We start from the raw sequence: 144179 nt of genomic DNA, 5'->3' as shown, positions 1-144179 counted from the left end.
GACTTTTTTTCTCAGAATTCTGAGAAAAAAAGTCAGAATTGAGTATACTTTTTTATTTTTTTGAGTGGCCCTAATCCTCTTCCGTAATATTCAGCCTTCAAGTGTCAATACTTTATAGAAACACGTTTTGCTGCAAATACAGCAGCACGTGTTTTGGAGTTTGTCTCCACCAGCTTTGAACATTTAGACACTTTTTTGCCAACTTTGCAACACAGTTCAAGCTCAGGCTGACTGCTTGGAGAGCAGGGCTGTAAAACATGAGTATATCACGCTATGGTGACGTCTTCAATAAATACTGCAATGATTTCACTAGTGATAAATACACATTTTAAACACTCCTCTGTTTTCCACTGCCCCTTCCAGCAAATAAATATGTTTTGTTTGTGCCTTGCAAAAGCAAAATCCCTTTAAACATTTGTGTAAAATTCGGTGAGACACACATAAAACATTTTAGACCTGAAATGGAAGATAGTTGCATGCTACACTTTCCAAATTTTATAATTCTGAAGAAAGAAAAAAGGAAAATCATGAATAACATCCTTCCTCTTCAAGGGTTTGTGTTGCTCTTTCAAATATATGATTTTAATGTCACAAAAAAAAAAGTGCAGGTACACTTTTTTTGGGTATATATTCCCCCGGCCTTCAGCATCAGTACCAGTACGGAAAGTTTGTGCTTAATTGATTCGAGTTCTTGGGAAATTGCTGCAACTGAAATTAAGTATGTCTTTGGTTTTTATTGGCATTATGATTTCTTTGCATTTTATTGCCAATTTTATTATTGCTTTATTTACTTTTTCTATCAAACTTAGTTTAATTTATTGTTTTATCCTTTATCTACCTGTGATGGGATTGTTGTGGTGCACAGTGGTCAGCGAAGGTTGTTGCAAATGTGCTCTATAAATAAGAAGCTTACTTACTAAATATCTTGGTTAATCTTGTAGGAAGTTTGATGAATAAATACCTGAGTTCCACGGTGGCGATGTTGCCCATCCCTCCGAGAAGAGCTCCTTTACTCAGTCTCCTTGATATGTAGGTCCGCAGCTCTGGTTCTGCTTCAGATGGCAGGCTGCTGTCAATTAGTGTCAAACTGTAAGCAAAAAAACAGAAATAAAAGTCAGAAAAACAGGTGGTGATGATTCAAGATGCCAGGAAAGACGAAGAACTTGGATGCCACTGAAATCGATGGAGAAACGATGGAGAGAGCGAGATGATCACGACTGTTCCCAGACAATCTGGGTCATTCCCATTCTGAGGACACTGTTCAGGCGAGGAAGCAGTGTCAACTCAGCAGCACACCGATGAGAAATCAGAAGAAAAAAATAAAAAATTAAAAAAAATCATGAGTGAAGCCAGCCACGATGAGTCCATGCTGGCTGGATTTCCAGAGAAAACCCACAGCAAAAAAAAAAACAGTGACAGCCACCGAGAAAGCAAGAGGAAGGTGGGCGGGTGGCTCCCGGGTTACCTAAAGTCATCGTGGCTTGTTGTGGAGTCCGCACGGCTCTGGTTCCACGCCACACTTTCTCCACAGGCCTCAGATCTAAGACGATCAACAGTTTACTCATCACCTGCTTACATTTTAAGTGCATGAATGAGCCTTCACCTGAAAGAAGGGAGGGGGGGGGGGGGGGGGGGGGGCTGCTGCACAACAATAAACACAGACAGATCGGTCCAAAGCAGTAGCTGCAACACTACGTCTCAATCACTACCTTGTGCCCTGATACAGATAGATGGTGTAGTAGCAGTTCAGCTGGGTTTTCTGGCTGTAGCCAGCGATGTCTTCGCTGTCAAATTCATCTTTCTCCTCCACGTCGATTGAATCCTGGAAGGACGAGGTCTGGGAAGAAAACATCCTGATTCTGCACGGAGGAGGACGAGCATCGGCGGAAATAGCCGAATAAATGGACGCCTTTTTAGGGTTTTGCTTCTGCTCTGCTGTCGATCGGGGTCAAATATGTGCGAAGCTGGAGCTAATTTTAAAGAGAAAGGGGGGAACAAATAAAGGCAGCGGCGGTTTTCCGGTTTGGAACCGACGCGTGCTTTCAAAAATATGTCCGACGAAGAATAAGGCTTGACTCCAAAGGTTCCGGGGCCGCTAGCGCAGCGAGCAATGAGCGTAAATTTATTTTCTCCTCTGTCTGTGAAGCTGCCTTATTTTTGAAGCCACGTTCTGTTTCCCCCATACAACAAATAAATTATTTTTTATTAAAAGCAAAGTGCTTCATTCGTGAATTAGGGAAGCTGCATTTAGCATCACAGATATCACAAACTGTACTTCTTAATTTAAATGGATTAATTTTTCCTTCCTCATTTCTGCAAATCAAATGCGATACAAACCGATACAAATTACACGTTTCTTCTCTTTTTGTGTTGTAAGAAGAATATCAGGACCACGTCATATATTCCTGATTAAAATCAAGAGGTGGGTAGTAACTAGTTAATTTACTCAGTTATATTCACTTGAGTAATTTTTTGCACAAAATGTACTTTCAGGAGTAGTTTTACTGCACTGTAGTTTTTTATTTTTACTTGAGTACATTTTATGAAAAGGTATCACTACTCTTACTTGAGTAAAATTTCTGACTACCCTATCTACTGTGAGTAATTTCACTGAAGAACAACCTTTTTCAACTAAAAAATGCACCAGAAAGACACACATCTGGTTTATATTAAGGTGAAACTTCTTGTTTGTACACAAGTTTTGTTTTAGTACTATTTTCTATCTGCTGAGCTCATCGAGCCATTTACAGGTCAAGTAACCATACAGTAAACAGTGGAAATTGTCATTGGAAGTACTTTGCACTGTCCTAACTTACTGTATATACATTAACTCCTTGGTGTCACAAGTTTTGTGTTTTCATCAGATTCAGCGCATGTTAAATAACTGTCTTGCTGTGTCCAACCTTGGCAGATATGAAGCATTTTCCCCCCAACATTAATTATTTTTCTAATAACGCACAAACAAATATTGAGTAAAAATTAAATATTTCCATTAAAAAACAGACCAGGTAAATTTAAATATTCAGGAAATAAGCTGAGTTCTACAAGTGAACCAGCAGATGGAGACAAACTCCTCAACTGAGTAGGAAAACGTTGTTTTTTTTTTTTGTTTTTTGCAAATGTCTAGAATGGTAATGCAGGCATGACTACTGTTGCAAGTTTATGTTGTTCTTACATTTGCCTCATTTATTTATTTTTTGTCTATTTATTTGTTTTAGATTGCTGCTGGGGAGCAGAGCAGAGATCAAAAGTTGAGAGTAACAACATTTATGTTTTTTATGAATTTATGACGAGATACTGTTTAATTTATACCAGCCCATTTTTGAATGTCCATCACTCACTACCAGCTGGTATTTTACCCTCCTGTTCAAGATCAATTACTACTATGTCATCAGCTTTCTTCGTGGAACCCTTAAGCGGAAATTCTTTAGAATGGAGCCAGACGTTTTGTCCCGGGTGATCGGAGGGTGCAGGAATCCGTTTACGGTCAGCATTTCATTTGTTTTGGGTGCTGGTGTGTTGGAGGGCCGCTTTCAACTGCCTCCAAACCCTGCGGCATGAATGAAGATGTGGCCTGACTGATACAATGATGGAATCTGGGAAAGTGGAAGGAAATAAGGTGGGTTAATAGTCAAGATTCGAAGAGAGAAGGTTCAGAGGCTGTGGATCAAACTCAGAAGATAATTGTGGTTTAGCCCCCAACCCTAGGCAAAAGTCTTTCCATACTTGGGAAATGAATTGTGGTCCCCTGTCCGAAATGACCTTAGGAATTCAATGGAGACGAAAAAATTGTTGGCACAACAGTTAGACCGTTTGAGCTGCTGTGGGAAGTTTGGACAGGGCTATGAAGTGACAGGCTTCAGAGAATCTGTCTACAATAGTGAGGATAACAGTCTTCCCTTTAGATACCGGGAGACCGGCAACAAAATCCGGAGCTATGTGGGACCATGGCCTTCTCTGGATGGAGAGAGGTTGTAGTGGCCCAGCTGGGGCGTGATGGGAGTTTTTACCTCCGGCACTTTCATGGAAAGTAACCAATAACAGAAAGCCGCTAATTTTTTTCCTAGTCGCTTTTTAAAAAAAAAAAAAGGTTGTTGGATGCGGTCTGAAAAGTCACTAAACATAGTGAGAAATCCACTAAATTGGCAGCAGTGACCAGATGCTTCCTCAGAATAGAAGTATTCCTGCTCCTGGCCTTTCACGTCACAAATACTGCAGCGAGCGTAATCGACAGCACGTTTTGAAAAGTGGAGCCATACTTTCCACCACTTTCTACCAGCCATGTTGCTTTGTTTACTGGACCAGCGGCTACTGATATCATTACGCTCTTGTGCGTGCAATACTGTGTTCATACTCGGTATGGAAAATCGCCTACTCTTCCACTCCCACAGTGATGCGTTTAGGTACCGATACCTGGTAGCGTTTGATTTTACGTGAATCGTTACCCGGTAGTACCGACGGTAATCGGTCGGTGCCTATAAATGTACTGAATTCGGAACCCATCCCTGCAGGCAACAGGCACAGGTGAATGTCCAGAATCCTAGAACCAACAGGAGAGTCAGACAAGGGAGAGGCAAACAGGCAGGAATCCACAACGACAAACGAGGTCGCTCACAGGAAGGCCGTCTAGGAACGGTGAAAGGTCTACTCACTCTCGTGTTTTTGAGAATCTGGCGCCTGCACACTGAAGGAGACAGGTTTAAATAGAGCGAGTGGCAGTGCCAGTAATTAGAGCAGATATAGGTACAGGAAATCAGTGGATTGCCTGCACCTTTTTGCCCACATGCGAACCATATCTGTCTTTTTCATGGCAGTGTGAACAGCCCAATTCCGATCTCTTCACCCCCCAAAAAATCTTATTTGTGCCACTTCAATATGTGGTCCTAATTTGGATACGTATCGGATTTTTTTCAAAGTGTCTGCTGTCTGAACGGTCATGTCACATTTTATCCATCTATCATGTCACTCTCCTGTCTCTCACTACACATCCACACACAGTAGTAGTACTTAGCGCTCCATAGAAGGCCGTTGTTAACAGCTGTACTGCTTTCTTTTTTACTTTACTTTATCTTGCGATGATGTGGTCTTAATATTGTGGCTCCCATTGCTCAACTGCTTTCTAATAATAACAAGGAGAGTTGCCGGCTGTGGTGTCCGTGTTGTTTTCTTTTCAATGATTTTTTTAAACAAAACTTTATTAAACACTTCTAGAAAGAATTTACCATTACTTCCGCAAACAGTGCGCTGCTGTGTGATGTCCTTCTGTTATCGGCGCATGCAGGTCGCTTTATGGTCTTGAATGGCTCAGACAGCAGTATGATGATGGTGCATTTATTAGTACTATGAATGGCCGCCTAAAAAAAATCAGACTTCAGCAAAAAATCTGATTTGAGCATCAAGACTTGCAGTGTGAATGTGGCCTTAGTCACAGCAAATACTGTGAATGTTACAGAAGGTTTGAATCCTGGCTTTTCAACCAGCAGCTAAAATAACAAATATGCACAAACGATAATAAACTAATTGTTCTTTGACATTTATTTAGTTTGGACAATGAATCATTCAAAACTCGATTAAATACAACATCAAAGATTAATAATTATTCTATTTAAAGAGCAGAGATACACAATTACCATAGAGAGATAGATAGTCCTAATTCTAGTTCACAAGAAAGCAAAAGTGACATGTGAATCTTATTCCAGTGATGCCACTTGACAAAATGATTTAAAAAATACATTTTAAAAGCACTTAAGATAGATAGATAGAAACAAACACGTTAACTCTAAAGCAGGATGTCTACCACACTTGCTTAGCTTCATGCATAGTGCTAATTCTATGCTATCAACAGTTTTTCTCTATTTTGGACAATGTTTCACTGTTTGGTACTATATCTCTGCTTTTGCAGATAGAAGAGCTGTTAATGTTTATTGCCCAGAACATGTTGCCACAGTTGACTCTCTTTGTGAAGGAATCTGGTTACTTATTATTTCAATACAACGTATGTTTCAGAAATAAATAACGTTACTAGCGTCTTTGATTTTTCAAATAAACAATATATCAAGTAATGTATTATGCATGATAAAATACAAATTAAAAAGCTGAAGAATAAAATTAAGTATTGTGGAACAAGACTACTCTAGTGAACTTGTCGTCTATGCTACTAACATTTACTCAGTCTGGTCAGCAAATACATCTAAAATAAATTGCTTTATTGTTGCGATACATTATTATGCAGTTCATGTGTGTTTTTTTCCTGATTAAGATAAATTAAGATAAAATAAATTCAGAGTTCATATTACTTCATCACCTGAATGTCAAACGCAACTACACCATCAAATGAAAAGCCTAAGTAGAAAGTGACTTTTTCATTTCCATGAGGCATAGAGCCAGAGTAGCGAGGAAAGACTCTTACTCTGTCTTTTTGCCCACATCGAACGTACAAGTTTTCATTTTCTGTCCACCCTTCAATCCGTTTCAGTTGTTGCACTACTTCCTTGGTTTTCCACACTTCTCCTCCGAGCCATTTTAGCCTTTTTTCACTCAGAGTTCCTTTGATCTGCTTTTCAATAGCACTTCTATGGAGGATCTTGTTTAGACCTCTTGCCTTTGCCAGGAAGAAGTGTGTGACAATTCTGCTTTTTCTTTGAGACAAATGTTGAAGTTTTTGTTCACAGAGTCTCTGAAGTGCATCAATGGCCAATAGAAGGATCTCGACATCAGCAGAACTCGCTTCTTCACTGTTGTCAGGCCAAAACAGGAGAGAGAGAAGAAAAAGGGCACTTGCTGATGACATGTATTTCCCTTTTGTCTTAAATCCCTTGCTGAGATCTTGTAGTTGTTTAAGGGATAAAAGCTTAGAGGAGCCAGGTACAATATAATTAAGAGCTATTTGACAAAATATGAAATTTGTAAGCTCTGTTTCATCAAGACTTTTCCATGTCAGGTTTTCTGGATACATGTCCATGATGTCCTCAAGTTTTTTTCCTGCGCTTTTTCGGTCGTTGTCGTAGAGTAACGAGAGGATTGAAGTGACATTTCCTCCTCCGAGCTTGTAAGTCCTCATTTGCCTTTGAAAAGGTGAAAGTCTGTTTCCTGGATTTTGTGCATCAGCTGCTTTATTGTTCTTCTCTTGTATACTACAAAAGAATCCTGCATATACAGCACTTTTTCTTCTCAACCATTTTCTTGGACTGTAAATTTGCTCTGGATCTCTTGCATCAAGTTCCTCATCCTCTTCACTGATGTCAGTCTGAAAGTAGCTCAGGTCTTCAGAAATGCACTCCAGAGCTTGTGTCAAGCTCTTTTCCAACCCTTTTAGCTGCTGATGAAACCTCTGCCAGGGTATTCTGACTTCTTCTGGTATGTAGTCTGTGAGCAAGTAGTTCATCAGCTCTGAACGTCCTGTAGTTTTTGAAAAAACATCAACTTTTGACAAGAAGTCCAGCAGCCTGCAGCCAACATCCACTTCTCCATAATATGAATTGTTAAAGATGGCTGTCTCTTTCTTTGGTGTTTTCTCAGATGCTCGAAAAGCAGATATTCCTTTGAGTGCAATGCTTATGATTTCAACTCCCCTTTCTGGGGAAGGCTCTTTTTCTTCAAGGCTATCATACAAATGGTAAAACCACCACTTGTAAACTTGTCCCAGTGTGTCAAGAATGAATGTGTCATGTGGAGACAGGGAATTTGCTTCCTCTGCCCACTGAAGAGCCTCTTCAAATCTCTCATTTGTGTAAAGCAGCCGAGCAAGTTGTTGTGCCACATAAGCATCTTTTCCTAGTGCTATGAATGCAGCTTTCATCAGGTCAACAGCTTTCTGAGCACCACCTCTTTCAGTGCTGACTTTTTCAATAAGCGGTGAAAAAGTTGTGTCCTTTGGATCTCCCCTGCTTTTCTTATTGCGTCTAATGAAGAGATCTCTTAGAACCTTTAGGAACTGGTCTCTGTCAAACCTGTGGTTGATGAGTACATCGTCATTGATGAGTTCCATGGCAATAGAGCTTTGAGGCAAATTGACAGAGAGCTGACTCAGAATTTCTCTGGCCACAAGGGGATGAATGATACTTATTACAGGGATATGCGTTGAACCATCTATATGATGGATAAAAATTAACTTAGCCTCGTCACTTAGATGATCAACAAAGGCATGGCACCGAGTTCCAACTACATGGGGAGCAATGCCAAGGTAGGCCTCACAGTGTGATACAGATAAGTATGAATCCTTTATGTAGCAATTTAGTAGAGCCACAAATCTGATGAGGCGAGTGATCAGTGATGTATGGTCAATTTTGTACAAAAGATTTTTAACAAAATCCTCTATGTAGCTTGGTTGGAACTCTTTACTCATGAGAACAAATGTGAGGATAAATTTAAAGTCGTCTTTTAATTTAAGTTTGAGTTGGTCAACCTTCTTCTGGAACATAGGCTTTTCCTGATCTGATAGTTTGTGTGTGACTGCTACAGTTTGAGATGGTGATGCCCTGCACTTTCTTTCTGGATCATTTGATCTGTTGCAAATGAGCAGTATGAAGCACAGCACTGAGGGACTAATCTTTTTGGTTGCAATAACATTTCCAAGATGCCGTCGAAGATCATCAATATCATCTTGATTTTTGTCCTCTAGCAGGAGGAGCACAGGAAGACAGTTGTTTTTGTCATTCTCATTGTGTTCCCTCAGTTTCACTGCATGCTCACAGACAGTAGGGACTTCTTTTGCTTCTTTTAACTGTTTCACAACTGCACATCGTACTTGTGTCCTCCTACTCCAAAGTATCTGTCGTGCTACGGTGCTTCCTCCACTGCCAGGATGATGATATATGTTAACACTTTCAATGGGACGTGCAGCTCTGTGGCGATGAACCACATTGTCCAGGATTGTGCTTGCTTCTTTGTAGGCATCCCGCTCAATGATAACTCCACATTTGTTCTTGTCAGCAAGCCAGAAGTTAATCCAGTTAATTTTTCCTCCACGATAGAAGTAGAGTTCAGTTTCTTTGATTTCATCGTCACTCATGATTTCTAGGTTTGTGTCATCACACTGGTCAACACTGATGATTTCCAATGAGTCTAGCATAGCCTCCTCAACAGACTTTAGGAAGCACAAACCTCCATTTGAGACTGGTAATTTCCTTTCTGGTTGGTTCTTGGATAGCTGAATGCTTTGAACTGTTGCATCCACATGACTCAGTGGCATGTCAACAATGCTGATTTCTTTGAGTTCAGAGATGGGACAGGAGACCTGAGCAAGACTTGACCATTTCTTATAGTTTTCCTTGGATTCTGCAATGACTGCTAAGCAATCGTGCCCATTCATTTCTGCATAAAACTCATGGAAAGTCTCAACAAGAGGCTGTTGAATATCCGACGTGAGCAGAAAAAGGACAACAAATGAACGCCTGGGGAGGATTTCATTGCAGATAAGGGACACAGCCTTTTTCATCTTTTTTTTTCTTGTTTTGATCCAAGTTTTGTCATCACAGGGAACCTCCTCACCAGGGAAGTTATTTCGTCCATTGCAATAGATCCAACTAACTCGGTCAAAGAGTTTCAAAGTACCAATAAGATCAGAATTATCCAGTCTTTTGTTGTTTTCATAATCTTTAAGAAAATGTGGGGTTGCAGCCTTCTTCTCCTTATATTTACCATAAAGGCCAGATGTTTCAGAATCAGGGTCAAAGTCAAACACACAAAAAAGATTCATGTTAACCAAGAAGGTTATGCTGTCAAGGTACTCGGGCTGTATTTGGTTTGTCACAACTATGTAAAACAGAGAATTGTCCATGTGTGCTTTTCCTCCTGTTAGAAGGATGGACAGCTTTCTTTTTTGATCTTCTTTGAATTCTAGAGCCGTCTCACTGCTTGAAGATTCTGCCTCTTCTCTTTGTTGGTCTTTCTCTATCAGATCTTGAATAAATGGAATTAGTTCATCTTCGGATATCCGTGGTGTGTTGGCCCCTACTCTGTGATATGGGATCGTCTCTTCACATTTCACTTTGCCATCCTTCTCAGAGAACTTTGGAACACCAACAGAGTACAGTTTACCTTTAACAATGCTGGCTTTTGGAACAATGTCATATTCAACAACCCATGTTTTCTCTGCATTTTCCTTATCAATAACCTCGATGAAGCAGGGGTTCCTGATGCATTTCCTAGCATCACTTTGGTGAGTTGATCCTTTAAAACATTTTTCTATATAATCTAATGCATCAACAAAACATTCTTGACTTTGGACTGGTATCCCTATGATTTCACCATGCCTGTGAGTGCTTTTGATGTTATCCATTATGCCAAAATGAATTGTTCCATTGGCTCTCATATTCATACATGCACACGCAAACCTCAAGACTTCACTTGCCACTTTTGCTTTAAGTCTTATTGAGTCCAGTTTGTGTGCAGTTTCTAGTGACTTATATTCATGACATGGAACAACCATGTTTTCAGGTCCTGTCTCTGGGGGTAGCAAATTGTGCTTTACATATCGAAAATTTGTTGGACGCTGGTCAAATTTCCGATATTCACAGAAAGCCACACTCTTCTTTTTAATGTCATTGCATGCACTAGAGTCTTTTTGCACATCTTTGTCAAGATGTTCTTCTGAAACAACAAAATTTTTGGCTTCTCTCATTTTACCACTTGTGTCAGTTTTTGTCTTTGTTTTGGACAGTTCAGTCTTCATTATGTCGTCTCTTTTCTTCAGTAAATGTTCAATTTGGCCACTTTTCATTCCAATCATTTTGCTGAGATAGTCCCTCTGTAGACTTGTGAGGACTTTTCCAGTCACCTCTTCTTCTTTCAGTTTTAGTATGTACTTCTCTTTTATTCCAATGGATTCCAACCAGGAACTGACATGAGACTCTGTCCATGAGCTGAAAGGCAGTTTATGCCACTCTGCTGGATAGAAGGTTCAAACAATGCATTAATAATGTTGTACTATTACACACTGTTTAAAGTTATTTATTGTTTAATAAATATCTGTCTGTTAGGTAATGTCCAGTGAATATCAGCCGAAGAGGACAATAGTTGAAAGGAATGATTCGAGTCCTGGTGTTCTTTAACAGCAAACTCTGCATACATATTTGATAAGGGATTGAGAACCTCTCTTCAAGTTTAATAGTTTATTAACAGAAATAAAATGAACATCCAGAGAACATCACTATAGAATGCTGTTTATCTGAATTAACACTATACTTCAATCAACAAATCCTCTCTACTAGGCGAGTGAAAATAAACTAAAACTACTAAGCAAAAGATGAAAGAAGCTAAGGAACTATGTACACACAAAAGACAAAATAAAATGGTTGATCATCATCATCAGAATAATTCAGTGAATCCTGGTTCACTGCAGATTTAAGTTAAAGCTTAGAGCAGATCATTCAGCAGCTAAGTTCCTCTTCATGCTGTCTTGATGTTCTACCCACAGCTTTCTTTAAAAAAGTTTTACCTGTCATAGCGTCTGATTTGACTCAGATAATAAACACGTCCCTCCTGTCAGGTGTTTTCCCCCAGTCCCTAAAAACAGCAATTATCAAACCACTGCTGAAAAAGAATAATTTAGACAAACTTCTACTCCAGAACTACAGGCCCATCTCAAACCTCCCCTTTATCAGTAAGATTATTGAAAAAGCTGTGTTTCAACAATTAAACACCTTCTTAACAACGACCAGCCGATTTGACGTTTTCCAGTCAGGTTTCCGTGCTCACCACAGTACAGAGACCGCCCTGATCAAGGTGTTTAATGACATCCATATAAATACAGACTGTGGAAGAACCACCATGCTGGTTCTATTGGACCTTAGTGCAGCATTTGATACTGTCGATCACTCCATTCTGTTAGAACGCCTGGAGAACTGGGTCGGCCTCTCTGGTACAGCACTCAACTGGTTTAAATCCTACTTAAAGGACAGGGAATTTTTTGTATCAGTAGGTAACTTTACATCAGAGATGACAAAAATCCCATTTGGGGTTCCCCAAGGGTCCATTCTGGGTCCCCTCCTTTTCAATATCTACATGCTCCCTCTAGCCCAGATAATAAAAAATAACAACATCAGCTACCATAACTATGCAGACGACACACAGCTCTACATCACCATGTCACCAGGTGACTATGAACCAATTCAGGCACTGAGTAAATGCCTAGAAGAAATCAATACGTGGATGTGCCAAAATTTTCTCCAATTGAATAAAAACAAAACTGAAGTAATAATATTTGGACCAATAGAGGAAAGATCAAAAGTTAGCACACAGCTTCAGTCGCTTCAGCTAAAAACCACAAATCAGGCCCGAAACCTGGGAGTAGTGATGGACTCAGACCTGAACCTTCAAAAGCATCTAAAGACAGTTACAAGGTCGGCTTTCTATCACCTGAAGAACATTTCTAGGATTAAAGGACTGATGTCTCAGCAGGATCTAGAAAAACTAATCCATGCGTTTATTTTTAGTCGAATTGATTACTGCAACGGTGTCTTCACAGGTCTGCCTAAAAAGTGGATCAGACAGCTGCAGCTGATCCAGAATGCTGCTGCCCGCGTCCTCACTAAGACTAAGAAAGTAGAGCACATAACCCCAGTTCTAAAGTCCTTACACTGGCTCCCTGTATCTCAGAGAATAGACTTTAAAATACTTCTGTTAGTCTATAAATCCTTAAATGGCTTAGCTCCTAAATACATCACAGACTTGTTATCAGCGTATAAACCATCCAGACCACTCAGGTCTTCTGACTCCAGCCTGCTCTGCATACCTAGAACCAGAACCAAACATGGAGAAGCAGCTTTTAGTTCCTATGCTCCAATTATCTGGAACAAACTTCCAGAAAACTGTAAAAGTGCGGAAAGCCTGAGTTCTTTTAAATCAAGATTAAAAACACATTTGTTTAAAATTGCCTTCAACTGTCCTAGTTAACTGAATCACCACTTTTTTGTTCTATTTTCTATCTATATTTTATTCCTACTTGCTCTTATTCTGTTTTATTTTGCTATGTTTTAATCATGTAAAGCACTTTGCATTGTCTTTGTACTGAATTGTGCTATATAAATAAATTTGCCTTGCCTTGCCTTGCCTAAAGAACCAAAGTTCATCTTAAAGAAAGTGGAATAAGGTTAAATTAGCTCATCTAATTCAGAACAACATTTGGATTGTGTTTCAACCCATTCACAATGCAAATCCTGAGTTAAACAAACATTATTTCATAAAATAACATTTTAAAGAACGATTTGCTCAGTGAAAATGAGTAAACTTTAGAACGCTTGATTTTATTAATGCAATCATACCTCTGGGAGGCTAGGGTTTGCTATAGCGATCAGTTGCTAAAATCAGGTAATCCGAAAGTTATACAAACACCATTAAATCAACATTAATACTCATTAATGCGGTAATAATGCTCATAGCATTATCAAACGATAGTGGAGCGACACAAAACCAACCTTAAGTTTGAAACGAACTGTAGTCGCGTATCTGGGAAGAATGAATGTTATCCAGAAGCTAATAGCATTAGGCTAGCGGACATTCGGGGCAAATTTGAAAAAGCTTCGGCTTTATTTTGGTCGTAATAAGTGGACAGGAAAACACAAGCATCAATATTCCATCAATGGATAAAACCCTTATGGAGATAAAGTTTGTTATAACCATAAATAAACACTCAAATTACATCAGCATGGCATGGTTTCGAAGAAGCTAGCGGGAGCTATGTCGGTTAGCTCTACGTGTTTGAAAAACACTGTGAAACTGCTTTAAGTTCTAATTTAACCATTTAACTTTCCCTGTTTATTTCTCTGTCAAACTTGTCTGTGCCCTGATGAGAAAAATTAAATATCTTAGTGGGGGTTGCTGAGGAATGCAGAGTGTCTCTCCTCTCTGTTGCCGGGTAAGATAACATGCAGCTTCAGTTTTAATGCCGAGGGGGTGGGTCAGAAAGAGAGTTCCTTTGTTTGAAACAGATTTTCCCCTCCTCCTAAAAAACATGAGATGGTCTCACCCTTAAAAAGATGTGTTCAGACTTTTGAAAGTTAGACAGACCTCTGCATCACCATGAGGGCATCACAAATGAATGGTAATGTAATACTCTGTCTCCATATTTAATTTCTGATAAATTAAATATGCATATTACAATGTTTTACCTCTGATCAATGTTTCCTCATTTATTGTCAAATTTTAAACTGGGGTAAAAATGGGCCTTTAGTAGCGAAGCAGGATTAGGCCAGTACTACTGAATTAACACTATGGTGCCGTGACCCGGATTTGACTTTAAGTGGAGGAACCTTTTCAATTTGGGCAAGAAGAAGTAATCACTTACAGCAAAACAGGGCATTCGACCGTGTCCCCCGAGGGATCCTGTGGGGGGTACTCCAGGAGTATGGAGTACCGGACCCTTTAATAAGGGCTGTCAGGTCTCTGTACGACCGGTGTCAGAGTCTGGTCCGCATTGTCGGCTGTAAGTCGGACTCGTTTCCGGTGAGAGTTGGACTCCGCCAAGGTTGCCCTTTGTCACCGATTCTGTTCATAACCTTTATGGACAGAATTTCTAGGCGCAGCCAAGGTGTTGAGGGGATCTGTTTTGGTGGCCTTAGGATTGCGTCTCTGCTATTCGCGGATGACGTGGTCCTATTGGCTTCATCAGGGAGTGATCTACAGCTCTCACTGGAGCGGTTCGCAGCCGAGTGCGAAGCGGCCGGGATGAAAATCAGTGTCTCCAAATCCGAGACCATGGTCTTGAACCGGAAAAGGGTAGAGTGCCTTCTCCGGGTTGGGGAGGATGTGCTGCCCCTAGTGGAGGAGTTCAAGTATCTTGGGGTCTTGTTCACGAATGAGGGGAAGATGGAGCGGGAGATCGACAGGCGGATTGGTGCGGCGTCTGCTGTGAAGCGGGCGCTTTACCGATCCGTTGTGGTGAAGAGAGAGCTGAGCCAAAAGGCGAAGCTCTCGATTTACCGGTCGATCTACGTTCCTACCCTCATCTATGGTCACGAGCTTTGGGTCGTGACCGAAAGAATGAGATCCCGGATACAAGCGGCTGAAATGAGTTTTCTCCGTAGTGTGTCTGGGCTCTCCCTTAGAGATAGGGTGAGGAGCTCAGTCATCCGGGGAGGACTCAGAGTAGAGCCGCTGCTCCTCCACGTTGAGAGGAGCCAGTTGAGGTGGCTCGGGCATCTGGTCAGGATGCCTCCTGGACGCCTCCCTGGTAAGGTGTTCCGGGCACGTCCCACCGGGAGGAGGCCCAGGGGAAGACCCAGGACACGCTGGAGGGACTATGTCTCCCGGCTGGCTGGGAACGCCTTGGGATTCCTCCTGAGGAGCTGGCCCAAGTGGCCGGGGAGAGGGACGTCTGGGCCTCCCTACTGAAGCTGCTGCCCCCGCGACCCGACCCCGGATAAGCGGAAGAAGACGGACGGACGGACGGACTGACAAAACAGGGTCAACCCGGAAAAAAAGGAAGGAAATTTTGATTCTCCTATTGGCTAAAGATTAGATGTAGGCTAAATCAAGTGTTGCTGTAAATGAGAAGCTCTCTTCTCAAACTATCAGAGGCTGAACAGTACAACTAGGTTTGAATGGAATTTATGTTGAAACCGAGAAATGATTGAATGGGATTTATGTGTGTGTCTATGTAAACTTAAATAGATTAAAAGCCAAGAAGCCGTAAGTGGTGAGGTTGTCAAAAAATACAATAAAACAAAATAAAAAAGATATAACATAAAGGCAAAAAAAAAAATGTCCGGGGACTGGCCACACGGAAACCAGCCTGTCAAACTGGTGTTATATTAGGGCTGAGGTGTGCGCTACCTCTTGCGAATTAGAGACACTCAAAAAGAAGCAGGGGATAGGAACTGCCAAGATACGTAACATCTTTAAGTTGCGGCTAGGACAGCAAGACCCTTAAATGGTGAGCTGCTATAAAAGAGAAATGGATTAAAAGGGGCCCCAGGAGGACAATTGGATTGTTCTCTTGCGTCAGAACTGGGTTCTGAGCACGACAGTTAGACTAAGGAGGTATTAAAATAAGTGAAATGTTCTGTCCACTACAAAAGGGACAAGGGTCCCTCCGTGATGCGCTAGCTGTCTTAAATGTTATGTATTGTCTAATATTTTGAATGTCTCGGTTGTGATTGGGATCAATGCTGTGTGAGTGTGCTAAATGAGAAACTGGTGGGGCCTGCGGATCTTGAAAGAGTGGGGGTTTGTGTGTGGGTTTTCTGTGTGTGTGCATGTCTCCAGGATGGTGTGAATTTCTCCACGTGCGTGGGCCTCAAGATAACAGCAGTGACTGTGGAGCAGATTTAATTTTGTTAAGTAAAAAGTGATGGGTAAAAATATGGGTAAAAAACTAAAGGGGAATTTGGAAATAATTGGAAAAAAGGTTGATGCATTAATGATGTTTGTTGGAGTGCAGGAGAACTTTCAATGCAGTAAAGCATTTGAGGTATTGGTTGCAAACTGATTGGGTGAGTTGCATCGGAGAGAGCACGACCGGCTGCATCTTGGTGAGTTTTGGAGGAAATTTTTATTTTAAACTGTAGCCTAAAAGTTAGAAAGAGGTTAGAAGTTTGGACAAGTTGTTGAAAATTTGGGAGAACTTTAAACATCTGTTTGAGGCATTATAAATTTGGAAAAAACAAAAAAGGGACGATGCCATTCTGTAAGACTGTAATTCTAACTAGCGTTATCTATTGCAAAATAGCATTTAAAAATGCCTAATGAATGTATACCCTTTCAGACATAAAATATAATTTGCGATTTAATAGTGATTATAAGGTTTTCATTGTTTGATAGCCCTAGTTATAATAGATAAATAAATAGATATAATCCGTCAGACTTCAATCTAGCTGATTAATAGAGAGTAGTAAACCTTATCAGCTTTTGCTCATTTGCAGTCCTGGGAAAACATGAGTAAGCAGAACAAAAAAGTTATAAGTTAAGGTTAACTGTGCTTTAATAGTGTGGGCAAAAGGATGTTGCGGCTGATTTGACAGATTTTGTTAACCCTGCATTTAGTCATGAGTCAGTTTTGAAGTCATCCTCAAGTGAAGCAGCTAAAATTGAGGAATCTATTACCAATGTTAATGGCTTGCATCGTTTTATTATAGATTCTGATATTACAGAACAGTAGAAATTAGTAGGAACGGGAAATATTGTGGGGTAATCACAGGACTGTCCCCAAAGTATTCATTGTATGTAACCACATTTTCATAGTCCCATAAAATGTAGATGCCCTTGTTACATAGTAATTTAGGGGCTTCTTTGTTCATTTGGTAAGGTGCAAATTCTGGTGAATAAACTTTTCAACATCAGTTGCTGGTGATCGATCGTGGCTGGCAGAATTTGACTTATGATTTTCTAAACAAAGGCACAAAACTGATTTTAGAGCCATTTTAAAATGTAACTTTAGTGTTTTTTATACTTTCTTCCTCGATAGATGTAGTTACATAACATTTTCTTTATACAGTTTAGCAGAAGTTTCCTAAGTTTGACTGGGACTCTCAACATCTTCCGGATAAATCAGCAGGATGGATCAAACACATAGGTGTGGATCCTAAAACAACTCTGTCCAGTATGCGTGGAGTATTTGGAGAAATAATGTCAGACAGCGTGTCCTCTTCAGTGTTTTGGCTGATGAACTTAAATCCTGATACGCTCACTGAGACAATATCTTATACACCATTTGCCTGTGACTCAAAGGAGGGGTGAAACACAATATTTGAGTTTGTTAATTACTAAAAGTTAGTAAAATTACAGTTATTGGAAAACAGCATAGGATGGGAGTGACAGTAAGCGGCAGATTACACCTAGCAATGTCTCAAATTTAATTAAAGGAGGGGGGGTGCCTCCTCCGCTTTTTTGTTCTTTATTTGATTCCAGAGTTGTTGTTCCTGCGCATGAACCCGGATGGCATTGTGACATATCAGCAGACATGGGGAAAGGACCAGACGACCGAATAGACGAGGTGGACATGTCAGAACATGTCAAACACCTACGGACACTGGACACTGGGGCATGTGACTGTTTGGCATCAGCAAGCCAGCCTGGTTTCGACTCATCAAATCCTGGCATGAAGTCCCAATAAGACCTCACCTCCAGAAGGTCCGTACCCCAGCAAGGGGATAACGCTCCCATGAACAATGTTTCTTCACCCTGGAAAAGTGGCCAGCGCTCATGAACAGCGCAGATCCCAAGCTGTCAAGGGAAGTGACTATGAATTTTTGCGCACATTGGAGCCACCTGTTTCATTAGACTCTGAGTTGTGAAAAGGGGACTTTGTCACTGAGGTGCTCGCAGAGACATTACAGCGATCAGCTCCTGCAACACTGGGGAAGAAATGTGGAGGGTCACACATGAAAGCCTTGAATATGACGTCTTAACTCAGATCTCATGTCTGCCTGAATCTGTTGCATGTCAGTCCGAGTCCATCTTGGGTGCCACAGCTTGGTATCAAACATCTTTAAGGTAAAACAGACAGTTATTTTTAGTCATATACTACTGATCAAATTTAATGGTATGTGATGTTGGATGACATATTTTCTCATATTTTTCTTTTTATCCATGTTTTGAGCACTCAGGCAAATGAATCAGAAGTCAGTAAAACATTTCTTAAGGCAGCCGAATTGAACGTATTCCGGCGTACAGGTTTGCGGTTTTGAAAATATTCTAATTTCTATTCAATTTTTTGCTATGTAACTGATATGTTCCTTTTACACATGAGTTTTAATTCTATTATATCCAGGACCATATTGCTTATAATTAAACAGCAGTAGGTGTATTTTACCATATCTTCTATGGGCAGACAATTCACAGGGGTGGGAATACTTTCACAGGCTCCAGTTATACTTAGGTTTCTGTGAGTTGTCTCTCTGGTTAACAACTGCATGTCATAAATTTCCGCAAGGGGGGTTGTGAACGTCCTGAGGAAACAGGTTTATTGTGCGCACCTCTCTATCTCTGGAATGCAGAGCGGTGCCCTGGTTTCTACATCCTGTGTTTACACAAGATACCAGGGACACATTTTAGGTTAAATGGATATGTTAGGTTATTCCACGTTAGCTCACAAGTCTTGAGATTTTTTTTATTGTACAAATAACTGTTGCCTACTATGATAAACCAGATTTTCACCAGAATTTGCTATGTTACCAGGTGTTTTATTCAGGTTAAACACAATATTTTATAAGTATGTAAGTAACTTGGAATATCCAGCATTCTCACAAAATCGAATTGCTGTGTACAACTGAGGCCATCAGTCTACAAGTCATCATTTCAATGGGTACACTGATCTTACACAACTTTTGAAGGACTTCTTGCAGATCTATGGTATTATGAAATTGCATTATGTTTTGATTTGAATTCAGGATATAAGGCAGTGTTTTTTATACTTCAACACAGATAAGCACTTGCAGTTAAGTTTTTGTAACAAAATAATTTTTGTTCCATGGGAGGAATTAGGATAAAATTAAAAAATACACAAAATGGAAAAGGAGATACAGTTGACTCAAGACACAAGCCTGGACCATAAATTAGAAGTGTTGGAAAAGCCCGTATCTGCTAGAGGAGGATTTTACGAGGGGGGGTTGGAAACAGGCCCACAGTCTTAGCAGTACAATAAAGTGAATGTTAAATGAAATAGAACAACTATATAAACTAAGAAAAAAAACAGAGAAAAAATATGTAATTTAGTTCTATAAAAGGCCCTGATTAGGTTAGCTTAAAATCATTGGTGTGTCAAGTAGGTTAGTAAGGGTTTTAAAGCCACACATATCTGTTGCAGTTAACTGGATCAGGGTTTGTAACAACTGGATACAACGATAAGTGAACAAAATAGGGGTTTGGTACAAAACAGTGCACATCAAGTGATGCAAAAGGGTGGATGCAGGACTTTTTGACATGAGGATGGCATCTATTGAAGGTAAACTAAGAGAGGAATTCATTGCAAGGGGACTACATTTTATGAAATGACCTGATGGGGGTTTGCTTTTTCTCTCAGATTAGAAATAGGAACTTTTTCGCAGCATGGACATCTGAGTATGGAGTAAAGGGTACAGAATTTAATGGAGTGGTGACATGCTGAGAAGTTTTGTGTGCAATGTGTTCTAGGTATGCAGAGTAGACTGAAGCCAGAAGACCTGAGTGGTCTGCAGGATTGATACACTGACAACAAGTCTGTAATGTATTTAGGTGCTAAGCCATTTAGGGATTTATAGACTAACAGAAGTATTTTAAAGTCTATTCTCTGAAATACAGGGAGCCAGTCTAAGGACTTTAGAACTGGGGTGATGTGCTCTACTTTCTTAGTCTTAGTGAGGACGCGAGCAGCAGCGTTCTGGATCAGCTGCAGCTGTCTGATCCACTTTTTAGGAAGACCTGTGAAAACACCGTTGCAGTAATCAATTCGACTAAAAATAAACGCATGGATTAGTCTTTTCTGATCCTTCTGAGACATCAGTCCTTTAATCCTGGAAATGTTCCTCAGGTGATAGAAAGCCGACCTTGTAATTGTCTTTAGATGCTTTTGGAGGTTCAGGTCTGAGTCCATCACTACACCCAGGTTTTGGTTCTGATCAGTGTTTTTTAGCTGAAGCGACTGAAGCTGTGTGCTAACTTTTGATCTCTCCTCTATTGGTCCAAAGATTATTACTTCAGTTTTGTTTTTATTCAATTGAAGAAAGTTTTGACACATCCAGGCATTGATTTCTTCTAGGCATTTACTCAGTGCCTGAACTGGTTCATAGTCACCTGGTGACATGGTGATGTAGAGCTGTGTGTCATCTGCATAGTTATGGTAGCTGATGTTGTTGTTTCTTATGATCTGAGCTAGAGGGAGCATGTAGATATTGAAGAAGAGGGGACCCAGGATGGACCCTTGGGAAACCCCACATGTGATTTTTGTCATCTTTGATGTAAAGTTACCTACTGACACAAAACAATCCCTGTTCTTTAAGTAGGATTTAAACCAGTTGAGAGCTGTACCAGAGAGGCCGACCCAGTTCTCCAGGCGTTCTAACAGGATGGAGTGATCGACAGTATCAAATGCTGCACTGAGATCCATTAGGGTAGTTCACTGCTATTGTTTTCATCCGGGTTTTTCGCGCATGCGCGCCGGACTGGTAGGCAAAAGGCGAACACAATGGCGGATGCAAACAGAGAAACTGACGAGTTCTCCACGTATTTTTCTTCTTTAGATAATGTATGACAAGATCGTTTTAAGAGTAAGTTGATGGTTGATGGTATCAGATTGCCAGATCCACACAGCAAAAGCCTGAAGGGACGGAGCGAGTCTGTGAAATGCTGGCCAAGTGTTCCGTACCGCGACATATAAACACAGTAGGCCAGTACACACGAGAGAGCACGAAAGCCCCTGAAACCACTGGACGGCTACAATTATTTTATATTGGGAAAAAGGCTCCAGCAACACCTGCGACGCCATGAGGGATTAAGCGGATCAGAAAATGGATGGATGGATGGATGGATGTTGTTCACACGTTTGTGCAACAGCAGAAAGAGGTGTCGGACACAGACCACGTCTCAGCAGAGAGGAAGACCTGCCCGGTAGGTTAAAAAAACATTGTTCACTACGGATTATTTTGGTGTTTTTGTCTTGTTAAAATGGGTGGGGGTGTCGGCCACATTGCAGCGTAAACACAGAAGTACTAGCGCGCGTGAACGGGGGCGTAATGGAGCCGCTGTCTGGAGCAGCAGCCTGCTGCTGCTCCAGACAGCGGCTGCTGCTCCTGCTGCATCGACTCCGCTTCTCCGGCCCCGTGTAGCAATCGCCACCTCCCCTCCTCCCCTCCTATTTAAGTACAACAATGACTAGAGCAGAATTAAGTTGTATTTACCGGAGATGAAGTGTAGACTGCAAATTCTGTCGTTGTATGATGGCTCCCCCAGTCCACTGGGAGTGTCTGCCTGCGCTCTTTTCATTGAAAATATCCATTTCTTTCTTCGTCCTTCCTCCTTCGGTAAACGACAGAAACGTACATCCAACGATTTGGAATGCCTCTTTGTGCAACCGGGAGCACAACAAGTCGTAGGCATTGTTTAGATTCCAAAAATAAACAAACTAAAAGTACGCTCTAAATCACCCGTTTTGTCATGTTGTAGACGAGAACAGTACTGTTTTTTGCCTACCAGCGGGACCCGGATGTAGCGTTGATGTCACGCGTGAACTACCCTTATAGGTAGCAGCACGGTGGTTCTTCCACAGTCTGTATTTATATGGATGTCATTAAACACTGTGGTGAGCACGGAAGCCAGACTGGAAAACGTCAAAGCGGCTGGTCGTTGTTAAGAAGGTGTTTAATTGTTGAAACACATCTTTTTCAATAATCTTACTGATAATGGGGAGGTTTGAGATGGGCCTGTAGTTCTGGAGTAGAAGTTTGTCTAAATTGTTCTTTTCCAGCAGTGGTTTGATAATTGCTGTTTTTAGGGACTGGGGGAAAACACCTGACAGAAGGGACATGTTTATTATCTGAGTCAAATCAGACGCTATGACTGGTAAAACTTTCTTAAAGAAAACTGTGGGTAGAATATCAAGGCAGCAGGAGGAGGAACTTAGCTGCTGAATGATCTTCTCTAAGCTTTTGTGGTTTATCTGGCAGAAATGGGACATTTAGTCAGAAATAGTTCCAGCTGAATACAGCATTGGTTCAGGTGTTGATATGGAAGTACAAAGTGATCCTCTAATTTTTAGGATTTTCTCAGTAAAGAAGTTAGCAAATTCATTGCAGGCCCTGGTGGAGTGGAGTTCGGAAGCCAGGGACACAGGAGGATTTGTTAACCTGTCGACTGTGGCAAATAAGACACGAGCATTATTAATGTTCTTGTTTATGATCTCTTAGAAGAAAGATTCCCTTGCATTTTCAACTGTAAACTATATCTGTAGAGTCTCTCTTTATAGATGTCATAGTGAACCTGGAGTTTAGTCTTTCTCCACCTGCGTTCAGTTTTTCAACACTCCCTTTTTCACCTCTAACTGCTAAGGCACTTCTCCAAGGACATTTTTTCTTCCCGGAAATAACTTTCACTTTAACTGGAGCATTGCAATCAATGATGCCTGAGACTTTAGAATAAAAGTTATCTACTAGCTCATCTACTGAGTTGCAGCCCAGGGTTGAAGTAGCAGAGTAAGCTTGAATAAAGTTTTCCGTGGCATTGTCCTTAAAGGTGCGTTTTCTTATGATGTCCCTTTGGCTAAATGAGTCACTGGTAATTATGCTTTCAAAGGTAACAGAAAAGTGATCAGATAGGGCAACATCAGTTACATTGACCTGTGAAATCTTTAGACCTTTAGTGATGATCAAGTCAAAATATGTCCTTGTTTGTGTGTTGGCTGTTTAACATGTTGAGTTAAACCAAAGTTTCTAAGTGTGTCACACAGTTCTTTTGCACTTCTGTCTTCAGGGTTGTCAACATGAAAGTTGAAGTCTCCCACAATAATTAAACAGTCATAATCAACACATATCACAGATAGGAAGTCACTAAAATCCTTAAAAAAGTTTTATGTGGACTTAGGAGGCCTGTAAACCTTCAGAAACATAGTTCGTACCGGGCTCTTTACCTGGAGAGCCAAATGTTTAAGAGTCGAATTTTCCCAAAAACACCTTTTTACACTTTAGTGAATCATTAAAAAATTTTGGTACTCCTCCACCTTTCCTTTGCTGTCTGCTCTCACAAAGAAAATTGTAGTTTGGAGTTGTCGACTCCAACAGAATAAGTTCTTCATTAGATTCATGTAACCATGTTTCTGTTAAAACATTACATCAAGATTATTGTCAATAATGAAGTCATTAATTAAAAGGGATTTTCCTGACAGAGATCTAATGTTTAATAAACCCTGTTTATATGAATTAGTGGTTGATGATGTCTCTGTGACAGGTTGCATCTGACAGTTTATGACTTTTAAGTATTTGTTCCTGTTTATCCTTTTGTTTTTCTTATTTCTGCCACGTATCATCACAGATATTCCATAATCTCCGGCAAAAGGCCCAGGCTGATGCTGGAAACTGTCATGTCTGATAAACGTGCAGCTAGGGCCCAATCTGTATCACAGCGAAGTAATTTGGAGTTCCTCAGTATGTTCTGTGATACGTAGAGGAGGAGGATCTGAGGCTTTGAGGCCTTTGGAAAATGCTGGTTTAGTCACAGCAGAATGGCTATGTGGAGAGGATGTCATCTATAGGCCAATCTTAAATACTTTGTTCATGTTGTGAGAAAATTCCAGAAAAGGAACTTCTGGGCTTTGTGGAGAAGAAGGGGAGGCGCGTCCAATCTGGACCGGTGTTCGTGACGATGGAGGTTCTTGGTCCTCTCTTTGTCCTGCTGAGATCTGGGATGAATCCTCCTGTAGTTCTGATGTAGCCTCCTTCTGTGTCATCTTTCTGGCCATCTTTATCTTGGCTTGTTCAGGCTGTACTGGGCTTATCATTTGTTTTGGTACTGGTTGAGCTTTGTTTTGGAACAAAGCTGATGGCGCATGGTTCACAGAATAGAAGATGTTTGAAATCAGCCGTTTTGCACCTGACCTATTTAGATGGAAACCATTGTCACTGAACAGATGTCTCCTCTCCCAAAAGATGTTAAAGTTGTCTATGAAGGTCACAGTTGTTTGTTGTGCATGTTTTTTCCAGCCATTTGTTTAGCATCAAAATTCTGGAAAAAATCTCGTCTCCACCATTAACGGGCGTGCGAGGGCCGCTGAGAAACACCTTGACATTAAGGCCATAAACTAAGTTCAACAGACGAATGTAATCCTCTTTCAATACTTCTGATTTTCTTATCCTGTTGACGTCGCCCAGGGCTTCAGCTTGTATTATGAGTTTTTCCAAGGTCGGGCGTTCTTTCAAGACCCTTGGAAGGATGTCTGATACATCAGACACCAGGCCACAGTTACTGTTGTTATACATCAACACCTCTGTGTTTTTCTTGTTACAGAAATGTTTAATCCCACTTACAGATCCGTTGCATAATATCAGGGTCCTCGACCCTGTGGCATGTCTTTTCTCTGATGTCTTAGAACGAAAATCGTTGACGTACCTCTGATTGATGTCAAGATCCTCCTGGGTCACATTTTGGAGCGGAGCAAATCTGTTTAGTAATGGAATTCCAACATTTCCAGCAGGCTTACTCCTATCATTTGTTTTGAGAACAGTCCGTTGTTGTTTCACTTGTCTTGAGACATCTCTCTGTAATCTTGTCCAGTATTCTTTGTCTAGGTGTGGGGTTCGTTGATCTTTTGGTCTTGCACCCAGAGTGGTCCAGGGATTCTCATTTTCCTCAGGGAACTGTTTGTTTGCTGAGTCGCTGGGCTGGTAGTCACCGCTCAGAATCACAGGCAGGGTTGTTTCATTTCCATACGCGGCATTTACATCATAATTCACTTCGAGTCGACAGATTTTCAGGTCCATAACAGCTATCTTCTGTAAAAGCTTGTCAGTAGATAGCTTGTCAGAAGAGTTTTATACATTGATGGGATATTAATTTATGTGTTTTCTTGTCCGCTCATTCCATCCAAATAGAGCTTAAAAGTCCTTTTTAATTTATGCTGGATGTCCGCTAGCATGCCGCTATTAGCTTCCCGGGTTAGTGCTACCACCGAGTCAACGCAAAGTAGCTACTGGTTTGTTTCGTTTAACTCCGGCATTGTTCGACAATGCTATGAGCATTAGTACAACATTAATAGGGAAGATTAATGTTAATTTAATGTTTTTTGTGTAACTTTGGGATTAACCCATCAAGCTAATGACTGATCGCTACAGCGCCCTATAGCTTCTTGGAGAAATAATTGCAATAATAAAATCAAGTGTCCTAAAGGCATTGATTTTCACTAAGCAAATCATTCTTTAAAACATCATTTTCTCATAATGTTTTATTTAACTCAGGATTTGCATTGTGAATTGGTTGAAACACATACCAAGTGTTGTACTAAATTAGTCAAGCTAATTCAAACTCATTCCACATTCTTTAAGATGAACATTTGTTCTTGGAACTTGGATCTACAGTGAACCCAAGATTCACTGAATCATTCTGATGATGATTTTGAACTATTTTAATTTTTTCCTCTTGTTTCTTTTGTGTATACATAGTTCCTTAGCTTGTTTTTATCTTCATATTGCTTAGTAATTTAGTTACGTTTCACTAGCCCAGTAGTGGATTTGTTGACTGAAATACATTGTTAATTCAGGTAACATTATATAATGGTGTAATCTGGATGGTCATATATTTCTGTTAATAAATTCTTGAACTTGAAGAGAAGTTGTCCCTCCTTTATTCTATATGTGTGCAGAGTGTGCCGTTAAAAGAATGCCAGTGCTCGAATCATTCCTTTCAACTATTGTCACAATATCAACTGTTACTTAACTGACCGCGAGTTATTAAACATTAAATAACTTAAAGCCGTGCGGAATTACACAACACACTCATAGTTCTATTCTTAAATAAAACTTTGAGTGGAACTCGTGGACAATTAAAATATATAGTTGCAAATAACAAGACTTGGAACAGCAATTTATCACACATTTCTTTGTCTTATATAATTGAACGGATTTCTGACAGGGTTTTATTGTTTGTCATAATGAAAGTTGCGTTTCTTACCCATATCTGCAGCGTAGCAATCCATTTTCATTGATGACTGTAAAGGCAGTGAGAGGAAAGCTATTATTACTTATATTCCAATTCCCTTATATATTTGTGTTATTCTATATAGATAGATGAGTTAACTGTATTTAAAACAAGTTCTCTCCCTATTTTTGTTTATGATTGTGAACTATTCTTAGCGTCTGCCATTAATTTCTTTCCATCACATGCATGCAACTTTACATCAATAGATGTCAGACTTGTGCTATTGTGGCTATACTATTGAGATGTTAGGCACAATGTCTGGCCAGGTGCAGATTAGAATAAACAAGCTTGGTACGTGATGGTGGTAGATTGCACAACCCATGTACGGAGGCCTCAGTTATTGACACTGCCGTCCCAGGTTTTTTGTCAAAAAGGAAAGTTTTAAGCCTAGTCTTAAAAGTAGACAGGGTGTCTGCCTCACGGACCAAAACTGGGTGTTGGTCACAATCAATGCCATATGTCAGCACAAGGTCCAAAGTGTGAAGGCAAGAGTGCGCTGGTTTATGCACATTTTGAGCAAAACCAATTGCATCTAGGATAATATTAAAGGCTACATTAAGGTTATCATATTCAGTGTCAACATGAACGTTAAAATCCCCCACTATAATAACCTTGTCAATGTTTAACACCAAATTAGATAAGAAGTCTGACAACTGATCCAAAAACTGAGAGTAAGGTCCAGGTAGGATGATACATAACAACAAACAGAAGACATTTTATTGCTTCGCAGTTTGGATGAGGGAAACTAAGAGTTAATTGTTCAAAAGAATTGTAGTTATTAATTGGCCTGGGACTAATTAATAAATCAGACTGAAAGATGGTTGCTACTCCTCCTCCTCTTCCCGTATTTCTGGGAATGTGGAAATTTAGCCAGGTTTCTGAGACAAAATAAATCAATCTGATTTTCAGAAATCAATTCATTAACTAACTAAGTCTTTGGAGGGAGAGACCTTATATTTAATAAACCATATTTAATTTTTTGGTTCAAGTGGAGTCATATTGATTTTTATGATTTGCTCCTTTGAGGTCCGTTTTTAATCTGTTCAGTTTTGGTCATGGGAAAGACACCGTCTCAATAGGGTAATGGGTGGGTAACAGTACAGAAGCTGCAGAGAGGTGTGTTAAACTACGGCTCTGTTTCCTGGTCTAGACCCTGGGTTGTCAGCATTTTGGAGAACTAATAAATACGGCCAGATTCCTAGAAAGAAGAGCTGCACCATCCACAGTGGGATGGATGCCGTCTCTCCGGATCAGACTAGGTTTTCCCCAGAAAGTTTGCCAGTTAGCAATGTAGCCCACATTGTTTTCAGGACACCACCAAGACAACCAGCGGTTGAATGATGACATGCAGCTAAACATGTCATCACTGGTCAAATGAGTCCGACATTGTTTTAGCAAACTTACACACCGAAGCAACACCAACTTTGGTGACCTCCGACTGGCATAACCGGGTGTCATTACCATCAGCGTGAATAACAATCTTACTGTATTTACACTTATCTTTAGCCAGCAGTTTCAGGTAGGATCTGATGTCGCCCGTTCTGGCCCCTGGCAGGCATTTGACTAGGGCCCCTGGTGTCTATAGAGGCACGTTTCTGACTATGGAACTGCCAATTACCAGAGTCGGTTTCTCAGCGAGTGTGTCGCTGAGTGGGGGAAATTTCTTAGAAACGCAAATGGGTTTGTTAAGATATCAACTGGGTCAGTGGAGTGACCAGCTTGACGTAGGAACTGCCAGCCACACTAAGATAGCACCGACCCAAAGATTGGCACATATCTATCAGATACCACCCCGGAAGTGACACAGTTTCTCTACCGATGTCACAGTTTGGATGTGTACAGCCCTTGCATGGGTGTGTACCTAGATCCCTATATAATGTTTGTGTGATGAGCAATCGAGGCTTCTTGCCGATCAAGAGCCCATCAGCGCTGATGTGTCTGTAACTGTTTCTCTGTCAAAAGTAGATAAAATATAAAAAAAGTATACTTGTCTGTTTGATGCGTTCTGCAACCAAAGTAATATGGTAAGTGGGGGTCGCCTGAAGGGTAAAACGGGCTGGGTCCACTGAGGGTGTTTTACCACCAAAAGGTTGTGGTGGCTTATAACAGGTTGGTGATGACCTTGGGGCTGGAATCTAGAGCTATGCTTCCTGTGTATTGTCACCCAGCCGGCCTGGTTGGCTGGCTGCTCGGGTACTGCTGCGGGACCGCTACGTAAAGCTAATGTCTGTGGCTCCGCACTAGCTAACTGGCCTCGGCTATCTGCTGGTTTTTCAACAGCACGGAGCCGGGTCTCCAATTCTGACACCCTCTTCTCCAAAGCTACAAAAACATTTATTACATGTAGCATTATCACAAAAGGAAGCAGAGAAATAACTGAACATAAGACACAGAGAACAGGTAAGAGGGGGAGACATAGACAGAGACGGATGTCACAGTAAAGAAATTAAACATAAAAATGAGAGTCTAGAACACCAAACACTGCAAACTGGAAGTGACATGTTAATAAGTCCTGTCACTGGCTGCTGCTTTCTACCATATACGTTTAGGGTGTGTCTCCCTCGGAATCGTGAAATCTCTTCAAATTCAAAATGCGTGCTATTGTGGCAGATTCTTTGACCCTTAAATATTTCTTTTTATTACTCCTTGTGTTCAAGGGTTGATGCGGTTTCACATTCGCATCACAAGTACATATGACATGGAAAAAACTGTATTTAGGTTACATCTCTCAAAAGATAAGACTTTTTGCAAAAACCATTTGCTTCAAACAGTTCACACTTGGCAACTGAAGCAGAAATAGCACTAATCTATAGTTGGTTTGTCAAAAGGGTTTTGTTTCTTCTTGTATACTGCTTCTGCCTTTTCCTGGTTTTTCATTTTTTGAATTTGCATCACAGCATACAAGAAAAAACCTACACAAGGTGCCCTTTGTGTTTTATAGACATATCACTTAAATACATTGAGTCAGATTAGCTTCTTTGGCACAATATAAAAAAAGGTTTATTGACATATTAGTTGTACTTACCTGGGGTAATCTGGGGTAAACTATTTCCAACACTCCAACTGCTTGGATTTGTGTTCTTTGCTCGATGTTTCAGCCTGCTCTTGTTTTTATGCTCTTGGTAGGTGTGGCTTTTGCTTGGCTGTGCAGAGTTAAATTGCTTGTGTCTCAATTTTACATTTGGTTTCAATTCTGCAGAAAGAGAAAGTGGGCAGTAATTGTAACCAAAATAAGCAATGTAGTTTTGTTAGCTTGGCAGATTGTGTTAATGTAATCATCATTTTTATGCAATTAATAGAATGATACAGTGGAATGAAAATGAATTGTTTGAGTTTTTGCAGAGAACTTTTTTTTATTGTGAAGCAAACAACAAATAGGACAAAATAACAGAAAACTTGAACATGCATAGGTGTTCGCATGAATATTCATGTATTTAGCACCATCCATCTTTCCCTTGACTCAAACCAGTTTCCCAAGTTCCTGTTGCAGAAAAACATCCCCACAGGCGTTTTATTGAACACAGCGCATGTCACGCTTCCTGCCTTATTTAGCTCACTCTGGTTGCATACAAAGTTTTTTATGAAAGATTATCATGTCCTGTAGGCATATTAGTTGTTATTTTGGTGTTTTATACTTTATTTTTGCTCAATTTGCTAGTAAATAAAGCCTTTCATGTTTATTTATAATAACAATGGAAGCATTTATTGTGCATGTGCAGCTGTCAGGGTTTGGGGTGAAGGACTAAAGCGGCAGCAAGATGACATGGTAGGCTCATACTGAAAATAATAATATTTGAATGAAGCCAACTCACGAAATAACACAACGTAAGAACAGGGAACAAAAACAGGGAAGGACAACAGACGATGCAACACAGGAGGAATTAAAAACTGGAATTTAAATACAACTGGCAATCAATGGAAACTGATCAACACAGGTGAGTGGGATGAACTAATTAACACAAACATCCTGTGTTGAGGCTCAGATTATATTCTTCTGCTTTGGCATTGGCTATGGCCGACAGGAGCCTGTGTAAAGGTTTGGCAAATAAAAAAACACTGAGGATACTTTGGCGAGTTTCTTTCGCACCAAGTGTGCTACAATACCTTTAGGAATTTCTTGGGCTAGCTGACTGTTTTTCAACGGTCTGTTATGGTCCACTTCTGTTATCATAATTACTTCCACTAGCACCACCTGTTTGCACACCTTTAAACACCTGCCTTTCACAGCCATTCTCTGTCAGATTGCCTTTGAGCCTCAAGTGAGTAGCTTTCCAGCGTTTTGGGTGCATTACCTATTCTGACCAGTTTCTCTGTTTTTGGATTCCCTGTTTGCATTGACCCCCACGGATACCTCACTGACCTTCTGACTTCTGAACATGACCTTGGAATGTTTTCTCAACCAGCCTAGCCCTTTTTTCCTGTATGCCTTCTCCTGCCTGACAACCCGCGTATGACTTTAGCTCGCCTCACAGACCCACTCTCTGTCTCCAGCCTTATCCACCTGTCATCTACTGCTGTGAGCAGCCTGCTCCTTTCTGGACTTTTGCCTGCCAGCATCCAGTGTTTGTTTTCTGTTTTTATTTATTCATAAATCTTTTACACGCTGATTTGCTGATCATTACAGTACAATCTGGCCAATAATTAACATGTCGCTGAAGCGAGTGTTGGGCTCAGGTGCAGCAATAATCATGGATACATGGGAGATCTTTCAGAGGAGCGATTAGGAGGAGGACTCTCCCGTGTTGCTGTGAGGAACTACTCTTGAGAGATACAGGCTTGCGATCCTATTCCCAGATAGTGCTCAGAGCAGCCTTCTTGCCGCTGAGGTCAGCGGCATCCGCTATCCTGTTCCAGTCCAGAGTCACTGTCTCTCCCACCTGTCTCTATATATGTCACAGCCCGCTCCAGATCGAAAGGAGCTTGCAGGACCCAGCGGTGAAAAGCTGGATCTATTCTAGTAACTGTCTTGTGAGACCGAGAAAGAGCTCCAGCTCTCAGTGGGCTCATTGTAGTACAGCTCTTCTCCGCCACTTAAACTGGCTGTGGTGAATTCTAGCTCCTCATCCTCTTGCCGCAGGATACGCTGTCGACCACCTGTCCATTCAAATCCTCTGCATCCAGATCCGACGTCACAGTCTGATCCTGTCTCTGTGTCAGCACCTCCTGATCCTGATTCATCATGCCTGGATTGATGCTGTCGGGAGAAGGATTTCTGCTCCCCGCTAGCTTCCATAGTTCCCTCTACCACATCCTTCTCACTACTCTGTCCCTCAGGATCTGCCTCATTGCCAGTTGCCATCGAGCCAATCAGCACTCCTCCCACACACCCCTCTACTGCTACCCCTGAGAAGCTGGAGGAGAGGTTGAGGACTACCATCCATCCATACATTATCTAACAAGTCTATCCCTTGTGGGATTGCAGGGGGTGCTGGTGCCTATCTCCAGCTGTCAATGTCGCCAATCTATCGCAGAGGTTGAGGACTTATGCCCGCCATATCAAGAGGCTTTGAGAGATGTCTTTGATTAATCTTTCAACATTGTTGGAGGGGAAGATTAGGTGACGGGAGGATGAATATTGGGTTGCTTTAAGATTTTTTTTAATTGCCGTCCATCATCTCCAGCTTCGAGGAGTTCTGTCACTGTGGGTCAGCTTTACAGCTCAGAGCGTGTTCACATCGTAGAGATGACGCATGGGCTCCTGCTCATGTCTCCGAGGCCTTGACTTCTGTCCATGTTCCAGTGCTCGTTGAGGAGGGGTCCAAGTGGATCCACCCAGTCTATGTTTCTGAGCTCGTCAAGGAGGGTATTCATTAATTGTATTGTTTTTTAAACGTGTCCTGTCTGGCTGTGTAGCATTAAGAATTGCTGAGTAGAGAGTACAAGATAACATCCTCTGAGTCTGCTTCTACACCTGCAGAGAGAGATATGAAAAGAAAAGCAAATCCAACCAAAAAACTATCACAGGCACAAATCACCAATGCTTTGATAATATAACAGAAAAATACGTAGTATTATTTAATACAAGATGTATATAGGGACAGCCAAAGCTAATGATCTGTATAGAAGTGTATCTGTAAGCACCTGTATCCAAGCACCTGTAGGTGTTTGTGAGAGCATGCTTGTATATGTAAGGTTTATTCATAAGAATAATGCTCAATAGTGGTTGTGAAGAGGCAAAGACATGCCCCCCAGAGTGCCGAGTGCCTGAAAGGGCCCCAAGAGCAAAGGAGCCCAAGAAGGATCAACACAGGGTTAGCTGCCTCCCCTATCCTGGGGAAGAGCAGAGGGGAGCCCCAGGAAACCCCCCAGCAGCCACAGTGCAGTAGCCCCCGGGAACTGCAGCCACGAGCCCGTGGGCTCCTAGAGACCTGAGGTCCAGGGTCACCTCTCAGGGAGGCAGCTGGTAGCAGTCTTGCTTCTCGTCTGAAGCCAAGCTCTGGTCTGAATACAAGTTGACACCTGCCAGAGGTCCAACCTGCCATGTTTCAGCCATTCATCAGGTGCTCTTACCTTTTGCCTCAAGGCTGCTACATACTCCAAGTGAACCAAGACAATTTGTTTCACTCCAGCATCAGGGCAGATCTTTTTTCTCAGGGGATGCCCAATTACTGTACTGTGACTGGACAAGATTTAGATGGCTGTGTTTAGGTTGGAAAAGCAGAAATGTCTCATGCATCTGCCAAACCGCAGTCACACAGTTCAGTTCAACTCTGGTGGTTTAAGTGGCCAAACATGCTACGTCGCTCACTTGCAGCATTTACTGTATAAATTATCCTAGCGGGGCAGTCCTGCCCCTGTATCCAATCTTTACAAAGAGAGGCAGAGCACACCATAGGCTGTTATTTGTCTGCTCCTTAACTTGCAGCTCTGCACCTGCTCCGTGCTCACATGGAGGCACACCACCTCCATGTTCACAGATTCAACATTAAGCATACTTAGAAAAGAACACTGTCCCTACTGTGAATGGAGAAGAAACCTGAGACAATTGGGGCAGTTTGCTCACGAGGAATGGGCCAAAATACCTGTCGACAGGTGCAGAGGTCTCATTGACAGTTACCGAAATTGTTTGACTGCAGTGATTGCCTCAAAAGGTTGCACAGCCTAATATTAAGTTACAGATACCATAACTTTTTGATTTTGTTTATTTTTTTAAATGATTCTGTTGAACCACTTATTTATTATTATTTTGTTAGTGACCATTGAGGGATTTTCTTTCATCAACAGAGGGGTACCAACAATTTTGTTCATGACTGTACGTGGCCGCTTAGTAAATATTCGATGTTGTATTACTTGTTTTTGGACCGCATTGCAAAGAGTGAATTTTTTGCAATTCAGCTCTTACACCTAAATTCTTTACTGTGTTGTTGTATTGTTATATATGTTGTATTCTGCTTTACTTCTCTCAAATCACAGCTGTTAAACTAAATGTCAGAAATCAGCACTCTCTGTGGAAAAAAAACTGTGCCTCCTTGGTGCTGTCATGCATGAAGTAATAAAAGCAATGCATTCTTGGACTGTGTGAAAAGACACTATTCTTCTTGACCTAATCTCGGAAGTTGTTGGAGCAGTTTTCTGCAGCATTATTTTAATTAAGGAAAAATGCACGCTTTGCAAGCATTACATTTACAAACAGGCTATAAATACTAAATCTAAATCTATGTATACATTGTCAAAATACCTCTAAAATCGGTGGTGTGGTGAGCTCAACCATATTCTCTACCATTCACAAATTAAGAGATAATTTGGAAATTAAAGCTATTACATAAAAAAGATAACATAAAGAGCTCTTTAATTGTGTATTTAAATTGATTGTTTTCTTTTTATTAAACTGCATGTTTGACTGATTGTTTTTCTTTCTTACAAAGATCAAGCATTCATGTATTAAATGAGTGAAATGATGATTATTTTAGTGCAGTCCAAGTGTCAGACAGGCTAAGGAGAAAATAGTTTGTGGAAAAAGGAAGTAGCGCTTGGAAGGAGACTGCAGCTGCTGGCTACAGGAAATCTGCCGAGAAGAAAAGAGGAAGTGGAATCAGATGCTTTGGTTCAATGACCTGCTGCCTGGGGTCGGAGAAAGAGGAGCGAAAACTTTTGACTCGGCCAGAGAGCTGCGTAGGGTGAAAAGTTTATGAGGTGATAAGGTACTGGGTGCAAGTGTTCGGTGGAGACAGGGAGGGGTTGAGGTTTGCAACCTCCCAACGGCTCTCTCAGCACATAAAAGAAGGGTGATTTGGGTACTCGTGGCTCAGATTCTCATCTCAGAAGACATGCAGCGTGGAGCAGAAGAGAAGAAGACCCAAGACGGAAGGACGATCGTGGAGCCAAAGGAAGAACACGGCGCCCGTGTTTCTGAGAACCGCCGAGACTGAGTCAGATTATCTATTTTTCGTGTTTTTCCACAATTTGGGGCCAACGATCTGCAAATCCTGTCAAGAAGAACTGCTGTGGTTTTGACCTGGTTGATGACAAGATCCTAGATGTCCAGAAGATGCGAGTTGCACCCATGAGATGTCAGCTCTGCAGTTAGACCAACCTCTCAAGCCAAGGAGACGCACCTCAGGCACAGACATCAAGGCAGAGACTCAAGGCGTGAGTCTTTGTGAATGGGGCATCAACGGGACGTCAGGTTTGCCATCAAGAGAAGGCACGTTGTTCGGCTGAACAACTCCTTATCCAGCAATCAAAGCCACTATAAGTTTCCATCTGAGGTTCGGGTCAGTTTGCTCCTCCAAATTTAAAATCCTCTCCTAAATATATTAGTAAGCAGCCTTAGATAAGAGATAGGACGTTGATTAAATATTCATTTGTAATCTGTTAAATTGCTTAATGCTGTTTCTAATCCCCTGCTAAAGCGTACTAATTAAAGAAGCATATACATTTTGTTCAAAGTTGGACATTCAATTTGTGAGTCAACATTTTTCTGAGTTCTTCTATGATTGTAAAATAGTCATGGTGCATGGTTCTAGAAATATTTTGGAGGTCTTAAAAGGTTGCCTATAGCCCAAACTTTAAAACAACACCCTTAGGGACTTTTGAGTCTTTAAAAAAATACTGATCGTGTAACAAGTGCTGATTTATAGGAGTAGGAGCCACCGTTAACTAGGGCGGTGGTCGGGGTACAGGTGGCCTCGGGCTACTAGGTTGCCTGACCTGTCCACTGCAGAAGGGTGTGGCCCTAGGACGAAGGTGGTTAGCCGGTCAGTCGTATCCTACTCATCTAGCTGAAAAGGTCTCACAGGAATTCTAAACAGGGTAATACTCGTTAGATTCAGAGGTCCTTAGAACCCCAGCTAGTCTGAGCTTCAACCCAAAATAGGAAGGATGTGGGGAGCTGGGTTTTAGTTCAAAGCAAAAAATCTGACAACATATATGCATATTTTATATGTGCAATTTACATTCTTTAGTTTAAAAGCTCTTTAAAAAGGACTAGTTGGACAGCATGTTGGTAGACTACTTGTTTTCATGTGTCTCAGTTGTTTCCCAGACAGCATGAAGGGGAAGATACAATGAGAGGAATCTCTCAAAGTCCACCTGAACATTCATGGAGCCAAGCCCAGCAGCAACAGCTTGCCAGTAGACTGGCCTGATTAGACTGTGTTTACTGTGTCACTATAGTTGTATAATAAGTCAAATAGAGGTCTTTGTTCTCAGGGTGTGTCAGTGTGTGGTGGAGCAGGGTGGAGGTGGCACCTGCTCTAGACCAGTTTGTTTTCTCTGCAAACTGCGGCTAGTCTAAATTATTTTAGAGGCACAACTTAGTGTAACTCTTTGAAATGTGCACAAAATGTTTCTCAGGTTTTGGTGTTAATTGTCCTGAATTGTAAGTGTTCATGCCTTCAAGAAGAAGTGATTAGGCATTTTTGTATAAATTAATTAATTACTTCTGGTGGTCCTCTTAGGTGTGGCTCTTGTAAATTATTTAGCCCCTGGCATGAAAAACACAATTGTCACCAAAACCAAATAACTGGTTGTCCCACTCTTGGTGAAACATCTGTCAACTGTTGGCTGCAATGTTTTAGATCAATGGCGTGGATTTTTGTCCCTCTTCTTCACATAATTGTTTTAAACCAACTAAGAGGGGCTTCTTTCAGCATGAACAACCTGTTTAAGATCATGCAGCATAGAACATCACCATTAGATTTAAAGTCAGACTTTTACTTGGTCACGCCAAAACCATCATTTTCCTAGGCATCCAGTGGTGGACTTACTAATGTGTTTTGGATGGTTGTCATGCCCCATCACCAAACAGACATTGAAATTAAGATCAGACATTCTCCTTCAGGGTTTTGTAGTCTCATCAATATTGTCCAAAAGATTCATTGTGAGGGAGCAATGTCTTTCTTGCTAATGTCTCATGAAACTGCTTTCCATAAACTATGACAGAATAAATGTGTCATTTTGCATCTGTATTTTGCTTTTGAACTCTGTCTGGATATTTTCATATACCTCAGACAGTCATCATTACAGTGCTTGGATAGTTATAAAATTTTCTCAACAATTATCAAGATTTGTTTTAGGAAAGTGTGACCGGGGCCTTATATTTTTGGTCAGGAGTGGTTTTGACATTGGAGCTCTCCAATGGGTCTAATGTTTGCCCAGTCGTTTTTCGTTGTGGAATCATGAAATATGGCTTTAACTGAGGCACTGAGGACTTTCTACAGTGCATTAGCTGTCGCTCTAGGTTATTTTTGTGACCATCTAGATGAGCGGTGAATGCACTTCTGGGATAAAAGTTGCAGGTCAGCCATTCCTAGGAGGGTTCACTGCTGTCCCAAGTTGTTCATAATGGCTCTTATTGTGGTTTGCATTAACAATGCCTTAGAAATGGCTTGATTGCTGATCCACACTGAAATTGCAATGCCTTTCTCATATTTTCCTGGATTTCCTTTGAGTGGGATATTTGCTGATTTTTTAGATCAGTCTACTTATCTCAGAATGGCTCTGTTTAGGTTGATTGTACAGGATTGATCGTCATAAAGCCTGGTTGTAACCAGCATGAGCTGAAACATTTCAGTGTGAAAAAAGTCAAAACTCCTTTTCACATGTATTGAAAATAGTTTCCTTTAATTTGCATGTCTATATGGCATTCAGTGCATATGTAGGCTTATTTCAATTGGCTTTCCTTCCATGGGCAGATTAGGAAGGTAAGCTAAACCCAGTGGATATTAAAATATCAGGAAGCAAGAAAAGCTAAAAAAAAAAATCAGAAGTTTTAAGCTTTAGTGAAAGTTGAGTTCTTGGCCAAAAAAAAAAAAAAAAAAAAAAAAAAGTATCTGGGTACTGCAATTTTAAAATACCAAATTTGAGCAGCCATCTACGCTTAATTCAGTCCTTGATCTCCCAGAGAGACAAGCACCTACTGGAATTTTGGAAAACTGCAGGTTTAATCCAAGCAACAGGGATGATTTAAACCTGTAATCAGGAAAGTCACCATTGCGATCAAGCGAATGATGAATACATTACCTGAAACTGAAAGTACATAGGAAGTCAAGACCACACCAGGAAACCAAAAATGCCTGGTAAGAGTAAGCTGTACTTGTCACTTTACTACAAAACCTTGTCTAGTACTGGGGCCTTCCACTATTCAACACCAGATTAGGAGCACCTCAGTATATAAGGTTTTATTGGGGGCGGGGGGCTCCTTTTCTAGAGCTTATTGCCCATCCAGTCAGGAGCATTTTTCCCCCCACAGAGTCTCCTTAATTGGTTAGCAAACTTCAAGTCAGATAAATTTGGTAGCATTTGAGAAAAATGCTAGTTTCCCTTACATTTCAGAGCCAACATACTAATGACCTCTGATCAGCCAAGTCAATTATATGCCATGTAAAGGTTTTGCTTTTATCAAAAATTACCCCTTCAGAGAAGCAAACTGTACACTTTAATTGATCAAAAAATGTTTTATTTCTTTGGTTCAACTAGATCAGAAAGGTCAGTTTCAGTAGTCGTTGCATTCTTTGCTGTAGGCTCCTCCATCCTAAGAGGGGTGCCGCTGTAAAGGAAGTCTGTGGCGTTCTTGTCCAGTGGCACATCCAAAGACTTCAGGTTGAACTTAGTAGCCTCAGTGTAAAGTCCAGCTTCATCCAAATCATCTGCAAACACAGGGTCATTTCAGGGTCAAAGAAAACTTTACAGACTTAAGCAAGATGTTCTACAGTACCTTTCAGATCGGTTTCATTTTCAGCATCCAGTTCAGAGGTAGAGTGCACGTGAAACAGTCCTTTGTCCAGATCTGGGGAAAAAAAAAAAAAAAAAAAAAAAAATATATAAAGATTATGCCAAGACTAAAGATCATCATGTCAAGACTAAAAGCCATTTTGTTAGACCCACTAGTTTTTTGGATTCCACTTCTCCAGTGGCTGCCGTACAGCGCAGGTCTGTAGAGTTTTTGGAGAACACTAGGGAGTTCCTCAAAAGGTAGAAATCCACTTTTACTGGATGGCAAAATAGTCAGTGGCCCCACTGTGGCCTCATGTTCCCATGCAGCTATACACATTGGAGAGAATATAAAGTTAGCCAGAAACAAGTTAATGATAAAAATCATCATAGACAGAGTCATTACCATGACTGGGCTTCAGTCCACTCCTCCACATGGAGTCAGCAGGAGCAACCTTTCCAAAGCCACGGGGACCGACTACCCCAGGAATGGCAGACTTCCCATACACTTGGTTTTGGGCTTTACAATAACCACACAAGTAGTCATTGCCATCAGCTGATTTCCATCTGAAGAAGAAGCAACATCAGTCTCATTGTTCCCACACCAATTCCTCATTTTATAACTTCACTTGCCTTCCATTCATAAAAGTACAGGCTTTGTTTGGAGCTTCAGCATCATTCACTGGCACAGCAGTCAGGTGACATGTGATGTAGAGCTTTAAAAGAAAAAAAAAAAAGTGTAAGGGAGTCAGGACACAGTTAAAGTTGTGCTTTAAAGTAGAGGAATGGGTCCTCACCTGTCTCCGATCATCATTGTGGAACTTGAAGGCGTTTATGGTCAACTGCAGTTTGTCATCCCTCATTCTGGGGAAGAATTGAGCCTTCGAGTCTGGAAGCTGGGAGTCAGTCAAGCACCTGGACAGGAGAGATACCAGAGCCATGCACCACATCTTGTTTGGTACAGAAAAAGCCAAGCCCATGTAAAGTCACTTCAGTTATTGTTGAACACCTAAGCCTCAGCTTCTCACCCATTTTCAATGAAGAGATATTTGGGATCAGAGTTTATAGCTGGTTGAAGTGTGGCCACACAACTGCTCAGAAACACCCTGAGACCCACGTGGTGCCCAACCCTCACAGAGGCCTCGAGGTTGATGGGTTCACCAATATAAAACACGTTGGCACCCCTTTCATACATCCAGTCATCTGGAAAAATAAAAAGGAAAAGACATGAGCTTGGGCAAAAACCACACACTAAGCTAAAGATCTAAACTCACTGGTCATTAGCTTCAAGCTAAACTGCAACATTTCCACTCCAGATTGGGTAGAGACGAAGGGAATCCAAGTTGGCATTAGTGAAGAGCTGGATACGCCATACTTCCTATAAAAGCAGACAGCCATTGACCAAAATAGATTTGAGATAATTTGCATGCTTAATGGCAGGAATGGGGAAGCAGACCTTTCATAATGGCATTCAACTGGGATTACTGCATCATCCATGTGAACTACCCCACTGGGGGAGGCCAGAGGAGAGTACATTAGGAGGTTTGTGTAGACCAGGGAGTCCTTCGTCATCTGGACAACAAGCACAGTTAGAAACATGACATGCATAGCAGAAAACTAAATCAGCAGCAGATAAGCTCAGGTTACCCAGTGTTTAGTGCCACAGCTATCCAGCCCAACAACAATCCTGTACTCCTCAGCAGAAGTAGCCGTAGCCCTGCAGAACTCGTTGTCCTCCACGCCAAGACGCAGCTCCCGACTGTCCACCGGAGAGCCGACTGCAAACATGTCAGCTGTGATCACCACCTCCAGGGAGTCAGGGTGGCAGATGACGGCGACCGTGTTGACCGGCTCTGGCTCCTGCTGCTCCACGGAGGGCAAGAGGCTCTGCTGAGGCCGGGGTCTCAGAAGAGAGGGATACTGCGGGTACTGCAAGGCAGTTAAAGCCAGAGCAGATTGTCGGCAGAGCCCAGAAAGCATGACCCCTAAAAGAAGGGTAAACCCAAAACGCTCCATGAGAACTCTCAGCAAACAGGCGCAGACTGCAAGTGCTTCTTGACTGACCCACAAGACAGTGAACTGAGGAGCTGGAAGCTGATATTTAAAGCCCAGCACATCACACCTGAGCTCAATTTCTGCTAATTAGCAGCCAATTGGCTGGCTCCACGCTTAAAGAGCCTGTGTCTGGCTCAGGCTAAAATGTAACAACACAAAATATACACATGCTTTGTTAACTCTTTTAAGACCATGTGGACATGACAGAGACAGAATCATAGTAATTATGTGGAGTCCAGCACATGTGGGAATAGTGGGGAAATGAAAGAGCCGATAAGATGGCAAAAGAAGCAATTTAAAAAAGAAAATGTAGATATTAAATCAAAATTGTCCAGATTTGAGGTGGCGTTTGGAGGGAAGCCGTAAAACAGTGGCAACTTCAGTGGGGTAATGCATCAAAAGGAAGACGCCTATACAAACATTTGGAATAAGGATGAAGTTACAAGTAGCAGAGGACACAATAGGAGAGAAGAGACTCTTCTGAGTAGAACAAGACTTGGTTCCTGCAACTTGAACAGAACCCTGTTAATCACCGGGTAACATCCTGCTGGTTTGTATCATTGACATCGTGTTGAGAAGAAATTAGAACCTGTTTATGGGATGTGGGAAACATGACAATCAAAAGACAAAAAAAAAAAAAAACTGTTCATGAAATTGCTGAGTACTGGGGAAGGATTTTTAAGTTTTTAGCGTATAATGTTTTAGTTTTATAAAGCTTAAGGGAAATAAAATATTGGTTTTTGAAGAATACTGGTCTTCTTTGGTTTAAGAAATATCTATTAGAAGTGTAATGCACATATGATCCAGAAGATGGCGGTAGTGCATCAATTTGAATGCCAAGTGCCGCAAGACCCCCAAAGAAGAAATCCATTTTCGTTTATGACAGTTTGTTAGTGATTTCTGAGTAAAGAAATGAGTCAAATTAAGCTTGGAGCTTTGTTTTCAAAATAAAATGTGGTTTATGAAAAAGGAAAAAGAAATAACAGCCTGGTGACTTATGAAAATTACTGATTTTGCCCTCTTTGTGGTCTTTCAAATTGGTGTGCTTTGAAAAGCCTGACAATAAGTGTTACTTCAAGGCTGGAAGGTTAAACATAAACATTTCACAGATAAAACTGAAGAAATATAAATCCTAAGTTCACTAATTAAAATTAGCTGAAATGGTTATATGGACCCATTTCTGAGTTTGAATTGCATTTTCCACACTGACGTTGAACCAAATGTTTTCCAGTAAACAAACGTATAAACAAGCTTTGTACATGGAGTGGATTCCTAGCTGGCAGATAAGTATCGGTGCATGCCATTTGCCTTGGAAATCAAAAACAGGAGCTGGGAATGTAAACCCAGAGTAAACAGTGTTCCAGTCAACACAGTCGGAGAAGTCAGGATACCAAAATAAAAAACAAAAGTTTAGGATTCCAATATGGCGACGACCAGGAAAGCTGTTGTTTTGTTCATGACACATATTACAAACGACCTTTAAAGCTGTAATTTCCACATACAAACACCACTTTTAATTAGTTTGGTTCAGAGTTGCAGACGCTACATGTAGCATTGTCTTGAGACACACTCTTACAACTGTGTCTTGTAAAATAAACATGTTTTCATCACAGCTTAGTGTTGCTGATGCGAGGAGCTGCCATGCTGGATCTGAGAAGATCTCTAAAGAGGCAAATACCATTTCACACTTGGTGCAACGGTTTGTCATTTATTATCAAACTCGTTTTAGTGTAAATTATCCCAACCATGCAATGTCTTCTGCTTAACCAAGATCAAGTTGCGGGGGCAACAGGTCCATGAGAGAAGCCCAAACATCTCTCTCCTCGGCAGCATCTTCCAGCTCATGCTGGGCGATCTCAAGGCGTTGCCAGGCTAGACGGGACAGTCCCCTCAGCAAGTCTTGCCTCCGAGTGAGACGCGGCCAGAGAACCTCCAAAGGGAAGGGCCCAGAGTGTACCTGATCAGATGCCCAAAACACCTGAACTGAATATACAAAGCTTCAGTAAAAAAAACGTGATTCAGATGCATAATGGCACAGAGGGTAGCGCTGTTGCCTTGCAGCAAGAAGGTCTTGGGTTCAAGTCCTACCCTTGCCCTGGGTCTTTCTGCATGGAGTTTGCATGTTCTCCCTGTGCATGTGTGGGTTCTCTCCGGGTACTCTGGCTTCCTCCCACAGTCCAAAAAACATGACTGTTAGGTTAATTGGCTTCTCTAAATTGTGCTTAGGTGTGAGAATGGTTGTTTGTCTCTGTGTTGCCCTGCTATGGACTGATGACCTGTCCAGTGTGTACTCCACCTCTCACCCATTGACAGCTGGAGATAGACACCAGTTTGTGACCCCACAAGGGGTAAGCATGTTAGTGGATGGATGGAAGATCATCATATTAAAAAAAATAATGTGACGTGTCATTAAGTCAATTTAATTCACTGTTGGCTCGCTAGGAAACTTTAAAACTACTTTTGCTAACAGCTGATAAAGATCAAACATGGACAGGAAAGCCAGTGGTGCTGCTATGAGCAGCCGTGAGCTTAACCTGACGAGACCTCAAATAAAACTCTGCTTAGGGTCTCATACTTAAGGCTCCGCACGAAAGTAATAAAAAATAGTTTTTTTCCTTAACGAACACAGAGATGCTTCCATAAGAATTTGAAAGGGGTGACTAGAAGGGGGCCAATGACAATCTTGTGGCGGCCCACCAGAACCAGGAGCCAGAACTGAGTTTTAGGTGTCGAATGATGATGTTTTCACTTGGTGGGAGACTGACTGAATTTCTTGCTTGCGTTAGTCTTTCTTGTAGGAACCCCTCAAATGTCTGATTCTGTGTGGGTCTGTTTCAATATCAATGCCATATTTCTTCATACAGCACATTTGAAAAACCACTGGGGTTGACTAAAGTACTTTAAAATGAAGTAAAGGTTCAATACTTTAGGGATAAATAAAAGTTCAGATGAAGATATCAGTTTCAAGCAGTTTTTTAAACGTCTGTGTGGTTTGAGCTGTGCATACCTGGACTGGTGAACCTTTCCACACTTTTGCAGCTGTTGCTATAAAAGCCTGATCACCGATAAATATTAATCTGGATATCGGATTGTCTAATATCTATGAGAAATAAGGTGCGGCTTCAAAAATCTCATAAGAAATGTGGCAAAACCGTCTTAAAATAAATCTTTAAGCCAGGGGAAAGGAAATCCAAGAATGGAGTTACGTGTTCATGCCTCTCTCCAGCGGTTCAGCGGTGGTCTATACTTTTTTTGTAGTGAATCATCACACGATCAAATAATTAATCACTTTTTACAACTCCTAAATGGGTAGATGTGGTTTTTAGCATGTCAGGCACTTCCAGCTGGAAAAAAAACAACTAATTCATCAACAGCACAGATTGGTTCATAAATAAAAGAACAGATTTTTGGTTTACTGACTAAAAATAAATCTCTGCTGGCTAATCCTCAAAATCATTTCTGTTCAAGGGGAACCGGGGAGAAGTTGTAGGTTTTGAGTCACATTTCTAAATGCCTTAAGCATCAGAGGTAAGTTACTCATTCCTGGCTTGATTGTTAAAATCAGAGGTTCCTGTACGTAGCAGAAGTGTTTTCTAAACTCTGCGGTTTTCCACCCTGTCTGGCGGCATCATTTCAGAACTGACATCAGTGGCCTCAGCTAGGCAGACCTACCCCTGACTTCTAACAGCTGCTGTTGCTTTGAGGCCGTCTTCCTGTTCTCCAGGGTGAGGAACAATAAAAACCGAGGTGTTGTCTCAAACGTCTCACAGCAGACAGCAGAGCTGAGGACGACTACATTATGAACTCTGAAATACATGTCGGGTCTTCTTTAAATGTGAGATGAAGACTCATCTACGGTTTTGTTTCCTCTCCATTCAACTCTTTCAAGGTAAGACACGTTCCACTTTATGTACAGAAACAATAAAGTTGTTTAAACTTGTAATGCATGAATATGAATGGCCACACCCCTGTCATTCATATATATATATATATATATATATATATATATATATATATATATATATATATATATATATCAATTCATTCAAAAAAGTTTGTTTCTGATTGAAAATGTCAGACAGCGTCCTAAAGTTTATAAGGCAACGCACATCTGTCAATGAAAATAGTGTGAAAAATTATTTAACTATTTAATTATTTAATAATCTAGTCTTTTGTTTGCAGGCATTATAGCAATTAAGCCCTGAAATTTCCCCCGTTCCCGTTTTCAACTAAACTCAAGCTCAGTCAGATTTGTCGGAGAGCATCTCTTCACAGCAATTTTTAAGTCTTGCCGCAGATTCTCAGTAGGATTTAGTTTCTGGACTTTGACTAGGCCATTCGAACACGCCTGGTCTGAAACCCCTCCAAAGTGTCTCTCTCCGGGAATTCCCCGTATTTCTCTGCATCCACATTTCCTTGTCTATTTCTGGAGAGAAGTAGGTGGAAGGTGTATTCGAGTTGGGTGATGCGCAGCATTCGTTTTCCGTTACGTACACAGTGGCGGTACACGCTACACGTCACATGCATCAGGCACTCATATGTAGTACCGAGCTACTGCATGTGGGTGAGAGATATCTATATTGGTCTCTTCTGACCACAGTGCATTCTTCCGTGTGTTTGCTGTCTCGTCTGCATGGTTTGTGGCTCACTGCTAAAAGGACTTTCAGCAGTCCTGTTTTCTGCAACATTCTCTGCAGCATCTTCAATGTTAACAAGAGCCTCCCAGGCTCCTCCTTGGATTAACCTTCTCCTTAGCCAGCCTATCAGTTTAGGTCGACGGCCATGACTGGGTAGTTGGTTTGCAGCTGTGCCATACTCTTTTTGTTTTGAAATGATGGACCGAACATTGCTCGGTGAGATATTTAAAGCTATGGGATGTTGTTCAGAACCAAATTCTGCTTTAAACGTCTCCGCAACTTTCTCCCTGACCTGTCTGTTGTGCTCCTGGGTCTTCATGATGCTGTTAGTTCACTAATGTTCAATATTAAGAAACCTCTCTCACTCTACATGCAATTTTAAAACACAAGGGGTGTCTGAGTTAAGGGTTGTGAATATGAATGTTCTCCACATTTCTGTTGACATATGGAAAAAACAACAACATTGTTTTCCTTAATCTTAGCATCTGTGTGGTGCTCTTTCAATTCAATTCAATTTTATTTATATAGTGCCAATTCATGAAGCATGTCATCTCAAGGCACTTTACAAAGTCAAGTTCAATCATATTATACAGATTGGGTCAGATTATACAGATTGGTCAAAAATGTCCTATATAAGGAAACCAGTTGATTGCTTCAAAGTCCTGACAAGCAGCATTCACTCCTGGAGAAGCGTAGAGCCACAGGGAGAGTCATCTGCATTGTACATGGCTTTGCTGCAATCCCTCATACCGAGCAAGCATGAAGCGACAGTGGAAAGAAAAACTCCCCATTTACGGGAAGGAAAACCTACAGCAGAGCCAGGTCATCTGCCTCGTCCAACTGGGGGTTAGAGAAGATAAATACCATGTTTTTAACATTCGTTTTACACCAAATTGAGGATTGCAACATAAAAATACTTTTAAACATGTTGAGCAATAATTGTAAATTCGCTTTTATTTATCACAGTATCTCAATAGACCCCATTTCACGTTTCTTGACCAACATGGGGTTCCAGGAGGATGTTTTGAAACCACTCATCTCAACTATTGAACTAATTTTCTTGTCCTGCACCAGCAGCTGACACCGATTACTCTTTTTTTTTTTTCCACCCAGCCTGTGCAGAGGTGGTCTTCAGGCGCCTTACGGAAGACCAGTCTCTGGTACTCTCCTGCATCCCTCAGCAGGAACATGGCCGCCTGGTGGGACTGCACCTGTACCGCCACGGCCCCCAGAGCCAGACGACCCTGCTCTCTGTGGCCGAGGGCGCCGCAGTCAGGGTGGACCCGGGGAGCGGGGCCCGTCTGCAGCTCACCGGGGCGCTGGACTCTCCCAGGATCAACGTCAGCATCTCCCACCTACAGCTGGGTGACACGGGACTTTACATGTGGGAGCTGAGTTACAGACAGAAGAACAGCTCAGATCAGGTCGTCCTCGGGACACAGCAGTACTTCCTGCTGGTTGAAGGGGAAGGTGTGTGGGTTGACTACATCACAGTTCAAATCACAGAGCACGCGGCAGCTTGCAGATTTATTGTGGAAATGATGTGCTTCTGCTGCAGGGAGTTCATGCCGGTGCGCTCATAGTTACATCCCTCTGCTCCTGACCATCTCTGCAGCCACGGGGCTTCTTCTGTTGGCAATATGCTTGTTGGCCACGGAGAAATGTGTGAGTAATATTTCATTTAGATGTAGATTCATCAAAGAAAGCAATTTCTTTTGTGTCCTTCTGACTTACACATCTTTGAGGTTGATAGATTCTCTCTGCCCTACATTAAATCTTGACAGCGGCTGTTCAAGTGGGCCATCTGCTCATAGACGCAGCTAATAACTGATTGTAATGTAACAAATGGTACCCAAATCATCATAAAGCTGGGAATACCTCTGTTAAGCAAATTCTAAATACTGCAGTTGCAAACCCCTGAAATTTCCAAGGAAGGCCAGAAGAGAAAAGGTCTGCTACTGAATCATTGTTCAAAACCCAAAAAGCAGCAGATTTTATAACGCAATAAATTCCATTAAATTATGGCAAACCTACAATATCCTATTATGTTGTGTAATACAAACTAGTAACCCATTGTTAAGCCAGAAAGGAGATATGCTAAAACAAAGGCGGGGTACAAAATAATCACAGATGCAAAGGATTTATGGGGCCCTGGTAAAGATGTGCAAAACATCTTAAAATTAATTATTGTTACAGAATAACTTAACACTGCAGAACTTAGAAAAACCCAATTTGAGAGGGGTGAAAATCCTATTTTAGGATTTTGTTTTTCAAAACCACCATGACAATCTTTTTTTCCCCTACCAGGAGAGCATTTCTTGTCCTAAAGTATTTTACAGGACACCGCGGTCTGCCATCACCTTGAAAGGCTGATTTAGTGTGTAGTGAATAATTTGTGTGTTGATTTGGCCACTTAGGAGTCATGACAGAATCATGACTCCTTTTAAACTGTCTGGTATGAATCTCTTATTTTATGCAGTTTGAGTTGCCATGTTCTCCAACGTGCCTCCCACTGCGTTTGGTAGAGAAACCAGTCCAGTACATAACAGATTTTCTACCGTACTTAAAAGTGTTGCATAAGATGCTTTTACACATATTTCTTATTTGCTTCACTCCCAGCTGAAATGAGCAAAAAAACTCAAGCTCAGCCTGATCTGACCAAAGCACACAAATCTAGTTAAAGGCCCCAAACTCAACGTTTACATTTATGATGGTAGCTTTTTACTGGCATCCCTTCTTTAACATCTTATTGGCATGTAGATAAGATTCTGAAAATATTTCTCTGTTGTAGGTAAGATTAAAGCATCGTCGCCCACCGCAGCCTCATTCTCCCATCTATGAGGAAATGAACAGGAAGCAGCAGAGCACAGGAAGTCCCAAAATAAGCCGCGAGGCTTCCCTGCGCCAGGATGAAGTCTGCTTCCCAGTATACGCCAACCCAAACATCCGGCAGCCACAGGATAACTACTATGCCTGTCCCCGGCAGCTGGCCCTCAGAGCCTGAGCGCGCCCCACGCCGCCAGGAAGTGACATCAGCACCCTCAATAAAGACAAGGACAAGCTTAACAGACAAGAAAAAAAATTTGCTATTTTATTAATATTTGAAAGAAGCTCCATAGTTCATGAAAACATTTGTTTCGGTGCATGTCATTTAACAATCACATTCTATGAGGAGAAAGAGATATACAGAGAAAACAGAAATAAAACATTACAAGCCACTGACTTCTTATTAACTCTCGGTAACATTTTTACTTATTAAAAAGGCAAAAAAAAAAAAAAAAAAAAAAAAAGCAGCCCTAATCCCACCTCCCACCCTCCATAACACAAAACTGAGGAAACAGAAAACATTAAAAATAAAAAACCCGTGAGGGTGACAGGCTAGAATCCCACAGTGCTAAAGTGTGAGATGCTCATTGGTTTTAGGAATACACAGCATGGCGATGTAGCGCTAGGTCAATCAGAAGAAGGACCAGGGGGAAGCTGGTGGTGGTGGGCTTCACCCCGTCCATCCGTTTGTCCCCTTAGAGAACAACTAAAAACACATCAGAACCCCTGCAATTAAAAACAGCCACTTAGAAGAAGCAGGCCAATAAAATCCCCCCCTCCCCCACCCCCCCATTTACCGTCTGCCCCACCCAACACTTGTGCATAGATTCATGATCCTTTTACAACCAGCTCATGTTTCACATAACATCCTCCAAAAAAAAAATAAAAATCAGAAACCAAATGCTTTAAAAAAAAAAAAAAAAAAAAAAAAATCTGATTAATCTTTTAATAATACCCGCAGCGGGAAAACGAGACAGACAGAAAGATTAATGCACGATGTTCCTGATTCAGTCAGGACGGGACCTCATTAAGAAAAACACAACAAAGATTCAAACATACAGCATTTGCATGTTATTCACCATATTTTTTTTTTCTTCTGTTTTTTTTTTTTAAAAACAAACTCATTGACCACTTTTTTGTTTTTAAAAGTAAAGCAATTTTAATATATAGATTTATATTATAAAGCACTCCATTTTTGTTTAAAAGTCCATTATTTGGTTATTATGTAACTGCTACGGATTTAGAAACAAAACAAAAAAGTATTTTCTTCTGAAATCCATAACTTTCAGTGCTTAAAATTATGTCTTTTTTTTTTCTTCTTTTTTTAAACTCATCATACATAAAAATGTACACTAAAAATGGCGTGGAGTTGGTACTCTGGAACCCTGGCTTTCCTGAGACAAGATCCACTTTAATCGTGTGTGTGCAAGATAGTGAGCCTCATTTTTTTTCCTCCCCTTTCCTTTTTCTACAAAGGGGAAAAAAACAACATAATACATAACATAAAAACAAAACAGATAAGTTCATGAAACCGACATTAACACAGAAGGAAGAAGGTTAAACAGAACGAGACAACACTGTTCAATCCCAGAGTTCTGAAAGTAGCACAGGAAATCTTCATTTGTGTGAAGTGTTTTTTTTTTTCTTTTTTAAAATGGAAGCATTTGTCCTTTTGCTTTCTTTTTCCAACATTCGTGTGGTTTGATTCCTCCTTTGTTTTGCTGAAGAAATAAAACTGTAAACTGTCAGTGGCCTTGCAGGAAAAAAAAAAAAAAACAATGACAGGACTTAAAATAAAAAAATAAAACAGAAAGGTAGGCACCTCTGAGGTGAGCCCTAGAAACCAAGGCTCAGTCTGATGTCTCATCCTTCACTCTCCGTTTGCTCAGATTCGAGAGAGTTAAAGTCCCTCCACCCCCAATCTATGGCCACAGGTCAGTAAAATACTTTTTTGCAGCATTTTTTTTTTTTTTTTTTTTTACATATATGCTTTTTTTCTTCTTTTTTTTAAGGTTTACAGTCTGAAAAATGGTGCAATACTCAATTATGATCCATACTTTCTTGGATTATTCCACAATGAAAGCCACTAAGGTAGATAAAACATTACATTAAAAAAATCCACACACTTATTTTAGTCCTTGAGTAAACATTTACACATGAACTGTCCCCCGGTTTCCCCCTCAGTACTTGTATCATGTTGTTCATGTAGCTGGGTGAGGGGCGAGGCCGACACTCAGTGCAACGCTAGAGGCTAGTTACAACATTACAATATAGTTTCTGACAAGAAAAAAAAAAAAAAAAAGTATACTGAAACGAAAAGAAATTCGAGGCGGAGGACGTCCTCCGCAGTAATCACGAGCTCTCATACAGGTGCATCTCAATAAAGGAGAATAGCGTCAAAAAGTTTAAAATTTCAGAACGCAATAGGAAAAAGAGAAACTAACAGATTTACTGGATACAGAGTGATTTATTTCGTTAGCGTTTATGTCCGGTCATTTTGATCAATATGACTTACAGGTAATTATCCCTTTTGTTTTTCTAACCTCCTCCCCTTCCTTCCTCTTTCATTAATATCCGTTTTAAACAGCACAGTCAACAGCTAGAATTTGCTCCTTTCTCTTTTGTCACTGTAATCTTTCAGATCAAACTAGCTTTACTGTCAAGACGAAGATCTACTGAGGATATACAAAAGCAGTGTTCAAATGTGAATAATCAATCTCCGTTCCCCTCAAATTAGGACTCTTAACTACCTTTTTTGGAAAGCTGAGTTCAAATTTGTCTAGAAATTACCTAAACAGTATCTGTCTGTGCATGACAGGAAAAAAATAAAATCAAAAATCTTCTAAAAGCAACACAACATCCCCCAATCACATTTAAAAAACAAATTAAAAAATCCAGAACAGATGAGAAACAAAGTAACTAGCTGCGTTTCCACTGACCATCAACTTGCAAAAATTGTAATTATGAAAATAAATTTGCTTATAGGTACATAGCCATGCTATACGCCTATAAAAAAAGACCAAAAACCACCTAATCGTGATAAAATAAAGTTATATACACCAAGCTTCCATCCTGATAGTGTTATGATAGTCTAAATGACGTGGCGCCATCTGCAGGCAGTACCGCAGAACTATCACAAAACCAGAAGGCGACTACTAAATGCCGACTGAGCCTGACCTCTCTGCAATGCCTCGCGGTAAAGCGGCAGCTCATTGTGATCGTTATTAATTAAATAAACCGATATGCAGCAACTCCAAGAGCCTCATGTCAGAACATCACCGAGAAAAGAAAATTCCTGTTCATAAACAGAAACAGGGACACAGCATCAAGGTAAGAACCAATCAATCGATCAATCTATTTATGTTTGTACTTAAGACTGTAGAGGCTAAGAAGAGCATTGCTATTACCATTATCACAGTATTAATAAGGACGTTTACTCACGTCAATCAACTCTGCGGTCACATCTGAACATCGGCAGCTTTAGCTTCCGCTTAAGCGAACACCAACGTTCATGCTGTATTCCCAGAGCTATTCCAGTTTTTTCCCTCTTGGACTCATATTTTTCAGTTTTTTTGTTTATTATTATTTTATTTACACTGGATCTTGGAACTTTCTTCATTGTTTCCACAATTCGGTGATAGTTAGCTTCCTTGTTTGTACCCTGTCGTACTTCCATTGTTGTAAATATACACAAAGGTTTTTATTAACTAAAAAAAATTTTGAAAATGAAAGCATTAAACACCAAAAATAACAACTAATATGCTAGGAGGACGTGAAAATCTTTCATAAATCCTTTGTATGCAACCAGAGTGAGCTATGGATGTAAAAAACTTAAATAACATGGTTATGTACCTTTAATGGGAAAAAAAACCTCACGTTTTCCAATAAAACATTTTGCCCTAGGATGAGGTGGTTTTTCACAAAACCGCAATGGAAACAATTTTTTTGCATCACACGAGTAACGTGATCCGCAACCGGATCTTACTACTGGTGATGGGGGGGCAACGCCTCTGTAAGACACCAACATCTTCTCTGGTGGCTGATGATGAGCACCAGTGCGGTGGCTGAAATCTGAATATCTCGTGTTTACCTCCGTCATCGCCATGTTTTTTTAATGACTCACCGCGTTTGATTGCATTTCTTAGCTAATGGAAACACCGCAAACGTGAAATTGTGTTTTTTCAACAACAGTAAATCGACAAAGTTTTGCACGTTTGTAATGGAAACGCAGCTACTGACATCAGTCTGGCAAGGTTTAGGATATTTGTAAGGCTTTGGGACTTGAGCGAACAGCCATGAAAGCCATATTTCACAGAAGGAGAAAAGATGAGCCAGTGGTCAACCAAGCTGAAATCCTCAAGTAAAATCTCAATTCAAGACCCTCAGCAGAGGCAGCTTTGAGTTGCTCAAGACAATGAACTGAAGCACACAAGGACCCCCTCCATGCCCCCACCAAAAAAAGGCCTCGGAGTGGCCTAGTCAAAGTCTGCACTTAAATCCAACTTAGATAATCATCAAAATGACCAGAAATACATTACTGAAATGCATCACTCTGTGTAATAAATCAGTTTCACTTTTTTTTTTAAACTTAAAGTTACTGAAATAATTCAGCTTTGACGTCCTTTTTAATGTACTGAGGAGCACCTGCACACGGTTTTTAACACCCGACAGACATTCATTCATACAGTACAAGCAGCCTTGTGCAAACACTCTGGTACGACAACATGTAAAATTTACCTTTATACTCAATCTTTGCTTTCAAAACAGTTCAAATTTTAGTAACTCTGAACAGATGCTGTCAAAAAAAAAATCTCTGAAGTGTATGAATCAGACACACAGACAAAGAAAGTGTTCACATTACATTGTTGGCGCTTCTTCTTTTGATTCAAGTATTTGTTCTCATTATTCTGTATTCCTCTGATATGTTTATGATCTCGTCTTCTGGGGAGACATAAATGGGAAGGGATGAAGCAAAGGGTGTTAAGTGGGGAAACAGGTCAAGTCTAGCCACGCACACACATCCATCATGTACTATTGGTTGTATACGGTGTATGAGCTAGCATGTGCATATTCCACCCGGTCCTTTGATTCCTTGGGTCCCTGCTCAGACTCGTGTCTGATCCGTGATTATGAAGCAGGTTTTACTCGAGCTCCAGTTGCCTTCAAAAATAATTCTTTTTTTTTGTTTTTGTTTTTGTTTAAAGATTTGGGAGAGCATCCTATTTCCGACACTTTACAGGTAGATAAGAGTGCAGATGAGGGTGTGGGAGAGGCTCTCAGTGCTGGTGCTGCGCCGAGAAATCCACATCTGAGAGTTGACCCTCTTGACCCACCGTCCCTCCCCTTCCCTCCACAACTTCAACACCAGCTCCATGATTTAAGTCCAGTGTGGAGTTAATTAATGCAGGTTTCTCAGGAACAATCTCACAAACAAACAGCACAGGCAAAAAGTGATTGTTCTTTTTTTTTGTTGAACGATGCACGTCCAAGGCGACTCTGGAAGAGGGCAAGTCCCCAAAAGTTATTTGTTTTAAGACTTGGTACCAAACTTGAGGTGCGTCTCAGCTTCTGAGCGAGCAACTTTGTTTTTTTTTTTTATTTTCTTTTTTTTGTTTTGTTTTTTTGAGTTTTTGTGAAAATCTCGATGATAAAAAGAAAATGTTTTTGGTTTCTAAAGAGATGTACCCGATGTGACCCATAAACAGTGCACAGACACATACAGGGACCTCCCTCCCCACCCCCTCCTCGTACTAGCCGCTAAAAAAACAAAAATATTCCAGCCCACTGTTCCTCAAAGACCAGCAACGTCTTTCCTGACCTTCTGCTCCTCCGGTGCCCTGATGGGTACGCCCCAGCAGCAATGACTCCTTTCGTCGAACGTAAAAGGACAATGTGAGGAAAGTGGAAGTAGATACCAGCAATGCAGTGGGCACCAGACTAGACGGAGCGGCAGCCGAACACGTAGGATCTCCAGCAGGTTATTTAGTGTCGGTCTAAGAGAGGCGGGAGTCTCTTTCAGTGTCTCCTCCACTTTCACCCGGTGAGGTTTCAGAAGAAGCTGCCTGGTAGTACAAGTTGTGAGATAAGTGGAGACTGGCAGATGTAGAGGATGGCCGCGGACAAACACCTCCGTTGTCGTTTGCATAGAAGTGGAAGGCTTGCTGTCAGTCGAGGTGGCTCCAAGTGTGACAGAGCGCTCCCAGAGTTCAAAGTGAATGAAGGCCCATCCACCCCCGGATAGGCTGACTGCACGCAGGGTCGGACTGCGCTTTTAACCATCTGCTGCGCGCGCCGGCGGACTGCTCGCTGGTTCTGCTTCGGAGGCGGCAGGAAGGGCCGAGGAGGGACGCTGAACACTGCATAAAGACCAGTTTTTAAAAGCAATGAAATCAACCCTCAAACAATCAGAAAGTAGGCATGGGCCGGTTTCCAGTATCAAGGTACACCAGTTTTGAAATAGTATAAAAAAAAGCACGTCTTTTTAATAGGATGCCAAAGGAAGTGCATCAACACAGCATTGACCCTCCCCTACCTGCTGCTGCGCACTGCCACCAGCTGGCTGAAAGCTGTCTACTACATCTCTCCGCTGCTTAGACGAAACCAAATTTCCAGTTGCGGAAATTATGGATAAACACCTCATGGAAGCTAAAGGTGTACCAACCACCAGTGTTATTAAGGCTTCATTCGTACAACCCAGTCCACTCAACAGCGAAACCTGCGACATAACTGTTGCCCGACAGGACGATCTGCGGAGCAGACCGGATTTTTGGGACCGCGCTGGCTGTGCGTGCCGACAGCGGACATAATACTCCCTTCCAAAGGGTGGCGCCAAAACGACAGTGAACAACGATGACCGGTTTTTAAGAGTCGGCCCTCTCACCCACTGCTGTTCTTCCCACATGGAAAATTAATCTCGTACAACGATACAAAAACTGGACTGGTATCCTAGTGGGAAATCAGTACTTTGTTTTTTTTAAATGTCAATTTTCTTCTTCTACTGAATAGACAGTGTATAAAACAGTGCATTATCACCCTCCCATGAGCCCTACGGGACTGTATTTCTCTGGTTCGGCACAGTATGAATCTAGTCGCGTTCACTGACAAAGAGAGGTATGTTACTGCAGTTTAACTACAGTTGAAAAGCTAAATGTGCCTGTAAGGCAGTCGACTGCAAGCTGGCTAGAGCAGATAGCCTGACTTATAACCAGTTTGTTGCACTAAGAGCAGACACACGCACAAAATGGTTCAATATTCTGCACAACAACACTTAATACTTCAAAATACAAAACAGATTAGTGAGGTCTATATCGAAATAACAAACAATGGTATCGAAAACACAATAAAGCTGCACGATATACCAAATCGCGCAATTGCTACACGCAAAACCGCAAGATGGATGGAGTTTGATCAATTTGATGGAAATGTTACTGACAGCGATTGAAGGAGAGTGACGACAGGAACATTGTGACAGTGGAAAAACAGAAAACCAAAAACAATATGGAGTTATTTCCAACCGATATCATCACAACAGCCAACAGCAGAAGTCTAAATTTTATGTTTTCTTAACATTGCGTAGCTCTAAATAATAATTAGGACTATAAAATATAATTCTGTTTTAGCAGCAGTCACACCGATTGTTGGCTTTCTGAAAGCATTTGGAACATGTTACTAATTTCTGCTCTTAGTTTCTGCTACCTTGATACTGGAAACCCATGGCATTTTTCTCCCAGGTTATGAGAGCCTCCTACCGATCCCACGCCTATGATCAGAAACTGTCGTATTTCAGCAATAAAACAAAACGCACAATAGCAATTCAGTAAATACAGCCCCAAAGAAAAGCACTCATCTAATGACTTGATCTTTGACTAAAGTGATGTTTGCAGGAGAGAAAGACAGCGGAAGCGTTGCCCGCTGAGGACAAGCTCTGGGCGTAGCATCGGTAGCCATTTCTGAGCTCCTCTGGGCGCGAAGGTGGAGGAGGAAGAGGGATCCGCAAAGGGAGGAGGCGGGCGAATGAGACGGCGGCAGGGAGGGAGGGAGAGGTGAGGGCTGCTGCAGCTCTGCTCTCTGCAGCAGGCAGGCACTCATTGGCCACACTTATCACACCGGTTGGCGGGGCCTCCAAAATAAAATAAAATAATAATAATAAAAAAAGGACGAGATGGCGAGCCTCCCTTCGGATCCGGCTGAAGCGTTCCCAGACACCAAGGCTAAGTTACAACGTTAACAGTGATGATTACTTTGATAAAAAGAAGGTGAGGATGAGGGCTTTTTTTTTGAGTTTTCTTTGCATTTCCCCTTCACTTTGCTACCGTGTTTGACATCCTCTGGTCCCACTGACTTAAGAAGGAAAAAAAAAAAAGTTCACATCCATGTCGAGTTAAAAAACAAATACAGAGAAGCCACTGAGCAGATTGCTTTAAAGTCTTTTGCAGTTTTTTTTTCTCTCTTATTTGCCAGTGTTGCTTCCTCCTTTCTTCTGTTTGTTGGCATTGAGGGTATAAGGAGCAGCGGCGCTCTTGATAAGTGCTATAACAGACCACCTATTCACAAGTCTTTGCCTAAACCGAAGCCAACATGGACAAAAAAACAAAAAAAACAAAACATGATCTCGTCTTCTGGGTGAGGGGAAAAGAAAACAAGCTCCTCTCAATTTGGTTTGTTGCCTTCTTCCCAAACATACACACATAAAATCACACACACACACACACACACACACACACACAAGTCTTATGGAGAGGTGGCTGGCTGAAGAAGTGCTTTGTATTGAAGTCCTTTGTGTCTTGGACAGAAAATGGTTGAAGACCAGCTTGCTACTCTCCTGAGTTCACACTCTCTCCAAGGGGAGATAAAGGGTAGTAGTGGCAGTTTTTTATCCTCTCTCTCTGAGGGCAGATAAAGTGTTCGCAGTTCACTCTTTCCTTACAGTCTGCTTTCAGTCGTCGGGTGCTTGGACGGTAGCGTCTGTGGCTTATATTGCACGTCGCTTGAAATGGTGAGTTTTGCAGGTGGAGTGGGCGTGCGGCGGAGGGGAAGGAACAATTTTGAGTTTTATTGTTTTTTTTCTCCCCCCATTTCTCCCAAAATGTCGCTGAGACAGTCTGAGACCAAACTGCGAAAAACGAGAAGCCCAAAGGTAGGCTGAGGTGCATCAAAGTGTTTTGTCTTTTACAGTTCCTTTGTATTAGCGGTGGTTCATAGCATCATATGTACATCCTCCCACCAGATAAGATTGACAGACACGTTTGAATAACATCGTTTCTAAGCTATGTTGCCAATGGTTCAAGAAGGGAAATCATCAAAAATAAAAAATAAAAATACTACAAAAATAAATGGCTTGAACAAGGCGCACAGAGTTGCATCATTCCCTTTGAGCGATGTGTTGAGGAGGGAGGGCGGGGGGGGGGACTCGATCCGACTGCAAAATAAAAAAAATAAAATAAAAAAATGCACTGAAGTTGTGAGCTGCAGCAGCATGTACTTTCCACTTAGGTTTCACTGGCTCAGAAATAAGGGTGTGCAAGTTCTCCGTAAGCTTCTTTACCGAGTAAAGAGTGAGCGTGGATAGCAGGGCAGGAAACAGTTTAAGGCTAATATTAGTGCTGATAGAAACAAAAAGTCGGATCCGGACCGGCTGACAGTGTGACAACCATTCTGATTGAAGGGTTTTTTTTTCTTCCGTTTTTATACTTTGGGAATGATGCCTTTCTCCATGAATCTCTGAGGTGCATTATGATTGCCTGAAAAGGCAGCGAAGGATCACACCAGTTTCAAGATGGCAGCTTGTTGCCATGTCAGTTTTGACTCAAGTTCGTTTAAAAACAGCCACTTCCTGTTTTTGTAGAATGTTTTTTTCTTCTCTTCTCTTCGATAAATGAAACACTGGGATCCAAGTTCACAGAAAAGAACTGCAACCGAAACGTCCTTTAAAAACACAAAAAGAGCAGAGGAGGCGGACAAAGCCAAGCAGCGAATATGAAGCCTTGTCCTCCCTCTTGTCACTCCTCCTTATCTTCACTTGATTATCTACACACTGATTTGCAAGGTTTTTGCTCCTCTTTGTCAGTTTTTTTCCCCCTCCTACATGGATTCTCCACTCAGCAGGTCGCCAGGCAGCAGCGTATTGATTGGTGTGGGGCTCCCCATGACCCGTCCTTCCTCTCCGCTCGGGGGTCCCCACAGGCTGGAATACTGCTGAACGCCTCCCCACAGCAACTCTCCTCCCGTCTTTGTTCCGCCTGCTCCGAGCCCGCCGCTACCGCCGCCGCCGCCGTTGTTGTTGTTGTTCCAGTGGGGCGAGTGACCAATGGGATGAGCAACTCCAGATCCGGCTCCGCCCATCCTGGTCTGATTGGTTCCCGGGGTGGCCTGCCAACTCGTCGTCCCGCCGAGCGACTGGCCCTGTGCAAAGAAGCGGTTCACCTCCTCTTCCCCGGCGAACTCGGCTAGAATGGTGGTGTTCCCCAGCACGCACCTGGGTGGAGACAGAGATAAATCAAAAGGGTTGACTGTTAAACTCCGTAAAACAAACAGACCGCGTCGCTCTGAAGCTTCGGGGGACGTACATGTGCAGGGACTTCTGAGCTTTGGCGGCTTCGTCCTTGGAGCTGTACCGAACCACAGCGTTTCCCTGCGTCAGGTTGAGGTGGAATGTGATGAGGGGTCCGTGCTGCATGCACAGTGTACGCAGGGTCGAACCGTCGATCTGGGGAATAAAAGGCGCGCCCGTGCGATCAGTCGGACAGCTGACGCCCGTACAGCATCAGACGGGAGACGTGCGTAGAGGAAAGCGTTACCTGTGGAGTCAGGTTCCTCAGAACCAGCCAGCTGCTGGTCCTGGTGGAGCTGTCCGTACTCCAGGTGGTACCTGCTGTGAGGGAGAGCGACAAGCAGCGGAAAGCAGAGGTCGATTAACGGGTAGGCGCGTACTTTCCAGGTTCTTGTGGATATAATAATAAAAAAAAAAAACACAAAGTCACAAACAGGCATAGTAAAATGTGGTCTTCCTCAAGGCTCAGTCCTAGGACCTAAATTATTTATAAAAGTTAAAATGTAAAATATTAAATGATATTTTTTGCAGTTTCCAGTATTTGAAATTATAATGTTTGCTGATGATACAAATCTATTTTTTTCCGGGAAAAATTTGGATGAAATAATAAAAACGATAGAAAAAGAGTTAGCTGAGTTGAAAACATGGTTTGATTATAATAAGTTGTCTTTAAATGAAGGGAAAACTAAATTTATGGTATTCTCTGGTAATCGGGTCCATAACGATGTAAAGTGATGTATAAATGGAGTTGAAATTGAAAGAGTTTATGAGACAAAATTTTTAGGGGTTATTATAGACAATAAACTTAGTTGGAAGCCTCACATAGAATATATTAGAAACAAAGTTGCAAAAACTATTGTAATATTGTTTAAAATAAAAGATTTAATAAATATCAAAGGCCTGCATATTATATATTCCTCTTTGGTCATGCCTTATTTGTCTTATTGTTCAGAAGTGTGGGGAAATGCAAATAAAACAATTATTGATAAGTTAGTTAAGTTGCAAAAAAAAGCTATAAGGCTTATTAATAAGGTGGGATACCGTGAACCAACTGCTAAACTTTTCATTCAAAGCAACACGTTAAAATTCAAAGACATTGTTTATATAAAAATACCGGAAATAATGTATAAAGCAGTGAACAAAAGTCTTCCTTCTGGTATTCAGAAATTATTTAAGTTAAGAGAGAATAGATACAATTTGCGAGGTTTGTTTATATTTGAATGTGCAAAAGAGAAGAGCCAGATAAAGTCTAGATGTGTTTCAGTTATTGGTGTGAAACTGTGGAATGAATTGAATCATGATTTAAAGTTATGTCCTTTCTAGGTGAATTTTAAAAGGGCTTTAAAATGTAAAATTATAAAATCCTATGTTATGTAGATTTGAATATTTACTTTATATATATATATATATATATATATATATATATATATATATATATATATATATATATATATATATATATATATATATATATATATATACTGTAAAGAACCTGGTAGGTTGTAAAGGTTGTAAGTATAAAACAGGGTAGGCAATAATAAGCTTTGCTTCAGCCTATTCCTTTTTTTGGTAAATTGTTGGTTTATTTGTTTAACGTTGTTTTTTTTTTTTTACTGTTTCCTGTGTTTAATGTTGGATAATTTACTAAAAATAAAGTGAAAGAAAAAAAAAAAGTCAACAGTGAACGGGTGGTGGCGACAGCGTAGCTAAATAGCCAGTTGACATGTTCAACCACAGCGAGTCATCCTTGAGTCTTCAACATCACCACTCCCTCTAAAGAGCCGCCCGCTCTCAACAACGTGATGCGGCTGTAAGCCACATGAGAGAACCTCTTGCTCTTCGAGTACGCCCTCACCATACGCTTCACGAGTACACAGCAACACCAGTACGTCTACGGGATTTAACCTGTAGAGAACCCACATTCTGGAACAGGATAACACTTTGGAGCCTATTTAACACCAACAACAATCAGACCTACTAGAAGCGAACTTCGCTGTTAAACTCATTTTCAGTGTGGCGCTACCTGAGGTGTAGGAGCTGCTCCATCCTTGGGCCAGGCCCAGAGAGTTTCCGCCCCAGGTGGAGGAGTGCTTTGTGTTGGTGAGGCCGGGCGGGGGGCGGGAAGGAGCTGCGGCGCTGCTCCGCGGACCCTGAGGGACCTTCCAAAGCTCGTGGGAGAGAGACGCCTGGCTGTGAGCGATGGGACCTGGAGACCAGGTTGATTTCATGTCTGACAGTTTGCCTGGAAGGAGAATAGGGAAAGGCGTGTGTTGGTTCACAAAACTAGTTGGCTGAAGGAAAGATGCTCCCAAAGGAGGGAAGACTGCTTTGACTCCTTTAAAAGTGTCCTAAGGAAACTACAACCTCTGACTAAATATACGTTCTGTGGCGCTCTACCTTCAAAAAGATCTATAACTAACAAAGATAAGAAACAGCATGAGGGGAATATATTGTTCAGGATCACCCACAAGCTTGTTATCATTTTCTATCACACTGGGAGATCAGATTAAATATATGGTTTGCTTGAGAGAAAGACAGCAAGGATAAGTATTTTACTAAAAACAGCTTGAAGTGTAAAAACAAAAGAAGGCAGTTCTATCTGTCATAACATGGGTCTCGTACTCATTTCATGGCTCCTACACACTATAAAAAACGTTACAGACTCAACTTTCCATACATCCTTGATCTCGTTTTAAATTATGAAATGCTTAAGTTTGTTATAAATTTACTTCCACAATTGGCAGGCTTTGAAGAACGAACCCGGAAAATTATAGAAACCGCAAGGAATGAAGATAGGACTGACAAAAGGAAGGACGCATAGAATAAAGAAAGGGCACAAGGGAACAAGAAAGGAAGAATGGAGAGTAGCGACAGGGTGACACAAGAAAGGAAGGAGTGACAGAGGGAAGGTCAGATGGGAGGAGGGAATGAAGGAGACAAGGGTTAAAGAAAGGAAGGGTGGTAGGACATCTGGAAGGAAAATACCTATTGAACGCAAGGATGTAGGACCCAAAGAAGGAAATAAGGGAGAGAGGGAGGGCACAAGGAAGTACACAAAGAAGAAAGGAGGTTCACGTAGGCGTAAACAACATACGGTGTAGAAAGAATTAAGGTCAAGAAAAAGAAAAAACGTACACAAGGTAGACAAAAGGAAGGAAGGTAGTAGACATAGAAGGAAACAAAGGACACAAGCAAGAACATAAAGGAAGAAATGAGAAAAGGAGCAAAGCGTGGAGAACACCAGGAAGATCTGCTGGAAGGACAAAACATTCAGACCTGCGCAGGAACCCTTTTATTTCCTGTGGTTAAATGTACTTTACATGGATCACCCACAGCTTACACTATTTGACAAAGTTGCTGCCTACTGGCAGGTTTATGGGAAGCTGCGGTGCGCAGCAAAAACTGACAGTACGCCCAGGACAAACGTTTATAATGGCTGGCACTGCATACTGGTGAGTAGCGACCAAGTCTGAACACTGATTCAGGAGAACCCCCCCCCCCCCCCCAAATGTCCCTCTGTTTCACATGTTACAGGCAACATACCAGTTTAGATCAACACTGCAAGAGAAATTTGAACTGGAGATTATGCAACAAGTTATCTGCCGTGCTTCTCCTACAAATAGTTGGAGTTTTGAGTGTTACAGTATAGAGCCTTGCAAAAGTTTAACTTTTTCACATTTGTCACTTTATAATCTGATAAACGCAAAAGTAGTGCATCATTGTGGAGAGACAAGGACAATCACTGTTTTTTAACAAGATCTAAAGGGTGGTGTGCATATGTATTCAGCCTTCCTGAGTCAATACTTTGTAGATTTGAAGATGCACCTTTTGCTGCAGCAGCAGTTGCAAGACTTTTGGGGTAGGTCTCCAGCAACTTTGCTCGTCTAGAGTCTCAAACGTTTGCCTTTCTGTCTGAAGAGAAATATATTTTCACAGCACGATGCTGCCACCACCACTATGTTAGGAAACAGGGATCTTGTGTTTAGGGTCAACATGGAGTTTGGCATATGGGCCAAAAATGTCCACTTTGATCTCATGTGAGCAGAGCACCTTATTTGACCCGCTTGTTTTCTCCAAAATGAGTTGCGACAATTGATTTTCTTCTTGCCACTCTTCCATAAGGTTGCATTTGTGAAACGCATGAATAATAGCTGATCTCTCACCAGAGTGTTGCACCGATACCGATACCAGTATGGGACGGGGCCCCGATCCAGCACTAAAATGTTGGTATCGGTACCAACAAATAGAGCACTGATACCATTTTGATGTTTGTATGTCACTTGAACGTAGCCTTCTCTCTCCCGACTACTATTATACATGTTATATAAGTTCATGAAAGTTGCACTATTTTGGTATTTGAGAGCCAAAACTCAGAGTTTAAAAGAGATTATTCAATTATTAATGTCTAATTATTAATGTCTTACTGTTGCACTACTATTATACATGTTATAATTTCACAAATGTTGCTCTATTTTGGCCTTTGAGAGCCAAAGGTTTATTCAACTATTGTCACCCATTCCAGATGGTCAATAAAAAGTTTTACTACCCGAAGTAGTATGCAGTTCTTCATATATATACACACATCAATTTCGAACAGATGGTATCGGTATCGGCCAATACTGCACAGCCAGGTATCGGGTATCGGGGACAAAAAATGGCATTGGCACAACACTAGTTGCACCTGAGCAGTGGATCTATACAGCTCCTCTGGAGCTATCGTGGGATTCTCAGCTTTGACTGTGCAAATGCAAACTGCAGGTTTTAAGTTTTCAAAAATCCCCCAAAGTGCAGGGAAGTTTGCAGCGGCAACGAGACAAAACGGGGAAAAGTTTGGCACTTTTGCAAGGCGACGTACGGGAGGGGATGATGCCTGTCTCCAGGGATTCATTCACTGCAACGTGAAAGGAAAAGGGGTTACGGATAAACCATGTACCTGCGTCGTCCACGTCCGAGGACGAAAGACTGAACGAGCTAGTGTAGGCACTGACTGGCCAATCGGTGGACGGAGGCAGAGCCTCGCTCTGAGATGAGGTGGGAGAGGAGCCTAAGCCGATGCCAGCAACACAAACCAAAAGACAAACACAAAAAGAAAAAGTAGCAAAGAGAGAAAATGGTATAAAGAAAAAAACAAAACAAAAAAAAACACAGAAAATGCTGAGCACTCAGAAAAGCGTCAACTTGTAACAAATGGATATAGCAGAAGTCAAAAGTAGGAAAATGACGAACACAAAAAGAAGAAGCAGGATTTCTGACAGCAGCTGCTGTAGGTAATGTTTTACTAAACATTCAGTGTACAAGATCCTTAAGCTTTTCAAACTTTAGTGAAACTACTTTTCCCCCTCATTTCTTATTCAAGAACCACTTTGGTCTGTAGTCTTACCTCCACTCCTGTCCCGGAGCAGGTAGCGGTTGACATCTTGGATGTTGGTGTTGATCGTAGGTCCACTGGGGACGCTGCCCGGCGTAACGTTGGGGTCGGTCTCTGGGTCGATATTCTGCAGGCCTTTCCAGGGCACACCGGGACAAAACTCTGGAAAGAAACAACATAAGAAAAAATAAAAAATCATTGTGATGACCTTTCATGTTTATTAATACTGGAAGTATTAATAAACATGGGCACCAGGAGCAGTAGGCGCTACCAACCTGGAGGCCAGTTGATATTGGTCCCATTGGCCATCTTGTCGCTGCTGTTCTTGCCCTGACCCCAGCTCTCCGGAGGAACCAAGGGGCTGGTAGGAGACTCTGAACTTGACATCAGATTGTAGGGGTGGTAAGAGTCGTCTATCTGGGGAGGTTTTCCAGGTGGGCCGAGGTTGGCACCTGAGAAACGCAGAACGGTGAAATGAAAGAAAAATCAGAGACTGAAATCTAAGAAACACAGAAGCGTCTAGTTTATCGTTTAATAGTAAGTGACCATCTTTACAGCCATTTTTCCACATAAAAATCCATAACAGGCTGGGTTTGAACTATAGTTAGAATAATAACATGAAAATACCAACATTTAGGAGAGTTTAGCTTCTTTTCTGAAAATAATGCAGAGTTGCAACCATATTTATGCCACAGGAGGATAAAAACAAAACCAGAAGCCTTAAATGAACTTGAATTTTGAGACTGGTTGGAGAGTTTCTGCTTTTAGAAAATGTCTATCTTATTTTCTACTAAATTACTTTTATATGTGAATTAGAAAGCAGATTTGAATTTATGCACTTTGTAAAATATCCCCGGGACTCCTAAAATATAGAAATGAGTATGTCTACTGTTTGTTGGGTTGTTAATCATCTTATCATTAGAAGCAGATATTTTTCTTATTTTAACAAGCTAAATGACCATAATTTTTCTGTTGCTCTTGCCATTTGATTTTCTTTCTTTGTCCAACACCCAGTGAGATATCTAGAAAAGTGTAAATAGCCTATAAATAACTGGATTAGAAATATATACATAATACATACATGGACTGCGTTAAATGACTAATTAAAAATATTCTAGCATTTTATTAAATTAAGGCCAGCAGATGTCACTGTTGGTATTCAAGTTATCTCTGCAGAATAATTCAGCTTAAACCAGCGTAGGAACTCGACTCCAGCTCAACGCGTTCATCTAGCAGAATTATCAACGTCTTTTAAGCACTTTAGAGAAACCGACGTCACAATAAACACGGCGCTTTATATACAGTATATATCAGATGTTCCTACGCTGATGATGTCATCTTTATGACGCCTCCCTATTGCTCCCCTCACCGTGCTTCCCCAGGTTGGGCTCCAGAGGAGACGAGTTTCCAGAAAGGCTTTCGATGGAGTTGGGGTGTGTCCACTGGGACAGGCGGGACTGCGGTAGAGGCGGGTCCTTAAGAGGAAGACTTCCCACGTCGATACAGTTTGGATTCATGTTTGGATTCAGTCCAGCTGATGGCACAAAAACACAACGTGAAGGCTGCAGTAAAACACCAATCCCTCCCAACATCCCAGAACACGGCTTCAGACACTAACAGAGAGCGTAGGGGCTGTAGGTGCTGGGGGATGACTGCGGCTCTTTGGTCTGCAGGTCAGAGAGGACTGTAGTCTGGGGGTGACCTGGATACGAGTCCAGGGAGGTTTTGGCCCCACCAGGGTGCAGGCCTGAGTGGGAGGGCTGCTGTTGTTGCTGCTGTTTCATGAGCAGAGCCTGGGCCAGCTGACGCTGGTGCTGTTGGATTTGCTGCTGCATGTTATTGATTGTACGTGCAACCTGGGAAAAACAACACGACAGACGCGTAGTTAGGATCTACAAAGTTAAACAGTTACAACAAACATCAGTATAGTAGAAATCTCCCGATTAAATTAGACATTTCTGTATTTGGACAAAGGGTGAGAGGAAAAAGAAGAAGAAAAGAAAACGTACTTGCTGCTCTTGTTGCCGAATGGGGCCAGAAACATTGCGCTGTGCCTGCAACATTTGCTGTTGAATTTGTAAACGCTGGTATGCCTGTGGAGTAGGTACACACAAAGAAAATCTCAGAAGATTTGACCAATTTTACCGCGTAATAACAAAAAAAAAAAAACATGATGTAGGAAAGCCTTCGACTTTAATGTAGTCACAAAGTCAAGGAGATGAAGCTATAAAAGACTCACCAGTTGCAGCTGGTAAAGTTGATTCAGAAGGGTCATATGTTGAGGGTTTATTGGTGAGGTTAAAAGTGCAGGATTCAGGCCAATGTTTTTTGCTGCAAACTGTAAGAGCTGTGCTTGAACCTGCCAGGGAACATCAGACACACAGTTCAATTAAAGTCACATGTAATCAGAAATTAAAAATCTGCTCAGGCCCGACCTGAAGCATTTTCTCTGCAAAAAAAAAAACCGTACCTGAGGGGAGAGAAACTGAGGCACTTGAGCACGTAGACTAGGCTGAGAGGAGCTGAGAGGCGGCACTGGTGGCTGAGGAGGCGGCTGCGGTTGCTGCATGGCCCGGGCTTGTGCTGCTCCACCACCACCAAACATTCCACTCTGCATCTGCTGGAAAGAAAAGCTTTGCTCCTTAATTTCCCTCCACGGTCACCATGTGACCTTCAGATTTACACAAATATTAACGTTAGGAGTTGTTACCTTATCAATGAAGGGCAGGCGAGGATCTGTCGAGGAGTCTTTGGAAAGGAGCGGAGGCCGAGCGCAACTCATGGGCTTGTTGATGAGCCCGTTGTTGTAGTCGTGGCCGCCGATCCCGATCCCGCGCTTGTCAAGCTCGGTCTTCTTCTCCAGCAGGGCACTCATGGCCTGATCCAGGTTCATATTGTTGCTCCTCAAAGCCTCCTCCGCTGGATCCCTCTGCAAATAAAACACGGAGGCCATCAGTAGTGTGGCTGTGATACGACGACTCGAACCACTCTTAATGTCATAACAGCTGAAATGAAGTGCAGGCCGACGGCGCACTAAGCTGCAACCTTTTGTTTATTGCGCAAATAATCAGTAAAATGCATTACTCCTGGGATGCTTTGCAAATATATTCACAACTTTTTTTCTTTTTCATATTTGGTCACGCCACAACCACCAAACTTAGTTCTTCACATGCATTGTATGTGAAGAGAAGACTCCAGCAATGCTTCAAGTACTAGGAAACAACTTTTTTTTTTTTTTGCTGACAAGCGTTAATGGAGTCTCCACATCCTCAGTTAAAGTTAAAAGGAGTATATTAGCATTTTTACGCCCCTGTTAATTTCATATACTGGTGAATAAATTTAAGCCACTTTAGTAGCAGAGGCCATTCCACCTTCTGATGCCTTGCTTTGGTGAAAACCTAAACGAGTAAATGAATCAACTCACAGGGAAGCCCATGTCTGTGAGCTGCTTGATGAGCTGCTTCATGATCCAGGCGTCTTCCTGCTTCCCTGGTATCTTCACCTGAGGAAAAACAAACAGCAAAGCATTACCATATGAACACTATAGAACCAGCATATGATAAAAGAGCATAAGAAATATTTAGACAGGACGTTTACAACTGCAATGCAGATATGTTAAACACCGAGACAGCGTGTGTGTGATTAACAGCTTCGTACTTTCTGTGGGCCTTTTTTGGCTGCGTTTCCCCAGGAGTTACAGGAAGAGTTGCTCTCCTGGGAGGCCGTGCTGTTCCACATGTCTCCCTCCTCAGAATCCCACTGACCCCCTGAAAGGCTGAGCTCTTCACCTCCTCCTCCCCATCCATCTTGCATAGGTTTGGAGGCTGGAACGCACATAACGGAGAGAGAAAAAAAACAAAAAAAAAAAACGGAATATGGACTATAAAACACATTAAGGTAAAACCGAATGTGAAGAAAATTTGAAATTTCTAGTAGAAAATAAGAATGGTTTAGTAGAGTTTAATTATGGTCTTTATAGTAACGTGATCATTTCTAATAAAACAACCACAAGGGGTCGCTGTAGCTCTATGGGTGGAATCCAAAGGGCCTTCCCTGTGTCATACTGATGTCCTTGACTCATTACAGGAAAGATTTGAGTTTATCTTGTGAGCAGTGGAGCAGATTATCCTTCAGAAATATCAAACAGGATCAGCATTTCTATTCGTTTTTTTTTTTTTTTTTTTTTTTACCAGGTTTGCCAGGTGCTGTCGTCATCGCTGGGTTGCTCCTGCCGTAGTTGTCTGGGTTGCCATCCCCCCAGCCTCCGGCGCCGCCGCTCGGTTTGCCCCAAGCAGATGTGCCATTATCCACGCTGACTGGAGAGGGTGCCGGTTCTCCCCAAGAGCTCTCAGGTTTCGTGTGGGAGCTGGGGAGCTCTCCCCAACCTGGAGGTCGCACAAGGACAGAGGCAGCATTAATGCGGAAGGCTTCACAGAAAACAACTCGCATCCAGAAATCAGATTTTATACCAGAGGTTCTGGTGGGTTTGAGTATTTCTCAGTGCACTGAATGTGCAGGAATCAAACCCTCCTACCTGCTGGGTTCTCCTTGTCAACGTGGCCAAACTCAACGTCAGAACCTCCGCTAAAGCTCGGAAATGTCATTATTAGCTTCAGATGTTTGATTGCAAATAGTTTGATCCAAATCTTTGACAGAACTATGTTGAAATCTCTTTTCCGTGTGCACTATTTCATTTCTTACTTTTTTACTTATTTTTTTATTTTGCATTTTATGTAAAGCACATTTAAAAAAAATGTCTTTCTCTACAGGACTACTGGCTCCTTGCCGTCAGTTTTGATCTCCGTATGCTTTTGGACAGAAATCTTAACTGGTTTAAGCTTGTATTTTTTGTGTGTTTGGTTGATGTATTTTAATCCGTCCTTGTGACTTATGGGGCGATCGATATACAAACTACTGTGTGAAATTAAAACAAAGGAACCGGGGGTATTAAAATCATTGTAAAAGATGGGTCGTAAATGTTTTACAACATTTCAGCTGATTATTTTTTTAAATAAAGCTTTTTCACTTTTTTATTCTTATCATTTCTTATTATTTATTGAAAAAAAAAAAAAAAACAGGACTCTCTGCTGAAGGCTATCGGACATTTGTCATGTGTTTAGGTAAGCGTCGTGCCAGCCGGGCATGGCGGCGAGGTAGAAGACGGCTTGGCTGAGCAGGGCTGTGGACACAAGCAGGCAGGGCCCGTTTAGGATCTGGCTCGTCCCAGTGAGTTTTGGCATGAGAAGCACGGCTGTGCTGCTACGCCTGCAGCAATGCCAGGCCCAACTTAGCTCTCCCACCGGGGAAAGGTCAGGCTCTAAAAGCTGCTCCAAAATTATAGTTAACATTCAACCTTCTGATGCGACTTGCCAGAAAGCTAGACGGAACTAACGAGAGACATTTTCTTATTTTATCTCGACACTTCAACAACATAGGCACGATCGAGCTTTGTTTCAAATCCACTTCATGACAGGAAACAAATAAAAGGTGCCGGTTATGAGGTTTACTGACCAACAGAACAGGCAGGTAGGTTCTAATGGGGAACAGCAGGGGGCATCTGCCCTTACTTGCCGCCTGGGGGCTTGTGTCACCTCCTTCAGCTCAATTACTGACAGATGGTGGCTCCCATGTAATCACTTCCGATCTGCCTCAAACTGTTTGTGGTAACTTTTCACGTGGCACATTGTAAACCTTTTTTTTTTTTTTCCTTTTCCCTGCACAGTCTCTGATTTCCAGGGCTACCGATGAAGTTATGTTTTCTGTTGTGAGGAGCTGGCCTGGAGCCGCCCAACAGTGCCTCCCTGATTAGGAGTAAATCCAAGCAGAGCAAACTGGGTCAAGATTTTACCTTAAGTGGATCAACAGATTGGAGCTTAAGGGTTCACTGTGCTAGCTACCTAAACAGCTTTCTGGTCTGGCACTTTGAACCGTGAAAAAAAAAAAAAAAGATTTAAATTCTGCAATGAATGAGAATATTTCTAACTAGGTTTTACTGCAGCATATTGTAACGTCTCGTCATTAAGTCGTCTTACCTTGAGCTATCAGAGGAGCCCTGATGTGAGACGTCCCAGACTGGTGTTGGACCGAAGGATCCATCGCCCCGCTGGCAGGGCCTGGGTTTGGAGTGTTTTGGCTGTGGTTCTGTAGAGGTGCAGGCGGCCCATGGTACGAGTGATTGTGAGCGTGGGGGTGGTTGCTGCTAGGACCTGGAGGGTTATTACCTCCTGTGGTAACTTTAGCCTGGACCATCCCAGGGTTGTTCCTGTCCCACAGGTTGACTGCCTTATTGTAGGCACCGGGGTCGCCCCAGGCTGAGGTCCCGTCATCTATCTCCATCTTGCGACGTATTGAAGGCGGCGAGGGCTCTTCCCAGCCTGTCGGCTCATTTGAAGGCTCTTTCTTACCGCCGCCCCAGCCTGCGCCTGGCTTCACAGGGGCCGGGGCAACCCAAGAGCCCATGGTCCCTGCTCCGCTGTTCGTGTTGGGCCCGTCTTGGGGTTTGCCCATCCAGCCTGGCACGGGACCACATGGGCGCTGCGGTGCGGAGTCACCCCAGCCTCCGCTGCTTCCGGCTGCAGGACCTCCATGTCCTGAAGAAGACATTCCCCAGTCTCGCTTGTTTTCCTTCCAGTTTCCTGATTCTCCTTCCCAGTCGGGGCCAGAGGAACTCTTTTTACTTTCTTCCGGCTCTCCCCAGTCCCCAGTGTTATTGCTTCCCCCACTGTTGCCCCAGGAGTTGGACGCTTTGGGTTGCTCTCCCCAGCCCTGGGATGTTGACTTGCCTTGTGAACTATCCCACCCAGAAGGCTTCTCCTCCCCCCAAGACTGAGCACCATTCTTGGGTATGCTGCTGGAGGGGCCTCCTGTTGGAGGGTTGCCCCATCCACTAGGCCCTACTGGGTGCTTTACATTGGTGGGTGGGTCTCCCCAACTAGAACTGGGCGTATGTGAAGCAGCCATGCTTCCACTCCAACCAGAAGGTCCCTGTGAACCAGGCACATCATTTTTGTTCCCAGAGTCAGACCTCTGAGTAGGGCCTGTGTTAGTGTTTGAGGGTCCCTGGACATCACTTGACGCGGTGGGGCCGGAGCCCCATGATTCAGTGCCAGCGCCGTTCTTGCGTTTAGAATCATCCATGTCCCAGGTTGTGTGCTGGCGTACAGGGGTCTGTCCCCAACCGGTGTTGCACAGCACCCTGGGGTCCAGATCCTGGGCAGGGAGCAGAGGGACTGCTTTTTCTCTGTTTGGGCAATCTTTCCGTTGGGAATATCCTTCCATGCTGTCGCTGCTCCCTTCGCTGGCGGCAGCTGTGCTCACAGCTCTATTCCAAGTATTGGCTTGTGAATCCTGGGGAGGAGAGCTGGGAGCATCCCAGCCTCCCTGGGCCTCTTCACTGTGCTGCTTCCCCCAGTCTCCACTGGACTGTTCGCCCCAGCCTCCAGAGTTTCCCGCTCCACCCCCCACACTGCCCCAAGCAGAATCCCAGCCGGGCCCTTCCTTCGACGAAGTTGGCTTTGCATTGCCACTGTTACCCCACAGAGAGTTACCATCTTCTCCGTTGACCTGTGAACCCGCCGGCTGAGGCTGCCCCATAGGACCCAAGCCTACAGGTGTGCCGCCCCAACCAGACAAGTTCTGGATCGGGCTAGGAGGTTCTTGTTTTTTAGTCTGATTTGGTCCATCAGTTTTAAGGTTTTGAGGTTCAGAACTGAAAGACACATTCGTGGATGGAGTGAGGTGCGACTCATCAGAAGTCATTATGGTACCCCATGCGCTGCCAATCCCAGAAGACTTGCTGTTATTGTTGGCTCCAGAACAGGCACTGGTTTGGGCTGGTGGGGGGCATGGAGGGTTACAGAGATTAGATGTAGGTTGAGGAGATGAAATGGTGTTGGCTCCACCTGAGCTGCCTCCCCCTGTGCTTCCTCCATCGTGCCCCAACATGGGCCATGCAGATGGGTTGGCATTAGGGTTTAGGTTCAAGTTAAAGTTGGTGGTGGAGGACGATGAAGAGGAACCCCAGCCCCTGCTGCCTCCTCCTCCTCCCACTGGGCTGTCACACTTCCCTTCATTGCCCACTGAGGATTGAGGGGGGCAATGAGAAGGTCCTGGCCCCGATCCCCAACTGCGATTGGTTGCGACCTGGCTAGACAGCATGCTGGTTCCAGTATGATTAACAGGGCTAGGCCCACTGTTGGCTTTGCTGTTAAGATGATTGGCAGGGAAGTGGCCCGTCTGACTATTGGCTCCCGTGGCCATGCTCACTGCACTACAACTACTGCTTGAACTACTACTGCTGGTGGTCAGGTGACCAGGGTCAGTGTCCAAAGGGCATCCTACTGCAGAAGCCTGGCTCTGACCGAGGGTAATAGAAGGCCAAGCCACTGAGTCCTTCTGGTCAATTATCAGTTGATCCCAGCCACTGGGACTGGTGGAAGATGCAGCACTTGTGGCACTTCTGTTGGCTGGCAGGTGTCCCCAGGGGGGATTATCATACTGGGTTCCTTGGCCACTATGCGGGGGCAGTACTGCACATGAAGAGAGAAAAAGAACAAAAACCAATAAGAAACGAGGGCAGAGAGACATGATTTTCCCATATAATACACGTATAAGTGAGGTTAAAAGGCCATATAGGCCTTCAAGGTGTCTAACTATGAAGGCAGGCAAATTTCCTGGTATCTTCAGTAAATATCTATAAAAAGCTTCAAAATAAAATTCCTCTTTCATTGTAATAGCATAGTCTCAAACTAAAAACAAAAAATCCCACATTTAATCTCAGTAAATGTATTCAACGTGGGGGGAAAAATCCACCCTGTGTTGAAAAAAATAAATAAATTATTACTATTTTACCAATTTCAATGCTGGCACATTTGCTGGAAGAAAGATAAATGTCAATGAAGGAATTTAGTTATACATAGTTTGCATTTTGCAAGGGAAGGGAGGTAAATATATATAAATATTTCCAAAGCCCACTGTTGCAGAGTGCAGAAAAATGTTGCATCTCGGGGGTCACCGAGTCTCCATACTGTCCGTTTTCATGTATGTTTTTTTTTTCTGTCGTGCAGTGACAAACGTCAACATGGAGAGATTCCTAAATTCTGCTGACTTTAACCGGAACAGCGAGTTGGTTGGGTGAATAGTTGATCTGTTCGGCAACTAGCGCTTCAGGTGGGTCTGGTGTGATGCGAAAGCAGTAACATGGAAAACACTGCTAAGTGTGGGGGAAGATCTGTGATACTGTGGGCCAGTTTCTCTGCCAAAGATCCTAGAAACCCTGTTCGACTGCATGGAAGTAGTAAACTGAAAATAGATCATTATTGAATTTTAATGCAGTATAATGTTTTAAGGTAGTATAATAACTCAAGACATTTGGCCAAATTAGCACAGAAATTGATCATTAGAAGTGAAACCATCTTCCCTTTAGGGCCATCTCAATCCCTAGACCTAAATATTGTAGAAAACCTGAGTGATGAGATGAAGAGAGAATAAGCGAGGATAAAGGACTCTGGGGGAGAGTTGGTTAAACATGGAATAGTCACAGACCACTCTATGTATTCTCCCACTTTATTAAATGTTACGGGAAAAGACTAAGAAGTGTCCCATTTACACAAAAGAGGGGTTGTTCAAAGAGTATGGCTAGAAATACCCTTATTGTCCCACAGTGGCGAAATTCAGGTAGGGATAACAAGTAATGTGCCATCACTGATGTTTTTTTTTTCTAAACAGTATTTTTCTCCCCCCTGAATGAATATGCTTATATTAAAAAAGGTTGATTTTTTTCCACCGTATTCAACAGTTAAAATTTTCCATAATTCTAAGGTTTTCCAAATCATTAATGGGAGGACAAACACATTTTATTTGCGCCTGGATGCCTTCAAAAACCGCAGACAACTATTACTATAACAAAATAATAAAAATCCACTCATTAACAATGACTGTTACAAAGTATTGAGAAATGCCAGAAAACTGCTGTATAACACTCAGTTTTTGCAGAGGCTATTATTAAACAAAATGAGGGTGTAAATGTGTCAAACCGACCTCACTGCTATTCTAGCACGATTAGACTCAATAAACATTTATTATTTAGAAGCTTTAAGCCTAATTGTTTAAATTATTCAAGTCTTATGGAGGTTAAAAAAAGGCAGTTTTCAAAGCCAGACACATTTTTAAATAAGGGTTACACACATCACCAAAGAACAGCTTTGATATTATCAGGTCAGATTTATTCAAAGGCGAGTTCTTACAGCTTGGTCATCTTTGTGCTTATTAAACTCCAAACAGCAACAGTCATGATGACCTTTACCGAACATGACGCTCGACTACTTTACTCCCTCGCAACAACATCTCTGGCAACCCTGTCTTTTTATCAGCCGCTACCCCTCTTTAAGCCTTCCAGCTGACACTGGTTATTACAGAACATCAGAGGCTGTGATTACGAAGCTAATGCGGCCGTGCTGCAACATTACGGCGTCCCCTCACGCTGCATCGGTTGTTGTTTACATCCCCCCCATCACAAGCACGCATGGTTTGCATGCAAATACGGTAACTGTGCCACACAACTGCATGGGGGGAAGTGACAGTAGTTGTGTGGCGCCTCCTGTTTTCAAGCTTACCACAAACGCCCGCCACGATGTAGACGGGAGAGAGGATATAGTGAGAGCAGGGAGGGAGGGAGGGGGGGGGGAAAGAGGGCACTGTGTTTCTGACACACAGCGCTGTCGTTCTGTGGCGTCTCTCTGCTGTAAAGTGCAGGACCGCCATTTTCTCAGTGCTGTATGAGAGCCAAAAAAAAAAAAAAAAAAAAAGCCTCCGATCTACTGTCTGCAGCTCCGCTACTGCTTCCAAGGCACCGCGTCTCGCTCGCAACGATAAACGCAACACGCAGGAGCTCAACGCTGCGCACGCGAAATGCACCGTCGCTGCAGCTGTAACGGTAAAAAGCCCTCATCTAGACTGTATGTGGATACAAGCTGCCAAAACAACGCAGAAGAGACAGAGAGGCAGAAAACACAGACTGGGAAGAAAAAAAAAAAGAGAGAGAAAAAGAAGAGAGACAGCAATGAAATACCTGTGGAGAGGTGCCTCCCAACCATCCTGCAAAGAACTAGGTTTTGTGCAACGCAGCGGCCATCCTTGTCTCAATATGTCTGCTCGGCTCGCCAAGCTTCTGAGGCTCATTTCTGAAATGCTGCCAAGAAGTTGCACAGCTCTTGCGCGGCATGAAACAACCCCCATCCCACCTCCTCCACACCTTCCTTCCTCCCTCGCCCGTCTCGCTCCGTCCCTCCCACCGACACGGCTTTGGCTGGGTCTGTCCTCTTCTATCTATTGACTCCCTCTGGCTTTATTTTTATCGCGTTCTATTCCTGTCCTGACCGAGGATATTCTCCCTTTCTGGGGAAGCAATGAAATATGACTGGTTGGGGGAGGGAAGGAAGGGGGATTGTTGTGGAGAAACGGTTTCGGCTGGAGACTTTCACTGGCCACTCTCAATCAAGTAAAACCAAAAAAATAAATAAAAATAAATCAACACAGAAGAGCACACTTCTAACTCTCCAGGCTGGCCCTTCATATCTTTCATCGGTTGAAAACTGTCACTAAATATTTGGCTCTGTCTGCAATTAGCACTGCCGTCCACAATAGTAAGCCTCTTTTACAGCAGCAGCAGGCAAATGGGAGCAAGAGAAGCCTCTCAAAAGCCCCACTTCCATTTGCACATCCTTACTAATGGATAAGCATATGATCAAATCAAACATAACAGTGAGTGTAAAAGAGAGGGGGGAGAAAAAGTGATTTGTAAAAGGGGGAGGAAATAAAAATTATTTTCCTTTGTGATAATCTAGAGATAACACAAATTTGTTAGATTCCTCTGATCACAAATCTGGCACTAGAGATGCACGGAAATGGGGACAATGAAGAGAAGTGCTAAAAAGATGGACGTGTGGACAGAGGAGGACAGGAAGGACATGTAGGCCGGTCAAAGAAAGAGAGCAGGGGCCCACTGGATCAACACCGTTATTGTTTACAAATTATCCCGGCGTCCTCACAACACAACAATAAGTCAATGTCTGGTGGGAAACAGGGTCCTATTATGGCAGTGGTTCCACCCCTTCTCCTATCCACCATGAACACCAAAGGCAAGGCTAGGTTAAGGCCACCGGGTTTACTGTCGATTCTGGATCCATGTTCGATCACCTCTGGGTTTATGTGTATATATAATTTGAATCATTACCTGTCTGAAATAAACACTAACCCCTCATTCTCAGATTTCTTGATAAAATGCATCAGATTTTTACTTAAAAAATGTCTTGGTCACTATCCAAGCATCCCACAGCCCTCGTGTCAGAATCAGGATCCCACCATACTTAAAAGTGGGCATCGGATGTTTTACATATATTTATCCTTTGTTTTACACCAGACCCAGCTGGGCTGTCTGGTGCCCAAAAGCTCGTTTCGCTGCTTCTCTGGATGCATTCGTAGTGCAGCTCCAAGGGGACAGCTAGCGTTAACTTCTGTTGTTCAGGAGGTTTACTGACTTTTCTATGTTGCTGTCAAACATCCGTGTTGCACTGACACTGAAATTAGACCGTTACGCTGATTTTTAATGAGCGCAACGGTCTAATTTCAGTTCAATTTCGACAACTTTAAGCGTAACGGTCCATTACGCTGAAATTCGCTGGAGAGATCCCTGTGTTAATACAGCCAACAGCCGAATATTTTCCCTTATTCACTTGTAGCTTCAGCATCCTTCAACTTTGACTACAAAATTACAAATAAAAAAATTTTAAATGTCCAATTTGCAAAATCGGTTACCCAGAAGCCCATGACCTTGTTTAGCAGCTTTGCAGCAAATACTGTGATTGAATTTAAAAAAAAAAAAAAAAAAAAAATTGTAAAAGTAAAGAGAAAACTGAACAGTTTGAGAAAAATTACCTAAACAGAACAAAGATATCAACACAACGCCTGGACAGACTAGATTAAAATTTTCTGCACTCCTAGAAACTCCAAATGTACAACAAAATGTGTTTAAGGGCTAATTAAGTAGATTTTGGATGATAAGCCCCCTTTAAGCTTTGTTAGTCATTTTAAGTTATGCTTTTAATATTACTACAGATAGGTTTAGCTCAGAAGATCTTTTATGGCATAGGCTTCCTGAATTCTGTAGATAAACACACATCTGGCTCACTAGAAAGGTCTTATGTTCTCTTGTCTTTCCCATTTTAGGTTAAGCGACATGTTATATTTATAAGCCAAAGAAACAGGAAGCTGGCAGTAACTAAAAGTCAAGTCCAAATTTCAAAAACACTTGCATTACATTGATTTTTTAGGAATTATTAGAGGTAGGAGTAAATTTGGAAGGCGCTGTTCCACATTCACACTGGATTTAAGTCTGTTAAACGAATCTTGTGTCGGACAGTTTTGTATAGATTTTGCTTGTATAATAAAAAATAATACTTTCAAGGATTGTTTTGCTCGAACTGTTCAAATTTCTTTTTGTAACAAGAAGTATATGTGGTGGGAAGTGGTAGAAAGATGTGGAAGATGGAGAATGAAAGACTGAGAGAGATGTTTGGCAACAGAAGAGGGAAACGATCTGGAGGGACAGTGTGGGCCTCAGCTGTACAGTTCCTGGCTTAATGAAGTCCCCGAGGGGCAGAGAGAGGAGATGGTACAGAGCTGACAATGCATGCCGCCAGCCAGACGAACATCCTCCTGGATGGGAACACACAAACCTCCCCAAAATGTAATAATTCTTTGTTCAAGGATTAGAAAGTTCCCATTTTGTTGATGCATCATAAAAAAACCTCAAAAGTCCTGCAGTCACCATAAAGATGAACCAAAATATGACATTTAAGAAGGACTTGTTTAATTATAAAGTAAACCCCACAATACACAAGTCTCCAGCTGAAATATTAAGCATAACAGCTTACATGCAGGAATGGGTAAAAAAAATATTATTGTGATTGAGGTTAGGACACAAAAAGCCAAAATATATTACACATTACTGTTTCAGATCACACAATACAGGCTAAACACACAATTTAGCGCATTTGCATATCCAAATGCTCTGTGGGCAATCATTTTATAATCAATCCTAGAACAGTGATACGGGAACACCAGGGACCTTGATTTCCTGACGATAAGGGGCAAACAGAAAGTCCATATAGGGCTGTGCACATATAGCATGCTATAGCTAATTAATGATGCTTTGGGAATGCATCCAAGTAACCAAGACGGCAGGCTTCTTTGTTCGTCTTAGGGAAATGAAAGGCGGCATACTGGGGGATTGTATCAGAATACAGTGCCTTCAATAAGTCTCTACCAGCTTTGCACATGTAGAGATTAAATTTCCTGCACAGTCCTTCTTGCAAAATTATTAAAGCTGAATGGAAAGCGCTTATGAACAGCAGTTTCCAAGTGTTGACACAGATTCTCTAATTGATTTAGATCTAGACTTGGACTGGGCCATACCTACAAATGACAAGAATGTGATAAAAACCGTTCCATTATAGCTATGGTTGTATGATTAGGGTCCTACTGAGAGGTGAACCTCTTCCCAAGTCTCAAGTCTTTTGCAGGCTTTTCAATTTAAACTGTTCCACGCGTTCGGTTTCGTAATCTTAATAATTAATTAACAAATACAATTATAAAAGATAAATAATACCAGAAAGGACAAAGCCAGCGTTAAAGAAACTACACAACAGACATCTGGACTTCATGTTTTCCTCTCTGTACCTCCTCTCTCCTATTCCTATGAAGGGTAAATCAGGTCAAGGTCTGTCTTTAGCATGCCGGTCTAAAAATAGCTCCTTCTTTCATACCTTGTCAACACAAAAGTACCCTGGGATATGGATAGTTATCAATGCAAGAAAAGGCAACACTGTAAAAGGTCTATAATCACCGGAAGATTGGCATATTTAAATAGAACGTGCGGTCTGACTAATACCACCCACCCTAAGGCTAACTAAGACGCGAGCAAGTTGGGTTATTTGATATACTTGAGATGGAGGGGGAGAACGCGTGCGTCACAGAAGACCGGGCTTTGCAGACAAAGTCAGAGGAGAAAAAGCAGAGAGAAAGTCAGCCGACACGGGAAAAAACCGAGAGAGTGAGTGTCAAACATTTGTGGTTAACACAGAGCTGATGTTTAATCACATCACAAGACATCCCAGCCCTGTTTGAGGGGATTCCCAAGGCTCCTTTACAGCATCATCAGCAGACTTAAAGAGCACATCATCAAGCCTATCGTGCATGTACGCTCTTCTCCAGCAGACGAGCCATTAACACATTAGCTGCACACGACGAGGCCTGTTTACGCCAACAGATCTTTTTTGTTGTTCTGTTGTATCGGCGGCTCCCCGCTGGTATATAAAACTCATTAATTATTTTACAAGCTATAAACAAAAAGCAAAAGGGGTTAGCTGTAACTTTTTTTTTTCTTCCCCCAGCCGCACCACAAGCACATTAAGACAAGAGCTAAGAGGCCAACAAAACCAACCCAAGTGAGGCCATCAGCTTCACTGCTAAACAAAGACGATTTTCTATATAACAGGAGAGAGAGCAGCCCATCAAGGCTTTTGGTCACCTGCTGGAAGGTGAGCCACAGCCAGAGTCTCGAGTCTTTTGCAGCCAGTAACAGGTTTTCTCTAAACCATTCCCCTCTTTTTAGCTCCGTCCGTTTTCTCGTCAACTATGACCAGCTTCCCTGTGCCTGCTGCAGAAAAATCTTCCCCAAAGCACATCCCAACTGGACACATGGAGATCATGTGTCCAGTTGGGATGTGCAGTGCTAAGTTTTTCTTTGGCCACAAAAAAGCAGTTTTCCATGTATGCCAAAACACCAAATAACATCCAGAAACCATTAGGAAAAGAATTGAGTTCAAAGAAATCTATCAAAGGAGAGTGTCTCATCGCAAAACAGAGATGATGCAAGAAGCTACATCTTCTTGGGTCGTTGAATTAAATATAGTTGGGCATATATAAACAGCTCTAACATCTGAAATCTTAACATTAACTTTGATTATTAAATTAAAAAAAAAACACTAAGACTCCACTGTTTACAAGCCTTCATACCAGAGTATTACCTTATGACCCACAAGTCACTCATCTAGGGGGGAAGGAAGGAGATGTTTATGTATTTTTGCACATATATACACATGGGGACACGTCTATCAGACTGGCTTTTCAAGAACTTCACACGTAACCGGATAATGAATCACAGAGTCAGGCAGATGGGGAGAAGAGCGGAAAGGAGAGCAATGAAAGCAGCCAGTGTGTTCCTACAGCTAAATATCACCATTGGGTCAAAGAGAGGAGGGGACAATCATTGTGGTTGCTGTGTGACCAGGATGGGACTGAGGTGGGATTTACCTGCGGGGCTAACGCTGCATGTTTCTAAAGACTAGTTAACAAGCTTAAAAGGTCGTATTAGGAGGAACAACAGGCGACAGACAGAGACGGGCTCAAAGGAAACGCTCCGCACCGTCTGCCTTGAGTCAGGAAAGTAGACTCGTCTCTATCCCAATGCAAAACGTCAGTTCAAAGACGCACAGAGAGCAAAAGCAGAGCCGAGCCGGGCTGCCAGAGAGGGGCGGAGAGAAGCAGCAGCTTTTACCGTAATCTATGAGTCACTTCAGCCCACAGACCTGGACCTCTGCCACTCTTGGTCTCTACTTCTTTCTCTGCTCCTCTCGGTCTCACCGAGGCGGCGGGCCAAATGGCTCGTTCTGTATCGCTCCTCCTCCCAAACAGAAAACGCTGAAGCTCAGAGCACAGTACGAGGGTGTTAATCAGAGGAAAGAGGAGGAGGAGGGGGAAAGAGACGACGGCAGGGCAAACATCTCATCGCCATGTAAATACATTACATATTAGTGAATAATTGACCATTACCACTTGGAAACGCATAAAAGCAACTGGAAGGGAAAACACACAGAGGGAAAAAGATAGCCAGCTGTGTTTACTCTTCATCTACCTCAATCCCCGTTTCTAAATCCCAGCCTGGCAAAGTGGAGAATAAACAGCGGCCAGCAGCACCTGTGATGCAAATGCTTCTGCAGTGTTTAACGGGAACAAAACCACAGGCACAGTGGTAAACAAACAAAACAACAACAAAAAAAAAAACATTAGACATGGCACAGCAGACATATTCCAAGAAAAACCAGCAAAGTAGAATGGCTAGAGAGCCCATGTTAAAGTCTAATGAGCACCATCAGGGGTGGAAATTAGCACTCGCCGCTGCCAAAGTGCGGGTAACTTTATGAAGTGGTGGGTAAAAGTTGACAAACCCCCAAGCAACAGTGTCTGTACTGCAACACTTTGGCCTGCTGGCTGCAGCGAACGCTAGCCTGCTGCAAATGCAATTATCAATAAAAGAGGAACTAACTCGTTAAGTGGCAATTAATATGACCAGCCCAGGTGAAGCTCTGCTCCACTGCAGACCGACAGCCATGGGGGAAACACCGGATGTCGATTATGATGTTCAAAGCCAAGTGATTAGTTTACCAAGGAGGGGAACCACTGACTTTTATCCACACATGACAGACCAAGAAAAAAAAACATGTCATGATGCCAACATATCATAACAAGCTAGCATTAGCCTGCTGTTTCCTAAAACCTCTCGCATGCAAAGAACCTCAACAGACGTGCATTTACTGAAGACGCTTAGCAACCTAATGTGACAATTCAGAATCACATCTGTGTTTTTTTTTTTTAGAAATAAATGATAAAGCTCAAAGCTGTGCGCGTTCTTGGGGAATTGTTAGAACATTAAAGCAGCTTTCAAAAACCCATCTAAGAGCAGAGAAGACCATCTAGAAGAGCCAGGGGAGCCAAATATCATTCCCTCTTAACAAAGAACCCCGTCACAGAGCTCATGTGTGTTTCTCTCCTTGATGAAGCCACTAAAAGCAGCTATTACAACCGTTATCCTTTTCACTCGCAAAGAAAGTATTCCTGGTTCAATGCTTCTGTGCGCTTTGTGCCTCTTCTCCATGTTCTTTAATCCCCGACTTCGGCTGCTTTGTAACAATAAGGAAATGTGAATGTTTAGTTCATGTCCATGTACTGCACAATCCTTACGCCGTCTTTCGGTTCATTATTTACACGTGTGCTAGTTTTTTTTTATCCAAACAAATGTTTACAGAAGATTTTTTAAGAAGTCTGAAAAAATAAATCAATTGTTAACGAATTCCCTTGAATTTAATTATTGATAAAACTGTTGAATATTCTACTCATGATTCCAGATATTCTTTAGAATAATAAAAAAAAAGGGTTGAAATAAAAATAATAAAACAGAACTTGGGAGGTGAGGGTGAATTGAAAAAAAAAAAAGATTTAATCAAATCCATATATACAAGTGTATGATATATATTGTTATATTTCCCTTAAAATACATTTTCTTACAGAATAAAAAAAAGAGTAAATAGTGGCTTGTATGAGTACTGAGTAGCTGTTTTAATGTTAATTACAATTAACTAGCGCTCAATTAAAAAGAGAAAATGTTCCTTCTAGAAATATTAACATTTTAGAAGAAAATTTTTATTCAAATTTTATCTAAGAAAATTACAGTCCCTCCAAGACAACGTTGCTTCCGATTAGAAGCAACAGGCAAATCCATTATATTCCTTCATTCCTCCAACTAATGTAGCCCTAGATTAATGCAGTCAGCACAGCAATCATCTATTATGATATTTTATACGTAGTGAACACAAAGACTGAATTGAAAGGTGAAATGTTACCACGGCCTGCAAGATAAACTGTATTTAGTGAAAGCTGAAGACGTGCATTTATTCCATGCCCTCCCACAGATGCAATGAAAAACAAATGAAGCAGTTCAGAGCGAACGTGCACTCTTACACAGTAATCGTCGCTCGGCAAGCCTTTGCGGTATTTATAGCAGAGGAAGCGATTTGTCAAGAGTCTAGGCTGACCTGTGGGCAGGCTGGCTGAGGAGGAAGAGGTACAGGACGGTGAGGGGTTTATGGCTACGGTTGACGCTGCAGATTCACTAGTGTCGGGATGTCCCGTGGTAAGGAGAGGCAGCGTCCCGGGGGGCAGAGGCTGGCCCCTCTTCAACAGCTGCTTCTGCTCCTGCTGGCGGAAGCGCGGGGGCACCTCTCTGGGCAGGTAGCGCTGCTGCTGCTGCTGCTGCTGCTGGAGCAAAGTCTGCGGCTGCTGTGCTGTCTGCGGCTGGCATCCGGAGGGGGCGCGCTTCCCATTTCCACTGCTTTGGGGTACGGATGGGATGGCACCGGGGTTGGCGGGGAGAAGAGGAGGGGTGGGGTCGAGCTTGGCAGAGTCTGGCACTGTGGAAGAGGGGCAGGGGAAAAGGGAAAGTTAAAAGGGAGTGCAGAGACAGGAGGAGGAGGAGGAGGGGGGGGGGGGGGGTAGAGGAGCATTAAGCATCAACAGAGGTGCTGAGCACATTCTAGTGTCAAAATACTATAACCTGGTTAACACGAAAAGCACATGTTGGTTATAGCTCAACTGTGGTAACTAAATACATCACAGACTTGTTATCAGTGTATCAACCCTCCAGACCACTAAGGTCTTCTGGCTCCAGCCTACTCCACATACCCAGAACCAGAACTAAACAAGGAGGAGCAGCATTTAGTTCCTACGCTCCGCTTATCTGGAACAAACTTCCAGAAAATTGTAAAGGTGCAGAAAGCCTGAGTTCCTTTAAATCAAGATTAAAAACACATTTGTTTAAGATTGCTTTCAACTGTTCTAGTTAACTGAATCACCACTTTTTTGTTCTTTTTTTTAATCTACATTTTATTCCTTCTTGCTTTTATTCTGTTTTATTTTGCTATATTTTAATCATGTAAAGCACTTTGCATTGTCTTTGTACTCAATTGTGCTATATAAATAAATTTGCCTTGCCTTGCCTATTGTGTCTGACAGCCAAAATCAAATACAATATTAATGGAAAAAAAACTGTTGTAATTGTTGCATATGGGTAATGTCTATCGATCCAGAGCCTTGCTAAAGTATTGATACCCTTTGAACTCGTCACAACAACACACCTCAAGGTATTTTATTGGGAATTGATGTGATAGGCCAACATAAAGCTGTGCATTATTGCGAAGTAGAAGAAAAACGCATGGCTTTCGAAACAAAAACAAAAAAAAAAGTGTGGTTTGAATTTGTATCCAGTCCCATTTATAAAGAGTTTTTTTTTTTTTTCAGGATTCATTTTAAATCTCTTGATGGCCTAAGCGCCAGCATTTCTGTCTAACCTGCAGCCCCCCTACACCCCGTCTCGTTCCTGCAGGTCCACCAACCAGATGCTGCTGGTGGTTCCTAAATCACAGAGGCAATTGAGAGGCGATCGAGCCATTTCTGTTGTGGCCCCAAAGCTCTGGAACGATCCGCTTCTGCACATAAGTCAAGCTCCCTCGCAGTTCATGTCTTTAATTCTCACTTGGGGGGGAAAAAAAACACTTTTACTCTTTGGCTTTTAACACATTGTGAGTCTGACATTGATTATGTGTTTTTAGACTGACTTTATTGTGCTCGGTTAATGTTTTGTTTCTTAATTGTTTTTATTCATGTCTCGTGTTTTACTTGTGCAGCACTTTAAAAAAAAAAAACACACGGTTGATCAAAGAGCTATATAAATAAACGCGGTAAATAATAGTATAAATGCCTTATCAAGTCACGTTCTGCAGTAAGTTTTATTCATTCTTATTTTCATGGATAGGGTCTGTCATGCCACAGATAGATTTCCCTCTTCACCTTGTCTGGGCCATTTTAACACATTAACACGCTTTGATCTTAACTATTTCACTGGCTGCATGTTTAGTGTTACTTTCCTGTTGGAGCGTGAGCCCAGTTCTATGTCTTTTGCAGGATTTCTTCTAGGATCGCCCCATGCATCATTCCATCCATCCTCCCATCAGATCTTACCAGCTACCCAGCCCCTGCAACATGATGCAGCCACCACCATGTTCACTATTGGGTTATAGAGTATTCAGCATGATGTGCCGTGTTAGATTTCCATCACACCTAACTTTCAGCATGTGGTCCAAAAAAGAAAATACAACATTAACACAATTTCAATCTGATTGGACGAGAGGAAAATTTTCCACGTTTTCTTCTACATGGCTTGTGACAAACTGCAAAAAGGAGTCCTGGCCGCTTTCTTCCAGCTGCTCCTTTAAGCAGCTCAGTATCCTGTCGACTGATTGCTTCTAATCTGACTCGGGGATGTCTGCTGCTGCTCCAGATATACCTGGAGCTAAAGGGTTACACTACAGTTTACATGGAGCTAAAGGGTTACACTACAGTTTACATGGAGCTATCTGAATAAAGAGGCCTGAAAACAAATCCATACCACACCTTTTTAGATAAAAAAAATAAATAAAGATGCATCCTCCTTTCACCATTACGTTACCCCAAGGCTCCTCGTTTTAAATTTTATGTGATAGACCTTTATGTTGGGATATCCATACTACTACTAAATAAGATTCTGTGAACCAGAAACCAGCGGACTGTAATAATATCAGTGTTGCAATGTAAAACATTCACACACACGTTTGACACTGCCTTTGGGGATGAACGAGAACTCTCGCCGTCTATTATGGCGTCTGCTCGCCGATTAAAAGTGATAAATAGGTCAAGTACCAGATAATGGACTTAGACCTGCTTGCTTCATTGTTGCGGGTTATTGTCTCCACCGGGGCAGAGATTTAAAGAGTGCCTAACCCCTTCAACATAAGCTATTCATACTCTGTGGCAGGTTATAGCCCCCTGAAATGATTACCTCTCAGCGCATGACCAAAGCTGTTAGTTATCAACTGCTGCCATGGCTGCTGAAGTCAAGCGCTCGTGTCCCACTAGCCTCAGTTACCCCTGGCAACAGAGCCGGTCTTTCCGTCAGCTCCGACCAGCCCTTTTTAATAGTCTGTACTCAGAATAGCTACGCTTAGGAGCAGCAGGTCCGTTCCGGCTCGCTACAAACTTCAGAGGAAAATAAGTGTCTATCTGACGTTCACAGCCAACATTATTTGGGCAGGCTAACTGTGTCGACCTGTTATTTGGAGTCAAACAGGTAATGTATGGTAGGGGGTTAGATAAGAGCTGCATGGGGTGCTAAGAACCTGCACATAAAAATCTCATTTGTGACTGGGCAATTAAAACGTTTAGGTAAATTCACTCCAAGCAGTGGTTTGGCTATGGCTGCCTCCACAAGCCTGTGTACAATATCTGAGAAATTGGGTATTACAAGGGCCATTAGTGTGGCTATAGATGCTCTAAAAAACATTTATGTTCTCTGTGGTTTATTATTGGTAGAAATCTGACTTTTGGCTGTCATTTCACTGTCTTACCAGGGTTTTTTTTTTCAGAAGTCCTTCATTGTGAGATTAGATTGAGTTAAATAAAACGTTTATGACACTGAAGTCAAACACTGTTTATTTTAGGGCTGGGTATCATCTAGGATGAGCCGATTCGATACGATTCTCGATACACAGCTCACGATACGATACGATTCTCGATACATAGCTCAGCTTGCTTTGATTCCAATATCGATATTTATTACTTTGAATTAATGCTCAGTGATTCAATCACCAAAATCAGCCAAATATTATGTTTATGTTCTATTTATTGATCACAGACATATTAACAGGAAAATAAAGTGCATTTGCTTCAATGCATTTAACGTGTCACAGAAACCAAAAATGTGCCCAAACATCTGATTTTAGGGACAAAGGAGCTTCTAAAATCCTGTCGGCCGTTTCACAAATTCGTCTCACTTGCTCTCCTTCGCTGTGAACTATAATGGTTGCGCTGTAATAACGCCCCCTAGAGGTTGGGAGGTATATCGATATTGAAAGCTAGAATATCGATATTAAATCGTTTTTAAAAATATCGATATTAATCTTTATATCGATTTTTATGCACAGCCCTAGTTTATTTAGATGAATGTCAACACTTTTTTTCAAATAATGCCCTTTGAAGTAATGATCTTATCCTGTTAGTTCAGAACTCTGTGACCTTTGGAGAGGATCCATAATTAATTCATGAGCAGTTCTTCCTTCTTTACGAGTTATATGCTTTAGATTCACGTCTCAGACCTTGAAGAGAAAGCAGGTCCAGCAGGAAGTGTATGCTATCTAGGGTTCTGAATCCTTCGCTTTTTGGAAATGTGTAAAAAACATAAATTAAAAATGCAAATAAATATAAAGATATCTGATATGACATGGCTACATACAGATCTAGGGTTCCTGCTTTTTCTTTCTTCCAAACCGTTCAAACATATTTATGATTATAATCATATCTATACTGATTTTAAATTGTCAGAGAACATCATTTGTGGAAATTTGACAAAGCTACACCTCAAAAATCAGGAAATGATACTCTCTGAAGTCTCCTTGAGTTTTTTTTCTTAAGGCAGCAGTTAAGAGTTCTTCTTATAAGTGGTTTCTGTTTCTTTAATTATTTAATTAGTAAAATATGTGAGGTGATTACTAATAAAATAGTTACTGATTCTGTTACTATGGCATCAATACTGTGAATCGGATTTTTCTCCTAACACACAACTCTCATTTTCTGTAAAGTATGCAATTAATGCACAACTACTTAAAAAAAAAATGTACCCGTCAAATTCAATTTTTTTTAACAATTTGGCACTGACATTACTAATCCAATATTTAATTATTTCTTTTTAAATATTTGATAAATTATTTAATTTATTTTGTACAATTAGCTATGCGGACAACACCAGTTCCTCTTGTCTCCTCTTTATTAGAGCAAATCTGCCACTGATTTTGCAAGGCAAACAGTAGCTACCAAGACACATTACATGGTAGCGCCATCTCTCATATTAGACAGTTACATCAAAAGGTCATACAAAAAAAAATTAACATAACTTCTTTAAATGCAATTTCAGTATCAGAAACGCTGTGAGTCATTACGTTGGTTTCTAGTCCCCTGCGAGCTAATTTAAAGCAGAATAATACAGTTATGGGGTTAGGGGGTCAGCATTAAATCATAAACCAGGATCAACTACGGGCTACAGAGCTTGCCCCGGTCGGAACACAGAAGATAATCACCTTCTTTACAAAACTGGTGAACTAAAATCTAAAGAAAAACGGCTGAGAAAAATGTGTTTAAAAGCTTATGGCGGCACTTGGGTGAACCCAAACAATCAGCTGATCGGAAGCAAGGTGAACCGGTCCAAAAAATGGTAGCTGGGTGCCGTCTGAGGAGGGGAGGGCGGCCTTGTGAAACCAACGAGCAGAAACTAAAAGAGAATCTTTCTGGGGCCTAAGTGAGTTACAAAGAGCAGCGCCTCGCCATTGGCTGCCGTCCCGAGCCTGGCCTGAATAAGTTGTGCACATGCGGCCAGCCGGTCACATACAAAAGCAAAGGGTTATGTAATGCTGAGGCCCACGTTGAGGGGAGAGGGCAACGCGGTGCAGTGGAACATGCAATCAGAGAGATAGGTTTACTGATACACGAGGGCAAATTTATATTTTGATTCCTTCGGTTGTGTTGGTGCCCCTCATGGTGATATGCTGTGTATGTATGAGGGGATTCCTATGCGTCTGATGCATGTCATTTCTTGCATTTGCATCTGTGTTCGTCTGCCTCTCCCTGCAGCTCAGCAAATCATCAGATACACTTGTGCTTCATCCCACCCCACCTTTCCGTTCTCCTCTCTCTCTCTCTCCCTCTCTTTCATTCCCACTATTATCCTCTTGTCATCACTGCTGCATTAAAGGCAGCAGATGGCTGCAGTAATTCCAGGTCAATTTGCAGGCTTTAAGAGGTGATTTCCTAATAAAACAAGAGGACTCTGGGATTGCGCCACAAGGTGTCATTTATGGAGTCGACTGTTATACAGTTGGAAATCTCCGATGTGTGACGTAGATTCTTCAGGAAGGGGGGGGGGGGGTGCTATGTTGGCCAATGAGGCAAAAGAAACGACGAGGCACACAGAGGGTTAAAGAAAGAGAAAGCTGGAGTACAGGAGGAATGGAAGGAGGCAGAGGAGGGAGGATAAGCGATGAAGAGAACAGTGTGTGTGCACGTGAAAGTCTCCGCCCCCCCTCCCCTCCACCCCTTGTGTGTTCGTCTACGAGCTCCTGTCTCACTGCCTGAAACCAGCTTGGCTCCAAATCCGCTTACAATTAGACCACTATTTGTCCCTAGCATGTTCCACTGCTTTGGTTGCTTCGTTTCAAAAGAACAAAAACACACATGTCTTGCACATTTAAGAAACACTGATACAATCAAACAGTGTCATTTTATTAATGAAAATAAAAGATCAATCAGAGAAAGAAAAAAAAAAAAAACACCCCTGGCAGCTGTAAAATTAGAAGCACGCGTCTCCCAAAGCCACGTTTTGCAAAAATACAAAAAACTGATAGGGAGTAAAGCGAGAGATCAGAGTGAATCTCCATGACAGCCTATTTGCAAAAAACACGGTCCTCAGCTGTGAGTCTGCACAGGAGAATTCCCAGTTCATCAAAGATGCACATCAAACGTTGGCCTTGGGGCTGTGTGTGCTTCACGCACAGGAAGACATCTCATTTTCAACTTTTAAAAGGATCCTAATTTTCTGAGAGAAAAAAAAAAGAAGATGATAGCATGCTCGCCTGAGTGTTTAAGACTTTGTAGTGAGGTGGGGGTGCCGGGTGTCTGCGGAGACATCAAAGAGTCGAAGGTAGAGGGAAGAGAAAGAGGAGTGGGGCGCTTGAACGGTCCCACAATCTCCTGGGTAGAAGCTGCAAGCAGGCCACGTGACCTTCAAAATAAAGGATGCCCTCTGTGGGTGAGCTTTATGAGCGGACGCGCACAGACGGCAACATACAGTAATTGACTTCAACAGATAGATTTGGCAGGCTCTTGTTATGCGTGGGCCACTAAATCAACAACATTGCCCAATACACAAACTAGTATAAGCAGTTAAAATGAACACAGCAGAAAATGGCATGGCGGTATTAAATATAATTTCCTGTGGATCTTTAACATTTACAAATGTAAAACTATCATCTGAAGTAAAGATAGCATCCACAATTAAGCCCTAAAATATCCATGACAAATTAGATTTTAAAATATTTTCATTCAACCAAAAAGTTTGTCTCTGATAGGAAAATAATAGAAAAATAATTCACAGTAAAAGGAGTATTCATTTGGGGCAGGGAATTGTTATTTACATTTAATAATAATAATAATAATAAAAAAGGCAGGTTATCTATACTTTTCACAATCAATGAAAATATTAGCATTACAGCAAACAAACCCTTCTCATAATTAACTATTTATCTTTTGTGATAAGCTCAGTTTAAAGTCGGAAGCCCTCTTTACCATCACCCTAATCAACTCCTTTAGCTCCTCCAACAAATTACTTTAAAAAACTTATTGAGTCATTCCAGAATGGTAATGTGACTTCCACTCAGAAGAAATGTTGGTAAATAATAAAAATCAAAATACTTTAACCTAAATCTGCTAGGGGTATAAATAATTTTGGACTTTTTTGAATTTTACCTTTATTTATATGGGTTGTCTCATTGAGATCTAAGATTACGTTTACAAGAGATAAACACAAAACAACAAAAATGTTCCAAAGACTGTAAGACAACACAAATAATATTTAACTGAAATGAAATACGCTAACAAAGTCTCACCTAAAAACAAGAGTACATTTCAAAAGGACGATTTCTCTATTTTTCTTAAAATGTGACTTATCTGTAGCAATAACCCGCGCCATAGTTACAGGCACCTCTAACAATTCCTATAAGATATTGTAACTAAGTAATTTTTTATCCATTTATACATTACTTTTTTTTTAAAGAAGATCAAGTTACGTTAATAGAGGCTTCTAATTAGTAAACTATGACTGTTTCCCTGGGGTATAAATATTACAAGACACAGAGGCACTTTTCTCTTAGCCACGGGGCTTTAGGCTTCCCATCATGCACTGCCAGGAGGACGGTAAAGGAGATAAAGCTCACCGTTAAATAACCGCAGCTAGAGAGGGCTCTTATGCTCACAGTCTCCATAACCATTAGAGATTATCCACAGGTCACATGGTTGTTTGGGAGTGATGCCAGAAATGAAATAAAAAAAACGGCATTGTCCTACCATCAGAAATGTAAACATGCCGTACTGGCACTCCTAATAGATCAGTGCAACAACCACCGTCAGTGGGATTGGTGCAAAACAAAGAATTAGCATATGGAAAAGGACTCTCTTGCCAGCTGTTAAGTATGGTGGAGGATCCGTGATGCTGTGAGCTGCTTTCTTCTCAAAAGGCCATGGGAACTTTGTGAGAGGGCATGGCATCATGATCTCCAATAAAAATCAAGTTGACACTATCAGATAACTGAAAATGGGCCAAGTCAACACAGAAATGGCTTTCCTATGCCCATCTCGGTCCCCACACCTAAAATCTTACAGAAGGCCTGTCTGTCTGGGTAGCTAAACAAAGTGGCCTAAGAGACTAAGCAGGACTTTGGAAGATCCTGGGTACCACAAAATCAAGAGATCCCTCCTATCCGAATGTTAAAACCTTGAGAAATCTTATAGAAAAAGACAAGGTCTTGCTCCATACGGAGTTGGACAGAGCATTGACCAGTGCCACTGGGTATTTGGTTGACATGACATTTTCTTTCAATACTGAGATGAAAGATTGGTGTTTAAAACGTTTTAAAGCCAACGTGATTGGCTTTAAAACGTGAGCAGCAAACCTCACAAAATAGTAAACTTTGAATTCAGAAAGCTTCCTGGATGGGAAGCGAAACATCTTCAGCTTCAGAACGGAAGTCCAGTCCTTTGTTTTTTTTTTTTTTTACTTTTTTTGGACTGATCATGACCTGGATGATGGAGAATCTTCACCAACATAGTAGACTGAAAGTTTTAATCACAGCAGGTGATTAAATGTGAGACAGTGGTTCAAAAAGGAAACCCCACCTCTCACATTTTAAAAAGACTAATGTAACTAACTTTTATATAGGTCAGACTAGAGCTGGATGATATAGAAAAAAAGAGCATATTGATAAAATAGAAATCATATTGATCGATATCGATAATTATCAGCATCAAATCAAATTCAAAACATATTTTAAGTGCAGCCCTGGCCATTTGATGCCGTTTCTAAGCGACCGATTTTTAGATACAGAATAAACACTGAATTCAAACTCAACCCTTTATTCAACCAACTTTTTAAAGAACATGTGCTCTCTGAACTCTTTGAAGGGGGCGGAGCTTGGTGATGGAAGTTCCTGGGTCTGCGTTTGTGATTGGTCAGGAGAATGTAATGACTGTAGTATTAACCTACATGGCTACAATGCAAAATGAAGCATAACAGTTATTCTATTGAACTTTTTACTGACCCTTTTTTTTCTATCATCGATATACGTCTATAGATCGATATATATATTGTTATTGAATTATTGTCCAGCCCTAGGTCAGACCATCAAGTAAATACATATCTGAATGGCTTAACACCATCACACACACAATAAAACCAGTCTCTGTTTCTAAGGTGTTCTCCCGACTTAAGATTTCTTAACCTCTGCAGCTTCACGGGGCAGAGGGTTGGTGGTCTCCAAGACCCCGGCTTACAAAAGTCAGATGCAGGAGAGCAACAAAAAACTTCCCTGGAGTCAACACTCCCTTGCCCGTGCCCCTTGTGCCGGCAGCTGTAGGCGGTGCAGATTCCTCTGTGTTATGATTCAGAAGAAGCGAAGCGTGAAAGAGGCTGGAATGTCCTGTCCTCCTGACCTGAGCGGCACCTGCTGAGCCGTACACGGACTCGGGCTGGAATGTGAACTTCTCATAGGAACAGCAAGAAACGGCCAATGTCGTTGGGGTGAAATCTTATTTGCCACTCAGTACATTGTATACTTACGTTAAAAATTACTTCTTTTTTTTCCCCACTTAATTTTTTAGGAGAATCTAGTTTCCAGAATTTTAAGATGAACTAACAGACATTTCTAATATGGTAAACAAATATTAAAATCTAAACAAATATTAAAATCTAATTTCTTCAACACAATCCACCACCAAAAATAACTTCATTCTGACTCTTTTAATAGTCTGTAAAAATAAACAGGCAAAAACTAAATGCATGTTGATAACAACGGCGCGTACAACAAGCCAATAGGTGCAAAGCCGCAGCTGAATCCATGCGTTTCTTCAGTTCTTCTAAGAATATAACATTCATTATACAACTGCTGCTTTCATCTAAGCTGAGATAACACACAACAGTAGATAGTAATGACGACAAAAGGCACTCTGGTATAAATCCCATTTTGATCACTCAATGGTGTCAAACACAAATAACTGGGTGTAGCTAAGTGAAAATGAATGGTAAATTAATTGGTTATGAAATGACAGCTGTAGCGCCGCTTTCCTATAATGTTATCTGCTATTGCAGTAGGTAAACGTGCGCCTTGATGCAAATGTAGCGTTTTGCTCTTTCTTTTGATAGGCTTGCACTCTGTAATAAAAAGAAGCCCAGCAGCTCATTAAAACATAGAAGCAAGCTGTAATGTAGCTTGTTGACACCACGGTGCCTGAGGCGTAATTCAAAGTGATGCTCAGAATATACTTTCCTCACTCACGTGCAGCCCGGCAACTTTTTTTTGAATTTTTTATTCCCTTTTTGCAGTTTTGCACCTTGCCCAGAGCTACTGGGATGCTGACCTAGAATGCCACAACAACAGAAGATGGATCAAATCACCGTGGTCGCGACAGTCAACCTTTTCACTTACAGCAGCACGATGTCACCCCGCAGTAAACAATGAAATTCAATTTCACAACAAGATGTTATGAAAGGCAATATATATATGCTGGCTGAAGAAAACCCAATTCTGACGTCTATCAGCCAGACAGATGAGCATAAAGTAGCTCCTTCTTGCAAAATGGAATGAAAATAAAACAAATTTGGATTTTTTTTGGTTTGTTTTTAAAACTAAAAATCTTGCGTGCGTTCGTATTCAGTCTCCAAAGCCAGTAGCTTATAGGGCCTCCCTTGTGCTGCAGCTGTGCCGGCAGGTCTTTTGGGGTTTTGGGTCTACCAGATGTGCACATCTACAGAGAGAAGTTGAGCTGCAGAAGAATGGGCGCAAATGTCTGCTCAATGTTCGGGGTACAGTTTCAGAATCGAACCCTTCTTTAACCTTTTCCACAACTTTCTCCCTGCCCGGTCTGCTGGGCACCTCGGTCTTCGTGAGGTTCTTTGTTCACCAATGTTCTCCGATACAACCCTCTAAGGCCTTCACAGAACAGCGAGATTAAATTACACACAAGTGGACTATTCCCTTATGAGGAGAGTTTTGAGGGTAAGCGGTCGGGCTGGCTTTTATTCAACAGAGTAGAGGAGGTGCAATACAAATACACATCACGATGTTTACATCTTTTCCTGCAAAATAACAGCATCATCGTCCAGTATGTATAAAAATCTGTGGTTGGAATGTCAAAAAAATATCAAAAGCTTCACAAGATATAAACAGTTGAGCATGGCACTGTATCATTTCCTCATATTTAGCTGTTCATGATCAGAAGGCCTTTTAAAATCATAATAAAGTAAAAAAAAAAAAAAAAAAAAAAAAAGTGACTTCCCTGCTGCAGCACACCTGCTTCCGTTGACTGAATTACCTCCTTGGCGTGTCGACAAAGTGTGCAGAAGCCGGTTAATTATGCATTTACTTGAAAAGGGGATGTGTGAAAGCATGGAGTAACCTAAAACACGCAGAGCAGCGAGCTCTGAAGACCAGAGATGACGACCGCTGCAGCTTAGTCTGGGGCAGAAATGAATGAACAGCGATCCGCTGAATATTTTCAGATAATGTTCTGATATCTGTTGCATTAGGAGACCCGGACAGAGACAGAGAGAGAGAGAGCATGTGTTTGTAGAAGTGGGCCAGTAGAAACAACCCACAACGGGCCCCCTCAGCTGTGTCGGCAAACAGGAAACTGGAGTTCAGTCTCACAGTTTTGCGTAGCTCCATCTGTTTCTTTTTGCTCTCGCAGTTTTCCTGCTCTCTCAGATCCACCTGAGCCCACACGTTTTAGCAACTACCCTCTCTTTGCTTCGCACAAAAACAGCAACAACATTTCTTTTTTTTTTTTTTTTTTTAATTCAGCCTTCTCCTCGCAGCCCCCTTCCTTCCCTGGGCCTCTCTGCCAGACCAGACAGGAGATAGACGCAGTTACGTTTAAGGTGCCTTAGGTGCTCCTGAAAATCTCCCGAGTATTGACGCATGTCGTCCCCCCCACACTCTGTCCCCCATCGTCCTAATTAGGTGCCAGTCTACCTTAAACTACTATCATAAACAATCTGCATCTTAAGTTACTAGGCAAAAAAATTGCTTTCTATAGGAATCCATTTTTAGTCCAGATGTACTGTTAATTATTATTATTATCATCGTCGCCGTTGCTGAGGTATTTCATGCTCTAATCAGTGGAAGAAATGCTGTAATTAATCCTGCAACGTAAGTTTCTTTTGAGCCTGACTGCGTGTATAATGGAGCGCATTAAATAAATTATAGCTGAAAGTCAAAAATGCATCCAGCTCCATATGTAGCAGTATTACAAGATCATAATTAGTGGACGCAAATTTATTAGGGTTATTAACATTATCTCAAGTTTGTTAAAATGGGTTAGAAATATGTAAAGTGAAGCCAGCAGGATTATATAATTTTCCTGCTAAAAAGGAGTTAGTGTCAACATCAGTAATATATTCTTTGTTTCACTTTGTCACATCTTGGCTCTCTCACCAAGATAAAAACATCTTCTGTATTATATAGCAAGACGTAAGGTTTTGTCTTCAGAATGAGAGCCAGTGTCTCAGTAGGATTACATAAATAATATACACATTTCGTTATGATAGCATGGATACAAAATACCGTTTTAATTTTTTTTTTTTTTTTTTTTTTAAATCATGGTAGATCGTTAAAACCAGTCATCATTTGCTCCCTACATACAACAGAGGTAGGCCCTTCCTTGCTTAGGGATATAATATTTGATAAGGCACAAATCAGCTTTCTCCTCATTACATAACCACAATTTTAACCACCAAGACAAACATTTGCCTGAACGTAATAAAAAGAAAAAAGAAAAAAAAGAAATAAATTCACCAATAATTTAGTTTTATTAGCGCCTTGCTGTTAACATCTGCCTGAAAGTCTAGTCTGTTTTTCCCCCTGTTCGTTCTAAGTGAGTCCAGCTCCAAACATGCCAACTCAGCCTAATAAAAAGATCGACTTCTTGGCCGGCCAACCATCACACTGATTTTTTATTTTTTTCAAACACTGGCCTGAAGAGACAAAACTGAACATTGCAGCTTCAACAGATCCAGAGTTCAAAACCTGCAAGCTAAGCCCACACTTCACAACGCCTTCCAAGGCCATTCCCCTCATGCATTTGTATTGTTCGTTATTTGGTTTATTTTTCTTTTATTCTGTGATTCCTCCTTACCTTAATTCTCCTAGGCATGCCTGAGGAGCCCACAGGGAGGCCTGAGGAGGAGCTGCATCATCCCTACGCTCCTTATTAGTGCTGTATGTGGGCACCTGGCTTCCGTTTTCTGCTCAGGTGGCTCAGACCACCTGGCTCCAGATAGTTTCTTTGTCAACTTTAAATGTTTCACTTTAACTAAACTTCCTGTTTGCTTATTTGTTTTTCTGATCAAACAGCGGCTCTCTGGGATTTCCAAGGCACGCCTATCTAAGGAGACAAAAATACAATTCCTTCTCCTTAAAACGAGTTTGCTTCCTGTTTACAAGATTCTCTAAGCATGGCGGACTTTACGTTTTTTTAAATGCACCAAAGCACCAAACCAACATCTGACTGTAAAAAGGAACAATATAGTAGTATAAAACGAAAACAAATAAAGTAAAATTCAAACACTTACCTTTGGTTATCTGTTCTGTGGTCTGCAACAAAAGAGAAAAACATGAGTGAAAATTTGCCATATATAATATCATAAAAAGAATATTCTAAAGCAAAAAAAATAAAATAAATAAACATTTAATACTGTTGCACAATGTGTTATTGTTTACATTTAGTGTGATGAAACAAAACTGGAATTAAAAAAAAGAAAAAGATCAAAACACCGAAAAAGAACCAGAAGGCTATGACTTTTGGCCCATTACATGCAAAGCAGAGGTGAGCGAACCTTAGTAAATCAAATTAACGTGGCAATTTTAGCACGACATCAAGCTGATACCTTCCTGATGCTCGAAACAGCAATAACTTTAGAGACGAGTAATCCTCACTATTAGAGTAACAGATCGCGCTAAACAAGAGAATATGTTCAGATATTTCTTTAAATCTCTAAGCCTATACATGCACAATTATTTCAATGCCTTAAAAATATTTGAGCAAGTCCAAATGAAGCGGTCATGGCTTTCTAAACCTCTGATAGGTTCATGATAAACCATGGGAGAAAGGAAAATAAAAGAACTGTGAATCGCCACAAATCTGATTCATCCTTCGGTAACATTTCCAGGTACCCGAATGTGTCAAAGTAATTTCTTTACACAATTTCATGCAGGTACAAACAATTAAGATGTCCTGCCATCAACCATCCTTTCATGTAACAGGATGGGAAGTGTGTCCCAGAGGTAAACGTGTTTTGGTGGGAAATGTGCAAATCAACGGCAGAACAAAAGCAGACGACCCTGCGGAGCTGCTGGATGAAGCTGCTTGGTGTGCGTCATTATCAGCAGTGAAAGGAGTCCTGTACTTTATGGACTCAACGTCCACTCAGAGAGGAACGAGCGATGACTCTAAAAAGCGACACAAAAAAGCCAGATTAGTTTGCAATTGCTTTCAGCGACAAAAGCCTTAATTTCTGGAGGAAAGTCCTGCGGTGTGATGTGACTGAAACTGAAGCGTTCGGCCATCATGATCAATGTTACATTTAGAGGAAAAAGGGGGGGAACCTGGCGAGCCTGAGAACATCGTCCTACTGTCAATGGGTTTGGGTGCTGGGTTCTCATTTTGCTACAGGAGGGAGTGGTAAACTCTTAAAAATAAATGGCATCATGAGGAGTGAACATAGGTGGAAATATCAAGAGTACCTTAGTCCAGTCGTAGAGCGCCGCCATTCTCACAATAAATGTAGGAAGTACACACAGGAAGTCTAACAAAATTGATGCAAGTCGCTCCCGAAATCTTTCATTTTTGATAAGCCTGATCGCCAGACTGTAGTTCATGTTGTTTATGACTTCAATAAAAAATAAAATTAAATAAAAGTAGGGTGTCCCGATACCAGCTTCTTCCAGACCGAGTACTGCAGTTTAGATAGCTTCCAATTCCAAGTACCGATACTGAGTACTTAATAGATTGGTACTTATAGATCACATGTAACTTAACACTATCGTTGACCACAGAAAACAACTAATTATGAAGGCCGATGAATTCTGTTAAAGCTTCAGCCATCTTCTCTCTTCTTTTTTCTTTTGGAGGGTCATCAAACAACCTCTTGGTGTATAGCAGCACCACTACCTGGTGGCAACTAGCCTTTGAGTTGCAGTGTAGCCCAGCCCAGGAGAAAAATCAAGCATAAAGCTGTATCGGTTCAGAGTATAGGGCTGCTTTTATAAGTACGAGTATCTGACGTTGGTTTTGGGCCCCGATACCGATACTGGTATCGGGACACCACTAAATAAAATAATAATGTTGCTCCCGAAATCACCAGAAGTCTGTCCCACCCACCGGACGGGCCAGTTTAAACAACTCATGACAGCAGCAAAGTAATTTAAGCCTGGACACAAACAGGCTTCCAAATGGACATCAATGACCCTAAGAATACCACCCATTTTCTACCAATTTTACCAAATACTAAGGAAATGGGAGCAAACTCTTGAATTCAAAGAGTTTGTTTAAACAAATCTGAAATTTAAAAAATATGTCTTGCTTACTATTTCAGTATTTAACAAATAGTAATTTTTATGTTAATCCTAACTGATCAAAAATAGGAAAAGTGGAGTCTGGTTTAATGTCAGGCAGCGGGGGTGGGGTGGGGGTAGGGCCGTCATCTGTCTTCTACAGCCTCTGTAAATATTTGGCTTCAACAGATGCATGATTCCTGTGGAAATGTGGAACAGCTCCAGGGTTCGGTAGTGTCCTTCAAGAAATAAAAGGTCAGGAGCAGTGGACGAAGTGTCTGATTATCTGTGACAGATTATTCAATCCTCAATAACTAAAATATCTGATAGCCTCAACCCTCGCTGTAACCCTCTGCAACAAATCGCTGGGCAGGTTACACTGTTCTAAATATCTACAAATGTTTATCCCTAGTGTCTGAAATGGGGCAAAGCGTTTACCGAGCTGCTCCCTACTGGTTCCCAGAGTCAGGGTATAAAAAGGCTCCAAAACTTAAGGTTTAAAAACAGCATTGTAATCGCTTATACTAAAAAGGGATTTTAGTCAGATGCTAGAAAAGTGCAGATCAGACCAGTTTTCTCCAGCTGTGTGGAACGCAGAACAATTTCCCCTTCCCTACCTGCTGCACGCTGCCAGTCAGCAGGCTTAAACATAGCTTTTCCCACACTTAACAGAAAGGTCACAACAACCATGAAGGGTCATCATGGGGAAACTTCACATTAGCTTGAGAGCAAAAAAAGTTGAGTAAACCTACAGCTACGTTTAGAAGGTGGTTATTCTTAATTTTTATGCATTGGAACATAACGATAAATTGACAGATGATAATAGGGTTAATAATACAATATAATAATGCTAATATGTTATATAACATCTCTTACCAATACCAGAAATATTTGTGGTTTCTCGCGGTTTAGATAAAAGCTATAAGAACAATTTCGCTCTCTGTGTTTGTGTGCAGACACTGAAACCACGGATTTTTTTTATCTCAACAATTATTTTCCATTCACAAATCCTTTTATCGACATCAAAATACAAGCTCCGACCAACTAAAGCCAGTCCTAAAGACAACATAGCCCTTAAGTGACAGCTGAAACAGCGACCCCCACTGAAGAATAAAGCAAAATCTGAAGGAGGTGAAGGATAAGACGGATGTCTGCATATTGCAATGTAAGTAATAGGGCTGGGTATCATCTAGGATGAGCCGATTTGATACGATTCTCGATACATAGCTCAACTTGATTTGACTCCAATATCGATATTTATTACTTTCAAATTAATGCTCAAATTCATTCAATCAAAAAAACAGCCAAATATTATATTTTTGTTCAATTTATTAAACACTGATATATTAAGAGGAAAAGCAAGTGCATTTGGTTCAATGCATTTAACGTATCACAGAAACCAAAAGTGTGCCCAAAAGTCTGATTTTAGATTCGTCTCACTTGCTCTTCCTCGCTGTGAACCGTAATGCTGCGCTGTTATAACGCCCCCTAGGGTTTGGGAGGTATATCAATATTTAAAGCCAGAATATCGATATCAAATCATTTTAAAAACATTGATATTAATCTTTCCATCAATTTTTATGCACAGCTGTAGTAAGTAATATATGTGTGACATGCTATAGTGAATACACCTGTGTGAACCCAATACTTGAGCAATGAACGAATAAAGAAATAAATGAAAACAGGCTCAAACACTGAGGAACGAGGTTGGATTCAAAATTTAAATAGCATTTTCCTCAAAATGCTGATTTAAGTTATATAATTAAACTCAAATTTTAGAATAAAAAACCCCACATTTTAATTATTCATTAATTAAAACTGTGGTAAATTAGCTCTCTGCAGAAACATTTAATCAACCGATCGCAGGAAGCTCCTCTGAAACGGCCTGATAAGCCAGTGAAGCTCCAATGGCCTGACCCTGCTCTGAACCGAGGTCTTACCATGGCTGCTCATATCAGATGCTATTAAACAATAGCCAGAAACAATTAAAGCTGGAAGACATGGAGAGAGAGTGCACACTGGTACAGTTCTAAAAGCTGGGGCGTCACAGCAGGAAGCGTTTCAGTCTGAGCCTGGGCCTTTCAGGCTGTTGATGGTTGCATGCGTGTGGGATTTGGCGGTGTACTGCGTGTTAGGATGTATGTGGACGGTGACTTATAGGAGCGGCTGCGTGCATGCACGGGTGTGTTTTCCAGCCCTGCGACGGCGATCTGTCGAGGTTATACCCTGCCTCTCGGCAGATGGGCTAAGCCCCGGCTTCGCTGAGTGGGATTAGGGCGAGCGCAGAAAACCGATGAACGAACAAATGACGGGGACGTTGCAAAACAAAAACCTCCGACTGAGTGTTTACCTTTTTCTGTGCGGCGTCTTTCTTTTTCTTCTCTTCGTGTTTTTTCTTTTTCTTATCTTCCATCAAATGTTTTTTTCCTCTTGTGTTTTTGCTTCTTTTTTCACAGCTAAAATATAAAAAGACAAGAGAGGAGAAAGCTTTATCTTAGCCACCTGCTGAGCTGATGAGTACTTCGCGGGGATCCAGGCTAACGTTTTTTTTTTTGCACTGCTTACAGTGGAGTGCCGAACTTCTTTCTTTCTTTCTTGCATGCTGAAAGCGACACATTTCACTACCTCTGCTTATTAAAGAAAACGTGAGGACGGACAGCGACACGGACGCACAACCCAACCATCTTTGAGAGTCTTACTGGATGGAAGTTGTGGGCGGGCACCATTTGTCTCCAGACAAGGAAAGAGTTGCGCCGGTCAGGCATGGTTTGCACATCAGTCAGGTGCACCCAGGCTGACCGCCTCGGCTCATCAGCTCATCTGCCAGTGTGTGGTTGTCACCAAGCCTGACAACCACACACTGTTGGGTCGAAAAGTCAACATTCTCAGTCTTAGTTGCAGGCACAGCGAAATCTGAGGACTTGACATTCATTACTTCGCATGCATGCATGCATGCAAAAAAAAAGAAAAAAAGAAAGAAAGAACGAAGGAAATCATCCATACCATGCATGGGGGAATAAATAAAATGTTAAATGCACGACGGCAAAAAACGGTTGCACTTAACAGATTCTGAGTTGCATATTTTATAAGTTGGTCACCCAGACTGCCTCAGCACGTTACGCTCAGTTAGCAAGATTTTGTTAACCTCAGTTCTCCAAGGTAAAATCTGTGCGTGTCCCGTTTGCACGTGCTACTTGAGCTTTTTTTTTTTTTTTTTTTTTTTTCAAACAATTCCAATAATTTTATGCAAACCATGCTTATTTGCAGACTTTCCTTTGCTATGGTCTTTGGTTCTTGTCGGTCTAACAAAGCGGCTACCCTGGAGACGACTCCACCAGTATTTAGCCCGCATGCATCCTGGGGAATGGATGCCATCACGAGAAATGAGCACCATCAACCACAGAAACCCAGCTCCATTCAGGGTTATCGACATTTGTCAACCTTGCTGCTTGTACCGAGCACGACCTCAATAAGCAGCTTTAAAGATAAAAGTGTTCAAAACAATCAAAACAGCCAAAAGCCACCTTACAATGTGCTCTTCTTTCATGTGGAAAGAAATCCGGAGCTTTAGTCCAACAGTCTACACTGAGAATTTTTTTTTTTTATGTATGCTTTAAATCAACAATTTTTAGCCCAATGCAAATAGAAAAAAAAACATGAGTGGGAAATCCCCCTTTTTTTATCTCTAACCCTAAAATGTGACATTGTTGGTGAAACCATTAGCCGGTTCTCCTGCCAAGGCTGCTGCAGCAGGCGACGGTGACGTCTGCCACTGCCTGGCAACAGGCGCTCCCAGAAGTCCCGGTGAGCAGTCAGCTGGAGACAGACGGCACCCTTCAGCGTGGCGCTCAAGTCTGTTCGGTCCAATCGGGGGACCGGGAAAAAGGTTTTTGAGCTGCAGCTGAAATCTGATCTCTGAAGTTAAGGAGCTGAGAGACGTCACAGAGTCAATAGAGTTTGAGCGGCTACAAAAACTAACGTCCTTCTGCCGATTCCAGGTCAACCTTCATTGGCCTTTGAGGCAAATGTTAGAAATGTTTTAATGTATTATGCAGTGGGTTTTATTAGTCTGAAATATTTAAATAGTCTGAAATATTTAAATATTATTTAAATTAAGTTTGGCCCGGGGATCTGGTTGTGTGTGCCGGTGGCTTGGTTTTATAATCGCATCGTAGCCTTCTGAACTAACTTATATCTGAATTGGATTGTGAATATTCCCACCCCTGGTGACAACAGCCACTTAAGGGTCATCTTAGTCGGACTCTGGCACATGGTCACTAAATGGAGTCTCCATTTATCCTTATTCTTAACTCAAGCTTTTATTGCAGTTCTTCCAGCCCAAATAAATAAAGACAACCAGAACCAAAACAGCTACGACCTGTCAGCTAGTTCAGCAGCATCAGAACAAATATGAAAACATTATCAGCAGCTTTGAACCCCTCCCCCTAAAAAAATAAAAATAAAAAATGAAGATGAAAAATTCAGATAAAACGGCTTAAAATGTAGTTGTTTAAGATACGGGTGAAGACACGCCTTTTGCCAGAGTTCACAATAACGATGAAAGCTGCGGCGTACATTTTGTCGCCACCATTGCAGGGGACAGCTGCTGCTCATAACCATCAACCTTTTTTTTTTTTTTAAGAGCTCCAACAGGCTGATTTAGAACCTGCAGCTGCAATACTAAATATAGCCGGAGTTGCATCAGTGACGCTTTTGTCATGTAGGCAATAAGTGAGATGCTCCAGTTAATGTGAGCTGCTGTCCTCCGCTGACCTGGAAGGACGGCGGAGTCAAAACGGTCGCACTTAAAGAGACACGTGCTCACCTAGCGAGGCTGAACGCTTCCCAGACATGTGGAACAAACAAGCACACTTGGACCGAAGCTCCGATTGTCACACAGCGCCGTTTCAACCTTTTGTCAAGTTACAGTGACAAACCGTGCATTTTGATTGGATCGTGCATGACAGACCAACACACCAGTAGTGCATGACTGTAAAGTGGAATTGTGAAGATGAATGATCTTCCTTGTTCATTTATTTTTTTATTTTTAAACAAAAATCTCTAAAACTGGTGGCATGCTCTTGTATTCAGCCAACCTTACACTAATCCCCCAAAATAAAAGCACCACTTTGTGTTGTCACTTAAAATGGAAACAAAACACATTAAAGTTCCTGATATTAACGCGACAAAGTGTGAAAAAGGTTATTAAAGATGCCTGAATACTTTTGCAATACCGCGGATGTTTTAGATCTGCAGCATTTTGGTAAATACAACAGAATACCAGTGTCAAAAATACCTCTGTGTGAACATTAGAATGCATTTTGATTAAAAGCATTAACTACTTCAGAAAACACGTCTGTCTTTTGAAAATTATTTATTTTAAATGCATATATTCTAAGTACTGGTACCAACAGCTAAATCAAACTAAAAAAAAAAGAAGAAAAAAAAATGCCATGGATTTGAACGTATATGTAGCCGCAGACGGTGCATTAAGAGTTTCTAATGCAGAAGTGCTTTTCATGCACATTTAAAAGGTCAAAACCCGGCAAAGCGAGGTCTGATGTGGAATTACACTCTCCTGTCAGATCATCAGGATTACAGCCTGGTGTTCCCCTTTAAACTAGACTTCCATGGCAAAGGGTGGATAAATAAAAAAAAATAAAAAAAACAGAGGAGAGATCAAGGTGAGTCAGTTATAAGCAGGCGCAAAAATGGCCAAAAAAATTACGCGGAAACGGAGAGAAAATGTGTGTACAAGTAAATGCCTTGCTGCTGTACACTTGAGCAGTAAAGAGGAGGGGGTCTACCGACAATGAAGCTGGTTAGGGCGGACGTGTGAGAGATGGGGAGGGGGAGGTAGACCGTAGACGACAGTAGCTGGGCACAGAGCCAGGAATGCCATCGCATGCCTTCCCAGCGACGACAGCAACAGCCGCTGCAGCTACTGGAGATCGTGCGGAGCGTCGTCCTCCGCTCGTCTGTACTTTTTGGGACAGGAAAGCTCCTTCAACCATCAGGTTTTCAAATGCAAAAACCTAACACACGCAAAAAAAAAAAAAAAAAAGGGAGGCAAGTGCATTGCTCGTGCCTTCAGGTTGCGTGAAAGTTTAGAAAAAAAAAGAAACTGCACGGTAAGCACTGACAAAGTCCCAACGCTCTGCAAAGAGGATTGCACTCTGTAAACTACTTGGAGCTATTCTCAGAGTGGTCATGATAATGCTTTCTAACTCGGCCTAATGGAGTAGAAAAGGAAAATGTGGCCATCAGTACCGGCTGTCCTGTGAAAAGGCACTTAAATAACTCCTGTTGATGCACTGCAAAAGCTTAACCTCAAGCAGGTGCGAACACGTGCGACGATGAAAGTACAAAAAAAAAAAAAGGGGTTGATGAAAACGTACTGATACGACAGATTAGAGAACAAATATAAACATAATCAGAAAAATAAAACACCCTTAAAATATTGCAGAAATGTCACAAATTCTTATTTATCTTTAACAGGCAAAACTAGCCTACTACTGAGCATTTAACGCTGTTGAGTCACAGCAAAAGAGTTCAAAACCATCCCAGCTGAGTTTGCATGTTCTTCCAGAGCATCCCTGGGATTTCTACAAGAACTCCAGTTTTGTCCCTCAATAAAGAATAAATAAACATGCACGTCAGTTTAAAGCGGCGACTCCAACTTGAACTTAAGTGGGAATGTCTGCATGAATTATTGCTCGTGTCGCTCAGGGATTCTACTGTATTTCTAGTTAGCAATTCCTTCCATTTCCAGAGTTTGGCCTTTTTTACACGAGTGCTTGGACTGTGGTTACTTATTATTTGGGTCCTTTAAAATCCTAACTGCAGATCAGAGATGGATAATGGCGCTGTAAACACCAAAATGCTTGTCAGGGTTTCTCGCACTGTATTATAAGCTTTACGTGGCTCCAGGCCAGGCTAAGCCTAGTTTGTTTATCCATTTTAAATACCGCAGTAACAGTGATACCAAAGATGGTATATAGTAGGGTTGTGACAAAAATCGATGCCTCAGTATTTGAGAGCATCATAAATAGATCAATAAAGCTCCTGTCTGCAGCAGTAAAGCAGTAAACCTCTAGGTCAGGGGTCGGGAACCTTTTTGACTCAGAGAGCCATGAAAGCAAAAAATCTGGAAATTTATTTCAGTGAGAGCCAATAGATTAGTTCACGCGTGACGTCACATGTGATGTCACGCGTCACGACGTCCGCGCTACTTCCGGGTCCCGCTTGTAGGCAAACACAGGACTGTTCTCGCATTCTATCATTACAAAACGGGTGAATTAGAGCGTGCTTTTAGTTAGTTTATTTTCGAAATGTAAACAGTGCCTACGATGTGTTTTGCTCCCGGTTGCACACAGAGGCATTCCAAATCGTTGGATGTACGTTTCTTTCGTTTACCGAAGGACGAAGAAAGACAAAATAAATGGATATTTTCAATGAAGAAGGACCCAGGCACACGATCCCAGTCGACTGGGGGAGCCATCACACACCGACAGAATGTGCAGTCTACACTTCATCTCCGGTAAATACAACTTCATTTTGCACTGGTCATTGTTCTACTGAAATAGCGGCGGAGGGGAGTTGGCGATCGCTAGACGGGGCCGGGAGAAGCAGAGCCGCAGACTGCAGCAGCCTGTTTCTCCCGGCGGCTGCATTACGCCCTGGTTTACGCGCGCTAGTACTTCTGTGTTTCCGCTGCAACGTTGCCGACACCTTCACCCATTTTAATAAGACAAAAACACCTAAATAATCCTTTGTGAACAATTTTTTTAACCTACCGGGCGGGTCTTCCTCTCTGCTGATGAGCGGTCTGTGTCCGTGAACATCCATCCATTTTCTGACCCGCTTAATCCCTCATGGGGTTGCGGGGGTTTCTGGTGCCTATGTCGCGATATCAACCATCAACTTACTCTTAAAACGATCTTGTGATACGTTATCTAAAGAAGAAAAATACGTCGAGAACTTGTCGTTTCCTTTGTTTGCGCCCGCCTTCTGCCTTCCAGTCCGGCGCGCATGCGCGAAAAACCCGAATGAAAACAATAGCGGTGATATTTTGTTTTATCTGCGAGCCAGATGAAATTATCAAAAGAGCCATAACTGGCTCGCGAGCCATACGTTCCCGACCCCTGCTCTAGGTCAACGTAAGCCAACGCTAGTTTGACTGACCCAGACCACCCAATGACCGAGTACTGATGGTCCGTCGAGCTGCCCCCTGCTGCACAAATCTTGACTTTTGTAAGTGAAGTTTTAAGCTTAAATAAGGAGCTGAGATGTGCTACACCCGTTTACATTTGAGAAAAATTCCTTTCTTAGTTTTAAGTCGGTTTTTCAACACGTTATGCTGCCTTACTTTTACCTGGGAACTCAAAACTGGGAAGTCGGAGACTATGTCATCTACGAGCTACTGTGTTCCGGTTTCAAACATAGATGCTTATACCAAAGCCATTGTTAAAGGAACAGATACTGCCAACCGGAGTCTCAGAATGCATTTTAACATCTCCTTTTATTGCTAAATCTTCATATTTTTTAATAAAATACTGTTCAACTAAACAGCAAATGTTAAACAATAAGAGGTGGTATTTCTTCATTGGTTGTTTAGCGACTACAGTTAAAACAACAATGTTCTGCCTAGTATTTTGTAGGGCTGTGCATAAAAATCGATACAAAGATGAATATTGATGTTTTTAAAAACGATTTAGTATCAATATACTGGCTTTCAATATTGATATACCACCAAACCCATTGGGGGCGTTGTTACAGTGCGCCTCTACTGTGACGTGCAAGTGAGACGAATTTGCTGAATGGCCGACAGGATTTTAGAAGCGCCTTCCTCCCTAAAATCAGGCGTTTGGGCACATTTTTGGTTTCTGTGATACCTTAAATGCACTGAACCAAATGCACTTTATTTTCCTATTAATATATGAGTATTCAATAAATTAAACAAACATAATATTTGGCTGGTTTTGTTGGAGTCAAATCAAATCAAACTGATCTATATCGAGAATATTATTGTATCGTGAGCTATGTATCGAGAATTGTATCGAATTAGCTCATCCTAGATAATACCCAGTCCTAGTATTTTTTTGCATATAAACAACGCTGATACATTCTTTCTTACGAACACTGAAAGGTAGTACCAGTACGGCTGACTAAATGTAATAGAAATAATACAAAACTGCTAAAAACAGTTAAAGTATGAAGCTTTACTCAATGTTGCTGCGAGTAGTAGCCGTCTTGAATGTGGAAGTCGGATATGGTCCTGTTGCACCGCTTTTCCGATTTATAATCCCGACTTTAGGACAATTTTTTCCTACTCAGAGGTCAGAAATACCAATGTCTGAGTACAAATGGGCCACAGCATGAATGTAAAGGTTCACGATAGATCTAATGGAAATATTTAGACAACAGGACAGGAAATAAAGTCTGAGAATACTTTCTCATATTTTCTGATTTTCAACATTAATCTGAACCTGGAGGATAGTTAAATCAAACGGCGTACTTTTCCAGACTGTGTACCTCCCATCTGCCTGGCCCTCCTGCATCCGTGAACAGGACTAAGGGAGAAAATGCATGGATGAATATCTGCATTAAGATTCTCCATTCAAGAGAACTTGCATACCTCTAACATGAGGTCTCGCATGTAAACACACACAGACGAAAAAAACGTGAACAATGTTTGTACCGATGGTCACGCATGCACTGGAAATAGAAAAAAAAAAAACTTTTTAGCAAATCAACAAATAATGGCAACAAATAGCATCTGGATGTTTCTGCGATTTTTTTTAACTAAACGTTTCTCATTTAGTTCAATGCGACGTCATCGTTTTCACACAGAATTATAGATATTGAGAACCAGCCAAACCACGATGACACAGTTTGGTAAAAAATAGCCCTCAGTTATTCAAGCAAAAAGGACATCAAGGGTTTTAAACAGAGTTATGCTATGACCTAATCTGTATAATAATCACAGCATTTAGCCGTCTGGTTTTGTTATCAACCCCCTCAGCCCCCTTCCTTTTCATGCCTCTCTGTGAATAGACACTGCCCCTTTCACAGGCTTTGGTTCCTGAGTGGGGCCCCACTAACCCAGCAGTGAGAGAAATAACCTCGGTGACCCCTTCTCTTAACCGTCACCTTCTCAAGACCAGATTTAGGCACCATGACGCATTAGTAGAGCCAGCAGGAATCACAGCTTACATTAGTTTGCCCTCTTAATGCATCAGAACTCCCCCCCCCCACCCCCCAGCAGGTATGTTACTATCAGCAAGTCTGCAGCTGCCATTTTTTGCTCCAGTTGCTTGATTGATGATTACGCTTTTGGCTGCGTCGGCCCCTAGAAGAGACCGTTTTGCTCACTGTTATGAGCTGCATTTTCCAGAATTTCTCTTTAATAACGTAAACCCATGACATCATTCACTGTCTAGATATATTTTTTTGGCATGACACATAAACCGCCACTTAAATGATTAAGTCCATGAGAACAAACAATTTAACTTATGTTTACAAAACAGAAGAGCAAAGAGACTAAATGACAATCTGCGTTATCATTTTAAAACCAACAAAAATTAGACCACCAAAAGCTACTTTTACAGAGATGGCAGAAATAGCGTTATATAGGCTAATCAATTTTGTCCAGCTCCAATTAAGGTTACCCCCTCCTCTGCTTGCTAGGCACTGCTGGTCAGCAGGCTGAAAAACAAAAACAAAAAAACTGTCTGGTGCACCTGTTCTTCGCCCGACAAGTAAAACTACCTTGGATTTTTGGTCATTTCTTTCCAGTGGTGACTTAAAGCTCCACCCCTCACTTTCAGGTGGCGAGCTACAAGCTGCAGGTCTGTTCATTGGCTGACTGCACGGTCCACCTGAGCAGACAGCCTGACTAAACGACAAGCGGGTACCAGCTCGCAGGACTCTGGTCACTCACTGATGGAGCTGTCGAACTGCAGCGCCTGTCAACATTTGGATGTGCCCCAAGCCCAACAACACCTGAATCAAATGACTAATCTACATCATGCACTCCATTTCTACAGAGAGACCTGCTACTGACCTAATTATGTGATTGGGGCGTGTTGACACTAGAAAGTTGCAGGACAACAAGAGGACTGGAGTCTGACACCTGTGCTCTATAAGGAGCAGACAGCAGAAACTGATTATAAACTGAAAAAGTAGGCTACTCTGCTTAAAGAAAGATAACTTAAGTGGGTGTTTGATTGACATTTTTGTTTAAGCATGTCAAAAATAGTAAATAAATGTATAGCTAACATTAACAAATGTAGCACTTTTGCAGAAGGATAGTCTGATACTGTTTATATCTTAAAGATATAACATTTTTCATTATTTTTAGGATTTTGATTAAATGAAATCCCTGTTTTCTTTCACTCAGGGCTATACTATACCATATACACCAAGAAAGTGCATAACTTACCTATAGTTACTTTCTTTTACAAAATTAAGAAGAGACAATAAGTTATATCGTCTATATATATTTATTTATTTATTTAATTTTTATTTTTTTGTCAATGATTGTTGTAACCGAGACGAATTTAAAAATAATCAAGCGGCTGGGGGCAGGTCTGCTTCAGCCACGATGACAAGTCGGATTTGTTTTGATCCGTCTTCGTTATAAAGCCAAGCTGCAGGACACGCATGGCTGGTGGGTTTATGCAGGCATCATTTCTCAGGGATTACACGGCTCTCTAACGCTTACTCCGACGAGACAAAGAACCAACAAGGCAGACTTCAAAACGAGCGCAAAACAAAAACGCTCCTTTTTAAATGCATGCTTAGACAAAAAAAAAAAAAAAAGAAATAGAAAAAAAAAGTGACCGAGACAACATAGGTTTGGTTCTTCTTCTTCAGAGAGCTGGAAGTAAACAATTTGCAAAGTGTGGAGCAGCGGATGCACGACCGCCGGTGCATGAAACCGGCAGAGGAATGCGGGCAGAAACACTGTAACCCAACCGGGGGGACCGGGGCTAAATGGGTTTAAGTGCAACCACGTGACGTACAGCGCACATTTTGGTGCGAATGAGCGGCAATAATAACGTCCAGGTCCGGTCTCCCCGCAAAGCAACGCGACGCAACGGCGGGCGTCCCACCGACGTCTGCCGCGCCTCCTCCTCCTCCTCCTCCTCCTCCTCCGCCGCAGCAGCAGCAGCAGATACAACAACAACACAGGGTCCCTAAATTTAGCCCCAGGGGCAGTTGTTCGGCACACAGGCGAGAAGAAAGCGTCTTTCTTAACTCGGAAGTCGTATGCATAAGCAACCGAACAGCCATGGCAACGACAAACTTTGTAAAAAACTGAACACCCGGCGCAAAGACAACAGTGATGTCACGGTGGGCTGAGCCGAAAATATTTCCATACGCGCTCCCGTCTAAAATGAGTCTGACAAACGTCACCGTCGTGCATATTTGCGCATCTACAAAGCGTCCGAAAAGTCGAGACGTTATTTTTTTTTTTCTACACAAAGGAGGGGGGGAAAGACAAATAAAGCCTACCATGAAGCGTTCAGTTGGTTCTCATCGGCGGCGGAGCTTCTGCAGCCATTTTGTAGTAACTAACCGGAGCAGGGAGACGGTTGAAACCGTGATAACGGGGAACGGTGGGCGGGGCTTCGGTGCGCCACGTGATCTCCAATAACAAAACAAACTGGCCTCGCTTCACAAAGCTCCTCCCTCCCCGACGTATCCATGACAACTGCAGCTCCCTTCATTACTTACCCCGTTGCCGACGCTCTGCAGTTTGCTCCAGCCTTCCCACGACATATATCACCAAATAGGAAAGTGTGCGAGAGTAAAAGTCAAAAGTGCCGTGTTCAGTAGATATAAAGCAGATATATGAGTTTTTTTTTTTTTTTTTTTTTTTGTTTTTTTTAGCTGCGTTTACAGTTTGTACAACAAAGAATGTGTATATTTGCATGGAGGCCAACAGAGGGCACAATTTAAATGCTGGCGCACACCAATGTGTAGTAGCATCTTACTCATCCATTGAGTGTAGCTCTCATGGCGTCTATTCAGCAGGATTTAGGGTACTGCATAAAAGAGAAATTAGTTACGGGAGATTAATTTCATATGAGCGGAGTGTTGCAGTCGTACATTACAAGATGCATAAGAGATAGATGTATTATAGCCAGTGAAGTCCTTTTTTTATAACATTTCTGTGCATGGTGCTTTAGTGGGGGGATCAAATATTTGTCATCCTCAGATTACATTGCATCCATAGACAGCCACGTGCACTAAAATGTTACAAAAATTATGAATCATGTTTGAGTTCATATTGTGACATTTCTATATAAAGAAATTCTCTCTCTCTCTCTCTCTCTCTCTCTATGTATATATATATATATATATATATATATATATATATATATATATATATATATATATATATATATATATATATATATATGTCCATTTTCTGACCTGCGTAATCCCTCGTCATAATTATGTGTGTATATATATATATATATATATATATATATATATATATATATATATATATATATATATATATATACACATAATTATGACGAGGGATTACGCGGGTCAGAAAATGGATGGATGGATGGATGGATGGATGGATGGATGGATGGATAATTAATACTGACACAGTATTATTCAGAAAATTATGTTAGTAAGAATGATGACAAATTGGCAGAGACACACCTAATCTGTTCATATATTTCCCAATTCTATTTGATAAATAAAATGTACAAAAGCATGAAATGCTTTAGTACAACTACAAAACACCTAGGTTTTTTGGAGTAACTCACCAATGATTAAGAATAAACCGATTATCAAAATCTGAAATCGAAAGAGAAACTCTTTTAAAATGTAGACCAATTATTATCCTAAAAAGTACAATTATTTATGCAACATCTTTTCTCAAATTTGACAAGATAAATGGATATTTGTCGGTCCACTATTTTATGGACCTCACTGTGTTTAATTCATGCAAGTTTATGTAGAAAGCTGAAGCTCACAATGAATTTCATCTTACATCACATTAAAAGATCCAGTTCCTATTGTTGAGAAAGTGAAGTTTTAAAGAAGCACAGAGTGTTTATTGATAACATAGTAGAGGTGAAACCAGTAAAACGGGAGTGCATTGAGGATTGTTTTACTGCAGATACATTGCTTTGGTAAAGGTTAAGATAAGCTACAGCTGCAAAAGGGAGCAGATTCAGGCATAAAACAACAAAAAAAGAAGTAGATAGGAGGAGATGGCCTTGACCAGAGACCAGAGGGGGGAGACCAAAACAGCAGGCCACATTCAAGGTTTAGATAATTCCCCAGAAATTATGTATAACATTTCGCTCGTAGCCCCAGCTGTTGGTGAATGTGAGGAAGATCCATGTATCGATGCACGTTTTGTACTATTCAACTCTTTTAATACATTTGAATTAACTTTGAATTCAGTCTCTATGTTTTCTTAATGTGGATATGTGTTCATCATTTCCAGAATAAACAAACACACAGTTAGGGGGAAAATGTACCCAGCCCGAACCCCAACACTCAGTCCAGTTCACTGAGCTATATAATACACTGGAGTGCTGATTTTGCCGAAAAACTGAAGTCACTGGCCGCCATCTTGCTACTCCCTACTCTCACAGAATCCCACAGGATTTGGTTGCAATAACAAGCAGTTTTCTGGCTGAGTGAAAACGTTTCACAGGCAATTCTACAGTCAGTGGATGTACTAACAATATCAACTACTAGGAAATTAGGTGCTGAGTATTTTACATGTTATTCATATTAAATATATATATATATATATGTATGTATAAGTATGTGTATATGTATATATGTATATATATGTATACACATATGTAAATGTATGTTTTTGTATATTGTTATTTATATATTTATAAATGTTAAACATATATATTTAAATGAATAAAATGCAAAATATTTCAGCACATAACTTTCTCAGTACTTGATAGTTTTAGAACATAACATAAAAGTATATGGCATTTGACATTTTAGAAGTTTTAAGCCCCCCCTCAACATGAGAAAATCATCATTATTCGATGCTGTAGCGCACGTATTCCCTAGTTACTGGGGGGAAATAGGGAGTACCAATATGGCAGCTGGTGGCTTCAAAGCGACTCGTTCAAACAGACGGTGATTAGCGCTCCAGTGTATTATATAGCTCAGTGGTCCAGTTACATTTGTTGCTTTCGATCATTTTTACAGATGGTCCCCGTGAAGTCTGACGGAGCTTGAGCTGTTTCGCAAAGACAAAGTTACAAAAAATGTGCATCTCAAGATATGCAAAACTGGTTAGAAACGTAGTCACAAAGATATGTAGCTGCAAGTCATATATTTTAATGTTAGATTTTTAATTTAGTGATCACTGATCATTAATAAAAGCGTAAACATGTTTACATGTTTTAAGTGAAATGTCACAACTTTGACCTGTCTACCAAATGTTGTATTCTTTTGCGGACACATTTATACATGCTTTTGGTGCAATAAAAATAAAATCACTATAATGACCCATGCAGGCTGCTATGTATTCCCTTAGCACATGACTCAACTGAAATCTAATATTCTTAGCTGAACTGAGAGCAGACGTGTGCCAACACAGTTTATCACCTCTTAGTATCTATCAGGGATAAAAGCGCATGTCAAAAAAATTTTTATTTTTTTTATCGCAGCATCAAATTATGAACGCCCACAAGAAAACAAGCAGCGAATCTGTCTCCAATGTGGCCTGATCCCCACCATGTGCTTGCAGTTACTGAACCATCTGTAGCTGCTGTCACAGGCATATAGATTGCAGGGTGTCCCACATCTGTTTGATCGCAAAACTATGCATCACAGCGATGGTGGCAGAACTCAATTTGTCAGTCTAGTCAGCAATTACGGAACCATGATGATAAATTTGGTGTGTGTCACAACAGTAGGGATTCACTCGTAATTCAGTGAATGAATTTACAAAACTTGCTTTGCTGCGGTTTGTTTGAGCATGACAGACATTGCGATGGTGAAAATCAAGTTAAAGCATGCAAATCCCAAAGTGATCCCTGGGTTTGCTTCATGAAGTCCATGATGGTTTGTTCACAAAAGAGCAGCATCTTCATTATATTTATTTTTTCTATAAATCTATATCATTATATCTATATTAAATCTATTATTTTTGCACTTTTACCTGCCAGCCCCCTTATTGTTTGGTCTGTATTAGACTCCTCAACCCAACCATGCATCATGGCTGTCAGTTTGTAACCACCCTGCTGCTGTGGAGAATTTGAATTAATTAAACCTGTTACTCATGTAATATATCTAATTGATTCAGTTTGATGTATTACACAAATTTGCAGCAGAACCCCCCTACACCAACATAGCTGTGCCTTGAGAAGCAAGCGTCAGAGCTCGCATGTTTGGGTTTTACAAAGAGATTTGGGGGAGAGAATTTACATTTTTTTGATATTTTTAATGCAAAATATATACATTAAAGGTCACAACATTTTCAAATAATTAAATCGGAAATAAATATAGCTGTCCAATTTTAAAACATTCAATCTAACTGAAATGTATACCTTCTACATACAGTGCTATGGATTTCCCCATAACAGATTTCAATTATTTTTGTGGAAATAATTTCAAATATAGACGTCATATACTATGGAAAAAGGCACTTACTGCTTTTTGCATTCATAAAGTGTCATTCCCCAGCCCAATGCCCAGCAACATTTAGCTCAATGCTTTGCCCTCGAAGCCAGATAATCAGACTCATCTCTTTTACATCCAGTAAACAACAGCAGCAGTGTTTAGCTCCTTGTCTTTAGTCACTCTTTGTTAGATCCTTCCCATCGCGCTCCTACTTTGCCCATCTTGCATCTAAGGTTTTATGCAGCATCTCCAGTGTTTCTGCCCCCCCTGATTAGCATGGTTAACTTGGGTTCTCTGCTCCAGGCCCTTTTTTTTGTTACTAGTCTTGGTTTTATTTGACTAAATTCACCATAAGCAAGATCCTGCCTCCGTCTTGCCTGTGTTTGGGTCCTACATCAGAAGGACCATTCATGATAACGTCAGGCGGCGTCGTCCAAAACCTGGTGAATGTGTCCCGGTGGAATACCTTATAATATAATGTTTCTGTTAATTAATTTTCACATCAAGCATTGATGAAAGGTTTTAGAAAGCTTTGCAAATATGTCTCCCATGTGACCGCACCTTGTGGCCAGTCGTGTTTTTTTTTTAAATTAAATAATTAATTAATGTATTTTTTTATGGCAAATAAGATAAGAACGTACGGTTAATTTGAGTTATGTGTTATCATACAGATTGTAATTGAAGGAGATGAGCGGTTGTGTGTTGCTGATAATCAGAGAAGAGATGTTTTGGTGAGCGTCCCCACCCGATCCTGCCACCCCCGCCATTCAGAGTGCACCGAGGATGCCCCTCTAATCAGATTTATTGCATGCAGAAGCATAATTGTGTGTCTATCTCAGACTATTAGATTAAACAATTAAGATATGGAAACGCTAAATTGGCCTGTCAATGTTTCCTTCATGTCTGTCTTTATCTTGGTAGCTTCTTATATTTGTTGAATCGAGTGCATACTAATACGCCCGGGAGACAGGGGAAGGAGGCGGTGGTGACGTGCATGCTAAACCTTCCTGTTCATAACCCATCTAAGTCGACACTTTCAATTCTCTTACTGCACCTGCCAAGGTCACAGCGCTGCTGTTTTTTATGTGTATGCAGGGGAAGGAGAGGGTTGGGGATAGTGGATAAGTGAAGAGGTTTGGCATCACCAGCAGCAATAATTGTCTCTATTTTCATTTGGGATTAAGTCCTCAGGGCAGAGAAATCAATCTGTTTTGATATAATGAATCTTTTCTAGGCAGCAAACTGTCACTTGGGCAAACAATGGCCACGATCGATATATATCTGCTGCTCATGATAATGTGTGCAGAAAAACGTAGTAAATGAGGGAATGCAGACAGGGGGGGAAGAAGGACTGGTGTATAACCCTTATCTAACAATGCAAAAAGGAATAAATATGCTTGTCGTTTACAGGAAAACATTCAATGTAACATTTGAGGTTGATTTGTATTTAACCCCATCTTTACTTTAATACCCCGAAGTCAAATTCAGTGCAAACAATTGCCTGCAGAATTGAGCTAAGTGGTAAATAGAGCTGACCTGTATGTAATTTCATCTCGGTACGTATACAGCTGTTCTGGGGCCTCAGAGGTTTGTTGGCGAATATTAGTGAACAAACAGCCTCATAAAGACCGTGGGACAGAACAGACAGGTCAGGGATTGAGTTGTAGAGACGTTTAAAGCAGGTTTAGGTCATAGAAGGCATTAAATCTTAAGGATCAGAATAATCTTTTTTTATTTGGCCATGATTGTGCACAATCAAGGACTTTGACCTTGGTTGCAGATCTCAGTTTTTCAAATATAAAGTACAGCATAATGGCTGATGGCTTGGCACGGAGAGCATTGTTTCACGTAAGCAGCTGCAAGGACCAAAGTAACTCTGGAGGAGCTGCAAAGATCCCCAGCATGGGCGAGAGAGTTTAATGGCAGTACAACCATTAGTAATGAGCTCTCTATATTTGACCTTTATGGAGGAGAAGCAAAATAAATACACTGTTAAATGAAAGCCATAAGAAGCCCTGTTCCCCTGTAGTGGGGACAGATTACAATATGTCATACCATATTGTATAAAACAGCATCCAATGCTTTGGACACCCCAGCTCTTTTCAGTCATATGAAAATGGAATCATTATGACAAAGCTGCAAACTGCAAACAACTAATGTTATACGCAAACTGGCAGAGCAGGCAAGGAGAGGATTGAAGCAAGAAGAGAGCCATGCCTGAAAGCAAATCCTAAGAAGTCCCATCAAGCAGCAGACATCCATTCAAACCCTTGAATCATTTAAAGTGAAGGAACATCTTGAAAAGTGCTCTTGTCAAACGAAAGCAAAACAGAACTTTTAGCCAGTGTGCAAAACGCCACGTGTGGCACAAAGACTAACGCCGCACATCACACCTGAAAACACAATCCTCACTGTAAGCCAATGTGGTGGCAGCATCATGCTAGGTGAATGCTTTTCTTCAGCTGTTCAAAGTTGAAAGGAAGATGGATGGAGCAAAAAAAACAAAACAACTGGAGGTTTACCTTCAAGCAGGATAACTATAAACATGCAGCCAGTACCATGATGCAATGATTTAAAATCAAAGCCTCTTCATGTGCTGGAATGGCCCAGTCAAAGTCCGAACCTAAGTTTATCTGAAAATCTGTTGCAGGGCCTGGAAAATGATGGTCGCATACTCTGTCTATTCAATCGACCTGAGCTTAAGCGGTGTTGCAAAGAAGAATTGTCCAAAGCTTCAGCCTCTGGATGTGCAGAGCTGGTAGAGACATGCCCCCCAAAAAATTTGCGCTGGTGGCCTCTTAAATTTTTTTATCCTAGAAAGGCTTGATTCAAATATGCTGAAATAGAAATGCCCGCCACACTTTTTTGATTTTGGATTTAAATAATCCAAAATAAAGATATGGAAACAGTTTAATATGTTCCTTCCAATTTTCAATCTTATTTTGGCCAATCACATAAAATCTCTCTCGATTATCCTGAAACTCGGGGTTTAGGGTAAACAAAATGTTTATTGATACTTTGGCAAGGTGCTCTGGTAAGCCCAATTATATCAATAATATCAAGCTTCAGCTACAAGAACAAAATGGTATTTAATGCTTCCAAAAGCCGCTCCTGATCAGTCCAAAGCCTTGAATCATTTAAAGCGAAGGAAAGTGAAAACACTTTACTCCTAATGGAATAAAATTGGATTCAAATCTCAAATTATTTGTGTGGAAATAACTCACATTTCTGAAAGGAACAGCAGTAATGCAACATTTTACTCTGCCAGCTCTTCTGACAGGAGAGAATGGTGATTCCGCTGCATGTCTGCAGCTTGGGCTTTGTTACCACAGGGAGCACGAGAGTGGTGCATTAATACTGTAACAGTGCGAGGTCTCTCTCCCCCCCCCAAAACGCACGCAGACACACCATCTTCTCTTTCCCCCACAGCATCCACGCGTCAGAGTGATGAATGTCTCCTTCTTGGGAGTGACCTCTAAGGTTAGCGGCAGTGGGGAAAAAAAAAAAAAAAAGCAGCCTCGCCTCCTTCGCTTGCCCAGCGAGGTAGCAGCACAGACATAACTCACGACTGCTCGGCCTGCAGCTCTAATCACAACGCGTAATGAAACTGAGTGGAGCTCTGCAGACTCTGCTGAGCGGTGCAGGACTATTCCAGGGGAGAAGTGGGTGGAAAAGGATGTGGGGGGTTCCATTTGTGCTAAAAATAAGCTCGCAAGCGCATTAATTAACACGTGACAAAACATTTGTCTGTGTTTACGTAATGCTGAACGGCGCTCCGGTTGTGGGAAAAGCATGGATTAATTACTTTTGATGCTAGAGCCTGGAATTCATTTAAAAAAAAAAGAAAAAAAAAAAAAAGAGAAGTGCCTGCAAGTTAATCAGATTTGCATATTAGGAGGCCTAACCCACAATGTAGCTGAAGATTTGTGAACTTTATTAATGCATCAAGATATGTGATATCGCCGCCATCTGCTTATGTGTCAGACCACACTGCTGGCAGATGCTAGCATAAATTTACATATAAAATCATACTGGACATGCTCATTAGTTGAATAGCAAGTGAGTTGTTTGCTTTTTTTTTTCTTTTTTTTTTATTTACAGAAAAAAAAAATCACAGCCTAAACAGAGCAGGGAGTTAAAAACAGATCAGAGAGAGCAAATAAGGAACATATTGAAGCACAAATTCCACCTCTGCCACTGGATGTGCCCGCAAATTAAACATAAGTGTGTCATTAAGCACAGAGGCCAATGACAGTAGCCTAATGAATATGGGCAGCGCTGCAGTCAGCAGCTTCCTTCTGATGCTGGAGAGCTCCTATCTAGGCCACAGCATCAATCTTCCTGTCAGCGCCACCGCAGCCGCTGTCCACGCCTCACCTCCATAAGCAGCTTTATTATTCATGAATTAGCATTATTGTCCACTTAATTATTCACCAGGTCTTAAATACCCCTATCCATCAGATAATCTACGCCAGGTCGTGCGAAATAAAATAAAATAAAAAAAAAAAGAAATAAAAGGTGCGATGTACAGGTTCTCCGAATCGTTTTATTTCTCCGTTTTTACCCTTTTTAACAGATCGTTTCTGATTTTACGGAGGTCGTGGTAACATGGGATGTGAAATACGGGTAGGATTATGAGGAACCAAAGATGTATTCAGAGTAATGAGACAATTAAAGTATGATGAACTGCAGTTAACACCCTGAGGAATCCGAGGAAGACAAATCATTGTGAGCTTTTGAAATATTTTGTCAATGAACACAAAAAAAATAAAAAAATAAAATCAGTCTTCGTAAATCGAAAAGGTGCAAATCTTTATTCTAACTATTATTCACGCAGTTATTCTGTAAATGTTCTGTCTCCTGTCACGCTCTGCATCCACCTACCGGTCCCTCTCATTCCCTGGTTGTTTACCAGTCCAGACACACACACACGAACGAATGCACGTACGCACGCGCGCACGCACACGCGCACTCCAGAGTGGGGGATGAATCATTCATAGCAGCACATAATGCCCTCAACCCTTTCACCGGGGAGAGAGCGAGAGACGGAGAGGCAGACAGAAAAGCACTTGTAACAGGCAGAGACAAAAGCTGACGGAGAAAGATGAGGGCTGCAATAATAGAGGAAGCAGTGAAACGGCCTTAGATGTAGACCGAAACTCTGGGCAGTATTAAAAACACGTATCAGAATGAAATCACGAGGAGGGTGGGTGACTTAAACACGCGACGGTTGAGCAAAACCTCACTAGCAAACCTGAGCGTTTTAATGATGATATTTTGTTTATGACGCCTACAATTATATAAAGCTTCGTTTCATGCCGTGGTCATCAGCGAGCTGGCACGTGCACAGACCTGTTTGGGGGCAGCAAAATAATAATAAAAAAAAATCTCACCCATTATACACATATATATATATATATATATATATATATATATATATATATATATATATATATATATATATATATATATATATATATATATATATATATATATTTAAAAAAAACACAGTGACTTTTAATGCACAGAACACAGTTTTGGACATGATGCTGTGGTCTTACGATGTACTTTCCCCTTTATTGTGAGAGCTACTTCTCGTGCAAGCTGTTTGCCATCAGGCATTTTTTTCCCCCACCCCCTTCGGGCTTGCTCGTCAAAAATAATTAAGATTTTAAATGAAGCAAAACTAGTGAACAGGTCTAATTTATAAAACTGTCTTTAAATTCCCCGCCTGCTTTTCCTGTCTCCCTCCTTCCCCTTGAAATCACGGCTTTCATGGGTACAAAACCTGTCGGCTATGCGTTATGCTTGGACGCTCCTTGTATGAGAAGGCAAGCGTTTTCAGCAGGTGTGACGCCTAAATGCCCCTGACCCCCCCCCCCCACCCCCGGTTTATTTTTAGAAAATTTCAGGCCAGAAACCCTGCAATGTTTTCAGCGGCACTATAATTTTAAGTATCGGGATTCATTTTTTTGCACTGGACAACGTTGGGATATCCTCAATCAAACCACCCAAATAAATACCCATCATATATTGAAACAGTTTTAGCAGGATGCAGAAAAAAAATCAGGCCCCAGCAGGTAAGGACACTTTTCTCATCCAGGGCAAAAGGGCAAGTGGTTGAACACCCCTAGGGCTTCACCAGTGCACGAGCCTGTCAATGTGCCTCTATAACCAAATCCAGTGATCACATTCCATCAGACATACTGATGAACAATAATGTGCGCCAGGGGGAAGGCCACATCCAAGTATGGTTGCATTTTAGAGACTCAGTTTACAGAGAAGGCATATTGTAGAAAAAGTAATTTCAGTGTCTTGTAAAAAATAATTTCATAACCTCTCATGGCCAGCCAGTCAGTTCTCCCGTGAACTGGGACCCTTAGTTCGTGAACCTGGTGTTAAAAGTCCCAGAACTAAATCATTTGATGTCATGGTTTTCCTCACAGTAGCGGGTGATGTTCTATTCAAAACGGCAGATCGAGTATTTGGACACCGAAGGGGTCTGAGAGAGAGAGAGAACACATTTTTTTAACAGAAATCTGAAAAGTGTGCTGTGCATTTGTATTCAGAACCCTCATGCACCCCGAGGTAACATTTTGCTGAACCACCTTTCGCCTTTCGAGTATGTGTCCACCAGCTTTGCACATGTAACAACCGACATTTTTCTCCATCCTTCTTTGGGAAATATCTCAAGCTCATCCAGGCCGGGATGCCTGCGGACTTGAAGTCTGCTCGGCTTAAGCCTGGACTTTGATGGAGACGTTTTCATCTTCTCTCACATGCCTAATAGTTAAGTTTGGGTCTCATTTCTCCGGAGCACCTTTTATCCACGTTTGCTGTTTCTCTACATGGCTAGTGGCAAACTTTAAATCGACCAATTAATCAATTAAACAATCAATCTTTATTTACAGAGCGCTTCACCCACCCAAAGTGACCAAGCAGTGGTTCTTATTACTTTCATCTCAACAGGAACATTGTATGCAGACAAATGTACACACTTCTCTCAGCATGCCGGAGGAGAAACAAAGCCCCAAACCCAATGTTTATACTTTACAGTTAAATTGGCTTTTTATGCATTTTCTTGGAGTTACCAGCAGTACATACTTCTCTGTTCACCAGCTGACAGTGTTGCCACAAGCAGGAACAATAAAATCTAATCAAATGGTGCTCTTTTTCTATCTTTTTTGAACAGGTTCCATCCGAATAACCAGATCACAACACGAGAATGAAGAATGAAACGTCAAATGTCCTAGAAGAATGACGCACTCACCAACAAGCCAGATGTCATGAAAACAAAAATAATTAGACCAACATCGTTCGGACACTATAAGGAAATGTTAAAGTCGCTGCTATGTAAAGGGATTTTCAGGCAGTATGTGGAAAAATAAAACACATTTTAGGATTAATTCTCCAAACCAAATTGCTCTTCATATTTTTTAAATCTGCCAACGGACAGACAGGGAGAAGCAGTGAGGGAGGAAAAAAGCACACACGAAAACATGGAGATCCTTTAGAGCAGCCAACTTCTCAGTCAAACTCAGTTTAGATATAGTTTTATTTTCCCACTTGCATAAGGCAAGATACCTTTTCCCCCTTCTTACTTTTAATTTAATTTCAAGATGAAATCAGTCCAAAAATATGTTTCTGGTTGCATCACATAAGGCATAAGGCCACTTCTTTTGAATATGCCCTTTTGTGCCTCTTTTTTTGTTATTTCCTCTTTATTCTCATGCTTTAGTCGTCGTCTGCAGCACTTTGAATCGTCTTGCCACTATAAAGTGCTATATAAATAAACTTGCCTTGTCTTTAGATTTGTTACCTTTGCATTTCATAGTGGCTTTGGGGGCCCAGAAGGCAAATACAGTATCTCTAAGTGTATAAAAACAGTCACCTATCAGACATGGTGTTTGCCAAAGCCAGCTGATGCCTCCTGTGACGCTATTGACCCAAATGCACAAAAAGCCTATATAGCAGGGCAATTGTTTTATCAGTGTGTTTTTTATTAAAACTTTAATCGTGGGGAATCCATCCATCCATCCATCTTCTTACACACTTATCCCTCATGGGGTTAAGCGGGGGTTGCTGGTGCCTATCTCCAGCTGTCAATGGGCGAGAGGCGGGGTACACCCTGGACAGGTCGCCAGTCTATCGTAGGGCAACACAGAGAGAAACAGGACAAACAACCATTCACGCACATACACTCACACCTAAGGAGAATTTAGAGAGGCCAATTAACCTTGGACTGTGGGAGGAAGCCGGAGTACCCGGAGAGAACCCTCACATGCACAGGGAGAACATGCAAACTCCATGCAGAAAGACCCAGGGCAAGGGTAATCGTGGGGAATCCTGCTGCGAAAAATGTAATTTTATTTAACTAATTGGCTGTGGTATTAAACTTTAAAAATAGAATAAAAAATTAAATGAAAAAAACATCGCTTGAGTGTATCTTTAAGGTTTGGAAGCACTCTCTGTTAGCTGCAGACTCGTTTGTACAGTATAATGCAAATTGTCGTGACTCCGCAATGTTTCCCTGAACCATTCAGTAATTTCCAAATTTTTCTTCTTCTTGATAATAAAAAGATGTACTATAATTTTATCTCTTTATTTTTTTTAAAAAAAGTGTATGTTTTAAACAGCTGTAGTGTTCAGCTGTTAAAGCAAAACAACTGATGCAACAGCTTCCAAATATAGTGGTCCGACATTGTCACGGTTGCACTACCCAGATGAATGCCATGTGTTTTGGTTTAGAGCCCTTGGTGAATCAACGGAAAGGCATATATTTGAACTTCATTTGTTTATTTGAGTAAAGCAAAGCAAAAAAAAAAAAAAAGAAATTCCCATTCATTAGCAAGGAAAACCAAGTGACTTGTGCAACAGGCCGGGTTATCGACTGCTGGAAAGTACCGGAGAATTGTGAAAGAAAATCCAAAAATGTTCCTTGTTAAGTGGCAAAGATGACAAGTTAATAACGTGTTTGTGTTTGGAGGCCGAGATGAGCGCGCCGCAGCCATTTCTGTCACCGCCCCTAACATGATAAGTGCTTTTCATAATGGTAACCACAATTTTTAGCAACTTGTTTGTTTCGTCCCTCATTGCGTCGACTTAAACAGGCGCGCGCACGCAGAGGCGCTGAATTGTTTTTATTGTATCCCGCTGCGAAAATGGCAGCAAAGTGAAACGGATAAATTAGGATGTCGCAACGCCTCGGGCCGCCGCATGTCAAGCCCTGGCGCCGATCAGAAAAGAAACAAGTGCAGTTAAGTCCATTCCATTATACTCAAGCTTTTATGACCTACAAAAGAATACGTTTCTAACTCAAGGAGCCAAGAGTGCTTTTCTCTCAGTGTATCAACTCACAGAGACCTCATCCCCTCCTCTAATGCCCTTCCCTCGCTTTCCTATTAAAATGCCTTTGATGTCTTCATTAAGGGTCAGGGGGTATTGCTTGTGTGTGTGTGTGTGTGTGTGTGTGTGTGTGTGTGTGCGCGTGAGCAATTAGGAGATAGTAGTGGCACTCCAGTTTCTAATAGCGCCACTAGAGGGGAGCTGTGAGGACAACCCCTCCAAACCTCAGCACTATTCTTATTTGAGGTGGGACAGAGTGGGGGAGAGAACAGACGAGTAGGGCGACCAAAAGTGTGAAGAAATAGAACGGTAAGACAGACCTCCAACTGCAGTCCTCGAGAGGCACTGTCTCACAGCTTTATAAATACATCCCTGCTCCAAAACAGAACCCCCGAGGGCATAAAGTGGCATCAAGAGGGCAACGATTGTTGCTGGAGCATCTGAGAGTAAGTCAAAACAGTCAGTGGGGGGTCATGAGACAGTCCAACATGATGTTGGTTGCGTCATGATGTGGCGCAGCGCTGCCTTTTCAGGACCTGGGCAACTTGGTGTAAGAGAAAGAACCACCGATTCTGCTCTCCGCCAGAAAGGAGAAAATCTTGCCATCAGTTTGGGACTTTAAGAACAAGCTCACTTGGATTATACGGCAGAATAATGATCAGAAGGACCACACATTGGCTCAATAAAGCTAAAACAAAGGTTTTGCTTCAGCCCAGTCAAAGTCTGAGTTTAATGTCAGTTGTGGCATCAAACAGGCAGTTCATGCTGAACACCATTTGATTTGACTGACTTAAAACAAATTTACAAAGAAGAGAGGGCCAAAATTCCTCTACAGCGATCGCAACATTTTTGATTGCAGTCGTTACCGGAGAGGGTTTCACAGAGTTGGACGACTCGAGTTCCTGGTTTGGACACGTTTCCCACTTTAATCTTAAAAAAAAAGAAGAAGAAAAAAAGACTTCAGACTCAAATCTTTATTTGTTTAATTAGAAGTGAAATTAAACCGGTATGTAGGCAACAGACTGAGGGCAGAACCTACTGCAGAGCCGGGTTAGTTTGGATAGATTTGTCACCATGAGAAAATAAATCATCTGACAACTGCTTTTGTATATAAAAAAATGAAAATCTGAAACATTTAAGTCTGGCAAAAAAAAGCAAAAACAGAAGGATTTAGAAGGGGGAAATACATTTTACATAAGCAAGCACTGTAAGTTGCTGCATTGAATGTAAAAACAGAAATGTTTCCCATCTAGAAACTTTCGGCCTTCTAATCAAAAATCTAAATAAATGTTGGGATTAAAGTGCATGATATTTTATAAATCAACAGTGGGAGAACCCTTATCAAATTGTAGAAGCAGGCCAGTTTTTAGATGTCTTTGTACGTCATGTTGTTCAACATGGACATCACAAGCAGAAGACTCAGTGGCGGTTCCCAAATGAACGCTACCCTGGGCAAGCCTCTGCTTTTGCTGCTCCCCCCCCCCCCCCACCTCCACTAAAGCTGAGAACCACCCCTACTGTGTCTTCAGATCTCATGGTTGGGCATAGCTAAAGGGAGAAACTTGAATTAAAAGAAGCGAAGATGTCACAGGGTGGCTTGAGCCTCAGCCAACGTGTGCACAGTGGGACACCAAAGACACAACTTGATCTTCATTTTCTCAGCAAGTAGCAGAATCCTACTCATTACAAGGGAACACGGACTTCCTATAGGCTCATCGTGCATTAAAAAATTAGAAAACTCTTTCAGGGTCCATCTGGCTGGAAAGTAGTTTTTTTTCTGTTTGATATGGCGCTTGCGTGCCCAACCCCCTTTTCTAATACCGCCCTGAGCATCTGTCCATAAGGCCCATATTAAAAATCGCCAGTAGCGGAACTACTAAATGGGAAATGCCAGTTACAGTAGGGATCCATCCATCCATCTTCTTCCGCTTATCCGGGGTCGGGTCGCGGGGGTAGCAGCTTCAGTAGGGGGGCCCAGACATCCCTCTCCCCGGCCACTTGGGCCAGCTCCTCAGGAGGAATCCCAAGGCCTTCCCAGGCCAGCCGGGAGACATAGTCCCTCCAGCGTGTCCTGGGTCTTCCCCTGGGCCTCCTCCCGGTGGGACGTGCCCGGAACACCTCACCAGGGAGGCGTCCAGGAGGCATCCTGACCAGATGCCCGAGCCACCTCAACTGGGTCCTCTCGACGTGGAGGAGCAGCGGCTCTACTCTGAGTCCTCCCCGGATGACTGAGCTCCTCACCCTATCTCTAAGGGAGAGCCCAGCCACCCTCATTTCAGCCACTTGCATCTGTGATCTTGTTCTTTCGGTCACGACCCAAATCTCATGAAGGTGGGAATGTAGATCCACCGGTAAATCGAGAGTTTCACCTTTTAACTCAGCTCTCTCTCCACTACAGCAGACCGGTACAGCGCCCTGCTTCACTGCAGACGCAGCACCAATCCGCCTCCTGATCCATCTTTCCCTCATTCGTGAACAAGACCCCAAGATACTTAATTTCCTCCATATAGTAGGATTTGAACTGGGAGAGCTGATTAGATGAGTTGGAGGTGGTGGCTGAGATGGATGCAGCATGTATTTGTCGTTCGAACTAAGTAATTGAGTAAAAATTAGCATCTTTGTCCTTTTATTTATCCTTGTTACACAGATTTGGCGGTAGACAGGTGTTAGGGGCCTGGAGGGGATTTCAGAAGCTGCACCGAGGAGTTAACTCCCCCTGTTAATCCACATATTGATCCCTTTACACAGTCTCAACAATGATCAATACAGGCAATAACGGCAAACCCAGCTGCCTCCCTGGGGAGCGGTGACACGCGTCCTCAGGGCGAGATGTGTAGCTCGTGCGTCTTCTCCCGTCGCATGGTGTGTGTACAGAGTCTGGCCATTTGTCCCATCACAGATCAGTCAACTGGACAGCCCTCGGTGGCTGTCGAGCAGGCGTCCCCGGAGAGACAGTCGCAACATTCAAGATGACAAAACAATCAGAGCGCCGGGTAAGCGATCGGACAGCTGCCGGGGAGGCAGCCCGGGAGAAGTCGAAGCGCAGCGTGTGATATCATCGCTCAGACACTCGCACCTTTTGCACAAATATACAGTTACACCACTCCAAGAGAGTCGCATGTGTGGAAAAACTAAATGAGAGACATCGCCCCCTACAGGACTGTCAAATTATGAGTAAATAAACTTGAAACTTGGTTTTGAGTTTGTCTCTTTATTAATATTTGATGTATAAATTTTTTTTTATTGAACACATCAAATCATTCATGAAAAAAAAATACAAATACAAACTTTACTCTGATCATAAAAAAAAACCTTAGAGCAAAGATGACTTAACTACGGCTGTAAAGCAGACAGGCTGTTTACAATGTACAATATTTATTATACATTGTGGGGGTTATTTATTGTCGCTTGGCCCATTGCCTTGGTGATCATCATTACTTTTACTGTGGCAGTTAGTGTAGCAACATCCGCATACTGTACTTTAGTGGATGAGGTAGAAACTCTGCTCATTGCGTGCAATGAAATTACACGATGGGCCTCTTTTAACTTTATCTTAAAGGAATTCCCATTTTCAAGTTTTAATCAAATTTATGAGCTGGGAATACTGTGTTCTTGTAAATCAGCTTCAGAAAATAAATAAGAAAAATCACATTTCTGCAATCAGACATTTCCTCAGGTTCCTTCATGCTATTTGTAGCCAATCTTTTTTTTTTTTTTTAAATGTTGAAACCCATTTCTTTGTGTGAAAGAAAAAACATAATATTAAAACTATCTGTGATATTCGGGCTGAGGCATAAGCATACAGAATAATAATAATAATAAAAAAGACTCAAAAGAATGTGGTCTAAAATCCTGACAAAGGGAAGTGCGGCTGCTGCATTGTAGAGTAGCGGAGCCTTGAGACAGGTTGTTGAACTAAGCCTGGGATAACGTGACAAATCCCAGAGCTTGTGCTCTTCAGTGGATTGTGCTTCATTAACAGATAAAGACTGCAGGAGATGAAAAAGGAAGACAGCTTTTCCCTTTGTTCCTGAGTCCTTCACACATTTACTCTTCTCTGCTCCAGGGAGCTTTAGTTGATGACCTTTAGGCTGCAGCACGTTGAATAAAATATCATTAATTCTCTGAGCAATATGTCCACTTGTGCTTCATATTGAGCTATGATGCTCTCTGAGATGCCATCAGTGCAGACACACTGAACACTGCCATCTAACGCAAATGTAGATAAGGCTTCGAAGCTATAGTTTAATAGTTTAACATTTTTCTAAATAAGGGATTCAAGTCACCATCAGTACAGAGTTCAAACCACATGTTTACATACCCTATATAGAAATGCTCATGAGCTACCGATGACCATCAAACTTCTTCTGTTCTACACCATTTGCCGTCATAGAAATCCACAAAAATAAATAAATGGCTCCAACATAGTTTTGAAATGGAATAAACAAAGCCCAGAAAGAATTATGGCAGTAAATCAGAGAGTCCAGTAATGTTTGCTGAGTGGACAAAATGAATACTGTCAAGTCAGCTGACAAAGAAGACTGAATGCTAAAACTGAATAGAATGGTGCTTAAATTATTCATTAAATAATGCATACACGTATGCAAACAAAGGCTATTAGGGCATTCTACCCTTAACATATTTCTTTGTAACAGTTGAATTTTATAGGACAGTACGTCATATTAAAGGTGGATGAGATTTTATCCTGGTCTTAACTCAAAAGTCTCAGTAACTTGGTAATGTAAGAGGGCTGTGTACACTTTTGAGAGCCACTGATTGAGAGGTTCCTAAAACATAGGATCTCCAGGGAATGTCCAGAAAGGGTCCAGACAGACTACCCCAGACATAATATGCTCGTCCTCAAAATGAAAATCATACCAACAGTTTTTCAGTAATCGATACAGCCACTGTAAGCTTCGACCTCTTCCAAAACCAGCATGTAAAGCAGTTCATCTTAAAATAAAAATGCAAAGGGTCTATCTTTGCCGTTGTTAACCTCAAGTCATGTGTTGAATTGGAAAATGTGACTTGACTGATGCTTTCCATAACATCCAGCAGTAGCTCTCCAAGAGGCAGATTAAATTTGCAGCTCTAGAGAGTGCTTCCATCTCGCGCCTGAAGACACCGGAGGGCAGAGAGGGTGCGGAGAGGATGAACGAGGGGTTATTAATACACCACAGATCAATAACTATCCACATTTTAATATCATGAGAACAGAGCTTGTATAACGTGTGTTACGGGCAGACAGAAATGCGCCACATGAATTCATCTTTAGTTCTGTACACGCCTCCCTCCTGGCGATGAATGGAAGGATAAAGTCCCAGCATTCAATCAGGTCTCCCTCTTCGTTTCTCTCATGGAGACAGATTGATGTCCCTCTTTTTTCTGCAAATTACCACGGACTCCAGATTACGCAAGCATGTTCTCTCTCCTTGGTTTGTTCCCGCATTAGCTTTGCAAAAACAGAACCCCCTTTGATTCTTTAATCCTCTGATTCCCATCATGCCTCATGTGGGTGATGAACCAACCTCGACCACCCAGAATATTTAGACTCAATGTTTTATAAGGAATCTGAAGGTGCTTGTTGGAGCATCAGCTCTGCGGCTGCTTTTTTCACTTTGTTTCTGTCCATTTATTGTCATTTTAACACCAGATAATATTCAACTGCATCTTTCAATGTGTCTACCTTCATAACACAAACCCTTGTGCCATTTCTATGCAGAAAAGCTTCCTATCTGAGGGGAACCAGGGTTGTTTCTAAACATCATAGACAAGTCTTTAAAATGGGATCTTTCAGCACTTTGTTGCTCTAAGCCCTATCATTTTAAAATGATTGTGTTTGCCTTTCCTTTCCTTGAATCCAAAACAAGACTTACAGAAAGAATGCAGCGGGATTCGAGTAATTAGTTGAAAGCTTCATATACAGTGAATGATCAACTGAGGAATAATGCATCACTTTTTCTTCCTTCAATACACGTGACAGGTCGGATTTATATAACATTTGACGGTGCGCATCACCGCCAACCGTACTGGAGTGTGTTGCACAGAATATAACAGATAAAAAAATAAAAAAAAACTTATATCCTACAAATAAAATTCAAAATTAACTAAACATGGCATCACCGTTCAGTGGGATTCTTTTTTTCAACAATGTTTTGACCAATAAACCTTCCCAGGTTCCAGTGCGTCTGGATTTCTTCCACCTTGTGCTCCAGTCTGGTTCTTTCAATGGAGAATTGGGGATATTTTTTATTTTTTTTTGCATTATAATGACTGAACAGTCATGCTATGGCCCAGTGAGTAACATGTAATGTTTTATTTAAACCCAAACAATCAAATCTTCATTCTGTTAGGCATTTCATAGTTTTCCTCCTTTTGCTTGAAGCCTGTGAAAAACCTTTTGTCATCATAACATGGGAGGGTTGTGTTCATTTTATGTATTTGGTGAATCAGGTCAATCAGGTGTTCTTGTGTGCCAAATGAGAACACCTGCCACTCCTCCAGCGATTCGACAAATGAGCTGTAGATGTAGATTCGTCCATCGTTCTTAGCCACTTATCCTTGCAGGGTCCAGGTGGAGCTGGTGCCTATCTCCAGCGGTCTTTGGCTGACAGACGAGGTACACCCTGGACAGGCTCCCAGTCTATCCCAGGAACACATTCACACATACCTGAGGGCAATTCAGAGTAACCAATTGACCTTACAGCCATGTTTCTAGACCGTGGAACAAAGCTGGAGTACCCAGAGAGAACCCATGGACTGGTAGGGCATTCAAATTCTGCGCAGAAAGACCCCAGGCCAGGATTGCAACCTGGGAACTATAATATAGAAAGTACTCCTGGATCTGGGCTTCTGTGATCTTTATGTGTCTCTCCTTTGACTTCTCAAACCTAAACCGATTAGAACTGAATTGACCTTCTTGCCGCAAGGCATCAGTACTAAAAACTGCACCCCCGTACAGCCCTGCAGACTAGGTCCAATGATTTATTGCACCATATACACCAATATTTAATGTCATTTAGAACTGATTTTCACACATTTTTCATCACTCTGATCTTAAAAATACCTTTAAAATAGGGAATTTACCCTTCTACATCAAACATACATTAGAAATCCAAACAGCCTTGTTGTGAGCTAAAGATTCATATGTTTCGCTAATGGAAGAAAAAAAAAAAACCTCTTCATTGATTCACAATATCTGGTGTTAGATGTATTTTATTATTGCTGGGTACTTAAATATTTCCACATGCCTCCTTTAAAGCTGCATCAGTCGGCAGAATCTAGATTTACTGAGCCTTCTCTGCCTCGATCACGGCTGTCTTTGGCCACTTAGAAACTCTGACACGCTGCGAGTTCATTGCCATTTTAATGACGCACTACAATGAAGACTGCATGCAAAACAGAGATGCACACACAGTAGGCATCGAGGCTTTGATCTGCTGCCACATTTTCGGTGGCGATAGCTAAATCAAATGTCCCATGAGGGATGTGAATTTCCCCGGCTATCTGCGAAACGTCTGGAAATCACCGAGCAGCCCCGAAACCTGATATCGACTGAGGAAGTTGTGGTTTGGGCGCAGCTCCGGCCTGCAGACAGAAAGCATACCTGCCGAAGGCGTTTTCTCCTTTTTTTCCTCTCTCTCCTTCTGCCACCCATAAAAACAAATAACTTCAGAAGGTGGGAACTGGTGGACGCACGTGGAGCTCACCTGCTCTCCCTCCACGCACAGACCCACAGGAGAAGGGTCCAAGCGAGTGGATGATCAAGGATGATGGATTTCAGTTTGCCTCTGCAATCAATGAAGCAGAGAGAAACAACTCAGATGTTTAAAAAAATGAACAAAGACAGGTATGTATAATTTCCCTTTCTGTCCAGCCTGTCCAGGGACAAGAGAGCGAAGAAGCAATCCACTTTGGCACAGACCAGGGATGGATACGAGGATCAGAGCCTAAGGTCCTGTTTTTCCTCTAGATGAGCTCTGTTCACCATTCCTATCTCGTAGCTGCAGCCCCGCAGGCTCATCCATCTCCATTCCCAGCTCCCTGTCATTGTGTCTCAAGCAGAAGCTCAGCCTTAATCAATCTAATTACCAACTGCAGAGTAAAGCCTACAGCCACCTACCGGCCCTCCGTCAGACCCTCCAGACTTTACCGCCGCTTCAACAGCCCGCACTACTACCTGCATTCTCCTCATTTCCTTTGATTAACACAAGTAATAGAAGTAAAAAAAAATAATCACATCTCAGTAAAATGTACGTTTCAGCTTTATAGAGAAAAAAAAAAAGAATTTAAAGTAATGAAGGGTATCTGATACATTAAGTAGGAGTACAGCACAAAATACCTCGCCATTTATTTTTACAGACCGGGCATTTCTATCGGTTCTTAAATGAAGGAGCCAAACACACAGCAGGACTAAAACGATAGGATCTATTTATTAATTTACATTTACAGACAAAAGATAAGTCACACACGGTGTTCATATTGCTGCCAGCCATGTAGCGCGGGTCCAGCAAACACGTGGAAGAAGCTCTGGTCAGATGAGACCAGTGTCATGGCGGTGTCATGCTGTGGGAAACCTCTCGCTGTAATCTTTCTTTAAAGCACTTCTAACCACTGCGGAGGGAGTTCACTCTATTTTTTTTTTTTTTTACTTTCAATATAATTTTGAGAAAAGAAACTAAAAAAAAAAAAAAAGTATAATTATGTTTCCTTAACATTCCATTTGTTTCTAGTTTAGCAGAGATCTGATTGGGCACAGCATATATAAGCTTCAAGAGCCTTGAATTTGCCACACCTGCATAAGATGCGAGAATAAACCCTCGTACAACTCGCAGACAATTACAAAGGAATCAAATCCCATTTCTATGTAGTTTGTGAAATATAAAGTGTGACCAACCGAGCAGAGAAAATTAGTCTGATGTTTCCCCGTCTCTCTCTCTCTCTCTCTCACTGACAATGGTGGGCTAATTAAAAATCTGCCATTTGATATTCATGACTAATTAGCTAAATGAGACGGCAGCTCGAATGCGGCCCTCTCTTAATTAAGCCGGAGAATCCGACTTACACCTTGGTGCCGAGCTGTGCGGGGGGCTACAGTAACATCTGGGTTACAGTCAAGCTCCCCTGGCATGTTTCCCAGTCGCTGACCCCTGATTTTAGTGAAGGCAGAAGGCGGAGGTCATCTGGTTTTCTCTGTGTGCCAAACTCACCAAAATGCGCTCGGTTCATGTCGTCTGGAGCCTGATTTACTGCCGGCCTAATTAATCCAGGCGTTACTAGGCTTTAGGTTAGTTAAGACAACAGCTGAGGTGTTAAAATGTGGAAAGTCTTTTGCATCATTAGAGTGGACTAAAACCATCACCATACGCTATGGATGAAGAAAAGGAAAATTTACATATTAATTAGAGCCAAAAAAAAAAAAAAATACGTTAAAGGCTTGTTTCCTAAGAGGGAAAAAACAAAAATAAAACTGTTCTTCTTCTTTTGGTGTTTTGTGCAAACATTTGCCTCATTAAAAGTAAGGCATACAATTTTCCTAATTTTTCTTTTTTTTTTTTGCATTGACTGTTTTTTTTATTTCTTGGTCAAGAAAAAAAATATGTGTGTGTGTGTTTTAGCAACACGAACAGGATATGGGTCACTCTTTCTTTGAAAAGCTTTGCTGCGTTCAGCCGAATTTAATGACTGGAAGCGTCCAAGTCTGCTTTTGAGTATAAGTCGCTGTGAAATACTTTGTTGTACAAACATTTTCCATATTAAGAAGATTTTTGTATTCTTCGGTGAAAATGTTTGCCTAACTATTCTTCTATTTACATTTGCACCAACCACATCCACTGGTTGGCCAAACCTGTATTATTTTTGAATCTGAGTCTGGGTTCCGATTATTGATCAGAGTTTAAGACATGCACCCTTAAGTCGTTGTCAGCATAGCCGACATTTCCTTTCCTGTTATTCTCCAGTTCACTTCATTTAAGTGAAGGGTGGCTCGTAAATGAGCATCAGGTCTAAAATGTGATCCTCTTAATTTCTTATTACTAGACTTTTACTTACGCTACGCAAATACAGCATGATTAACAGCACGCTACAAAAGAAAGACGATAAAGACAATAAGAATAAGAGGACAAAAGATGGTTTGGGAAACTTTTCACTTCTTGCTGCTGATTATAGTAATCCCCGTCGGAAAATCCTCTCTTTCATTCGTTACAAGGTTTTCAAATCTTGGTTAAATCCACAGAGGAAATTACAGAAGAGCAGATCCCTCTCTGCCTTCATGGAGATTTGTACCCTTCAAATCTTCCAGAGCCCGATTTACTTTCATGTGGTTCTGATGGACAGGAGCAGGAAAGCGGCGTTGGCATAGCTGGACGACCTGTGGGATAAAAAAGGTTAGAGAACACAGGAGGAATAGAGTGTTTGGCGTGGGTTACATGTTATTATTTAACTGATAACTTCAAAAAAATATCTTTGAAACTATGATTGAATGTTGTGAAGAAATGTCTGTTAAGCAGCGCATGTCAGGATGTGAGAAAGAAAATTCACGTATCAAAAGCACACTTCTGATCTACGGTTATTCCTTTTCCCGAGGTATTTAACACTTTAGTTCATACAGAGTGCAATTATGTTGCAAACAAAAGAGTGAATGAGAAACAAATCGCATAGTGAGATTAAAAAGGCTTCATTTACAGCTCCAGGCAGAAGTTTATATTCATCATGAGAATGAATCTCATCTCAGTTGTGGTCTCTTGGTGATATTTTTGAACTGTTTCTTTACCAGGGTGGAGAAAATTAAACACATTCAGCAATTTTTGAAAGTGAGAATCGTTTGCACAGGCCTGAATTCTCCGTGGATTTTCTCTAATCCACATAAGTTCATCAAAGTCATTGCTCGTATGTCAACTTGTGATCCTTAGTCGTGTCCATGTTTCAACCATCTAATGCAACCATGCCACCATCAGATGAAGTTCAAGAACAACCGAAGAACCAGAAGTCCAAGGTTTAATCTGCTGGAATACAATTGGCTTTGAACACCATCTAGATCTGCTGACACGTGCAGCCGGCCAAATGTCACAGTAACAAAGCACATCTATGGAGGAATCAAGGTAAAGCTCTTATCCATGAACACTACAGCAGCTGCAAAGCATTGGAATGGTAGCATCATGCTGCGGGGTCTGTTTTGCTGCCAGCGTTACTAGTACATCGCACAAAGTGAAAGGCAATAATAATATAAAAAAAGAGACCATCGTTCAACAATCTCCAGGTTCACACCAGATAAACTGGGAGGGGATCGGATCTGGACACAGTCTGGTGTTCCTGCAAGACGATCCCGAACGAGCGTCAAAACTGATTCTGAAGAAAAGTAGTGCAGGCGCACCTAAAGCTTTTGAAAAGTCCTGATTTCAACTGGAGATACAATGCATGGAGTAAGTTTAAAAAAAAACCCGGTGAGAGCCAGAAAACCAGTAAACGTTAATAAGCTCGACCATTTCTGCTAAGAAGATAGGGTCAAACATTCACCCAGAATTATGCCAGACGCTCGTTGGTGGCTACAAAAAGTGTGCAGCTCCTCCACAACCTGCAAAGAGACCTTCAACTCATTATTGCTAGACATATATGTCTTATTTTGACTTGGTGTCGATTAGAAAAAGACACAATCAATTCAAAAGTGTGGGTCTAATTATTGTTGGCTTAATGAGTTATATTCCACTGGTAAAAACAGCTTGAATTAGAATCATTAAGAAGTGTCTTAAACCTCTCGCATCCTCAGAGATTTCTTGTTTTCCTCCTGAAGCTTCAAAGATAAGAAAATTGAGACCACTCCTGTACATTAAACGCAGCTGGAAATAATAAAGTAGCAGTAATGCCAATTTGTCGCTCAAAAAGTAGCATTTGAGCAGCAACAATAACGTCAAAAGTGATGGATCAACATTTCAACCCTTACATAACTACTATTGCCCCTCTTACTGTATGATTTGCCTGAATGCAGTACTCCACATATTTCCTGGGTCAGTCAGACAAGATCGCTTTGGGAAATGCAAATAAAAATGTATTTCAAGACAACAGCCTCGTCTTCTGCCCAGAGCACAAAGATTTAAGCTGTTTGCTTATTGTTCCTTCTGACAAACGCATAAAAAAATATATCCTGCTATTACAAATGAAGCACTTCTTTTGTGGACTCATCTGAAAAATGCATTGCTTGAGTTCTTGAATACATTAATGCTCCATGAGCAGGGAAAGCTCTTAAGCGCCATTATTATTATGAAAGTAATGGATAATTTTGAATGTGGGTTTTGAAAAAAAGCTACACCAAGAAACATGCTTTTAGCTGTAAGAACAGGAGGTAGGTTTCCATGAAATACACAAAAGGACACAGAAAACCACTTTTGGCTCATTGTTAAAAATCCTTACATCAGGTGTTCTGTTCTCGAAAGCATAACGCGGCTTCACCTTCTGTCCTTTTTAAATCCTAAAAATCCCAACAAATGGATGAAACCTTCCGGCGGTGCTCTGTAGCGAAATAGAATTGGCACCAGAGAGCTGCACATATTTAAACCTTTAAAGCCACATATTTCCTTAATGAAGCAGACTTATTCAGTGTTTACCTGAATCACAGGCGCAAATGATTGGTTGCCTTTTCTCTGTTTTCTTTTCCCTTTCCAGGTCTGAGAAAGCTTTTTTTTTGGAAGCGTACAGGAAAACAAAAGGGGTTTTCAGCTGTTACATGAGAGACGGATAGGAGCAGGAGCGTGACCAGAGACTGGTGAGGCTTAGGCCTCCATAACTAGTTTGTCATCATTTGTGGAACATTAGCTGTGTTTCCATCCAATTCTCATGCAGATTTTGAGCAAACCTTTGAAACATCATAAAAAAGAAAATGCGCATCAGACGGAATTCGTAGCAAATTAACCAGGAGACGATTTTTATTCCCTCCTTCAGAATCATCTCCTTAGTCACTTTACCCACTTGAGCCTTTTTGAGCGCTCCACCCGGTCTGGCCTGCCACACAAACTTTGACCACGGTGTATGTTAATCATTTGTCTCTCATTCTGACATTGTATCTATTTTATTAAACAATTCATTTAGTCATTTGTCTTTATTTTCCTGCTTGATTTCAACTTTGTTTTTGTTATTTTATTTCTCTTGAGCTACTTAGTCATTTAAAGGTTGAGTCATTCATATTTATTTCATTGGGAGGGCTGGAATGGGAATATTATTTAATTATTTTTAATTTAGCAACAATGTTTAAGGGAAGAGGGGAAATGTGGAGATTACCGTTTCATGTGTTTTCTGTACCAGTGGTTTTCCGCTAATAAATAAAATATATATTTTTTAAAAGCAAGGATGTGTGTGTTTGTCATTTATTTTTTTGCTGCCACAATGAATCTTGGCAATGAACCTGACGCTGCCAGAAAACCAACTCTTATATTTCCCGACTTGAGTGTGTGTCTCAATTCTCTGTCTCAGAGCTGAGGTTCCTCTGATAAAAAGTCAATCTGAATGCAATAAAATTAATCATTTAAATCTTTTAAAAGTTACTCTTCCAGTGTTGTGATGCCCTTGGTCAACAAATCACTTTGAAACTGGGATCTTTATGTCACCCTTTGATATTTTTACTCTGGTTGTGTGCTTTTTGGCTCCCAGTTCAATTCAGAATACAATTTAAAATCCTTCTGCATACTTTCAAAGCCATCCATAACCTTGCTTCTCCACATCTGTCAGACCTCCTTCACATCGCCACCTCCTCCCGCTCCCTCAGAACCTTCGTCCTCCGTCCACCTCACTGTACCCCCAGCTCGACTCGTCACCATGACTGAGCCTTCACCCGCTCTGCTCCCCAGCTCTGGAACTCACTCCCACCTGACCTCCGCAGAATTAACTCTCTCCCCTTATTCAAAACCAGACTCAAAACCCACATGTTCCAGCTCGCTTATTTGTAATACACTGCTCTTGTCCCTCCCCATAACTGTTTTTAATGTTCTTGTAGTTGTATTTTTGTATTTTCATTTTTATTCTCTGCAAAGTGACCTTGAGTGTCCAGAAAGGCGCTGTTAAATAAAATGTTTTATATAAAAAAAAAAAAATCATATTTTTGTGAAATCCTGCATTGAAAATGCCACATCTTGCATCCTGTTTTTTTTATCATTGATGCAAAATCATTGAAAATATAACACACGTCTGACAATTTATACTAAAGTAATATTTTAGCATTACCAACACGTTTGTTCTGTCTGGAAGTATTAATCATTTGTTGTTGAGGCTCAGACAAAGTCCAGACCTAGATCTGTGGAGGGCACTAAAGATTAGGGTGATGGCAAAGAGGCCTTTCAGTGTTAAAGGTTTGAAGCTCATCTCCAAAGATTATTTGTCCAAATACCAGGGAAATCATACAAAAAGTTGGTCAGCAACCATCAGGCTATGATTTCTCTAACGCTAGTTAAAAAAATAAAATAAAATGGACATGGCATTATTTGTTAGCTTAGACCATACCACATACATTGAAAGAAGGCAGATAATTTACTCACAGCACTGAAACAAGTTATTTTATTAACAAGAACAAAAGAAAACATAACAATGCATTTGTGGGATTAATACACACCCGCATACAAACACGCAGCCTTAAGCCCTAACAGATTAATCTAATGCGAGAGTATACTCCATAACGGAATTAGAGGACAAATCTACACTTGTGTGCATGGGAAGACGGTGTTTGTTATTGCATGTACTTGTGTTGCAGCATCTCTGTCAAACAGTTCAGGCGGCTGAGCTTGCTGGGCTCTGGTTCACTGGTTCTGGCAGTGTGTGGATTAGCACCAAGGTTATGGCTACACTTCTGTGTCACAAAGGAGACTGCTTCCAAACACTTACAAAAAGCAATTTCTTAAAAAAAAAAAAAAGTTCAACTTGCAAGCAGAATTTCAGAGCAGACAAAAAGAAGACATCAGTGAACAGATATTGATCTAGAAATAGGCAGGTTCGGTGGTTTGTCACAACCCAGGTTGGGTGTTATCATGTGGAAAAAGCTGCTCTGGTCAGATGAGATCAAAACTGAACTATTTAGCTTTAAGGGAAAATGCTAGGCATGAAAATCCCCATGAACATACCACCCGCATCATTAAACATGGTAGTGGGAGCATCATGCTGCGGAGACTTGTTCTTTTGCAGTACAGACGCACTGGTTGGAGTTAATGGGAATTTAGCTAAAGCTGAATACAGAGTAATCCTGGAAGAAAACCTGAAAACGAACCCCGAACATACGACCAGAGAGTCAGCATGATGGTTCAGATCAAAGCACGTTCATGTGTTAGAACGGTCCAAACCTACATTCAGTTTAGATTCATGATAAGCCTCTGACTGAAGATACTCTGATGTTAAATTAAAGTCTTGTGAATACGATGCTCAGGGCTTACGACAGGCCTAAAGAAAGCTGCTTTATTGGCCACTTTCTGACAGACTCAGAGCTTCAGGAGAGTTTGTGCACGAGGAGAAGACAGTTTTCATACTATATTAAACCGGCACAATATCAAACCCTTCAGGAAAGACAAGTTAATAAAGACGAGAGAAAAAAAAAGAAAAAAAACCCCGAGGACAGATGTGCACTTGACAGCGGGGAGGCGAGCGTACCTTTTCAGGCAATATTAAGTCATCTTTGATGTGATTAAGGTCAGAGAGGTGAAAGTGGCTTAGTTCAAGGACAACATCAGCTTACAGATCCCCAGCCAGGTATGTGAGGACCTAGAGGGTATTAATATACGCCTATGAACTCGATGGTTATGAGCGACAGCCGAGCGGGGAGGAAGAAGGTAGCCGAGGCTGCGCTTTCAGATCTGAGGGCAGATCCATAACTTGAGTGGCATACTGTCAAGCTGAAACTCAATATTAAAGGCAGCACCTACTGTAGGTTATCATCAGGATAGAGGTCAGGGATGGTAATACTAGAAGGAAGTTCCCTTTTGCCTGCGTTTTATACCGTTTTTTTTTTTTTTTTTTCTTCTGTAGAATAAATTTTCCTCCTGCAGACACCGTTTCCAGTCAATTTTGCCGGCAAGCATTTTATCACTCCTAGAGTACAAATGTCTCCCCACTATTAGCAACTAGAGCGACTGGGTAATTAATTTGTTTTCATCACTGTATCTCTGCATCTGCACATTAATCTTTTCCACCACCGCAAAAACCTTTGCACATGCAGGACAAAAACAAATAGAAAATTTCCTCATTTCGTTCACCTTTTTTTGTTTTTTTTTTGTTTTGTGTTCCATTTTAAATCAGGTTTAGCCTTGTTCTTAATCACCACACACAACTCTCACACCTGTAAACGATGTACATACCTTACCGTACACCCCTCTTTTTCTGCTCCTGTTTAATATAAATATTAATATTTAGCCATTGAGAGCCTGAAATTAACACAGCGGTCATTTGGGATTTTGCTCAGGTACAATCACGTTAATTTGAGCTCTGGGTGGGGATTCCATGCATTCAGATGTGGTTATGGTGACAGTTTAGTTTATTACAGATAAACTAGGCTCTCATTTGGAGCAGTGAGTGTTTTGTGTGTTCTGCATTCTAAAACCAAAACCCAACGCTCAAAGTAGAATAATAATAGCTCTGGTTTGAACCGTTATCTTTAGAAAAAAAATCGACCGGCGACCAATTGGGGAATGTTCAACTCAATCGGCTCTTAGTGGTGACCACCTAAACTTAAAAAGGGACCTAGTTATATATTTTGACCATAAAAAGAAAACATTTATTCATCTTCAAATAAAGCAATATATGCCAAGTGTCATCCTGATAGTGTTTTTACACCTCTGCTGGACATTGCTGACTCGCTTGGCTCCATCACAGACAAATATACCTGTTGTGCGCTGAGTCGCAGGTCAACGTCACCGCCATATTGGAGATGCCATATAGTGGAGCAATTCAGAGATGATGGCTCATTCATGTGCAGCGTGGAATCGTATCAACCAATTCACAGTACAAACCAGATGCATTACCTTTCACGGGTAAGAATGAATATATACCTGTGACTGTATTTATTCATTATAACATCATTATAACCTCATATTTATGCCCGGGGGCTCCATAGCGTCTCCTTTATTCAGTGAGCGAATGCGCAATATCGTACTCCTGGCCACATTGTCTTATTATGGTAAAAATGCATAAAAGCGCTTTGTTGACTAACAAATAGAGGAAAAACAAAGTGTGAAACACAGACATAAACTATAATAAGTAAACCGGGCGTGATCGTTTAATCAAAAAAACCTTTGCAACCTAGAGGGAGTTACTGGCGTGGACATTCGTAAAGTCTTACTAAGTGACTAGGCCCCTTCAAAATCAGATGTGGAAAGCACTATAGGAAATGCCACCAGGTTGTGACGACAACACTCCTGGGTGTGGACGGTTTTACTGAGGAAAGAGGACTTAAAGTCAGCTATTTTAAGATTCAGGGAGATGTTTAAAAATGACGTATCACAAATACGGACGGCGCCATTTTAAAGTAACCTTGTTTCTGTTGCATGTGGCGACACGTCTCTGATTCGTTCAGGCTGAGAGAGAGCAAGTCTCAAAGCAGATAACAGGAAGGCTAAAAAGAGAACTGAAAAGTAACTAATTTATACTTTTAAGCTTTTAACCTGTAATTAAACATGCAGGGTTTGGAAATGTCAGCTGTGTTTCTCTTTTTTTATGGAAAGCTGTGCTAGCACACAAGATGCTGAAATCAGGTCAAAATGCCAACTTTGTAATCATTTGGGAAATGTTTGCAATCATCATACAGTGACTGCTACGATATACGCAGCGGTGTGACTTCACCTCTGCTCCGAATAACAGACAACTCCCAGCAGAAACCTAGAAAAAACATTTTCAGTGATGATGTTGGACCATTGAAAACAGATATTTACAAAAATATAGTCACACAATGTTTTTGTCCTCACCGTCTGGCATAACTACTTTAGGTTTGTAAGCAGCTCTCACATCTTTTCTACCCACAAATCAGGACTCTGGAATTATTCCTTCAAAACATTGACTTTGCTGTCCTTAAGCCACTTTGTAATTAATTCAGTGGCATGTTTGAAGATCATCGACGTGTTTTGATGTCCTGATATCTTGGGATGTTGCTCCATTTCTTTACCATAATGTTTTTCCTTCGCGTCATGGATTGTTTTCAGAGCACCAGGCCCTCCTGTGGCAACACATGAAACTATGTTGTCAGTGGACACAAAGATCTGGACTCAATTTTGGCTTCATCTTTGTTTGGTAAATAACACTTGAGGTTTGATTTCAGTCATTTAGAAACAGGCAAGGACGTGGAAATTATTTTTTACTATAACTTTTTACAGTAATTTCTTTTTTTATATATATAAATGAGGATTCAGGTTGTAGTTCTGCTGGCTCGTAAGATGCAGTTCTGAAGAGGACTTAAATGAAGGGCTAAGATGAGGTTTTTAATAATAAAATAGTAGGAAAACAAAGGCAGTTTCAATGATTGTAATAGTATAAGTGCTTCCACGGTCTTTAATCTAGCACTTCAAATGAAATATAACCCCCCCCCCCCCCCAACACACACACACTTAAGATACTCATCTGTACTATCAGATTTTCTATATGCCATTCTTCATTTGCAGCTAATACAGTAAATCTAGATAAGGATGCTTTTGCAAATATCCAGCTTTGTCATTCGCTCATAGTAGCAGCCAGGATATTGTAATTTAGAAATGTGTTCACTATATATGGCTCTATTTCTTTCTGGTTAACATTTCTATATATCTCAGAAAGCAACAGCACTAATGTAAGATAATATAGATTAGAAAATTTATTCCATAAAATTTTACATTTACAAGTGATGGTAGGTTGGGACAGGTTATGGACAGCTGGGTTGGTGCTTTTTCCCTGCTGCCATCAGACTGTTGAACTGCTGAACTATAACCCATAAACTCTGGACAACATTCACATATTTGCACATTTTGCATCTCCATCTAGCATTTAAATGCATTCTTGCACAAATGCTCTTTGCACAATCAATTCTGCACATACAAATGTTTTTTTTAAAAACTCACCTGTACACTGTGACTGTCTCCTGCATTGTTTACATTTCAATCTTTTAAATCACTGCTGCACCTTATACTGATATTTAATTTTACTGCAATTCACAAGCTGTATGCAACGAAATTTCGTTCTGT

At 41.4% G+C, this 144179-nt stretch overlaps 5 protein-coding genes across 10 annotated transcripts in view; 1 reads left to right on the top strand and 4 right to left on the bottom strand.

Annotated features, from left to right (window-relative positions):
* Positions 1 to 2059, bottom strand: part of c16h17orf75 (chromosome 16 C17orf75 homolog) — a 36116-nt gene extending 34057 nt beyond the window's left edge. For 2 of the 3 annotated variants that reach the window (XM_036148176.1, XM_036148175.1), the window contains exons 1-3: positions 1710 to 2058; positions 1466 to 1540; positions 962 to 1087 (exon numbers count right to left, since the gene is read on the bottom strand). In XM_036148176.1, coding sequence (XP_036004069.1) covers positions 962 to 1087; positions 1466 to 1540; positions 1710 to 1852 — 344 coding nt within the window. In that variant the 5' untranslated portion in view covers positions 1853 to 2058. Of the gene's footprint in view, positions 1 to 961; positions 1088 to 1465; positions 1541 to 1709 lie in introns of all 3 variants that reach the window. The other variant, XM_036148177.1, reaches the window with a different exon arrangement.
* A 3458-nt stretch (positions 2060 to 5517) lies between these two features.
* Positions 5518 to 29670, bottom strand: LOC105932987 (sterile alpha motif domain-containing protein 9-like). Of its 2 annotated transcripts, none has more exons than XM_036148760.1 (3): positions 29618 to 29670; positions 26566 to 26602; positions 5518 to 10887 (listed from the first exon to the last, which is right to left on the bottom strand). In XM_036148760.1, exons 2-3 carry the CDS (start codon positions 26594 to 26596, stop codon positions 6293 to 6295), a joined length of 4626 nt encoding a protein of 1541 aa, XP_036004653.1. In that variant the 5' UTR covers positions 26597 to 26602; positions 29618 to 29670; the 3' UTR covers positions 5518 to 6292. The 2 variants fall into 2 exon arrangements, with proteins under 2 accessions (XP_036004653.1, XP_036004654.1); XM_036148761.1 differs by having other exon boundaries at positions 5518 to 10884.
* Positions 29671 to 38474: 8804 nt separating this feature from the next.
* On the bottom strand, positions 38475 to 40821 carry LOC105932988 (zona pellucida sperm-binding protein 3). Its single transcript, XM_012872345.3, has 10 exons — positions 40393 to 40821; positions 40202 to 40317; positions 40020 to 40123; positions 39774 to 39948; positions 39543 to 39660; positions 39379 to 39461; positions 39152 to 39312; positions 38920 to 39075; positions 38750 to 38821; positions 38475 to 38681 (listed from the first exon to the last, which is right to left on the bottom strand). Exons 1-10 carry the CDS (start codon positions 40759 to 40761, stop codon positions 38491 to 38493), a joined length of 1545 nt encoding a protein of 514 aa, XP_012727799.2. The 5' UTR covers positions 40762 to 40821; the 3' UTR covers positions 38475 to 38490.
* Positions 40822 to 44301: 3480 nt separating this feature from the next.
* On the top strand, positions 44302 to 48712 carry LOC110369132. Its single transcript, XM_021321422.2, has 5 exons — positions 44302 to 44328; positions 44438 to 44689; positions 46551 to 46907; positions 46996 to 47102; positions 48229 to 48712. Exons 2-5 carry the CDS (start codon positions 44641 to 44643, stop codon positions 48439 to 48441), a joined length of 726 nt encoding a protein of 241 aa, XP_021177097.2. The 5' UTR covers positions 44302 to 44328; positions 44438 to 44640; the 3' UTR covers positions 48442 to 48712.
* A 1314-nt stretch (positions 48713 to 50026) lies between these two features.
* tnrc6c1 (trinucleotide repeat containing adaptor 6C1) lies at positions 50027 to 101414 on the bottom strand. Of its 3 annotated transcripts, none has more exons than XM_036148171.1 (21): positions 101381 to 101414; positions 97050 to 97071; positions 89785 to 89933; positions 83110 to 83484; positions 70213 to 72708; positions 68371 to 68565; positions 67838 to 68004; positions 67605 to 67682; positions 66891 to 67109; positions 66651 to 66800; positions 66420 to 66539; positions 66190 to 66273; positions 65799 to 66036; positions 65550 to 65714; positions 64456 to 64632; positions 64193 to 64342; positions 63746 to 63856; positions 60836 to 61054; positions 59060 to 59133; positions 58829 to 58968; positions 50027 to 58737 (listed from the first exon to the last, which is right to left on the bottom strand). In XM_036148171.1, exons 3-21 carry the CDS (start codon positions 89837 to 89839, stop codon positions 58344 to 58346), a joined length of 5607 nt encoding a protein of 1868 aa, XP_036004064.1. In that variant the 5' UTR covers positions 89840 to 89933; positions 97050 to 97071; positions 101381 to 101414; the 3' UTR covers positions 50027 to 58343. The 3 variants fall into 3 exon arrangements, with proteins under 3 accessions (XP_036004064.1, XP_036004065.1, XP_021177079.2); XM_036148172.1 differs by having other exon boundaries at positions 66651 to 66797; XM_021321404.2 differs by lacking the exons at positions 83110 to 83484; positions 89785 to 89933; positions 97050 to 97071; positions 101381 to 101414 and adding an exon at positions 75249 to 75927 and having other exon boundaries at positions 66651 to 66797.
* Positions 101415 to 144179: the final 42765 nt, after the last annotated feature.

This window comes from Fundulus heteroclitus, chromosome 16 (genome assembly GCF_011125445.2).
Source record: "Fundulus heteroclitus isolate FHET01 chromosome 16, MU-UCD_Fhet_4.1, whole genome shotgun sequence".
Lineage (NCBI taxonomy): Eukaryota > Metazoa > Chordata > Actinopteri > Cyprinodontiformes > Fundulidae > Fundulus > Fundulus heteroclitus.
Note: the sequence above shows the minus strand (reverse complement) of the source record. Positions and strands in the feature narration are given on the sequence as shown.

What these genes read in the sequence shown, in the direction of transcription:
- LOC105932988 (XM_012872345.3), bottom strand. Translation starts at nt 40,761, where the DNA reads ATGGAGCGTTTTGGGTTTACCCTTCTTTTAGGGGTCATGCTTTCTGGG. An exon ending in TAGCTTGAAGCTAATGACCA is followed by an intron (nt 39,949 to 40,019) that starts GTGAGTTTAGAT and finishes TTATTTTTCCAG; the next exon opens with ATGACTGGATGTATGAAAGG. An exon ending in ACAATGATGATCGGAGACAG is followed by an intron (nt 39,462 to 39,542) that starts GTGAGGACCCAT and finishes TTTCTTTTAAAG; the next exon opens with CTCTACATCACATGTCACCT.
- LOC110369132 (XM_021321422.2), top strand. Translation starts at nt 44,641, where the DNA reads ATGAAGACTCATCTACGGTTTTGTTTCCTCTCCATTCAACTCTTTCAA. An exon ending in CTCCATTCAACTCTTTCAAG is followed by an intron (nt 44,690 to 46,550) that starts GTAAGACACGTT and finishes TTTTCCACCCAG; the next exon opens with CCTGTGCAGAGGTGGTCTTC. An exon ending in CCTGCTGGTTGAAGGGGAAG is followed by an intron (nt 46,908 to 46,995) that starts GTGTGTGGGTTG and finishes CTTCTGCTGCAG; the next exon opens with GGAGTTCATGCCGGTGCGCT.
- LOC105932987 (XM_036148760.1), bottom strand. Translation starts at nt 26,596, where the DNA reads ATGAAAATGGATTGCTACGCTGCAGATATGG. An exon ending in TTGCTACGCTGCAGATATGG is followed by an intron (nt 10,888 to 26,565) that starts GTAAGAAACGCA and finishes CCTTCTATCCAG; the next exon opens with CAGAGTGGCATAAACTGCCT.
- tnrc6c1 (XM_036148171.1), bottom strand. Translation starts at nt 89,839, where the DNA reads ATGTCTCCGCAGACACCCGGCACCCCCACCTCACTACAAAGTCTTAAA. An exon ending in CTCAGTTTCTCTCCCCTCAG is followed by an intron (nt 66,540 to 66,650) that starts GTACGGTTTTTT and finishes GTTCCCTGGCAG; the next exon opens with GTTCAAGCACAGCTCTTACA. An exon ending in GCCCAACCTGGGGAAGCACG is followed by an intron (nt 64,633 to 65,549) that starts GTGAGGGGAGCA and finishes TGCGTTTCTCAG; the next exon opens with GTGCCAACCTCGGCCCACCT.